The 144,179-nt window shown below is 33.4% G+C and overlaps 1 protein-coding gene and 1 long non-coding RNA gene across 4 annotated transcripts; one reads left to right on the forward strand and one right to left on the reverse strand.

Moving 5' to 3' along the window:
• Positions 1 to 42,986: 42,986 nt before the first annotated feature.
• LOC129217784 (uncharacterized) lies at positions 42,987 to 45,591 on the reverse strand. The gene is made up of 3 exons (XR_008580253.1): positions 45,224 to 45,591; positions 43,238 to 43,349; positions 42,987 to 43,114 (listed from the first exon to the last, which is right to left on the reverse strand). It is a non-coding gene; the product is annotated as an uncharacterized LOC129217784 (long non-coding RNA).
• Positions 45,592 to 46,594: 1,003 nt separating this feature from the next.
• Positions 46,595 to 117,414, forward strand: LOC129216063 (prolyl 3-hydroxylase OGFOD1-like). Of its 3 annotated transcripts, XM_054850204.1 has the most exons (13): positions 46,595 to 46,693; positions 55,300 to 55,465; positions 56,029 to 56,177; positions 56,269 to 56,315; positions 56,422 to 56,522; positions 60,757 to 60,870; positions 63,594 to 63,685; positions 76,823 to 76,942; positions 78,212 to 78,322; positions 80,356 to 80,435; positions 95,152 to 95,417; positions 104,774 to 104,832; positions 117,264 to 117,414. In XM_054850204.1, exons 2-13 carry the CDS (start codon positions 55,312 to 55,314, stop codon positions 117,405 to 117,407), a joined length of 1,437 nt encoding a protein of 478 aa, XP_054706179.1. In that variant the 5' UTR covers positions 46,595 to 46,693; positions 55,300 to 55,311; the 3' UTR covers positions 117,408 to 117,414. The 3 variants fall into 3 exon arrangements, with proteins under 3 accessions (XP_054706179.1, XP_054706181.1, XP_054706182.1); XM_054850206.1 differs by lacking the exons at positions 46,595 to 46,693; positions 55,300 to 55,465; positions 56,029 to 56,177 and adding an exon at positions 58,710 to 58,850 and having other exon boundaries at positions 56,278 to 56,315; XM_054850207.1 differs by lacking the exons at positions 46,595 to 46,693; positions 55,300 to 55,465; positions 56,029 to 56,177; positions 56,269 to 56,315; positions 56,422 to 56,522 and adding exons at positions 58,559 to 58,613; positions 58,710 to 58,850.
• The last annotated feature ends 26,765 nt before the right edge of the window (positions 117,415 to 144,179 follow it).

A 144,179-nucleotide genomic window follows, 5' to 3' on the forward strand; every position in this document is an offset into this window, starting at 1 on the left:
ATAGAAAAATGTTGAACAGCCTTCTTGCATTAGAAAAGAACAGAGCTATCTATTTTGAGCAAAAGAAAAAAAAAGTCAAACTGAAACTAAAAAATATTAATATTTTGGACCAGAAAACAGGTAGTTTAGATAAACTAATTAATGTTGGAGCCTGAAATCTATTAATTTTTTTAACTTAAAGGGGTAAAATCGTGCTTTAATTTTATCACATTTCTTAACTTTATTTGTAATCTTACACTTTATATTTCAATATATTACCAAAATCGATATAACGTTACTAAAAGATGGGATTTGACAGTGGAGTTATATCGGAGTTTTACTGTTACTATCAAACGGTCATATTAACATGATGACAGACTGCAGGGCTTTGTCGAAGCAGAAAGTGGCTCAATCACATAGGCATGATCTTACAGCATTGTATCCCAAGATGTCACGAAATAGTGCTCAAAGAACAACTCCATAACTTGAAGGTGAAAATTCTGGTTTTTAAAAGCAAAAGCATTAGGCTCAGAGCTGAAACATTAGGAATATTATCTAGTAATTGTGGGTACAAATAATGCAATATATTCATTAGGTTTTTAGTTGTTGCTTTGTAGGAATTGAACATTTTTGTATTCTGTCACTTTTTTTTTCACCTGGGTGCAATGTGCTGTCAGATAATAGTACCAGGCTTGATGGTGCACTGATTTGGTGCAAGTAAAAAACACCATAACAAGATTGAAAAATAACTTTATAAAGTACACAAGAAAGATGTTGAAAAAAAAAAAAAACATTGTCTAGCATGCATCATATACAGGGCCCTTGCTAGGGATTTCAAATTGTTAGCCAACAAATTAGTCAAATTTCAATTGCATTAGCCAAAGACCTAACTTTAGTTAATTTTAATTGTGAATTTAAAAAATTTCTAGAAAATTTCAATTGGAAAACAAAGGAGTAATTTTATAAAATAGACAATGCAAGTGCAAATATTTTAAATATGCAGTATACACTAACATTTTACTAAGCACTTAATAACAATGCATACGACATGGAAATCTCAATTTGTTTTTTTTTTCTTGCAGATTTTCTAATTATAATTTTGAGGGCGGAGGGAAAAATCTTTTTTCTATTTTTTATGAAAATTTCCGAAAATTTTCCGTTTGCCAAGAATTTTAGCAAATCGGCTTCTTTTGTTGAATTTACAATTTTATCACTTTCGGCGCAGTGGCGAATCTTTAGCGCGGGCCCTGACATTTGTAGGTAAGTTTTCATTTATTCTATAATTCTGCATACATTATTTTCTTAAAAATTACCGCAATGATGTACAATAACTTTGTTATATTCAGTTGGACTAAGCCATGTAGAAATTTCTACATCGTGATGCATCGCCAACCTTACATGGCAATGTCACAATACATCACAATGTAAGTTTTTTTTTTTTTAAAGATACAGTGAAATCTTGTCACAACAAATACCAATACAACTAAATATCGGTTTCAACAAAGGAAATTTTCTGTATATTTCATTTCCATTACTTTGCTCTAATTCAATTGCAGCGAAAATTCCGTTACAGTGAGCAAAATTTACGGTCCCTTGAAGTTCGTTGTAACGAGATTTCACTGTAAACTGCTTGTTTAAATTTTACAAAATATATTCCAGATGAAAAAATATAAATTATCCCAGATACTACAAACAGATTCTAACGCTAGCAGGAAGTTGCCAAAAAAAAAACTGTTTTATAGGGACAAGATAGCAATAAATATTACAGGTGTTCTGGTATTACAATGAATCTATTTTCCTAATGCAAAAAGATGTGAGCAGTCTTTTAGCATTTAAAAAGGGGTTCATCAAAACACCAAAATATGTATATGCAATCTTAGTAGCTATTTTACACTTTAAGCGTTTTTTTTTCTTTTGTTGTTGAATGATTATAAGATATATATAAACTTTGTTCATCAATATTTTTTCTGTCAAGAGCTTAAAAAACTGCATTTCCTGCAAGTTTTGGGAAAAGTGAAGGTCTTTGTTCGCTTATGATACTTCCACGCAGAGTTAACAGAACTTAAATTTTTAGTTGGGAAATTTTTTTAATTTGCTGAATTGTACTGCATAAGCTATAAGTATGAATTCATCTTATGAGAAGAGACATTAAACTTCATTATTTTTTTAAAAGGTAAGTTCAAAAAGTAATCGTTAAATTTTATGAATCATCTGAAAAAAATTGTGGAATAAGGGCATTTTTGTAGGTCACAGTAACCTCCCATCTGGGTGCCCCTGCTTCTACAGAATTTTGAAACAATTAAGATATTGAAACGGTTACGATTGTGGAATGGTGTCTGAATACTGGTGGTAGGATTTGTAGCCAGTGCTATATTGATGAATTGGTTTAGAGAAAAATTCTAATCTGATTTAAAGATGTAGGATGTACAACAGTTTTTTGCGATTCATTGCCCAACCCTAATCCAGTAATATTCTATTGGTGTTAATTGAGATGCACTAAGTAAAAATATATTCAGTTGAATACCTGGTTAGTTTTTTTTATCTGAAAAATTTAATTTTTATTTTATGCCAATTTGAAATATTTTGCAGTAAGATACCGCCTCTAAGCCAAGGCTAAGGCCCCAGAACAAGATGTAATGTACCAAACAGCCTGATCACATCCTGAGACTGCAGTTTGGATCTTTTTAGAACTCCTCAGTCAGAATTGGTGAATAACTGAGCAGATGGCAGATGATATCTCAATTGAAGCTGTGAGTGCCTACAAACTGGTAGATAAAGTGAATTCACCAGCGAGTGTTCGCAACATGGTATGGTTCCACTTGTGAGTTGAAGACAAAGTATGGGTATTTAGCAGTAAGTTACTACCCCTAAGCCAGGGCTAAGTCGGAACTGAATTGAGATGACATCCGAAACCAGCTCTGTTATTCACTATTCCTGACTGAGGAGTTCTAGTAAGAACGAAACTACAGTCTCAGTATGTGATGACCGGGCTGTCGGGGTATATTGCATTCAATTTGAAGTAGTTTATCTAATTTGTGTCTTATGTGAAATTTAAATGCACTTCCATCAAAAATCCTAAATTTATTTTCCTTAAAAGCATAGTTATTAACTTAAAATAAATAAAAAATAAAATAAATTATCCCAAAAATAACTTAATGTAGTACAACTAATCTTGGCTATGTTTATCAGTAGAGACGTACCAAGTATTCGGTAACTACCGGGTACTCGGCTTGCTCGCACAATTTGCCGAGTACTCAGTACTCGAGCAAATTTTGATCAGGTACTTGGCCAATACTGAGTAGTTGTAAAAAATTGAATAATGTTCAAAGCAGATGTTACAATTAATAAAAAAAGTGCAAGCATATAAATAATATACTGCAATCATTTACAATTCAAATTTACAAGTCAAATTCAAATTCTGAGAATAATGAAGTTTGTTATGCCTCAATGGTGTAAATCTTATATTTTAATGCCCCAAAATTAATGAAACTTATATATTAAAAATGGGGCAAAAAGGCAAGTACAGAAAATATGAAATTTTTATACTATTAAATGGATTTCTGCCACTAACAAAATTATTTATAAGAAGCATAAAAATACCCTTTCTTAAAAAATAAAACAATGTTAAAATCACAAATGTGCAGGAACACTGTAGACACGTGTTTTGGCATTTCAAGGAATGCTTTTTATAATGCACAAAATGTGAGCTTATGGATTTAAAGACATCCGACAAAAGTCGGATTTTTTTACGTTCATTTGCTCACATTTTATGCACTGAAAAAGATGTTCCTTGTAATACAGAAGAATGTGTCTGCAGTGCTCCTGCACATTTGTACTTTTAACATTGTTTCATTTGCTTTAAAAAATTATTTACATTTGTCTGACTAGAAGTATAGATTGATATAATTTGTTTTAATTCCAACTTGATAATCCTACCTTTTATGTATTTGTTTATTTTTACTTTAAAAAATAACTTATTTGTAAAATTATTGACACAAACAAAATCTTTTAAATAATACATAATTAAATTTCAGCTGGAATTTTGTTTTAAAAACTATTTTTTTTATATGGAGGTCTATACTACTATTCCAATGAGTTCACAATTTGTCACGTGTGTGTCCGTGGTTCTTCTTAAAATATAATTGGAACTCGGTACTCGGCTGAGTAGCGAAAGGCCGAGTACTCGACTACTCGGCCAAAGTGCTGCTCGGTACGTCTCTATTGATCAGAAATTCTGCATAAACTGATTAGTTTCTTTTCTGGGGATATAGGGTTTCATAACTGACAATCATGATTACTGGTTATGTTGTAAGGTATAATAACTATGTTTATGTTTTACAGCCTGTACATTGTAAATTTTCATCTTTTCACGAGGTTACTATGGGACTGAGAAATTTTCAAAGTTAAAGGGCTGTAAGTTTACAGCCTTATTTTGGCTTTGGTTGACAAAAACTAAACTTTATAAAGTGTTTAAATAGTATTAGTTACACTATCTTTTTTTTTAAATTTCATAGCAGTTTAAAATAATATCGTAATCTTTTACTTGTTAGTTAGAATGCATTGTTCTTAATTATCTATTTAATATATAATATTCTAGGATTGATATAAACTCATTTCCTTTGTTGTTCCTAGTGTAGATCAGGCACCTATGGTACAATGGTTCGAAGTCATGTTTCCTACTGTTTTGAATTGGGATAAAGCACTGTTCCAATGTTATCCCAATCAATGGGGTAAGATTAGGACAAATTTAGATTTTTTTAAATAAAATATCACTATAACTAGAGTTATTCTTTTGCCATATCTTGTAAGAGGAATACTCAATTGATATATTTGTGATTATTTAGCTTTTTTCTTTGAAAATAAAGATAGGAGCAGTTAAACTTTGAAAAATGTTCCAAAGTTATCCCATCCTACAGTACTTTTAATAAAAGGTAGCTTATAATGCTTAACTTTATTTACAAATTCTGGAATACAAAAATCAAGTTGAACAGACAGAAAACAATTGTTACAACAAAACGATTAGAATTCAAAATTGAAATGTGAAGTTGCTTTAACTGATGCAATTTTAATGTATTGGGTTTAATGGTTGATATCTAGAGTAGAATGTTAGGATCAGCATTTAGGCAGCTTCAGTGTATAGTTTTGGTTACTGCATAAGTTAAATTCAGATTTGCATATATAAGTTATGACAGTTGGAAGGACAGGCTTTGTGTTTTCAACAGCTGGGGTTTTTTGGTGTACAGCCAAAACCAAAAATGGGTAAGCACAGACTGACAAAAATTGTAAAATCTTTGGAGGCAAGGAAAATTGGTGGGCTCCTGACAAATTGTTTTTAGAATTTGTGAGGAAATTCATAATAGCATGGTTTGTAGAATAATATTGTTCTGAAATAACTAATTGCCAAGGTATTTCTTTTTTAGTCAGACCTTCAAGTGAAGTATCTCTAAGGTAGATTTAAAGGTGCAGTTTGAAGTTATGTCTATCAAGCATTCATATTCACATGACGACAGACTACAGGGTTTTCTCAAAGCAAATAACGGTTCAACCACCTACGCATGGTCTCGCCACACTGCCAGTGGCCAAGGGCAAATTCAGGGGAGGGTCAAAAGGTGACCCCCCCCCCCCTGTGGTGAAAAATATTTTTTCATTAGTTACAAAGTCTTTAGCATTACGTAAGAGAAGGTATAGTGGGAAAATGTTTCTATAAAATAAATTTAAAATCTTTTTTCCTTACTTAGTGTTATTATTGTTGAACTTCACTTTTATAGAAACTGTAAGCTTAAGTGATGATTGACTTTTCAGGCCTAACTGAAGAAAATATAAAGAAATTCTATTGAAATATTGCCAGGAAAAACTTAAGTTCAAATTTGACTGGAAAATTTTTTTGGGGTACAAGCACGCATAAAAAAAAAGGGGGAAACTTGCTGTTTACAATCCTGCTCACCTTAAGTTCACATCTTGATTGCATTGTAAAATGGTTTTATTTTTAATGTGTGTCTACATGAAGTTGTTGTACAACATTTTAATGCCACATTGTTGTGCCTTTCTTGTTTCTTGTTTTCATGGAACAAAAATTTTCTCGACACATTGACTATAAAAAATGTATAGAAATATGTTGTTTGGAAAATTAACTTTAACCATGAAGAGTGTAGCAATTAATGAATTTAAATTAACATTTTTTATGTGAATGATATTTTTTTAGAATACATATGTTGGTAATTTAATAGAATAACATAAAAATATTAATTGAAATGGCAATACAGTGGAACTGCAATTTTCCGATTCAATTGAAACTGAACCCCATTCGGATGATTGGATTTTCATTAGTCAATATTTGTGTTGAAAAGGGGAGAAAAGAACATTTTTAGAGAAAAAGTCTTTGATTAATTGAAAGGAAAGTCAACACATTAACTTGTGTGTGTGCTGAGTATATTTACTTGTGCTGTACATTAGAAGCTTCTGCACTATGACACTGACTCTTCATCCCAATAATGTTTGTGCTGCACCTACACTAGGTTTGTAGTCTAATCTTTTTAAAAATTTATCTTACTTTTATCATCCCATTAACGTTTATGCTGCGCCTACATTAGATTGGTGGTCTAATCTTTTAAAATTTATCTTATACAGTGAAACCTGTGTAAGTTGACCACTTGCGGTGCACTACTTTATTGATCAATTTAAACAGATGGTCAACTTATAGAGGTTGATTTATACGATAAAGGCTAATTACGTTCCTGAAAAAAGGCGGTCAACTTACAAGGGTGATCAACTTTACAGGTTTTACTGTATTTTTGTTTCAGAAATTCTGAAAGTGATTCGGAAAGTTGGAGTTTGGATAATTGAAGTTCTACTGTAAGAGATATTCTAAAATCTGAAAAATTGATATGGCTTTCAAAAAACACAGTAGAACTCAGAGTTTACTTATTGTATCAGATAAGGGACTGCAGGGCTTAAAAATCTAAGCATATTATGAGGAGATAACATTTCCGGGCTTATTGGCCGTGGTCTAGTTGGAGTAGAAATTCCAGACGTTTCGGCTTGCTTTGCTGCAGCCATCATGAGCCCGGAAATGTTATCTCCTCATATTGACGCCGGCCGTGAAAGCCTTAAACAGTATCTAAGCATATTGTTTAAAAATTCGATTCTTTACCACTCGTCGCTCTAGGGTAAAGAATCGAATCCGTACCTGCCACTATTTGTAGTTTAACCAGTTGGATGTGACCCTGAAGATAGCTCTGATTTTCTGATTCAGACCAGAAAATGAGCAATCCCTGGTCCAGCACCCCCAGAGGTATCGTTTCACTTGGAGGAGTGTGTGTAACATCCCCCTCTCAACTCTTTACCAGTGGGCTATTGGAATAAATCTGTAACACTTGCTTGTTTTTCGTTTATATGTATAATTTTATTTACAGCACATTCTGTACTAGCAACTTTTTACAAATTTGCTCCTTGGCTTGTATTTGCAATAAAATTTTTTATGCATTGACTAGCATTCAGAACCATTGGTGGTCTGTTGTACCGAGACGAGTAAAAATTGTTTCAGACCACCATTAAGTGGAATTCAGTATAACGTGGTGCCAGTGGTTGATCACAGTCAATTAAGAAATTTCCTGTTACAGTCAAACCACATTAATGAGTTGAGCGAGTGGCGCAGACTTCATATTTTTAAGGTTTGTTTTTAAGAAATTTTAATTTTTATAATTTTTTTTGGGAGGTGGGGGGTGCTTTCACCCTCATAACATGTGGGTAGGAATTCCTATTTAAAGGGGAACATCCCCTTCCGCTATAACTCTGCAGTAGGGAAAAACCATCGGCCTTCTGGATTTAAAAAAAATCAAGCTATTTATTCGAATAAGACCAAAAGTAGTAGGGCCTATTGGTGGGGGGGGGGGAGGATGGAGCGGGTCATGGCGCAGACTTCAAATTTTTAAGGTTTATTTTTTAAAGATTTCAGTTTTTGTGGTGATTTTCTTTCTTTTTTCGGGGGGGGGGATTGACCCCCCTCGTTTTACTTAAGGGGTTAACTTTTACTTTCAGGGAAGCACCCCCTTCCCGAAAGTAAATGCAATATGGAACAGGCATCGGCCTTTTCGATAAAAGAAATTCAAGCAATTTATTGCAATAAGATCAAAAGCAGTGGGTCCTACGGGGGGGGGGGTTGCAGCGGGTCATGGCACAAGCTTCAAAATTTTTAAGTTTTTCCTTTAAAAATTTTAGTTTTTTGATGGTTTTAATTTTTTTTAAGGACGGGGGGGGGGTATGCCCTAGACCCCCTAATACCTGAGGGGGTGAAATCCTATTTTAGGGGGAACATCTTCTACAAGTGACTGATATAGGGAAAAGCCATCGACCTTCTGGATTAAAAAAAAAATCAAGCTTATTATTTGAATAAGACCAAAAGGTAGTAGGGCCTACGGGGGGGAGGGGGGGAGTGATGGAGCGGATCATGGCGCAGACTTCAAAATTTTAAGGTTTATTTCTTAAAAAATTCAGTTTTTATGGTGATTTTCTTTTTTTGGGGGGGGGGGGGGGTTGACCACCCCACCCCCCGTTTTACCTAATCGGGTTAACTTTTACTTTCAGAGAAGCACCCCCTTCCCGAAAGTAAACGCAATATGGAACAAGCATCGGCCTTTTGAATAAAAGAAATTCAAGCAATTTATTGCAATAAGATCAAAAGCAGTGAGTCCTACGACAAGGGGGGGGGGGTGGAGCGGGTCATGGCGCAAGCTTCAAAATTTTAAAGTTTTTCCTTTAAAAACTAAGTTTTTTGATAGTTATGGTTTTTTTTCCGAAGGAGGGGGGATGCCCCAGACCCCCCCTAATACCTAAGAGGGTGAAATCCTATTTTAGGGGAACATCTTTCACAAGTGACTCTGCAATAGGGAACAGCCATCGGCCCTCTGGATAAAAGAACGTTCAAGCTATTTTTGTTCCATTAAGACCAAAAGCAGTGTGGCCTACGGGGGGGGGGGGGAGGGGATAGTTGAACGGGTGGCGCAGACTTCAGATTTTTACGGTTGGTTTTTGAAAATTTTTAATTTTCATATTTTTTTGGGGGGGGGGAGGGGGAGCCCCCACCCCCATGACCTAAGTAGGGTAAATTTCTATTTAGGGGGCATACCCTTACGCCCTGTAACTCTGCGATAGGGAACTGGCATCGACCATCTGGATAAAAAATTTAAGCATTTTATTCGAATAAGGACAAAAGCAGTGTGGCTTGCGATGGGGGGGGGGGGAGGGGTAGTTGAGCGGGTGGCGCAGACTTAATATTTAAGGTTGGTTTTTGAAAAATTTTAGTTTTTTTATTGTTTCGTTTTTTTTGGGGGGGGGATCGCCCCCCCCCCCCACCCCCATGAGGGGGGGAGAATTACTATGTAGGAGGAACATCTCCTACCGCAAGTAACTGCAATAGTTAACAGCCATCGGCCATCTGGATAGTAAAAAGTCTATTCCAATAAGATTAAAAACAGCGGGGTGTACCAAATTGGGGGGGGGGGGGGGCGGAGTGGGTCATAGCGCAGACTGCTTCAGTCAAAAAAGGGGATGTTTTTTAAAAACTATCGATTTTTTCCGATCTTGTATTGGGGAACAGCCCCCTGAACCCCCCCCTCCCCAAAAAAAAACCCCTTCCCCTCCCCGTACCACATGAGCGGCTACCTATTTTCCATTGGGGGAGGGGTAGCGCCCTTTCCGCAAGAACTGAATATTAAAACCTGCAATAGGGAAAATTGAGGGTGCCATTTCTCACTCCTAGTATGCCATCTTTTCACCTACGGTGCACGCTGGGGTTAAGGGTGCCAGTTTTTCACCCATTTTAAGGGTGATATTTCGGCACCGTATAGGGTGTCGCTGGTGAACAAGCTTTTCACCCCTGAAAGGTGCCAATCGCAACCTGTAGTTTTAACAGTGAAGGGAATTCCCTTTTTTTGCTGATAATTCCTTGAGGCAGCAAATATGGCAATAAAATTAATGCTGCATTTATTTCAGCTGTAGAAACTATGTATAATGGAAAAATTCATAATTATCACAAATCAGGTAACATAAATTAACATAGAATTTAGCGTACTAAATGTGAAAATAAATAACAAAGAACACTTTATAATTGTTATTATTTTCAAACATGCTGCTAACTTACCTTTCTTAAAAAATCAAGGTTACCTTCAATAACTTATTTTAAATTTGGAAAAAATTGAAAAAATATTGAAAATATTTAGCTGCAAAGCACAAAGATATAGTTCTTTATGGAAATTAATATTTTCTTTGTAACTTAAAATGCTTTGTATTAAATTAATACTTACCTTACTTCATGTTTTATTTTGCAAGTAAAACCATTCAAAAAAAAAAAAAAAGAAACAGACTCAACAAATAATGAAGTACTGATACAACATAAACAGGAGACAGCTGCAGAACGGAATGACATTACATAAACAACATGGGGTGCGACTTTAATAAGTCCGGTCAACGAGCATAACAAAAAAAAGGGGAGAGGGGTATCATTTCCGAACCATAAACTGATAGCCAGTTTTTTTTATGGGTTTGTTTAAAAGGTTGCTAAGCAATTATTGAAAAATATTTTTTATGAACACTTTTGTGAGATTAAAGTTCTTAATGCTCTTTGATTATTAGTTTCTTCAAAATCATATTTTATTTTGCTATTAAAATATTTCATGTAGTTTTGTTAAGAATTAACTATAGAAGATCTATTGTTTACCCATTCCAAAATATTAATCTTACCTAATGGGTAGAGCAATATTTCATTGAAAATGATAAGTTTTACGTACACTTTTGGGAGAGAGCTGCTGTATAAATTATTATTGTATTGAATAAAATATTACATGTAGAGTAGAAGAAGAAAAAAAAAAATACCAATACTTAGAGAGGGGGCGGGGGCGATATATTTGTTTAAGAAAATAAAAATACAGAGTAAAAAAATTTTGAATTATTAAATAAAAACACTTCGTTTACCAGAATTATAGTAGTAAAATTCATGAAGAAGAATGAAAACACATAACCATGTAACATATTCAACGTTGAAATTAAAAGCTTCAAAGTTCTATGCTATTTATCAAGGCGCTGTATTTATTATCTTCGTTGCTGTAGCTACGGTGGAATTTTTTATGTAAGTTGAAATTCGTAAAAATTCTTTGGTCATCTTTTTCAATTGTCTAACGAAATAAAGGAAGTACGTTTTCGGAAACAAATGTCAACAAGCACACATTTTCATTTGCAAATAAAAAATAACGGTAGTTAAGCCTAACGTGGAGGTGACTCAAAGTTAGTTTATACAAAATTCCAAACCAAATCGAACAGGTCGTTTTCAATTTTAATGTGTTTTAAATACAACAATAAACACAACACTAAACAAAAATGTAACAGTACATAAAAAAAGGCTCATTGCACATACAAATTTTAATAAATACTAACCTTTTTTATGAATCCTTTAGGATAACTGCCGTAAAATAATTTAAAGAGCAAGTACAAGACTAAAACGAAAACTCCCAGAATGCACTGCAATGTGACGAAATCGGGACGAAATTATTTCGTGAAAAAATTTGAGATTTCTGGTTTTGTCAATTATTACGTGATTCGGTGACGAAAGGATAGTAGAAATTAACGAAATAGTGCTCGAGGATTGCAAAATCGTCAAAATTGAGCGTTTCATTTTTGACAGTGTGGACAAAAGTATAAACTCAGAGGTAAAAAAAGCCAGGAATACGAGAAAGTTTCGTTCGAAAATGTTAATTTAACGCCATAGAATGAATAAATGTTGCCATCAGTGATTGCTAAAAGTTTTGTTTTTGGAAATTTATGAGAAACATATAAATGCATCGCTGGACAAAATTATAAACTCATTTTTTTTTTCTTTTTTTTCAATCATAATTTAATTCAGTTAAAAAAATTTTTTTGCTCCAGTAAAGATAAATAACTCTCTCAGCATGGTAAAGCAGGATTGACATTTCTTAATAGAAGATAGAACGCTGAAGATTACCAATTAATACTGGAAGATCATCTCTTACCTTTTGCTCATCTAATTCCTGGAGGTAACTGGTTATTTTAGCAAGATAACGCGAGTGTACACACAGCGAAAAGTACAAAAGAATGGTTCAAGCGCTGGGATATCGAAGTTATCAAATGGCCAGCTCGTAGTCCGGATCTTAATCCGATTGAAAATCTTTGGAGGATCACGGAGGAATTAAAAAGGGCAATACTTTCAGCGTGGAGCCATATGCCGCATATTCGAGGTAATTCATAAAACTGGGGGCCCAACTCGTTTTTAAAAGTTTGTAGTTTACATTAATGGCTAGATTTAATGCAGTGTTAATTTTTAAAACATTTCAAATATTGATTGTTTTTTTTTTTTTTTTTTTTTTTTTTCAATTTATCCATGTTAATAGCAAAATTACATTTTCCTAAATCTATGCTTTTGTTTTACTGAAGTAATTGCAAAAGTAACTTAATTAAACTCAAAAAAAAAAAAATGTCAGCTTATAATTGTGTTAATGCAGCATTGTAAGTTTGTAATTTTGTAATTCAGCATTGGTTCATTTTTGGACATTAAATGATTACGTATTTGAATAAAATTCTACCTAACTTCAGAGTTTCTTATTTTTGAGTTGATACTTTTGTCCAGGTTTCATGTATTATAAAGATATTAAAATTGAGATTTTTTAAATTAAATTATTTATTTTATAAAGTTTATGAGTTATACTGAATTTAGGACTATTTAGTCAGTTATTTATCTTTACTGGAACAAAAAGTTTTTTAACTGAGTTAAATTATGATTGAAAAAATGAAAAAAAAAAGTTTATAATTTTGTCCAGCGGTGCATTTATATGTTTCTCATTAACTTCCAAAAACAAAACTTTTAGCAATCACTGATGGCAACATTTATTCATTCTATGACGTTAAATTAACATTTTGGAACGAAACTTTCTCGTAATCCTGGATTTTTTTACCTCTGAGTTTATACTTTTGTCCAGGTTTCACATAATGATAAAATATTAAATTTGCAAATTTTATGAATTTTTTAATTTAATTGATATGATGTACTAATTTTAGAACTATTTCTTCAACTGTTCATCTTTACTTCAATGAAAATAATTTAAACTGAGTCATGTTGTAATTGAAACAAAAGAAAAAAAAGAGTCTATAATTTTGTCCACCACTGTAGAAGGCTTTTAAAACTACAGTGGAGCATCCGGGACTGTGAAAAGCCGTCTTTAAATAGAGAAAATCATTAAATAGAGCGTCGTTAAACAGAGAGCCAACTGTATTGATCAATATGAAGTCCAGAAATAGACATCTTGCTTTCTGGACAGTATATCAAATATTAGAAATTTAAGCTGCATTAGCAAGTAATAATTATTTCGATCACATTCCAAGATTTTTTTTTTAAAATTATTGGGGTAAAATGCTTTGATTAACTGAAACTGGCTATTTCCTTTTTAACGGCAACTCAATGCAAGGTTTCTAAGGGAAAATTCAGATTCCAAAAATTAATTTCAATTGCACCTCCATTACACCCGCAGAGACTTGAAGTAACTTCGAGATATGAAGCAAAAACGTACACTGTGTTCCAAAATTGAATATTTACAGATTGTTTTTCTTTTAATAGATTAAATGCCCAACATATTTTTTTCCATATTACATTTGTCTAAAAAACCTGACCCCAGAAGTTAACTATATTTTGCTTGAACAATACTGCATAAAAGCGCTCAAAAGACACTTGCACGACGGCACCGATCAGGCTTGGCGCGGCCCTGCATGACCATCTGCCAAAGCGTGCGAAAGATGTCTTCCATTGCTCACCGAAACTCGTTAAATTTAGCGATTTGTCTTAAACTTTTGGCAGACTTTAAAACCTTTTATTTTGAAAACGGGGGCGCGCATGCTGATAATTTATGTGCCCAGAAACATGTTTCGCAATGTTCTTTCCATTGATACCCCCCCCCCCCCCTTCCCATTAATACACTATCGTATGGTTTCCTGGTGGAGATTAAATAAGTACCTACATATAAATAAAATTGTGGTGCCACCTAAATGATGGGTTTCACCCTCATTGATCCCTAATTAAATCTCATGCACTCCCATTTTTTTCTTCTGTTTATGTGGACCCCTTACAGGCCTAAATAGACCACTGAGGTCCATATGGGCCACTTTGGGAAACACTTCATACATGTTGAAAATATAAGATGATTTTAAATCACCCCTAGAATTTCCTCCTTATTCTTGCATTAGATAATGCATGGCTAAATTTCATCAAGAAAAATTCTTGATAAACTTCATGGGGGAAAATTCTGATAAAAAATTGAAAATTGTGAGAATTAAAGCTTACTCATATCAAATTAAATTCTTTTTCAGGAAGCCTAGCACTGATTTCGTTTTCATTAAAAACAAACCCTCTTTTTTCGTTTCTCATTGTTTTAAGAGCGGCTGTCATTCATTAACATGTTAAATTTCCCCTCTTTTCAATTGTATCGCTTACTGATAGCTTCTTTTATCTTGCTCTTCACTTCTCTTCCTTTCTTCTCTCTGACCTTGCGGTTTCTCGATAATTGGCTGGCCGTGATATTTTTGCCCCGTTTCCACTCAAAACTTATCTTTAATGTTGACAGCTCCTTTTGTCGGCTTTGCCTCGCCCGCGTCATAGTGTTTTTGATCAAAAATGTTGTTTCTCCCCTCAAAATGCTACCTTTTGTTCCGTCAAGTAATAGCTCTAGAGGAGGAAAAGTACTATGTTGTATTTCTTACATATAATGAGGAATCTTTGCTGCAGAATTTTTTATTTCTTTTGTAATCACGTATCGAAACTGATGGCATTTTTTGTTTCGAAGATGTACTGAATAACGGTTACTTTGTTTCCAAAAGTTGTTAGAAATTTGACAAAGGTTCGATTGAGATGCCGACGATTCCTAAAAGGCTATCGGCATTGTGTTCCAAGCAATGAAAAGATTGCGTATCGACAACTCTTTTCAAACTGAGAATTTTTTTTTTTAAAAATTCTTTCATGATACCAGCAAAATTGTCAGACGATACCTATTAAAAAAAAAAAAAAAAAAAAAAAAAAAAAGAAGGGGAAAAAAAAAAAAAAAAAAACAGGCATACATTGTTTTTACTTTTTGGCGGCACCATTTGGTTTTCATCTATTTACTCAGAAGAAAGGGTTCATCTTTTAATTTAAGAATCTCGAGAGAAAAAATATCTTATTACATCAGTGTAACTATAGCCAATTTTAGTTTTGTTCCTTATTTTATTTCAAATCCAAAGAAAGAGAGAGATGGAGAAAGAAAGAACGGAAAATGCAATAAATCAGCTCTGAGTTATACCAAACTAACATATGTCAACGTTTCAAACATCTTCTGCGGAAAAAATACATTGTTGAACAAAAATTGAATTTTTATTTTTATTTTTTTTTTTTTGTTAGGTGTACCAATGAGTATATAAAAATGACGAGAAAATGTTTTTCTTGGTTCTTACATTTTTGTATCACAATACTCATTGCAGAAATTGTACATTAAAAATTTTAATTTGCCTCTATATAGTTGGGGCAAAATTACTAACCTGACAGCATTTCAAAAATTTTTTATGTGGCGTGATTTGAGATTTTCAAGGTCAAAAGTCACCTTGAAAACGAAACTAGTCTTACGAAATGCATGAAATGCACCTCCAGCTCAGTCATTCCATGGCTGGTATAACTTGCTGAAAATAGTCTTAAGAACGTCATGTAATATATCAATAGAAAGCTCTGTTCCTTAGCGTAGCGTTTTAACTGTTTTTAAATTTTTATCCTACTAAGATTAGTGAATAGTTACAGTTATTTTAAAGGACACATTTTTCATTTTTTTTCCCTGCAGTGAACTCACATGTGGGAGACAAACGAGGTGTTTCCCCTATTTTGAAAATCATCAGAGATGATTTTTTTCTTGGTGTTTTTTATCCGAAATATCGGACTCACTCCTATGAGCCTTATGTCCAAAAACATTTTCACGCAGTACACTTTTGTTTTCTTTCTACGCAAGTTGCATACGAATCAATCCCGATCTTCTGAAGGCAGTACTATATACTATCCCTGGAACTACTGCTCGCAAAATCATGCGCAATAGATACATTACGGACAAGTCTTTATGCAATATCGCGGAAAAAAAATCCATCGTACCGAAGCCGTATTGCATGACCTCAGTCAAACTCGATGAGCTGTTGATTATGACTTCTCTGTCTTCCTAAAGGCATTCTTGCCTCACAAAAACTCGATACGTCGAATTTCACAGGAAAAAAACGCTCACGAACTTTACAGCACACATTTAAAGCAACCCTAATTTAAAAGTTCTGAGTGGAGGTATAAGCGCCACACTTATGCGCGAAGCGCGAAATTTCAATCCATGTCTTCTTTCAAATGTATGAACACGTCTACCAAATTTCGTTTATCTATCACAAGTCTTTCTTGGTGTTGGTTTTTTTTTTCCGACAGTGTAATAAAAAATGTGGGCGGTGCATCTTCCGAAATATAAGTATAGATTAATGCTTTTTTTTTTTTTCATCTGCACACTTGTGTGAATGTAACTTGAATAAATTGCATAATAAGGGAACTTTCTTGATCGAAGTCGAAGATTTGTGGTACGACTCGTGTAACTTGCGGTATTTCCAAGTTATCATTATTATTATTATTATTATTATTTATTATATGCAGCATAAACATTTTTTTTAGAAATGGGGATCATAGGAGTGAGTTATAAAATCTGGTTTTACCCCGAAAAAATAAGCGAAAAATTTGAAAAGCAAACCCCTAGGAAAAAAAAGACCGTTTTTAATGGTTTAAAAAACATTTTAAGTGGAAATGCTCCCATGAGTCTCCCAACTTGCTACAAATGTTCATGCTTTTGAACTTTTCATCTGCATACACTGTTAAAACTACAGGATGCATTCGGCACCTTTCAGGGGAGAAACGCTTGTTCACCAGCGGCACCCAATACGGAGCCGAAATCGCGCCTCTAAATAGGGTGAAAAACAGGCACCTTTTAAAAAATAGACAGCTGGAGTGATAAAAAGGAACCTTCGGAGAGAGAAATGGCACCCTTACTATAGATCCTCCTCCCCCCTTCCCCTTATTGTGTGCTTTTTTGAATACAGTTGTGTTTTTTTTTTTTTTTTCTTTTTTTAAGTCTTGTTTTGATTCATGATATTCTACGTTTTGGACATTTCTCACATTGAACTCAGTACTGGAAATGATAAAACATGTAATTACAACATTTGATCATATTTCAGAGTTTTCAACATAGTTAAGAAGTGCTCATTGCTCTAACTCAGTGTTTCTCAACCTCTTTTGACCCACGGGCGCGGTAAAAGCAAATGAAAAACTTTGCGGACCAGTGAAATTTTTATCGTTTTCTTAAAAATTCATAAAATAAAATAATATTAATAAAAACTCTGGGGCCGTTAAAAATGTGAAAAATTCCGAGTTCTGATGAGTTTTTTTTTTTTTTTTTTTACAAAAAGTAATGTTAAGAATTAATAAAACAATAAATATCTACCCCTTTACTTGGTATCAAAATCTGTCACAAATCGTTATAATTTAAAGACGAGTAATTATTTCAATAATGTGACAAATTATACATTTACCAAAACATGACGCATTCCGAAAATGAAGCATAGCTGTACTTATGAATTATTTACATGAAGAGCCAAAAATATTCAGGGATATTACAGTTATGGAAAAACAAAATCGTTTCATAAACGTTAATCAAGAGTGACAAAATAAAATGCACAAAAAGTTTTTCGACAGTTAAAAAAACCAAAAGAAATTTCTAACACTATTGAGACATTAACCGCTAACAGGAAATGATTCTAAAATGAAAAAGCAAAAAAAAAAAAAAAAAAGAGCTAAACTGAGAGAGATTTTTTTTATCGCTAGCTTTCTGTTATAATCTACGAAGCACAAGAACCATTTTTATTAAGATTCTCACTTGTTGATTATTAATAATCTTATAGCAGGTGTTTTTTTTTTTTTTTTTTTGGTGATTAATAAAAGTTGCTTATCGAGTGCTCAAGAAAATAATGACAGATATTTTTAGTAGCGTTTTGAATGATGGAAATTTCACGATAGTAACGGTAAACTGAAATTAAAAGACAGTAACGGTAACTGAAAAGCAATAAATGCACTTTTAAACACTTAACTATGTTTGAAAGCCCTAAAGGCTACAAAGTGATCAAAAGCTGTACTTACTTGTCATTTCGGATAATTAATCCTAGAAAAGTTGTGTTTTAATCCAATAGTGTACTACATTCAATGTGTAAGACACACAAACGCAATCATAATTTGTCCGCCATATTGAGGTGGTTGAATGTATGTCTAAGGCAAAAGCGCATGCGCAATGAGTCTTTTTGCGATTGCATGCTGTTTCGGCTCACCTGCTCTATTTTCTGGCCTGCATTGCACCTTCAGGCACTATGCTTTCACCTTAGAGGGAATATTTTCACTGGTCTGGAACCCCTCGTTATAACAGTGTATCCCTACAGAAGAATGCTAGTTGTTAATATTATCACTAGGTTAATATAATAATTGATGGTTATTAATGCTTAACTCCTTTCCCATCGAAATAAAGATTATGACTATGAAAGTGGGAAACGGGAAACAAAATTGGAGGGAGCCATTTCCTAAAAGTGAGATTTGATGATGGAAAACGGTGGTCATATTCAGGGTTTGATTATCTAAAAAGTTCGGGAAACTTGAGTCCCCCCCCCCCCTCGGAATTTTCAGAGGGCCAAAAATGACTTTAAAATTCCATTTTCTGCTTTGAGGGACGTTTTTTGAAAGATTTTCGAACATTAGAATTGGTTTAGTGAAATATTTTGGAAGAATTTAAAAAAGTGAGAACACATTTTACAAAATCCGTCGCAGTAAGCTATTTTCATCTGTGGGTCTGAGTTGCAATGTATTTTTATCAAATTTAATTAATTTTAAATTTAGCTACTAACCACCCTTCCTTGCATCCGAGGACTGCAGTTTCGTGCTTATTAGCACTCATCAGCCCGGAATAGGAAGTGTCTGAGCTGGAGGTGGAAAACATCTTAAGGAAGCGAAGAGTGCCAAACTGGTAGCTAATTTAGAACCATATGGCAGTGCAAATGTAGAATTTTTTTACATTCAGCAAAAGATTGTGGAGGGGGGCAGTGGCGGATATAAGGGAAGTTTCAAGGGTGTCAAGACCTGACCCCTCCAAACCGTTGGCAATTGCATCCGTGCCCATTGTGTTCAAACACTTTATGAATTAAATGTAAGTAAACGATTACAGTGGTCTTTTCAATTCATTATTTTTGTAAGTAAATATTTGAACTACTGCTTTTCATTGTTTATTAAATTAATTTGCAACGTTTATGTGCTTTATTTCGATGCCTTATTCCTAGATTTGATGCTTTTTATAAGCACCAAAGCAGTTTCAGAATTTTTTCTTTCCCAAAACCGTAGTTTTTTTCAGGGGAGTGGGGGCATTCTTCAGCATGACCCGCCACCTTAAATTGGTAGTCTCCGTCGGCCCCTGGGGGGGGGGGGGGTACAAAATGAAACTGAGCTGTTCGTACTTCAGAGGTTTATCGGGCCCTGGTTATATTTGGATTCAGAGAATCATTTTACCTAAGAAACATAATCAGTAAGAATGGTAAGATTTTTTTTTTTTTTTGCCGAGCAGTGTAATTCTATTCGGAGCGTATGGTCCTAAACGCGCTCATGTTTGCATAGTGCTGCCATCTGTGGAGTATATATGAGATTAGTAGAGAAGTATAACATACCAGGAAAGTCATTAGGGAGGGGACAATTGCTTTTCGCTCTCCCTCTAATAATATCCTAGAGAAATTAATGTGGTATTTATATATATGTGGCTGCATTTTATTGTTAGTTTTAGTGCGATTTTATAAGCTTCACCTGCATATATGTTATAGAATCTTTCGTTTCACCTACTTATTGTGGTCGAATTGTTTTGAATTTCAGTTTGCAACCTCAGATTAACATTCTATGATCATATTAATTAATTAACCATTAAATACTACTTTATTCCAATTTTAAGCGACAATTTCGCATGAATCTTTTAACATGAGGGCGAAAAAATGCTCGCTTAAATAACATACCAATAGAATCCCACGATTTTTCTGCATCACATCATATTTGTTCGAATGTTCTAATGTAATTAGAACCTGTGAATTATAATTGTTTTTAACTAATTTCATACTAAAATGTAGGTGAACCTTCAATTGACAACTCATTATTGATCATGCTCACTGTTGAACAATGCTTTTATTAAAATGTAAATTTTGAAATTAATATATAAATATGATTTCCACACACGACAAATACATTGATGACTGGTATGGATTAACTGGATTAGACAATTACTCGGCAGATAACTTATCGGAGTAGCTGAACATTTTAGAGCTCGACTCTTACACTTTAAGGAGTATAATTATTCTTTTTGGAGTTCGAGAAATCCCCGTTCCGTATGTTGTCCGAGCCCAGCAGACATGAAATTGCTTGGGAAATGCACGGTCCTTCAGGATTCCAGGGCCGTCGAGAGAAGGGGAGGAGGTAAGCCTATGCACAGGGGCCCGTGAGAAATTGGGGGGCCCGCGAAGCGTGCCTAAGATAAAGATAAATCCCCCCCCCCTTAAAAAAAACTTTTTAGTTTGAAGGAAGTCTTTCTCCTATAGAGTTAAGAATAATAGTTAAGATTATTAGTTTTCAATCGAAGTGAATTCAATGAAAGTGATCAGGCTCGAAGTGAGAAATTCTACTTGTCCTTATCTTTATAGCCCACTATCGACGCCTTGAACCAATAATAAATGTGATTTTTTTTTCTCGAAAAAATTGCATGATTCAATCCTAAAACGAGCTGATGTGTGCCTCACATGACTTCCTTTTACTCCATTTTAATGTCATTTTCCCATTATTGGCAATTTTAATGTGATTCAATAGTTTAATCTCTAAATATTAAAAACGATGGCCAAATTAAAACCAGATAAAAAAAAATCGCCAAATTTTCCGCCAAGTTGGCGACAAAACTTGGCGACCAAAAGACTGGCGATATATCGCCAAGTGTCCGCCAAATTGTAACACCACTTAAGTTTGCATTGATATTAACAATGATTTCCCCCCAAAAAGGTGCAAAAGACCCCCTTAGGAACATCCGAAAGCAACCAAAAGGGGAGGTGCACAACTAGACCCCACTACGAGTCTATGTACCAAATTTCAACTTTCTAGGACATACCATTTTTGAGTTATGCGAGATACATACGCACATACGCACATACGCACATACGCACATACACACATACGCACATACATACAGACGTCACGAGAAAAGTCGTTGTAATTACCTCGGTGATGGTCAAAATGGATATTTCGCGTGTCTATACATTCTTAGGCACTTTTCCGCATGTGGTCGAATCGAAAAAAAAACTCAACATTCATTTGGGGGTGAGCAAAATGGAAATTAAGGGCGATTTTTGAGTGAAAATTTTTTCGCGAATACAATACTTCCTTTTTTGTAAAAGGAAGTAAAAAAAGGAAAATACTTTAAAATATGAATTTTATTTTCACGTGCTTAAAAACCTAAAGAACTTCGGACATTTTAAACTTTTTCAAATGCGAGGAGGGGGGGGGGGGAGAAATACCAAACTGTGCCAAATTCAGCTCCTCGCTACATTCTGCATCAAAAATATAAAAAAGTGTGGTTATGACGTTCCTGCAACATATTGCTTGCTTGAGATACATTTTCGTGACTAGCATGTTCACATTTTGCTATTTATTTAAACCTGAATTCCGTATTTTGAAAGTTATTTTGTTATTGCCTGCTTTTATATTACTTCTATAAGCATACTGTCAATCTGTTTCGCAAGAGAAAAATTACTACACTACCTCTATTCCTTTTCGTTTTCTGCACTACTCGTTATTTAAAAACGAGCTGATGTGTGCATCATATGACTTCTTTTTACTCTAATTTAATGTCATTTCCCCATTACTCTGGCAATTTTAACGTGATTCAATAGTTTACTGTCTAAACATCACCAACAGTGGCCAAATTGAAACAGATTTTCAAAAACATCGCCAAATTTGGCGCTAAGTTGGCGACAAAACTGGGCGACCAAAAGACTGACGATATATTGCCAAGTGTCCGCAAAATTATACCACTTGAGTTTACATCGAAATTAACAATGATTTCCCCCCAAAAAGGGGCAAAAGACCCCTTTAGAAACACGCGAATGCAACCAAAAGGGGAGGTGCACAACTAGACTCCACTAGGAATATACATATCAAATTCCAACTTTCTAGGACTACTTACCGTTCTTGAGTTATGCGACATACATACGCACATACGCTCATTCGCACATACGCACATAAATACGTACATACTGACGCCGCGAGAAAATTCGCTGTAATTAAGTCGGGAATCGTCATTATGGATATTTCTCGTGTCTATACGTTCTTAGGCATTTATCCACGAGTGGTCGAGTCGAAAGAAAACTCAATATTCATTCGGGGATGAGTAAAATGGAGAATAAGGTCGATTTTTGAGTGAAAATTTTTTCGCAAAAACTATACTTCCTTTTTTGTAAAAGGAAGTAATACAAGTAGTGCAGAATAACAGGGGTTTCTTACTAAGTTAGAATGTAACACTTTGCGATTAAGTATTAAAATGTCAGAGATTGGAAAGTACAAATGAACTGCTTTGAATAATTTTAATTGTTCTAGAGGCCTTGAAAATAACTTAAAAAGTTTCTGATACTGCTTGAAAAGTACTTCAATTTTATTTCCTATCAGTTGTATAAAGTATGATTTGTCCGAATGGTTAGGCTGCTATTTTCTCATTAACTAATTTCTTAATATTTCCACCATTTCTTTTAAAGCATATTTTAATCTTGATCGTTTTGCAGTTAATTCATTGTTCCGTTTGTTGGTGAGTTGATAAGGGATGATAGAAAACTAATTATACCGAGAGTCGATGTGAGCAAGTGACAATGCGTCATCGTTTCTCCCTCGTCGCTCTTCCTCTCTGTTGATTAATATCAACGATTTGTCGAACCACGAGCAGTTTGTATTTTGTATTGTCTTAGTTTGCAAAAGAGTGTCAAGTTTAAGAAATTTTCAATTTTCCTTTTTTCTTTCCTCAAGTTTTTGTAGTTCATATTATCCCGTATAAGGCCTCAAAATGCAGAATTTTTTAGTGTATTTTCAAAAAATTTCCCGGGGGGAAAACCCCTTGGACCCCCTAAAGTTTTAAATGTTCTACTCTCAACCCAAAGGAGATCCCTGCATCACTCTCCTGATATCCCTCCTACTCCAAGGAGGTAAAAAGAGACAGACAGCAGAAATGTTTTTTATTTACTTATTTATTCATTTCTTTTAAGTACACACACACGCGCGCGCGCGAGCGAAGGAAAAATACATTGTGAGGAAAAAAAAATATAAAATGACCTGTTTTGCTATCGACATAAAGTTGTCAGAGCTACAAAAAGGGTTCACCATACCTAAAATCGCAAATCAATTTTAAATATTTACGTGAAAACGGAACCCAGAAAGAGGAGGTTAAAAATTAAGCAAAAAGTTAGGGCCCTGAAGAAAGTTGCATAGGGACCCATAAATCCTGTCGACGGCCCTGCAGGATTGTCTGCAAGTGTTTTATGAAAAAAATGTTTTACATACGAAGAGATAGCAAAAAAAGTATAAAATGCTGTTTAGGAAGTGATGCTGCAACTACCAAAAAGACTTCATTAAATGAAAATAAAGGGTAAATTAAAGTTCACTACCCTCTATTTCAAGTACAGCTCAACAACATTCATTTCATATTTATTATCATGTAAAGACATGGCTTGACTACGACATGAACTCCGAAGAATGGGGTTTTATTATGAAAAACTATATGCCAAATCCAGTAAGAACAACCCAAAATCCCGCTCCAGATTCAATTAAAAAAAATTTTTTTTTGTACTACATGCAGCGAAATTTGTGGCAATGCGTGTGAATTTCGTACGCAGGGGCTTCATTGCTCTCATTGTGGACACTGCCATGGACAAACGTCGTGTCTTAATACCGTGCCAATGGAAAGAATGTCTGAAAAAAATCATATAAATGAGACATAACTAAAAAAAGAGATGGGTCTGCAAGAAATTGAAAATTTTTTCTACGATTTGCAGCACATATAAAGGTACATATTTACATTTTCTGATTGCAAATCATTGCAGTGGCAAGAATGTTCTGTTTTCCTTCTTGGATCTACCTGTCTCCCGTCTTGCCTTCAGAATTCTTCGTACCTTGAGCATTTACATTTATTGTCATCTTAGTCATCTCTAACAAATTTTCTGGTTGGGCTAAAAAACCAATCCGTTCCATCGCAGGGTCAACAACATAAAACAAAGGTTTTGGCAATACCTGATATATTGTATTGCTTTAGTAAACAAGTTTCTGATCGTTTAAAGATGGTTTGATAGTAAGTCACATTGGCATGTGTAATTTCAATATAAACAAACCTAATTCTTGAAGTTCAGGTGCGAGGCTTTCTTCCCTTATGTACACGATCTAGGAGTTCTATTTGCCTTTATCAACCACCTAGAATATGAAACGTACAGCCAAAATTTCTTTACAAGTTCCTAATTTAATTGCCTTTAAAATATCAAACGAATGTTGCTGATTTTTGCTGAGCACGTTTCGGTCAATCTCGACCAGGTTATCAATGTTCTGAAAGTTAAATACTGGATATTTTGGCAGTTAACTAACTTTTCACCAATTGACCCTTTAGAGGTACTGGTCCCCGCTGTCTTGCCATGCAAAAGCTGAAACATGTGGCAGGCATATATCATGACAGAAAACTAGAAGAATTGTAGAACTAAAACAGCTAGATTGAACTAAATCATATAGTGCACTGAGATCATTAATGATAAATCTAGGGAAACAGCTGACGAGCTGACGTGATCCTAGGAAGGCAAGGATGGAATGTAGGGGAGCGCCCCAGCCAGGTGAGAGACGTTGTCTGGGTTTGATGTCCAGACGTCTGGTGTTGCTTTCCGACGTCTGCGCACGAGAGTTTCTAAGGCTTTGCGCGACTGGAAAGCATTGACTGAACCTGACAGTCTTTTTTTTTCTTTCTCATTTTCAGTTCGGCTGAAAAAATACTTCGTTTATTACATTTAGATACTGGTTTTTCATCAAATACCAAAAACGCGTAAAAATGTAACTTTTTCATTATTTTATGAATATTTGGGGTTTATGCGCGACCGGAAGATGTAAGCTGATAGAAACAAAATTCAAACACAATATTTTGAGACTCTGTTTAAAGAAGTTACAAACTGTTACATTAAAAAAACATCTAATTAACGCATTTTTTAAAAAATCGCAAAAATGATGTTTTTTTCATACTTTGTCAAACTTTAGGATCCGTGCGCAAACGGAAGATGTCAATTGATTTCCATAATCATTTTTTTCCTTTTTTATCCCTATTTTCCTTCCCCATCGTCATCTGCAAACTTTCTTCCTGAGCCCTGTTCACCGGAATCCGCTTCTTCTGATGGGAGGCGTTTATGTCCTACACACACGCATGCTCATACACATACACACTCACACATACGGGGCCAGAGGAAACTCTGGTGGAAGTCTGCAGCGGTTCTGACGTACACACTCACACATACACACACTCGACAATGTGCATACGCACATGTCTACGCACACACACAGGCCTACACATACTTATACACAAGTACACACGTAACCCCCCAAGAGGAGGGGCAGGCTCAGTGGACAGGAGCCGTTTCTAGAAACAATAACTCCAATGAGTAGGGTCCTGTCGCAACTCATGATTGTGAAAAACATCATTTCAATTCAAAATTTCAGATTTCAATTTTTTTTTTTTTTTTTTTTGCGCGCCTTTTCTGAGTCAAGGTTGGCGCCCTCTTGGGGGACTCACCCAGACCGACCACCACCTCCTACATAGAAGGCCCTATCACTGGTTTCGTCATGTGACCAAAAAAGGCTGACTCAGAGTAAATTTCCCGATGAAAATCGCTTTAATTCTCCTCTTAACTACTAAAGCTATTATTTTGAGAACAGTAGTTCACCAAACATATTAACATTGATCAAAGGAGAAATTAAAAGTTTATTTTCCTAGTTAATGCTCTTTTTTTTCTGTAAATTGAGCAAATTATAAGAAAGAACGTAGGAAATAACAAGATTACAGTAACCAAATTTTCCAATACATTGTATCATATCCGCATGTTTTTTAAGCAGTCATATTAGATTCGAAAAATAATGTCTTAGTTATCACTATCATAACGAAGTAAACATAAATGCAAAATTAAACTCCAACTATCATAGACTCATATTTACACAAGAATACCATACTTTAAATTTTCCCATCCACTATCGTAGAAGCGTTTTCACGTAGGGGAGACCGGGGTTAGTTGTTACACGGGGTAAGTTGTTACATTTGAATTTAAAAATAACCGACAGGAGAAACTGACTTTCCTTGCAGTAGATGATAGCACTCACCCATCTGCATTCCCTGACAATCACTGGAGTACTTGCAGTCAGCAGCATGGAGAGTGTTTAAAGAAAACGGTTTTTTGAGTCTGGAAGTAATTTTTCTTTCCGCTGTTATTTTTGTATTTGTGACGAAGCCGTTGCAGATAACGAATTTATTTCTATACCATGTGAAAGCCTACATTTTTAAGTAAGTGTTAACGTATTTAAAATTTTTGTACAAAGATATAATACCAGTAATATGTGCCAAGAACTAAAGTGGCGTCGTATGGGGCAAGTTGTTACAATTTTGTTGGGGTTAGTTGTTACAAGTAACAACTTGTCCCATTCAAGTTTTAATTTAATATTATGTTTTCTTTTTAAATGTGATCTGGCGGGGGACTATAAAAACAAGACCGGCAGGAGCAAAACACCTAGAAAAACATACCTGGATGTGGCTAAAAAAGTAATTGCAGGTAGTTCATTACGAAAGGCAGCCGACGAATTTCATGACACTAGAGAGATTCTGTAGTAAGATGAAAAATGCTAGTGGTGGTAAGAAGTATTTCAGATCTGTTTTATTGCATGATTTAATTCATATAAAGTACTGTAGTTAAATGACGATAGTAATAATAGCAATAATTCTGATATCTTTCATTCTATGATTAATTTATTGTTAATATGTATGCTTTAATAAATAATAATAATAATTACAACAATGATAATAATAATAAATAATGTATTATTCGAATGTAGGTCTTTCTCCAACGCTGCAGGAGTGCAGAAGTGAAGACGGTTCGCAAACGGAAACCATAGGTAAACGCCACTTTAAAAGATACACCAGTGAAAAATGTATTGCAAGCCGAAGCTGGGAAACAAAAATCTGTGAAAAGGAAATTGTGTCTAACAGAGAAGAAATCAACAGACACAAAGGCAAAAAAAAAAAAAAAAAAAAAAAAAGCAGAAAGATGCGTTTAAACAGTGCGTCCTTCGGATGAACAGGCACGTAGCTAGAACTTTGTTAAGGGGGGGGGGGTCCAAAGGTGCACGAACTTCAAAAGAGGAGGCATGCTAAAGCAGAATTACTAGCTCATATCTACGTTAAAAAAATAAATTCAATTCAAACTAATTATAAGAATATGATAATTAACTAAAATTAATTAAATAATTGAAATTGATAGAGCAATTAGTTAGAATTAGTTAACTAGAATTAGTTCAGTAAAATTTTATGTTAAGTGGCAAAGAAATTATTGTCAGTTTATAAAATTAACATTAAACTAAAAGTTATGCCATACTAAGTTTCCAAACATGGATAAAAAAATTCCATCATATAAGCTTCCTCTGTTCTGATGCTTGGAAAATGAGTGATATAATTCCTATTAATAAAAAATCCACAATAAAAGAAAATCGGAAAACGAAAACTGTTCTAAGGATTACTTGGAAAATGCAGGTGATAATTTAATAAAATATTAAAGTTTTGTTTTATATTTCAACAAAATATGTACAAGTCATTTTTTTGAAAAAATAAAGAAATCTATATTCATCGAGTCGAATGTATAACTGTATGAATGCTACAACGTAATTCCACCACTCTGTTCGATTTGAACAATTCTGGCAAAATTCAACTACCCTCTCGACAAAAATATTAGCAAAGTTTCATTAAAAAAACTTGAACTAGTTCTTTATTTATTTACGTTTATAACATTCTCTTGATAATAAGAAATTGAATGAAATTTCTAATTTTATCCGTTTTCTAATTATCATTTCTAACTATCATTTAAAAGCTTGAACAAACTATTAACTCTTTGAGGGTCAGAGACTTCCTTTGCTGCAATCATTTTTTTTTAAAGGCGTATTGCCGTTTTTTATCGTTATTATTTTTTTGCAACGAATTGGTAAAATAAGCTATCTTAGGATCCGTTATGGTATTTTTCTTTCTTTGTAATGGAACTTCGTTAAAGACTTTAGCCTTTTCGGACCTAGTGCAAACCACCGATATGGCATCTAGTCTTTCATATGCTACCATTAAGGCGCGGATGTGACTGGCACAGGAAATTGTGACGCCGAGTTTCCAACAAATGGAGACACTTGAGCTCTCTGCGATGCGAAACTGCACTGTTTAATTTTATCAAGCCAAACGAATACCTTAGAGATCTTTTACCTGGCGAATAATGGAATGTATAACGAATGAAATTAAGCATCTATGTATTTTTATTTTAACAACATTTTGGAAAAAATGTAAATGATTGATTTTTATAAATGTTTTTTTATAAGGTCATGAATGATTTGAACATCATTGGCAATTTTCATCTGATGTTTGCAATTTGATGCTTCATTTAAAAGATCAAGAGGAGGCATTGCATCCACCTATCTCACCACCAAACACGAGTTCTGTTTATTTTGCTGATACAAAACAACTTCTGTACAAATCAGTCTTTTTCAAATTGAAAAAATAATTGTAAACAACTACAGGGAAAGTGGCAATATGCTCTGTTACGAATTATCGTGACAATATTTGATTATAACCTGGTTACTTTACTGTCTTTATTAGCAGTAAGCAAGTGTCAGACTCGAAAATTTCATAATTTGGAGTCAAACGTCAAATTTTGATCATTAAGGTAGTCTTCGTCCCGTTTGCGATAACACAGCAGCATCAAATTAGATACATTTTCAACAATACGTTTGCATAAAGCTAGTTAATTTTTGGAAACTAAACTTATAGGTTTCTCATAGCCTCAGTTTGCAAATTTTTTGCTTCTCAGTCATCTGATATTCCAAAGTCTAAAGACAATCTTTTGTAAAAACTCTTAGAATAATTGTGGTTAAAAATCCAGTAATGATTTAAATCAATCTTCTAAAATTAATATAACAATAATAACACTTCTGATTCTTTCATTTTAAAATTGGTATAATTTCCATTCTAGGAGCAATTTTGTAATCATCCTGTATTCTCGAAAGCATATCATATTTTATGACGTAGGTATTGACTTTTTTTTTCGTTCTTTTATGTGATGTTAGTAAAATATATTCTAATGCAAGAAATAGTAAGTAATTTTAACTTAAAGAAATTAAGAGTTAAAAAAAAAAAAAAAAAAACTAATATAGAAGTGAAGAACACAAGAAAATTTACCTCGCATTCACCTTTTTTTAATTATTTGCTTGTAACGCAGTAAATAGCAGAATTTTTCACCTGATAATTTATAGTTAAATGCACATTATCCGTTTTTGTTACGTTTAATGCTACCTTCGCAATTTACTAATGATGGATGCATAGATGCTTTCTAAATAATTCCTCAGTACAAAGGCGGTAAATAACAATCAGAAAATTTATTCCAATTAAGCAAATATAAATATGCTTTACAGTCGAATCTCGCTACAACGCGATCCGACTTGCGCGAAATGGCTATAACGCGAGTTTTTCATGAGTAATGATTTTTTTAGTGCGGACACAAATTACTCGCCTGCAACAAGAAATTTTTCGGAAAAGAGCGGCGGAGAGTTAGAATGGAATGGGCTTCGTTGACACTAAATATTGGTTTTGTGAATGGACTTTCATCCCTTTAGCACCGAACAACGCTTTGCTTTAGTTTATACAAATAACCGCTCCGATTCTTAACTTTTTTTTTTTTTTCATTTTACATATGAACGTTGATAAAAAATACATTCTGATGCTGCATAAACCTCCTTCATTTTTTAAATTAGAAATATTTTTACTATAGCTATATTGTTAAGTGCTATAATAATGCTGTAGGGTACATACTGTAAATACCATACAGCTTTATTTTAAGTTTCTCTCCCCCATTAATCATTGATTTTGTGCTAAATTACAGAATTTTATGTCAAATAATAACGCTTTTTCTAAAATACAGAAAAAGTCGGTTCTATGTAAAAGATACTGCAATATATAGTTCATAAATGGTTTGAAACAATATGAGAGGTGTTTACAAACGTCTGAAACAATTGGGCACGCTTATAAAAAATTACTTAACATATATCTTGTTCCACAACGCGAAATTCCGACTTACGCGAAGTGTCTTGGAACGCATCCCTCGCGTAAGTCGGGACTCGACTGTACTTGGAAAACGGAACAACATCGAATAAAGATTTTATTCTTCAGTTAAAAATGACTAACGACTCTTTTCTTGGGACCATAGACTCACAATTCAGTAAGATTTAAAAGTACGAATTTCAAATAATTACTTTTAAATTACATGTGTTAATATGGCCGAACTTGCAATTTCATAAACTAATCACAGTAAAATATTCGAGTAATTTTCAATATCATTCTTCGTTTTATAAAATTTTGATACAGCGAAAAGTAATTTCGTTGCATCAACTTCAAATTTTATTTATTCACTTATTTTGCCTTCAAACACAAATTCTTTTTGGGCATTTATTATGTTTCATGGTCATGTTTAAATATTGGGTGGAAAAACATCCGTAAAAAATCTAGTTTGTTTCTCAGAAAGGAGAGAGAAGTTTCTCAATGTTATCTTGAGTTAAAAATAAGCCACAAATGTTCAAAAAAAAAAAAAAAACGAACTTTTTTCAGGATTTCAGTTCAAAAGTTGTAAGCTTCTGGCGACATAAGTAATCTATTATTATTAAAAATAAACTAATAAATTTAAATAAGATTATTAATCAAAATATAAAATGAATCTGAAATGAATCATCCCAAAAATATAAAGAGCGAAAATAAATTGATTAATAACTAATGTTCATTTTTTCTCATCCTCAAACACACGAAATGGGCAGAATTTCTTTTTCGTTGCTGTCTGAACTTAATTTTTAAATGGGAAAACACATTAACACATAAAATTGCTCGCATTGTTAAGAAACCTTTAAAAGGGAACTACAACTTACCTAGTTTGTGTAAACTTAATTTTCTTCTGATTACAAATTTGTTCTAGATATGTTTCCTATAAGTGTGTGGTAGACAAATACTGCGTGTTAAAACAGGAAATAATAGGGAATTTCAATTACTGATTCACCAGGGATGCACCCCACTCTGACTGTCCTTCGTGCAGAATGTGTCTAGGAAATCAAGTCCAAACGGGAAAAGAGTCCACACAAAAAGGAAAGAAAGAAAGAAAACCACGCCAATGAGACTGGGGGAATGTTTGTTTTCAATTACTTTGCCGATGGCAATCTAGTGGACCAAGGGAAAGGGGCCGAATTTCAAGGTCACAACCCAGCTGAGTTGAAAGCAGAAACGGAAATTTGTCATTTTCGGATGGACGCGACACAGCAAAAGAAAGGCGGCAAGAGGGAATTGCAGTTTCACGAGGTTCTCGTGTTCTGAATTGACTCGGGTGTGGGAAAATTGTCGATTAATGGGAATATTTAAGGGGAAAATACCGGGTTTCATTAAATTTTTCTCTTTTGAAAAATTTTTGTTGACGTGAGGTGCAACAACTGACAAAAAGCAGACAGTGGTCTTTCGGGAAGGGGTGGGGGGGGAGGGGTTCCGGACCCCATGGACCCCTCCCTTGGCTACGTCCTTGGGATGAAGATGATGAAGACTGGTTCTGCATAGAGTGCTCTAAACCGTACTCAGAATCCAAAAAACCAACTAAACGACTTCAGTGTCGTAATTGTGAAAAATGACACATGCAGGGACCGATTTACACACCTGGATGCCCCGGGCACTGACAGATATGGTGCCCCTCCCCCCAGAAAAAAATATAGCTAAGTGTCGATAAAAAGAAAACTTTTAAATATCGATTTCATACGAAAAAAGTTAATAATTAAGATGTTTTGCAAAGAAATCATTTAATATAAATCTAAAATAATTTTATGGTTTTCATGTTAGAAAATTTTTTGCAGTCGCAGATGGAAAAACTATGATACAAATGGTAAAGGTAAATCATAATGTGCTTTCTGCGCATCAATGATTCTTTATATATTTTCTCCTTTGTTTTCTTGTAGTAAATTCACCTATAATGTCCTCATAATCAAGTTTTTGGTCAAACTCCTTGTATTGATAATAGAACTAATAAAGATAATTTACCATCAGAAATGAGAGTGCGCAAAGGACACTTAATTCTCTTCAATAGCGAAAATGATCGTTCTCCACAATTTACTAATATGCTTTCATTTAATAAAAAAAATTATCAAGTGACAAAAAATTTTTTTTGTTCCCTTTTAGTTGGAGACTCCGAACATTGGTCCCTGAAAAAAACATTTGATGACAGAAATTTGGTGCCCCCTTTCCTTTGGTGCCCCGGGTCCGGGCCCCGAATGCCCTGCCGCAAATCAGTCCCTGGGCACATGACCGATGTGTTAAGTTTGATAAACCATATGCTTATGAAAATTGTAATTCGCGGACAATGATAATGCTGACGATAGTTTATTAGAATAAGTCATTAATGAAGTAAATTTGTAAAGCCAAAAAGTTTTTGATTTTTAACGTGGTTAAGAATTTTTAAAATTTAACAGAATAAACCAGAAAATGTTGAAAATTCATTTCATTACTAAAATATATCTCATGTAACGACTAACCCCATATTCTGTAACAACATGCCCCGTGGTGGGGTAAGTTGTTACAATCTACACCTATTCAAGAAACTTGAAATATTTTGGAGTAGTGACTTCTAGTCATTAAAAAAAAAAAAAAAAATATGTTATGAATGTTAAACAATCTAGATGCATTTTTAAGTTTCATGCGTGTAAATAACTAAAATAGTTTAGCGTAAAAAAATATTGAAAAAAATTGTAACAACTAACCCCGGTCTCCCCTACTCAAAGCAATGGCTATCATAATTAAGTATTCTAAAAAATGTATAATTGAATATGGTACGCGTTCTGCATAGATATGAAAATATACACGGAAATTACGTCAGTCATGCGTCACTATCTGCAAAACAAAGTAATCAAAAGAATATTTTGCGAAACAGAAAGCAATATTTGAAAAAATGTCAGTTGTAGGTGAAATATTTCCTTCCTGTTTACTTTCCTTGGCGACCTAAGTTTCATCTTTCACAATCAATTAAAACAAGTTTTTAGCTTTATTCTTATAATTTTTCGTGAAGTTAGTAGCTGCATTCCATTAAAATATTGAAATGATGAAAAAATTTAGCGATCAGAAATTCTTTTATGCAAAATGTAAAAAAAAAAAATATCTAAAATGGTAAAGTTTTGTAAATATTTCTTTCATTGTAAAAATGCACTTTGCGAGAAAGAACGAGCCATTGATGGCTTGAAAAAGAAATCAATATTTCTTACCTGTTTTTATGTTGTAAATTATATACATTATAGACAGTGGTATAGTGCCTAGTACAGTGTACTAGACTGGTACAGTGCTCTTTCTAGGCACTATAACAGTGGTGTTCCCATAGGACTCCACATACGCCGTATACTCTCAAACTTTTTTAAGACATGAACCATATACCCTCAAGCTCTAAAAATTTTCATATTATGATATATTATGTGTATCAGAAGTTCCCAAACTTCAGACCTCCATGGACCCCCTCCAGAAAAATTACGAACTTCGTGGACCCCCTCCCCCGTCACGCAAAAAAAAAAAAAAAAAAAAAAAAGCCACAGTTAAATCTTTTTTTTTATTTTCTAATATATTTTTACGCTTTTTTCCCTTTAAATTTATTAATTAATTAATTTTTAATTTTCAGAGCTCTTGTCTGGTTTTCATTTTTACCTTATTATTTTGAGTTATGAAAGTAAAATTCTATTTGAAATTAAATTAGGATTAAAAAATGTGCCTCAGTGTTTGCATTTTACTTTATTTACGAGTAGTTTTGTAACACTATGAATTTCGTCATGTACACAAAATTAGTTAATGTGTAGTGTGTTTACTTCCGAGGGTCGGGACGGGGGAGGGGGGTGCTTCCCGCATGTACTCGAGCGAGAACTTTTTTATTCCTCATAAATGTGCTTTCTTTTTGAATTAAAATATCGTTACGACGTCCTATAAATAATATTTAACGTTTTAGCTGGATAGCACCACGGAACCCCTGGCATGGACTCGCGGACCCCCAGGGGTCCGCGGACCACAGTTTGGGAAACTCTGATGTATATGATCGCATACACATATTGTGCGTAATGGATTACTGGGAGTATACCATCAGAAAATTGATGGGAACATCACTTATTATAGATTATTGAAGTTCAAAAGATTTTCATTTCTTTTTTATTCTTCATTACAGTGGAATAGTACAGAAATGATTTTATATTTGCCTAATTAATTTAACTATAAAAAGGAAATCCAGAGTGAACTCTGCTGTCACAGTAGCATTTTAGTGCAAAAAAAAAAAAAAAAAGGCAAAGAATTCGAATTTTAATTTGAAATTTGCGCTCGCGTTGAATAGTGCTGAGAGCGCTAAATAGCTAAATAAGTATTTTTGAGTCGGCCGGTTCCCAATACGTCATCGCTCATTTAAGGTAACTAGGGCCGCTGTATAAATATATAGAGCCGTGTATATAGGGCTTAAGGGGAGGGGAAACCTTAAAAGTAACTACTGATGAGGCCTTCTTGTAGGTAGTGATGGTCCGACCCTGTTTCGAACCACATGAATCATTCATCATTCTTTTGCAAGGTTTCTAAGTTCAAAACTTTCAAAAGATCTCTTTCTAGATTAGAAAGAAGAGTTTATTCGCAACTCCAACGAACTACAGGGGGAACTGCAGTCACTGTCTAATGGCCGACTTAAAAACTGAAACAAACGCATGTGGTAACGAAGAAAATGCTAAAAGTGTTGTGATTTTTGTTCGTATGTACCATATTTCTTGCTTTATTCTTTTTAAATTAATTTTTCAAAGTCTTGTGTGGATATTCTGGCCCACGTAGAAAGAAATGAGAATTCAAGAAGCAATACTAAACGTCAAAGATTAATGCAAACCACGTAGTTCGTAGTTCTAAGTAGCTATTTCCACGATGTTGAATTCAATATGTATCAATTCTTGATAAAACTAAATAATAATTGCGGCCTGACAAGAACAACAATTAATGCTAGAAAATTCAATATGACATTACAAATTATTATCGAAAGAAGATGATACTTCTTTGCCTTGCTTGGCTAGCGCTTATTGTTTTGCATTTGTTGCTGAGTTATTTCTCTCGAATTCCCGAATTGGTTAATTAAAAATTTTCTGTTTCAGTTTTTCTAATTTCTGAGTTACGATTTAATTATGTCAAGTTATGCAAATCATCTACAGAATTCTTACGGATATATGGTGGTAGTTTTCTTTTCAGTTGATTGACCATTATTTCTTTTTACTTATCGAATTCTGTAATCTTACTACCATTTTATTCCACTCATGATAAAAATTAAAAATGGTTTAACTAAAAACGCGAAATCTCGCTAAGGCTACTTTGCTCGCACAATACTAAAACTATAACCCTAAACAAATTTTGCGAAAACCTTTCAGCTGAGAATAAAAAGAATAAAGTAAATTCTTTCTCGGTGAAACATTTTTCATTTTGTTCTACGATAATATATTCAAGAAAATATTTTGCATACCGTCCATTCCAACTAAATGCTGCTGTAAAAGATGGTTAGTTAAATAATTTAAGATTAAAAAAAACTCATATTCTTACAAATTCACACAAAACAATAAAAAATTTTACCTTGGTGTAACGTTATCCAAGTTCGTTAATCCAGTTTTCGCTTTCACTATTTTCAATCAACTCATATTTTAGAAGGAAATAAGGAAAACTAACATCATTTTGAGAAGCTCGAGAATACTACTAAGGGACGAATTAATTTCTGTAGCTGAAAGCAAGCTAAGACTCATCGATTGCGTTAATAAATACTCAGAACAAACTGCCTGTGTTTACGTCAATAGACACACGTGGAACGCAACGTGGCAATGTTTTAGTTTCATCGGCAGTTTTGTAAATCACCGCAAGGTAGCGTATTCGAGCGCTGGAGCATCTGCTAAGACGCCGGCGAACCGGATTTTTGTCTGCTACGGTAACCACAATGCCATGAGAGCCCATTCTAATCAGGAATGGGATACTTTCACGTGACGTCACAGCAGGTTTGTTTTGCATAAGACACGTGACTTTAGCATAGGACACGTGATCTATGCAGCTTTTGCTGCTTTGTTTTGGAAGCCCATTGCTGTCCACCCCAGCTTCAGCTACTTGTCATCACCAGTGAAAAATTGGGTAAAACTAGCATTTTATTAGTCTCGCTGTAATATTTGAAAGATTTTAGAACAATAGAAATACATGATCATTCTGAAAACTTCTGCAAAATTTTTTCGATGCATACGAAATGAATATGATTTGCAAAACCAATGAAAGGCTTGGAAGTTTGTAAAGAAAAGTTTGTTTTGAACCAGCATGTAAGTGAACTACGAACGGAAATAATGAAAAGTTATTTTTCCTGAGATTTTGCACCGTATTTTATTTATTTTTTAATACATTACAGAAGAATCATGAAATGATATTAAGTGTTTAACTACAATGTTTTTTTTTAGAGTTCTAGATCGATATATAGAAGTAAATAGTGCATTAGGTTTCTTATTTACTCTATGTACAGTGTCTTTTTTATTGCCGATATTCTAAGCATTAAAGAGTCAGAATTTTGATTTTATGATGAAATGGACAACTAATAAACAAGTTGCCTATTTTTTCTCTGCTGGTTTTGTCTTTCAAAGTCAACCAATTTTTCTGTTCTGTAACTGGAGTGTAATGAATGACATTAGGCAGTCACATTAAAGTGACATTTGGTGATTATCCATCCCTCGGAAAAGTAGAAATGTTTCTTTTATGACCATACAAAACAACTGAAACCAAACTTCACCCCTTTCCCCTCTGAAATGCAGCGACATCCCTTTCAATTTTTTTCTGGCTACGCCAATGTTACAAGGACTTTATTTCTTGACAGTCGAAAAATTCAAACTGCAGTGAATGATGATAGCAGATCATTATCATTATTCAGCAGACTGTTTTTTGCTAAGCAATTTTCAATCTGTTGCGAGAACCCTCAGTTTTCTTGAATTTAATGTGGCTTATGTTTAGGCGAGCCAGATTTTTGTACTGTTCAAACGGAACATCGAAAAACTCCCCCACCCCCCTTCAGCATAGCAAGTATTCAAAAGGGTAGGGATTTGTTCATGAACAAACGAGTCAAAAAGAACGAATCCTTAAAATGAAAGATCCATTCGTTAACTAAAAAAATGAACAACCATTCCTTTGAACGGTGAGCATCTGGAAAATTTTATTGATGCACTTGTGATAAAGTCACATTTTTAAAAAAATACTTTCATCTTCAATTTTTTAATGGGCAATCAATTTCAAATTTCCTTTTTCTCAATGCGAGTACAATATCTTCTTTTCGAACCTTTTTACCTTTCTGCGTTATTCATCATTTTTTCTTTAACCATTGCAGTTAATTTTCTATTTTCCAATGTAATTAAATTTACATTAAGCAATGTTTTGTGTAACTGGTTTGGGCTACTAGCAAAATGTTTGGACATTCCACTTCTTGTCCCAAGCACCTGCTAAAATCCTTCTCACGCTTTCTGTCACCAAAGTATATTTCTAAAAATAATTTTTATCACTTTTCTGGTGATCATTTTATCTTCTATAACATTCCTATCAGCTACATTCTATATTGATTTTAATTTGATTTTTAACTTGCTTGGCGATTTTGAAGTCGCTTATTTTACATTCAATATCCAGGGATTTTTAATAAAGATTGTCTAATTAGTCCCCCATTTAAAAAAGTGTTGTCTTTTTTTCTTCTGCTCTCATCGGTACTTGTGGAATAATTTTGAAATTCTCTAATATTTAGGTGAGTACCTTTTTTTAAAATTAAGTTCTTCGGTACTCCGGCTGAGCTACCAATACATTTGTTGTTACTTTTTCGTTTCGGCAACTGAGAAATGACTTACAAAAAAAAAAAAACTATAATTGCTTTATACATTTAAAACCTGAATAAAAAATTTTTGATCAATTTTTCATAGGCATTTTTTATTAATTTAAAATAATTTTAGTTATTTTTTCTTTAAGAATATTTTACTGATCTAATGAAACCTTTCGAGTCTAAGTGAGTAAATTGTGCAGAGATCATCTGCAATTTTTTCAAATGTACGAAGTAGTTCAAATGAACGAGTTGAATGAACAATCCTCTGATGTGTGTGTATGTGAACAGAAAATTAAATAGAATAACATTGCCCACCCCTGTTTTTTTTAGAGTTTTAGAGAGTGGTTCATTCTCAATGCCAGGGGTGCCCATTCCCATCAAATTCCATGGTGCAAATCCCCCCCCCCCGCCCCCCCCCCCCCCCAATGTGACCAGACGTCCTGCTTTTTGTCTTAGCGGGAGTGTCCCGCCAAAGTGTCTCGCTTTGTCGAAAAAGTCCTGCTTTTTTTGTTTAAATTCTGTCCACACAAGAAATATAACATACAATCTAGATTTTTTAAAACGTAAACGCTAAGAACGCCATGTAAAATGTTATTCTTTAATGTTTAATTACGCTGCAAGTACAAATGAAAATAATAATTTTGATTAATAAATTTGTTGTGTGATGCAATATTCTTTACATCAATAGTACTAAATTATTTTTCAACTTGAGTTCTTTATTGGTACATTTGAGTTATTTCTTGGCATTTTTCTGTTACGTAAAATATTAAGCCTGTGGGAAAAAAAAAGCTACTCAACACCCCCCCCCCCCCCCAAATTTTCTCAACCCTCTTTCCCCCCCTTTTTTATTTTCTAGCTCTCTTTTTTATGTTTTATTTTTTAAAAATATGTTAATTTATTTTTTAAAACATTTTTATTTATTTCTTTATTGAGTAATCACGATTGCTTATTGTTCTCATTTGACCGTTTTTGGTGTCCGTGCCTTTTTCAACTTGAAGCAGAAATCTCTGCAGCACCACCGCCCACCGTCCTCTGCTGGAGGCGCGGCTGCTCCGGTTTTGAGCTATCTGCTTCTCCTGGTCGGAGGCGTCCATGTCCTACACACACGCACGTTCACACATACACACACACGACTTCACACACCATACACTCACACACGCCTACGTGCATACACACAGGTCTACGCACACACACAACTATGCACACGTAACCACCCAGGAGGAGAGGCAGGCTTGGGGGGGACAGGAGCCGTTTCTAGAAACAATAACTCCAATGAGTAGGGTCCTGTCTCAGTTCGTGATTGCGAAAAACATAATTTGAATTCAAAATTCCAGAATTCAAATTAATTTTTTTTAATTTATTTTTAATCATTATTATCATCATTATTTTATTAGAAAAGTTCTGTGATATGCCAATGAAAACACACATACACATACAAACTAAATAAATAAATGAAATGAACTATAAACAGAATAAAATAAAATAAAATAACTTGAATCAAAAATAAATCAGTAAATAAATTTCAATAGAAAAATTAAAAAATCCCCTCCAAAAATTTTGATAGCGCAATTTGCGCCATAATCCCGCTCTGTGGGCACTCGTGCTCAATGCCATGAATAAATGGTTACTAATTTTAATGATAAATCAGGGTTAATAAATAATACATAATGCAATCAGATACATTTAAATATTTTATTTCCTACACGTTAATATTTTTAAGTTACTTTAGTAGGAAGGAAAGCTTTGAATGAGAAATAAAAATTTGAACGATATTTACGCATTCTTTGCATTGGCCAGGACTGTTTTAGAAAGTCTTTTTTGTTTTTAATCTCGCTGTAAAAATTCCTCACAAGCTAATCCAATATTAATTTTACAGGTCAACTTTACCTCAGAGCAAGACTAACTTATGTCCACAATCACTACTTTATAGGAAAAAAAAGGAACATTTGTCTGGATCATTCAAAGGATAAGGGGTGCGCTCTTTTAACACTGGTAAATAATTACAGTTGATTGTTTTTTTTTTTTTTAGAATTACGTTTGCATGACTCGATATGGACTAGGATTATACATACAATGCAGAAAATCGCAATTTATAGACTCGTGTCAGTCTGGCTCTGAGGTACAGAAATGAGTTTTTGGACTTTTTCGGTCATCTGTAATCAAATTTATCTTTTTCCGCTACGTGAAGTAAACCAGCCAGGACACCGAGATTTTGTTTGAAAACCGAGACTGTCATGATCAAACCAGGACTTCTGGCAATCCTACTTATAGTCTACAATTTCACCATCCAATAATGACTTAACCTTCCGAAATGGCTACTGAATGATAGATTTTTCTGTATGTTGCAGTGTTATATTTTGTTGCTTTTATATTTTTCTTAAATCTTATGATAATACCACCAACATTAATTTTAAAACTCATATATTATTGCTTATTACAAGAAAAAGAAAGGATTATTTTCTCATAGCATGAGTATTGGAAAATAAATATCATTCATTGAAATCTGTTTATTGAAAACTAGTATTACATTAGTTTTTATGAATCATAAGGCAATCAAATGTAAAAATAGTACATGTCTGTATCATTGTATTGTTTAATAAAAATATTTGTTTGTATTTAATGAATTTATTTTTTCCATTTAAATCCATATTCACTTTAAAACAGCCTAGGCTGATACCACAAGAAGTTATGATTCATTAAGTTTGCTTCAGATATTGAACCAAAAGTGAAAACATATAAAATGCATTAAATTTGAACCGGAACAAAAGAGCTTAACTTTAAATTTACATTAATGTCATACTACGTACTGGTTTCATTTCAATGTATATTGTGACTCTGATAAGTTTAAGCTTGACCTTGATAATGTTTATATTCTTTTGGGATATCAAGGAAGGGTAATTGGCACCAAATTGAGTTGGGTTGCTTTTGTAGAAGTTTCTCAAAAGTATTCCAACCCAAATCCGTGCAGCAATTACACGTCCCTTTTTCATTGAAGTTCCCAAAAAGAAGTAGTCAAGGTCAAGCTTGCATTTATCAGAGCCACACTATAATATTTTCTTTCTCAACACCAACTTTTTAATTCATTTTATAACTTTTGATACTGGACCCAAAATTCATGATTTTTTGTATCATGATTTAATTTTTAATTGCATTAACTGAAAATTTAACTGCTACGTTACAGATTCATCATTTACACAGATTACACATTTATTTATTATTATTAAGCTCAGCGTTTTCGATTTGAAAATTTTAATGTACTGAAAAAAGGTGGATAGGGCGGTTTTTCCCAGGGTGGACAAAATCTGACAACCTTGCCTTTCGGTGATATTCCGCATAGCTTTGAACCCGACATTTCTTTGAAGAAATTTCTCAAGATACCATTTAAGGATTTTTTTTCCTCTACTAAATGCTTTCACTTGATTCATAGCATATTATAGGATTCTAATAGAGAATTTTATCAGTTTATATTGATTGTTTTCAGTTGTAAGACGTGAATTTTTTGATAAGTTGACCAAAAGTTTAAAAAGATGTGATATATGGAAATTCACTGTATAATATTGTTTACATTTTGTTTCACTAGCTGTGAAACTAGCTAGCAGACGAGTGACCGAAGCAATGGTTCGGTCACTCGTCTGGTCATCAGTGCTGATTCTACATTAGCTACCAGTTTGTTTGGCACTCTAGGCTTCCTTAAGAGGTTTTCCACCTCCAGCTCACTCACTTCCTATGCCGGGCTGATGAGTGCTAATAAGCACGAAACTGCAGTCCTCGGCTGGAATTGACTGAGCTGGCGGTGTATTTCATGTATTTCCGCCTTAACCCTGGCTATAGGGTGGTAAGTTACTGAAAAGTATATATGGACTTTCAATATTTTACCCCGCCATGGAGAACAACATAGTGGCATGTTCTAAGTATGAAATCTCTCATTACACAGCAAATCATGGATTATACAAAGTATAGTTTTACCATATGGACACATCAAGCCATTGTTGAGTACATATAGATTATTGTGTGTGTGTGTGTTGTATTTTTTTATTTTACTTTATCCTGGTAAACTTTGCTTCTTTAATAATAAATTGATAAAAATTACCTCTTATCCATACTATTCACTACTTACTAGTAATGAGACTGCCTATTGTTTGGGAGGAAAACTTTTTGATGCTTGAAATACATATTACTCATTAGTCTTAAAACCAATTTTGAATGTTCAACAGTTTGTATAAAAAATAACAATGACACATTCAAATAAAATAATTTTATTTTCAAAAAAAATCCATTGTTTTTATGAAAATCAGTCTTCTTGTGTGCAAAATTTTTCGCTATGCCAATGAATCTGATGGGATGTTAGCCACTTCAACTGTGATAACCTAGAAATATATGTTGCATGCAAATCCTTCTCGTTTGAGTATGAAAGGTTTTTTAAGAAAGATAAAGTTCTGCATCAATTTCCACACTACCTTAAAGTGGCATCCAGACAGGAGCATCATAAAACAGCTTCTGAACATGACCTAAGATCAAAAGCACTCTAGTGGGGATGCCACTTTGGAGGTATGATGCAATAAGCGCATTACCCCTTTTTGCAGAAGCAAGGCGGGTTCCCCAGGAGGTATATTTCCATCACAGAAAAGATATTTGCTACTATTTTTAAAATGTCATTAAGAATTGATGGTGTAATAATCATTTACAAGAGTTGTTAGATAGTTCTAACTAATGGGAAAATTTTATACCAGGTATGTATCCAATGAAGGTGTAAGAATTGGAACATTTCTCCATTTATAAATGTTCATCCATCTGAAAATGCAGCAGGAAACTAAAAAATACAAAATTGTGTGTGGAAAATCAATAATTTTATGTAAGGACATTACACAAATATTTTATTTACTTTGAAAAATAAAAAATCATTTATAAACAGAAAAGATATTAAAAGTAATACCTCTAGTGTGATACTTTAATGTCCAAAAGAAAAACATTTACTTGAATTGACTGGTTCTCAAAAATATTCATGGGTGCAAGCCTTCATTGAGTTAGCACACTTTGTCCTTTGCCTAATATTTTAAATAAAAGAAATGAATAAAATTGTAGAAAAGTTATCAAAATTCAACATTTGACAAAAAAAAAAAGAAAAATTAATTTGAATTATGAAATTTTGAATCCAAATTATGTTTTTCGCAATCATGAGTTGCGACAGGACCCTACTCATTGGAGTTATTGTTTCTGGAAACGTCTCCTGTCCCTCCAAGCCTGCCCCTTCTCCTGGGCCTGGGCGGTTACGTGTTTATAGTTTTGTATATGTAGGCGCGCGTTCGTGCATGTGTCGGCTTGTGTGTGTGCGTAGACCTGTGTGTATGCACGAAGGCGCGTGCGTATGTGTGTAAAAGCGTGTGTGAGTGTATGAGCGTGTGTGTAAGTAGGACATGAACACCACCGCCGAGCTGATTTTAGAGGACAGTGGTTAGGACCAGAGGAGCCGTGCCTGCAGAGGCTCCCGGTCCAAGCTGAAAAAGGAACCACAACGCCAAGGATGGTCAAATGAAAACAATTAGCAATCGTTATTGCTCAAAAAAAAAAAAAAAAAACACAAATAAGCAATTGTTGAAAATGCAAGAATATTAATGAACAACAAATGAGCGATTTTCGGAAAAAATGTCCTGTTCGTAACGCTGGAGAATCAAAAATCAGGATACTACGTATAAAAAGCGAAAGAGATCCTTAAAGAGGCATAACAATTTTGTATCGGGATGAAAAAAAAAAACTATGTTTTGTTACAAAAATTAGAATTGTTTACAAGACATTTAAAAACATATGAATAATTTTCCACATTACAGTCAAATCTCAATAACTCGAATATTCCTTTATCTCGAAGTTTTCATCAGATGCCAAACTTTTGAGACTGTTGTGAAAATTCCCCATAACTCGAAGTACCAACAACTCGAACGTTTTAGCCCATGGGACTTCGAGTTATCGAGAGTTGACTGTATTTCCTAACAAAGAATTAGTCTACTTATCTTCTGTTTCAAACATAAGTGACATTTCAATGAAGCACGGTCATGAAAATGCTTCATTAATAGATCAAAATATAAATGGAATCTTTCTTGCACTCAGAGTTATATTTTTACTTTCATAACTTAAAATTATATCAATGAAAAAACAGGATTTTTAAAGAAATTTTTAAATTTGATTAACGAGACTACTGTACTGTACATTGGTTTGAAATGCACTTCTTAATTTCACTTCAACAGCTTTTTCAAAAATGTTTGTATTCTCGTTGGGCCCTCACACCGAACATAGTATAACAGTAAAGCAGACCTGTAGGTACTCAGAAAAGTAATTTTGCATTGAAGGTGCACTGCTTGGCATTCAATTTATGGTACGAGATTTGGCGAATCACATAATATGTATACAGTATAGAAAATATGTTTAATCATCCAATGATAAATATAGAATGATAAGTGTTCTTCATCCCTTCAGCAGGAAATATACCTGAATCAATGGAATGCATGAGCTGTATATGAATGTTGAAAATTTATTTAACCTGAGAACTAATGTTCGGGGATGAAGGAAATAAGAATGAATTCAGGTAATTGCAGGACTAGTAGAATAAACCTTTGTATTCAACAAGAGAAAATAATTTATAGTTTTTTTGCACTTGGTGGTATAGTTTTTTTTTTTTTTTTTTTTTTTTTTTTTTGTACTAATAGTGAGACAAGTTTACAACATCATTTTTTTAATACTCAAAGCTAAAAAAAAAAAAACTGAAAAAAATGAATGATTTGTTTATAAAAATTCCATTATTTGATTTTTTTTTAACGGGAATAAATGAAAATTCAAGAAGTATTATATATATCATTCAACTTTACATGGGCAAAACTGATGTAAACATAACGACTATAAAGTGTAGATTAATGACGAAATAACTTACTATGCTTCAGCAGCTCGAGGCATAAAATTTGTATTCCTCCTTCTTACAAGATGGCTTGCACAAAAAGAAAGAAAAAGTTGACACAGCATCAGTTTTCAGTACTCTTTTTTAGTCCGATAAAATCCTTGTGGTCATACATGGCCGTCGTGACAACCTTGAATATCGTGATTTGACATTGACAACCGATTTATTTTTTTAGCTCTGTAGTTGAATGTGGAACGATTTTGAGGGATATTTCCTGCTCCTTGCATTCTTCTTTATCATCATTATTCGTTCATCTACACGCACAACCGCTTGTTAGCATTTTTCTTTACGAAAAAACCTAATTTCGACAGCTAACGCCACGCTCCCAATACCTTTAACATTACCATGTGCGTTTGTTTTGCATAAGGAGCCGTATCCGCGGTGTTCTTCTTCTTGGCGTGAAAGTATCCCATTCATTTTGGCTAAATCGGCTAGGTTGCTCTTTCAAAGAAGAAAACTATGGACAGTATTCACCTGACGTCACTGCGGGTAAAAACCCTCACTGCAGTGCATTGTGGGAACTGTAGCAGACGAAAATCCGGCACTACAGCGTATTATAACACTTGCTTTTGTGTGGCTTATAAACTCTTCTTTCTATTTAAAAATTGGAGGTTTTTTACGTTTTTAACTAAGAAACGTTGTAAAAGAATGATGAACGATTCATTTGATACGAAATACTCTCTTTATTATCGTATTTTCATGGGTTTAAGCCTCTTTGGTTCCTTATCAAAAACATGGTGAAAACTCGAATTCTCTTTTTATTTTCCCCGTTTCTCGGCATTTTCCATGCATTCGTAAGTCTTTTGAAGCCCTAAACATGTTCATTATGCGCATGAAGTCCAGTAATCCTTAAATTCGATTCGATTCGATTCAGAGTCACAACTGACTTCAACTGCATTTATGTCGAGGGCTGCATACTTAGTGCCTTGCCTCCATTATTATTTTATATACCGATAGATGGCAGCACCATCACCGGATCGAGCAGTTAATGAGAATTTAGAACTAGTCCAAGAGCTAATAGCTACCTGGTGCTAGCACCCCCAGAGGTATCGTTTCACTTGGAGGACATTGAGACCACGAGCATATTTAACGTCGCCCAGTCCCCTTTAATGACGACGGTGGGTCTTCGACCAGCAAGGATCGAACCCGAGGCCCTCCGGCCTTAATCCTTAAATAAAACGAGTTTTTTTTAGCAGTAGGACAGCTGATGGGACCATTGCCAAACCGTGAATAAGGTCTATTAAAAAAATTCAAACTCATATTTATAGATAATTTGGTACTTCAGTCATTGATTTCTCCAACCTTTTTTTATATGCTCTACTTATTGTTGATAAGAAGTGAAGAAAACAAATGTTTTGATTACGCACGTGTTTTTTTTTGTTTTACGTTGATACGATTATACATTGCTAAATATTTTAAAATAACAGAAATTATCAGATATAATATGTAATTTACAATGTTTTTTTACTTCTTACGAATATTCTATGACTTAATTTGTTTTGTTTTCTGAAATGCATTGTAATTCATTATTTATATCGTGTTTCGCTGAGACGATGATGGGCAATTCCATGATAAGGTCAACCAGATGATCAAATTTTCAAAATTAAAATTTGTAAACAAATGAGGTGTCATTTTAAAGGTAAAGAGTTGTATATTTTGAAATGCCTGTCTAAAATTTGATCACTTCAGTTATAAATAAGTTACAGCAGGTTAAACCAAGGTCAACATCTTGAGTATTTTCAAACCATATTTGGAGATTCTCGAAGAAATTCTGTTTTTTCCAAAAAATACATGCTAATATTATGAATTGAGATGAATAACCATTTAAAGATACAGAGTGTTGCTGGTGATGTTGCAAAAATGTGTCAAAATATAATTCATTTTGATTTGTAAAAGAATTCCTCTAGGGTACATTAAGTGTTTTACGTCCGACACCAAAATGGGCAGTTAATTGTGCTGAGCCAATAATTTTAAAGCTACATTCATGTATTTTTGGGTACAAAGTAAGAATTTCAATCTCTTTGTTGTAACCTCATTTAATTTTGTAACAAGTGAATATTTTTTACTAAAATCTAGGTGTCGGACGTAAAATTTTTTTTACGTCCGACACCATTTACGTCCGACACTGTGACATTCCATTAAATAACATATGTTTTCAACTGTGTTTCTCCTTTTTTTGCCTTTAATGTCAAAGTTAAAGTGAAACATGCATAAAAAACAACTTAATGAATTTATTATATATACATTTAGGGTTGATAGGGGTAAGTAGGACCACTTTTGAGAAAAGGTGTGTTGAATGAACGTAATACAGTTGATTAAGATCAATTTTGGCAACTTTGCCAAAACTATAAGTGTAAAAAGAAATTTGAAACACTAAATGACTGCGTCTATGTAAAGTTGCCTAAGGAAGAACCATTATCAACATTCAACCCATATAAATATTGATGGTTTTCTTTCATGTAAGTTTCACAAATAACTAATCACCAGCTTTTGTAGCTGAACTATCAATTCCTACTAAGTCATCATAGTTGTCTTGTATTTCACTAATACAAATATTTCATCAAAGTTGCTTTTGATTTTCAAATCCTCACTGTTAGGGGGGGGAAACTACTTACCCCATAGTGTGGGGATGTCTTATAGCAAAATTTTACGGGGTAAGTGGGGCCCCTCCTCTAAAACAATTTTTAATAATATTTTACACAAAAATTCTGATTGCAGTATGTACTTTAAGTTAAACTGTACATGAATGTTTAATGATCATAAAAAAATAAATGCTAACCGGGAAACACTTTGAAAAATGCTGCTTAAACTCGCCAAAAAATATTGTTCAGATTTTTTTTTTTGACTAAGTTCTCTGACCTAGAAAAAAATTCCACTTAACCCAAATATATGCAAAACTAATCACTATGATGAACCATGACATGATCAATGTAAAAAAGTATAAAAACCATATTTATATTTCAGTTTTGGGGGGGGGGGGGTGACCCACTTACCCCAGTGTCCCACTTCCCCCAATCAACCCTACTTTTGAATTTACTTCATAAATTTTGTTTCAGTATATGTAACCTATAATTTACATATTTATAACTGTAATCATTGTTATGTATTTACATTTAAGAGCAATAGTTTACATTCAATGTGAACAATTTACGTCCGACACCAAGCTAAAAATATTTTTTTAAATGATTTTATTCCTTATTCTATCATTTGAAAACTGATATATGCTTCAATCATAAGTGTACTTTAGAATTATGCTGTTTTTAAAATTAAAATGTAAGCCAATTCACAGATTTTTAATAATTTTTAAGTGAACCATCAATTTTACTATTTGTGTGTTTACGTCCGACACCAACTCTTTAAATTTTTTAAATTTATATTTTAGGGATATATTTTGAAAAACCAACATGATTTTTTATTCAGTGGGATGTAGTAAGTATCTTGTAAATAAATTTGATCATTATGGAACAGTTTATATTTGGTAAATGGGGCATTCCAAGGTATTTTTGACATTTATGTAGAGTCTGTAACGTGACCTTTTTTTGCCATAACTTTTTAATTTTCCGTTTGATTTGCAAATTATTTTAATTTGAGCTGGTGTGTTGGTAGGAAAAGATCAAAATGAAATAATATGCTAATTAAACAAAAAATAAAAAAGTTATGGCAAAAAAGGTCACGTTACGGACTCTGCATAAATGTCAAAAATACCGTGGAATGCCCCAAATGGAATTAAAACTGAGAAATTTTTCATCATTTTTTACGTCCGACACCATGGAATTGCCCTGATCGTCTTTTGTATAGATGATTTCATTGACTTTTATTCAAAAAGAAAGTCATTTTTTCTTGCAGGAAAATTAATATTTAGAGGAAGAATTCATTTCATTATTCTATAACGTTAATTTAGAGTGCAGTACTTTATCTTCTGAAAAATTCTGATGAATCTTCTTACTGCGAATTTTAACTAGAACTTTTTACTTTTGCATATGTTTTATGTTCACCGAATGAGCCCTATTTTAATATTGATTTGGAGGAAAAGGTGCTTTTTGCTCAAGTATAATTTTTAATTCGTGGCCAATGAAATGGAACCCCAAATTTATATTGTCTGTTTCATTCATTTTCTGGTCTTGGTATCCTTTAAACAATCGGAAGAAACACCTCTCACGGGCGGTTTTCCTTTATGAGAATTGAGGAATAGAACTGCGAACAATCTTCTTGAGAATCTTCCAGAAATTGATAACACACCAGAGGTCGAAATTAGCATCAGCTACTTAGGTGCCATTGGCAACGAATATTTTTTTCTTAGGTGCCGTTATGCTTTACTTGGTTGCAATTTGCAAATGTGTTCAATAACATGCTGAAATTTATACTAAACTATAATATGCATGAAAACAAGCTGATATATATGTACAATGCATTAAAATAATGCATTTTAAAATCACCTGCTAAGTTTATACAAATACCATAATTACTATTAACTTAATTTAGTGACATAAAACCCAAAAAAAAAAAAAAAAATTCTAGATTTTAAAAGTATTAAAAATATTGACAAGATGCAAAAGGATTGCAATCTCGAACACGATACGCAATTTTCTACAAAGTACAAGTTTAGTGTTGGAATGATTTCGAAAATAAATTTATTCATTAAAAAGAAAAACAAACGCAGAAAATAAGTTAATCTGAAGTGGCATGCGACTAATTGTCAAAAAATATTAATATATTTACAAGATGCAAAAGGATTGAAAGGTCAAAAGCGAGAATACACTTCCTGCAAAGCACGTGCTCATTGTCCGCATGTTTTGAAAAAAATAATATATTATAAATTAAAATAAAAAAGAAAATAAGCTAACCTAAAGGTAGCATATGTAAAAATAACTTCTAGATTTTAAAAGTATTAAAACATTGACAAGATGCAAAAGGATTGCAATCTCGAACACGATACGCAATTTTCCAAAGTAAAAATTTAGTGTTGGAATGATTTCAAAAATAAATTTATTCATCAAAAAGAAAAACAAACGCAGAAAACAAGTCAATCTGAAATGGCATGTGTCTAATTGCCAAATAATATTAATATATTTACAAGATTCAAAGGGATTGAAATGTCAAAAGCGAAAATAAACTTCCCGCAAAGCACGTGTTCATTGTCCGCATGTATTGAAAAAATAATATGTTATAAATTAAAATAAAAAAGAAAAAAAGCTAACCTAATCGTAGCATATGTAAAAATAACTTCTATATTTTAAAAGTATTATAATATCGGCAAGATGCAAAAGGATTGCAATATCAAACACCGGAACTATTATTCCGAGAAGAACGTGTTCAGTATTGAAAATTGCATTTATGATGTGTTTTGAAAAACAATTAAGCGCAATTTAATAAATATCTTTAAAAATAATAATAAAAATAAAAGCGAATGAACCGCCTGCACTAATCAACAAGAAAACTACTTATTGTTTTGAATCTTGCAGTAGGACAACCATCGATGAATCCAGTATCTTCTTTTTTTCCAAAATCTTTACAGACTTTACATACCATCAGGTCTTCACCCTTTCTTTCCAACCACAGAACTGCTTTTGCCACTTGATGAAAGTTGCAGCGTTGACATTTTCCGTGTACATTTAGAAGTGGCATCTACTTCGTCATTATTTTTTTCTATTTCGACTTCATCGGCAATCCTTGGCAGTTTATTTCCGCTAGTATTTAGTGGCGTAAAACATGACTTTAAGTTACGTTTACTCATATTTTCAACAAATAAAAAATGATGTTAGCAATGATTAAAAAAAGAAAGAAAGAAAGATGAGCAAGAAAAAGGAATCCTCGTGCTCGCCGTGCGTTCGTGTTACGACATGGGGGGGTCGAACTTGAAACATGAAAAAGATCAGACTATCTGCTCAAACAACCCTCAGATGAGTCCGGTTTTGGAGGGGTGGGGGGATCGGGGGTAAACAACACTAAGGGAACAAAGGGGAGAAAAGATTACTCCAGAAAGAGGAGGAATGGAGGGGTGTGCTTGCAATGACACTGGCTGCTACAGTTCGCGGGCAAAGGTGGGGGGCAGTCTTGCATAATATAGACGAACGCGGCGAACGGCGTTCGCAGAAAATTTTTGTCTCTGCAGAAATTTTTTTTTCAAACTGCTAACGTTGATTTAAAAAAAAAAATTTTTTTTTAAAAGGGAATTTTTAAGAAAATCCCAGAGTTTATTTCTGTTAAAGCCTTTTAAAGCACATGTGTAAAACAAATAATGGTTTTGGCAGTTTTCTTCAGTTGGTGAAAAATAAGCTAATTATATGTTATTGTAAAAAAAAATTAAATGATTTAAAGCACTTTTTTTTTTGTCTCTTTCATATTTGAATATAAATTTAATTTTTTATTCAAGGGTGAGTTAGGCAAAATAATTATTTGCAGAAAATTTTCCAGTTAGGATTTGTGTTTGCAGAAAGCTTTTCATTTTATCTAAGTCTGGTGGGGGGGGGGGGGATTGTTCAAGCTTTTCCGACTGAAAGCGATACTTTCAGGAAATTTTCCGCGATCGCAACGCACGCAGATGTTTTTGGAGACAAATCTTCCGAAAGTGAAAGCTTAGTGTGGGGGGGGGGGAAGCTAGGCGTCACAGTGACGACTACGTTTCAAATCGCGGTCGTCAAAATGAAATTTACAGTTGCAAAATACGACTAACGACCGCTAATTTCGAGCACTGTAACACAGGTATCATTTCACCCCCTATAAGCCACCTATGGACAGTTACGCCACTGAGTTTAGTTTTATAAGGGTAACAATCATGTTGAAGGGTCTCTGTTTGCAAAGTCAGTGTCATCGATGGACATTTTTGTACATCATTGTATAAAAACTTGAAGTAGCTTTAGTCATATTATCAATTGTTTTTCGGCATAAATGAGACTGTTTGCTTGTATCTATTTAAAGTTGCAAAAGTTTGAATTTTTCTATCTGAATTTAAAGTTTGAGTTGTTAGAATTTTTCTGAAAAATCTTTTAAATGGCATTTTATTATATTTTTACTTTTTGTATCAGTAAATATTCCATTCATAAATGTTTTCTAATTCTAGATATTATGATACTATTTCTGTAATAATCTGCAGTTGATATTTTTTACCATTTTCATTTTCAGAACAGTATAAGACCAAATTCCGAAACTTTTCCCCTTAAACATTTATCTATACATATACAGTGAAACCTGTCTATAACAATAAACCTGTCTATATCGTTTCCTTGGTCCCAGCAAAATGACAGCTTAAATAACCAAACTGTCTATAGTAATAACCTGTCTATAACAATATTTTTTTAGGTCCCAACAGTATTGTTGTAGACAGGTTTTACTGTATTTTCAGTTTTAAACGTTCAAAATTGTTAATGTTCGGCAATTACTTGTTGAAAACCCAGTACTTTTAGTTCGGCTTTTTTAAAAACATTTTTTTCGATGCCACGTGTTATGCGTAAAGCAGCGTTTTGCTGTAATTGTGCAGCAATATTTTAACATCCGCTTTTGGTTAAGGATAATTCTCTTTTTCTTCTCATAAATTTGAAATGATGCAAAACCTATTGAATAAAAGTACAAAATTATTTTTAGTAAAAATATCATTTTTTACTAGAAACATACCAAGAACTGGGTAACTACTCGGTACTCGGCCAAATTTTGATCAGGTACTCGGCCTATACCGAGTAGTTGCCAAAAATTGAATACTGTCCAACAATGATATTAAAATTTATAAAAAAGTGCAAGCATATATAATATTCTGCAAAATTTTGAGAATAATGAAGTTTGTAATGCTTCAATGGAATAAATCTTATTTTAATGTCCCCAAAGTTAATAAAACTTATTCATTAAAAATTGTGCAAAAAAGGTAAGTATAGAAAATATCTTATTTTTATATTAAAAATAGATTTTTGCTACAAGCAGAAATTAGTTATATGAAATATAAAAGTACCTTTGCTCTTAAAAAATAAAAGGAAATAAAACAGCGTTAAAAGCACAGTGCAGGAACACTGCAGATACGTTTTTTGGTGTTACGAAGAATTCCTTTTTCAATGCACAAAATGTGAGCTCGTGTATTTTTAGGCATCCGACAAAAGTCGGATTTTTTTGTCGAATGTCTTTACATTCTTTAGCTCACATTTTATGCACTGAAAAAGATGTTCCTTGTAACGCAGAAACACGTTTCTGCAGTGTTCCTGCACATTTGTTTTATTTGCTTTTAAAAATTATCTATGTTTGGCAGACTAGAACTGTACTAGATTGGGATAATTTGTTTTAATTCCAACTTGATTAATCTTACCTTTTATTTATTTATTTTTAATTTTAAAAATAATTTTTTTGTAAAATTTTTGGCATAAACAAAATTTTTTAAATAATGCATAATTAAATTTCAGCAGGAATTTAGTTTTAAAAACTATTATATGGACAAGGAGGTCTATACTACTATTCCAGTAAGTTCAAAATTCATCACATGTGTGTCGGTGGTTCTTCTTGAAACATAATTAGTACTCAGTAACTCGGCCGAGTACTCGGTACTCGGCCAAAGTGCTACTCGGTATAGTCTCTAGTTTTTAAAGTGAAGTATACTTTCATTTAGACTAATCAAAATATAATATAGAAATTTAACGTGAACGTTAGCGAAACAAGGTTAACGTTACAGATAAGAAATAATGCACCACAGGATAGTTTTCCCTATTTTTTGAGTCTTAATCCGAAATCTGGAAAATTCTGAAATCTGAAATATTGTAGTCCCAATCAATCTGGATTTGGGGCCCCATACTGTATGTTGATTGTTGAAGCTATTATTATGATTTCCAAAGTATATGATTTCCAAAGTGATTTCCAAAGTATAACCTTGATTTAATGATTGAAAAAATTTGTTGTGAAATCGAGGACATCGTTCAATTAAGGAACATAGATATTTAATGCAGTCAAATCCAGACCAGTGAAATGTATCATTGAATTGAGGAAATCGTTAAATTGGGTCTCGTTGAATCCAAGCTATACTGTACCATGTTCTTATGGTAGTATTCTCTTTAAAATAAGGTTTTTGAGATTTGATGTGAGTCTTAGTTAAATACTTAATGCTATAATGCTATTATATCGTCCCTATTCATTAAATTTGGAACAACAGTTGTAACATAGTTCCCACAATATCTGGATATGGATCTGTCTCTACCGTTTTTGACCACATTCCATACAGAGATTGGAAGTTTTAAACTCTACAGGTGGAGGAGAAAATGATCTCTTGTGAGAGAGGGAAAGTGTTAAAAAGTTTCAAAAGTGTAGTCTCACTGATAATAACAATTTGTTATTGACTGCAGGGAATTGATCATTGTCTGCTTTATTTTTATGAATTGTTGGGATTCGTCGTTTGGGTTCATTCTTTGAATTTAGTAAAATTAGCATGAAATGAATAGTTATCCATTTATATTCATGGTACAGTAACCCCTGGTTTTATCGCTTGGGATTTATCACGATTTTCCTTTGTTTCCTGAAAAATTATGTTAAAATGAGTGTTGGTTTGCATTTGACTTCACTAAAAAAAGATATTTTTCAGAAAAAATATTTTCTACTTTTTGGAATCAATGAACAAAACTAGCATATTTTCCATACACTTAATTTGTTGCAGTTAAGTTGAACTTTCCATTATTATTCCAAAATAAAACAATTAAAATATTTTAAATTATTATTATTTGTTTTGCAAAGCAAATCGTTGTAATCCGGTAAAACATTTTTTTTTTTTTTTTTTTGTAGAATTATAGGTCAATAATTTTTACTTTAATTGAATAGGACCTTTTATGTAACAAGGGGTTACTGTATTTAAATAAAATTCTGCTTTTAAATTAATATTTTTAAAAATAATATACATATAGTTTTCTAATGTCAAATTTATACTTTAATAAAGGTTGGCAGGACTGTTGGTGATAATTGCATATATTCATTTCTTGATTGATTCCTTTTGTTTTTTAATTTTTAAAGTTTTATTAGTACTTATTAAATTTTTGGATTTTATTGGTGTTTTACTAAAATGTTCCTTTTTTACAATCGTACTAGTCTTTCAGAATTTTTTTATAATGGCTAGCAGCTGTAAGAAAAATATCACTGGGGCTAAGCGACAGAAAACAACTACACATGAAACAAAAGGATCCATCAGCCGAAAATATTTGGATGAAAAATACATGGAAGAAATGTCTGCTAGTTTTCTTAAGAAGAAATCCATGCATTTTGGTATGTTATGTTGCAATCTTTTTTTTTGTGTTGAGCAATCAATGAAATACATTTGTGCAATGCAGTAACAGGCACTGGCGTAGCCACAAAATTTTCGTTATTTATGTTGTAATATTTCTTGTAAAAATGTTTAAAAAAGTACTTTTAAGAGTTCTTGTGTGTGTGTTTTCAAAATAAATAAATAAATAAAAAACCTTTATTTGAGACAATTTTGCATATTGTTAGAACACATATGCTATAGGGGATTCATAAAAAAGGTAAGTATCTGGAAATCAATCGCCCCCTCCTTGGAATACTTTCTGATCTGCCCTTGTTATTTTGGGACCAAAAGAAAACTTTGAAATAAAGGAATATTTGAGTTATAATGTTTTGAATTATCGAGAGTCAACTGGATAAGATATCTTGTTTTGAATATTGTTATCCTGTCTCTTTGTTTTGAAACATTTAGTAAAAACATTTTTAAGCCAGCAAAAAATTTTGGCAATGCTTTTAAATAGAAACTTTCTTATAGCTTTATGTCATTTACTGAAATTTAAAACAATCCTAAATTTCTTCTTTTATAGATAATGAAGCATACGTTTTGAATGATCCCTTTTTTTGCACTGTTATGGGCAATCTTGTTGAATCTTCAGAATATGTGCAGAATTTGAAGAAAGAAGTTGATAACTTAAAAATGAAAATCAAACAAAATGATTTATATAAGTTTAAGCAGGTACATTTTATTTAAATCTCAACTAGTTTTATTCTTAATAAATAATTTAAAAAAAAAAATATATTTTAAACATATATATTTTTTTATATAGTCAGAGGATTTAGGACGGTGCAAAAATCCATGCATCTCAAATTTTGTGTAAGTATTATCACATTTATTTAAAGATTGGCAGTTTGTTTATTGAAAAGATTCTACTCATCAATTTTTACAATGTTTTGAAAATCAAATGACTCTTTTCTTTTAGAAAACTTTTGTATGGAGATTTATTAAAATGGATGCAAGAAATAACAAAACTTCCACTAACAGCAAAAGTTGATGTTTCTGGCTCATGTTATTCCTATACAGGTAAATTTGTTTTAAGTAGCTCTGTTCAGATTGTAAATGACTTAAAGTTATGTGGACATTTCAAAAACTTTATATCCTTTATCTGAATTTCCAAGATATAACATTTTTGGACAATGCTGTTGCTTGTTGAGACTTGAGATATTTAACTGCTGCCATTGCCCCTGATTTGTTAATGGAAGCCCCGAATTTTTAAGCTTTTTTTCTCAAATGCCTTGAGTCATTTTTTACCAGAAGCTCGGAAGTTCTCTAAAGAAAGGGATTTTTTTTACATATAGGGGGGAATTTTGGAAAAAAAAAAAAAAAACATTGCAGTAAAACAATTCATCATGTATAAATTTTGATAAAATTTATTATTTTTGATATTGTGTGGTTTTACAGGTAAATAGAAATTTTTCATGCATGTAAGTAGGTAGGCACTCATAAGCAAATTATTAATTAATTGGTAGAAGATAATCAGCCCATTGCCAATTAGCAGGCAGCCTATTAATTATAAAGATCATGATTTTTAATGGTGAAATTTCTCCATCACCATTATTTTTGAAGTTGATAATTTTGACTTTTCAGAAGTAATAGCTCGTTATTCATGTGTCTGATGATTTATTATATATATTACGATATATATATATTTATATATATATTGGAAATTATTTTAAATGATTTATTTTATATATATATATATATACACATATATATATATATTAGAAATTGTTTTAAAAATTTTTAATTCAATTTCCTTGAAGTCAAATTTTTTATAGATAATAATAAATCGAATATATTAAGCTGATCCATGTAGCTTGTTGTCATGGTCAATACTATGAATTTAAAACTATGTTCTGGATCCTTTCAAAATAATCAATTATTGTCATTCATCATTATGAACGATTGTTGCTAAACTGGAGCCTAATAGTCAGAAATAGGAAGATGATAGAATATTTGTGTTAATAGCATAAGCATTAAGTAATGATAGCAATAATTCTTGGCGGATTTGTAACATTATTTCCTTTTCCTTGATTTCCCATATTTTCTTGGGGGTAAAAAAAATATGTGTTCTGGCCTGCTAGATTCCTTTTAATATGTGTTGCGGCCCTTGGATAAAAAAAGTTTGATCATCTTTGACATACAATTATGTAAAGTGGTCTTTAGTTCAATGATATTCTTTGCAGTTTTAATCCTCTATGTAACTTAAACTATTTTTTTCTCTTGAACATTTGCTATTTCCTTTCCTTTTATCTTTTCTATTATTACTGGCATTTCCCTTTTTTAGTTATTAGTTTCAAAAGTCATAAATATTGAATATATTCTTTTACGAAAGAAATTAATTTTTAATTCATTTTTTAACAAATTATCTTTTAAGAAATAAGGATAATAATAACAAAGAAAATAAACATTGTTTTATTAATCAAAATATTCATTAGTGTTTTTCTGCATAAAAGTTCAACAGTTTACTGGTTCTTATCGTAGAAAACGGAAGTATTTCCAATCCTCCACTAGAAACAAGATTCAGAGCACAAATAAAACAACTTTTGTGTTCTGAGGAAGTCTGAGTTCTTGTTAGGTGAAAATTTCGCTAGAAGTATTCTGAATTAGTCACTGCAGTCTTCGAAAATAATTATATTTTTGTGAGTGTATGTTTTGGCATTTTTTTTGTAAATCCTGCATAAAACATGCAACAATGCAAGCCATGGAAAATGTTACTCACATTCCTCTTCCTTATTTTTCAAATTGTTCTTCTGCACAATGGACAATGAAATAAAAGTTGTAATATCAATGGATATTAATATAAATTTCTATTGACAACTCTCACCTTAAGTTTTGGCTAGAGCCACTGTGTAACACAGGCCAACACATCAGCTTAAGTTTAGCGATTTTGGATCTGATTTTTTATTGTTTCAAAGCTAGGGTTACAAAAGCAAAGTTTCGGATTTTGCCGAATTGGCCAAGATAATTTCTTTTTAATAAACAATTCATTTGCCACTAATAATTGCCTCTCTCCTAATCTTCCACAGTTTTGAGGTTGCTAAGTTTTAGCTTCTGGCCTGATTCTTCTCTCTGGCTTCTCTGGCCTTAGCTTCTGGCCTGATTCCCAGATCTGTAAGTGGTTCCATTGTATGACACACATACTGTTGTGGAATAAATCATACTAAAGTTTGAACCGAATTTCACCGTTTTTCCTTCCTTCTGTTGCAGATTGATTATGGACTCTCCATTAGAAGTTTGCATCAAATAGAAACAATGTGCTGTGATCCAATTTTCCTGGTTGGAGGGTGTGAAAGGCTTAAATGGACCAAACCATGACTAATGCTTCAAGGATGCTGCATCATAGAGATGGTAATTCACCTATTTGCTACAACAATCTCTCGAGATTCCCAAACATCCTCATCATGAGTGAAGATTTTAGCTTTGTCCTGCTCCATCTTCATGCATTAAATTTGTTTGTCCACTTTTAAGCTTCTTGATCCATTAAAACAGATTTTCATATTAGTGGACTTCCCCTCTGAAATGAAAGTCTGCAATGAATCTCTAAACCTCTGATCAGAGGAATTGGATCACTTCAGGTTTTTTTCTTTTGGATTTAAACTTGTAATACAATGTCTATGATCTATCTACAACGAATGGAAGAGAAAATCGAAAGCATTACTTTCCTAGCAGCTTCCCTTGTGTGTTTTTATCTTTTCTTCTGATGCTTCTTAAAATTAAAAAAAAAATATGTTTCATTAAAATGAAAGAAAATTAGCTAGCTGTCTGACTGTTATGTCAACGTCTGTTACCTATTAATTAAAGGAATTTAGTTTATAATTATTTATCATTATTGTACATTAATGACGGGAAATGAGGGTTGCAATTTAGATTTCTGGCCTAGTAATGAAAAAGAAAAAAGCTTATGATTGAACTTGGTTTACTATTTTTCAAAACATTCTCCATGAAGAATGAGCATGTGTGTGAACCTCTTTTTAAAGCATTTTTCCCACTCCAATTGAGGCAACTCCAAAAATGTGCACTTTGAAGGCGTCCACGTCTTTATGTGTCAAAAATTATTGACCACATAATTAATGTTTGATACTCAGGAATACAAAAATGTTATTGGGTGCTAAATAGGAGCTCTATCCTAGATAACTTCTGAATTCCATGTTTTCGTCAGTTAAAAACTCCTTTGTTTGGGCAAATACAGAGGAACTTGCACTATCCTGATGAAGAATGATTTGTGTTGACTTCTGCTTTTTAAAGATTGCTCCAATGACTTCCGGCGAAAAAATGGTCATGTACTATTCAGTATTAATTATTCTGCATTTCAGCCCTTCTGCAGTTTTCGATCATGTGGCACCAGTGATGTTGCATTGACGTAACATAATGGCGCTGCATGACCGAACACCGAATGAAAGAGAATGCTGAAGAAAAAGGCAACTGTTTGCTATAACCTACTTCTTCTGCAAAAACTTTTGGTTGGATTTGGCTTACCTTGAAATACCCATAATGTTGATTCCTGTGTACACTGCCTTTGATGCGTCTTGAATGTATTTTTTATACACTTCCTTCCTACGCCCCCAATTGACGCAAGCCTTTTGAGAACTTCTCAGATTATGTGGGATGCAACAAGAACAAATCTTTTTACCACAAGATATTTGTGTTATATCTTGTTGTTGCTAGTCATACTATTGCTAAAATATGCCTCAGTTTTTCATATGTGATAGGACGATCTTACTTGATCAGTTCACAAACAGCATTGATATTTTCTGGTACAACAACTATTTTTAGGCGACCTTCATAGGATTTGTCATGGACCAAATGTCGAATATGGTTTAGTTTGTTACACTGGTTGTTTTACTGCATCATAGGATGATGTTTTATTGCTGTATGAAGAATTTAGCTCAACAAAGCACTCTTGCCTTGATAATCCATGTTAGTAGGGTTGGAAAACAATTGCTTGGAATGTTCCCAATTTACTGTAAACAACACAAATCATTCTAAAATGGCAGAACATTCTGAAGAAGTTATGGTTGAACATATCAAATTATCATTTGATATCATCAGCAGTGACTTAGCAACACTTACTGTTGTAGCAATATTATTGTCACATGCAAACATTAGTGTATAAACTTGATTAATATGGTTATTGTGTTGGTCAGTAACTGCTGTAATTAGATATTTGAGACATTTTATTCATTTGTTCTTGATCGCTCTCATAAAATGTTATTTTTTTGAACCCCATTCCATATTATTGTTCTTTATATAACAGATCACTTACTGTGTCATGACGACCTACTTGAAGATCGGCGAATCGCTTTTATTTACTACTTGACTTCTGACTGGTCTTTAGAGGATGGTGGAAGTTTAGATTTGTTTGAAGCAAGTATGATAGTCTTGTTTTTAATTGTTTCATTATCCTTGATGTACACTGTGTTACTCTAAAATATCAAAATCAGTATTCAAAGCACAAATTGCAATAAAAAATGTGGGCATGTGTTTTGGGATACAAGGAACTCCCCTTTCAATCAGTGATGTGCCCGATATCTGTATCCACGGACATCTGATAGAGAAAAATATCTCTAATCGTATTTGCTGATATCACACATATGTTTTAGTTCATTCACATCCTACTCTCTTGTTTGTTTTCATTTTAACCCCCTTTCAACCTTCCCTTGATTCCACAACAGATTTAATTTTGAAAATATTAAATCAAATGATAAAATTCATGGATTTCAGTTAGTTTTTATTTACAAGTTGCAGTTGCATTAATGTTAACAATGTTTTTGATAGTTAAAAAATATTGACAATAAAAATTTACGTTGCATATGAAATTTCATAATCCAAAATGTTAGTCAGTCTTAGATGAATGACTAAAACGACAACTAAATATTAAAAAGTTAGATTAAAGTGTTGTAATGTCGCTAGAGTGATGTATGTATGTACAAAGATTTATATGAACAAGAACATGTTTTAACTGGAATTCCTTTTTTAAATTACATTTTTAACAATATTGAAAATTTGTATTTTTGTTGTAAAAGCCATTAAAATACTATTGTTTGAAAGTTTTTTTTTCTTCAAGTTCCATATTGTCTGGAAAAAAAAAAAAGTTCAGCTCTCTCATATCATTTAAAAAAATGTCTTATGGCATTTATGCTTTAAGTGAGTGTTTGTGCTTGTGTTAACACTTCAGTATCTGTTGTAATATTCATCTTCTGCTACATTCTCTGTGCTCTGTACTAGGTTAGTAGAAAAAACAAAAACTTTTCACCAATAAAAGATTGTACACCACAGAAAATTCTTGAAATTCAATCTGTGTGACATTGAAATCACCCAAAGAAAGTTAGACAAAATTAATTTTATACGGGATTGCCGCATTTAAGACCTTACCACCTGTCCATAATTCGTGACATAGAATTCTTTTTCAATGAACCTGGATTAAAGATACGAGATATTATATCAAGGTCTGACTGTATTCACATTCATTTCTGTTACACATTCTAAAATATCCCCCATTTATTCTATTTAAGCTATTAATTGCTTCACATCATCACTTTTGTTGAATGGCTTTACATCCGTAAGCTTACATCTTCTTATGTTGAAGAGTTGTCCTAGAAAATCCCTGAAATATGTCTGCTAGTTTTTTGCAGATTTTTCCTACTTTGTGTACTATACTTTGTGTATATTTTTATTCTTTAAAACAGAGGTCTTTATTTAGTTCATAGTGCACATTGTTTAAATCTCAGACTCGAAAGCCTCTATCATTTATTTGCTACATGCAGTGATGTAGTTAGGGACTAACATAGGGAGATTCTGTCCCCCAAAATGTATGATTTTTCATTGCAAAAATAATGCAAATGTAATGAGTAGGTTTCAATCCTCCTTTTCTTTTGTTAAGTTCCCACCAAACCCCAATGTGAGTTCCCCCAAATATTTTTTTCCAACTACATTACTGACTACATGTGTATGTTAATATTTAATGTGTAAGAAAATAAAAAAAAGTTTTAACACTAGAGCAGTGTTCCATAAAATTCTATTCTGTGTTTAAACTTCATACAATTCATTAAATAGTTTGCTTGAAAATTAGCCAAAAGAGTCAAAACATAGAATTGGATTCAATACATTTAAAAAAAAAGTATCAAACCTCTCTTGTTCTCTATGAAGCTGTATTGCAGTTGAGATTTTAATATTTCTGCATAAAATATGCTTGGTCTAAGGAAATGAAATTTCAATATGACTGCACATCTCCATAAAATATGATTTTGTAAAACCTGTAGTTTCAATTTTAAATCAAAATTGTTTCTTTTGTACGACGGTCAATCCAAAAGGAAGGTTCAAATCAATTTTACAAACATACATCACTGTCTATTCTCATTGAAATTTACATTGTACGGAAAATGTTTCTCTATTTTTATACATAATCGCCATCTTTTTCTCTGCATTATTGTTGACAGTGCCTTAACTTCTGTATTGAGTGTCACAGAATTACACCGCCAGAATGGGACATGACAGTCAATAAATCATTCCATTCTTGATTGCAATCCGGAGCTCAAGTCTAGTGATTACCACTTGTTTCCTAAGTTTAAGGAATACTTTGATGGAAAACGTTTCCGGAGCGACGACAAAGTCAAAAAAGAGTTTGAAACACTTTCTCAACGTGTTGGCAGTGGACTTTCCTTACCCTCGATACAGAAGTTAGGGCACCGTCCACAATATTGCACAGAAAAAGAAGGGGATTGTATATAAAAATAGAAAAACATTTCTTCTTTCCAACATGTAAATTTCAATGAGAATAGACAGTGCTTTTTTTTTTTTTTAATTGATAAGAACCTTACTTTTGGACTGACCCTCATATGTAGCATTACTGCGCTTTGTTTCACTTCCTTTATCAAATTACATTTTCTATTTCATGACCTTTGCTGTCTTTTCGTTCATTTTGTGTTACATAGGAGATTCCATTATGCAAAATTTTAATAAAAGAAAAGTTCAAAAATTCCGTTTTTAAGTTATAATTTTTGTATTTTGCATGCTGAAATTTTGAAATATATATATTTTTAGATACTAAATAAATAATAACTTTTTCTTTTGTCAAAAAATTTGTATTTACAGTGAATGGAGAACCTGGAGAAATTAAAGAATCTATAGTTCCAGAACTAAATAAATTTGTTTTCTTCGAAGTTAGTCCAGTATCTTTCCATCAGGTGAGTGCTGAATTTTCGTTTAACTTATAAATTTAAAAAAAAAAAAAAATCATGGAAAATGATATTTTTTCCCGATTCTTGGCAGAACCCTAGGATTCCGCGGAACACACTTTGGGAAATGCTGCCTTAGAATTTCTAAATTACGAGTTATCTATAATACTCTGCCAACTTTATTTTTTTGATCATAGTACTCAGCAAATGAGAAAAATAGATAAATCGTCATTGGCAAAATCATTAGATACCTTGAATGTAAAAACGATATAGCTGTATTATAGTTCTTCCTGATTTCTTGATGGTGGTGCATTATTTCATCAGTTACCATGATTCTTTGTCTCAAATATTTGGAGATATGAAAGTCAACATGAAGCATATGAGACCATAGTATTCAATGGGTACAAGAAATCAAATATAAAAGACATGGAGCACATGCTGCACATATAGCAGTTTTCAGTTGAAGTATTTGATGAAAATTCACCTATCATTATTCTGAAAAACATATTTCTTTCTAATTCTGTAAACCAACAACATTGTGACAATCATGATTTGCCACACCTGTCCCCAACTGCATTTTCATCCTCCACGCATGTGATAACTCTATCGCACCAAGCTGCTTTTTCTACCTCGCGGTTTCGACCACCTGTAACTGCAACCGCACAGTGAATTGTGAGATTCCGGCGTGGTCTCAGTTTTTCCGTCTCTTCAGGATTTTCGTGGAATTTAGGAAGAATGTAGTTTTGCAAGGTTTTCCACGACTCCCCGGCACTTTTCAGTGTTCGGGGGTCATGCACACTATTTTGGCGACTCTTTCACGTCTGCAATGGTTTAGCTAAAAAAAACGAATTGTTGAAGAGACGACTCACCTTTAGTGTATTATTGAAGCCTGCTATTTTCCGGAGAAATCTCGGATGAAACCCTTCCCTGATCATGCTGTGAACTTTCTGTGAACTTTACTTTCTTCTGCTAGTCTAATCACCTGCTGATGTGAGCTTCAATTTGTCTTCGTATCCGGAGCCTTTTGCTATTACAAGTGAAAAAATGAAAAGCTGGAATTGACCAACGCGAATGACTTGAGACGGACGCCGATCGGATGAACTATGCAATTTTGAGTTCTCGCCATCAGAGGAGCACAACTACCAAGATATAAAATCCCGATGCATCCTAAAAGTGTTCAGCCATACAGCAATATAACTCGTGCAACAAGTTTTACCAACAAATAAATGAATCGTGTGCGGGGCGATTTACGTTTTCGATAAATAATTTTGTTGGTTTTTTATTCAAGATTGTGATTTACTGGTCCACGTGCTTCTGAGCAGAAAAAGGTCGTATGTTTTTCTTCTGTAATGTTCCATCATTTATCCTAGAAATTGTAAATCGTATACACCGTGTTATATTTATGCTTCATATATATTTTTAAGCTTTTTGCTGATCAGCAAGGTTTTTAATTTTTCTTAAAAATGACCATGACACAATTTATTGTTAATGTACTTACACACTATATTTTTTAGATCACGTATATATATGTTTTTTATATTGTGACAATAAACCAGCCTTCATTCATCAAACTCTTATCTTTTGTATCTTCTTAAATCTAGCACCAAATCATTATCATTGGTGCCGTTTGGTTCCGTGCCGGGTTATTGGCTATTTGAAACAATTTTTTTCAAAAAAATTTGTTAGGAACAAAATGTTAATTTCAAAATACAAGTTTTTTCAATCATCCTACAAATATTTTTCCATATTGTGGTTAAAATGAACTTTTTCGTATATGTGCATTTATGCAAACTGTAAGGGGTAGCAGTAAAAAAAAAAACAGAAAAAATGTGTATTGAAGTGATATTGCATGGTATCACACAACGTATCTCATGGTAAATTTTGATCATATTGAATTGTTGAATGATGGTTATTTCAGATATGTTTGACAATCTTTCCTTCAGTATCATGAAATGATAGTATAAATTTTTTGAATTTTATGTGATGCAAAATTTTGGGGGATTTGTTTTTCTATGTATGATTTCTTGTTAAATTGAATTTGTGTTTTCACCTGTATTTACATCATGGCAAACAAAAAGGGGAGTCATAATAGTGTAACAAATATGTCGCTAGCATATAATATAGAAAAGTTTTCTGGAGAAGAGGAAAATTTAGAATTTTTCTTAGAAAATATTGAACAAGTTGCACAGCTTGAAAATTGGTCTTCGGACAGAAAATTCCTCATTCTTAAGCTAAATTTAACAGGAAAAGCACTTCAATTCATAAGTAATGCCTCTAAAAATCTGAAGTTAGATAATTTTAAAAATCTCTCAAAGGCGCTTAAGAACAAATTTTCAAAAACATCAAATTTTTCTGAAATTATGACAAAATTCTCCAACCTTCATCAAAAGCCAAATCAGTCTGTTTCTGACCTGGTTGATGAAATATCAACAATTACTGCCCAGTATGTTGACTTAAATGATAATTCTTCATCAGAGACCATAATTTTGTCTGAGAAATTAAAGTCGCAAAAATTAATTGATGCTCTCCGACCAGATATTAAACTTGATATTATTAAGTCGGGTCTCACCAAATTTGATGAGGTAGCTAAGGCTGCAAAAAATATTGAAACTGCACTTAACAATACAGATTTAGTTTGCAACAATGTTTCAAAAAATTCTGAAATTGAAATGATTCTAAAAAACCAAATTGAAAATAACAAGGCAATTCAGGAGCTAACAAAAAAATTAGAAGACACTCAGAGTAAGAATGTAAATAATGTCCAGGGATCATTCTCTAGGGGTCGTCAATTTTTCAAACAGGGAAGTAGACAGAGATCAAATGTGGACAGAATTTCCTGTGGGATCTGCCATAAAAGACATAGTACTGCTGATTGTTGGTATAACCCAAACAGGAGAAATCAAAATTCTTTCAAAGCAAAGAACAGGAACAATAGGGGGAAGAGATTTTATAACTCAAAGTTTGCTAGGGAAAATTTTCATGGGAGCAATTCTAATTCTTTAAACTAGTTAGGGGTTCTTGTGATTCATTTTCAAACAATTTTTCCACAAGGACCCATGCTGATGATTTTGCGAACCAAAATTTTTCAAAACAAAATAAATTCAATAACCATCACAAAGTTGACAACATTATGACACAAGACCACCCACAGACTCCAAATGAGGTGATGGAGAAACATGTAATGTCATGTGAGGGGTCGAACTCTGATTCATTGCCCATTATTAATCTAAATTTTGGAAAATTTTTTGTGCCTGCTCTTATTGATACGGGTGCCAACTTATCGCTGGTTGAACCTAGTACACTAACTTTAATAAAAAATCACGCCAAAGTTAGTTATATTTCTAGATCCGTCAAAATTCACACCATTGACAATATTTCGATACCATATTTATCTGCGGTTTCTTCTAAATTCAAGATCAACAATAAATGGTTCAGTAATGTTTTTTTTATCACTCAAAATAATTGGAAATATAAATACAAAATTATTCTCGGATATGACTTTATACAATCCAACCAAGTTCTTTTAGACATCCCAAAAAAGCAATGAATTATGGGGAATGACAAATTTGACTTTTTCGAAGAATCTCCAAATAATAGTAATGCTTGCAATAACATTTTAAAAACTCCTTCTGAGGAAGTTATTGCAAAAACTTTTGAAAAGATAACTTTGGAACCAAATTCTTCCAAAATTGTAGCACTTTCTGTTCCAAAATCTTTGTCGCAAAAGACTCATCTCATCTTAAACCCTCTTAAGAACAAATTGAATTACACAATTTCTGAATCTCTTCATACTGTCAATGATGGGAAAATAATCACAATTATTGAAAATAATTCTAATAAGACCATTGTCGTGAATAAGAATACAAAAATTGGAAATCTTGAAAATGTCGACTATGACAATATTTTTGCTTCTACTGAGCATAATTACCATGTAAACAGTCTAACCATGCAAGAGGTAGTTGAATTAAGAAAAAAAGAACTCGATGAATCTGACTTCAAAATCGAACACCTTAAGGAACCTGATAGGAGTAATATTCTTAATTTACTTATGGAAAACAGTAGGGTGTTTTCAAAGTCTTACCAAACTCTTGGCTCGACTAATGCTGTCACACCTGAATTTAATTTGTTGCATAATTTTCCAATTCAATCAAAACCATATCCGATTCCTAGCATTGCAAAGGATTTTGCCAAGCAGGAAATAAAAAATTTACTCGACTCTGAAATTATCATCCCAAGTTCTTCAAATTATTGTTTTCCGGTCATTTTTGTAAGAAAAAAACCATTTGAGGTCGATCCTAAAAAACAAAAATTCAGAATGGTAATAGATTATCGTCTCTTAAATTGCGTCACTCAGTCGTTCAAAATTTGTTTACCTTTGATTACAGACATTTTACACGACATAGCTGGAAAGGAATATTATTGTGTACTTGACTTAAAATCGGCATTCTTCCAAATTCAACTTAGGGATGAAGATGTACACAAGCTTGCATTTTGTTGTGAATTAGGAAATTTTGCTCCTAAATGATTACCTTTTGGCAGTGTCAATTCAACGTCGTATTTTCATAGTTTGATTCTAAAATGCCTAGGAGATATCAAGGGTCCCAATGTACAGTTTTTTCTTGACGATATTATTGTTGCAGGGAATTCAATTCAGGAACTTTGTTCATGGCTTCAAAAAGTTTTTGACAGACTTATTCAGTTTAATTTAACACTCGATCCTGCGAAATTACAGCTTTGTAAACAGGAAATAACCTATCTGGGATTTAATGTACATAAAAATGGCTTTTCACCATCTTCTGATAATGTAACTAAATTGTTGGAATTACCTATTCCTAAAAATGTAAAACAGGTCCAAGCTTTTCTTGGAATGATCAATTATTTTCATCACATGATTTATGACTTTGCTAAGATTGTCCATCCAATTGTAAAATTAACAAAAAAAAATTCTACATTTATATGGGATGATGAGTGTCAAGAAGCTTTTAATACCATTCAGCATGCTCTGCTTAAAAAACCTACTTTGAAAAATATTGTCGAATCAGAAACACTTTATCTTGTAACGGATGCTAGTAAAATTGCTCTGTGTGGAATTCTCATGCAAAAGCATGACAATAAATTTTTTCCAGTCGAATTCTATTCAAGACAACTTTTACCCTCAGAATCTAGATATCCTTCAATTAGAAGAGAATTGCTGGGTATTTATGATTCTGTTAAACATTTTCAACAACATCTTCTTGGGGGGAAATCTTTTGTAATATTAACTGATGCAAAACCTTTAACATATCATTTGAAATTGGATAAGCAACCTGAGATTGTTGCAAGATGGTTTATGTATTTGCAGCAATTTAACTACAGACTTGAACACATAATAGGCATAAAAAATCCTTCTGATTATCTTTCAAGAGTAATTAGTTCTAATTTGGTTGTAAACAACATTAATATCTTTGAGGCAAATCCTAATTTAGCTTTGGAAAACATAGCCAAAAAACAAAGGGAGTCTAAAGATACTAAATGTATTATTGACAAACTAGATGCCAACGATGAATTTATTTGTAAGAGATTTTTTATTAATAAGGATAACAATGTACTAATGATCAGAATAAACCCAAAACACAAGCCACATAGAACTTTAGTCAGAATTTTCATGCCAAACTCTTTAATCTTAGAATGCCTTAAGTCTGCACATGCTTCACATTTTGGTATTACTAAAACATATGATTTTCTTAAGAAGACTTACTCCTGGTATGGGATGCTAAAAGACACAAAAAACTTTTGTAACAACTGTAGTGCTTGCATGGAAAATAAACCTAAAGCAAAATTGACAACAACAAAATTTATTCAAAAGAGAGATCTCACCTGTGGAGAAGTAATTGCAATTGATGTTGTGGGAAAACTACCTAGGTCACACGATCAAAAATTTTATATTTTAACAATCATTGATCATTTTTCCAGGTATCTGGAAGCTGTACCCTTAAACAACATTAAATCTTCCACCATAATTTTCACCTTGAATCAATATTTCTCACGTTTTGGAATTCCAAAGACTCTGCTGTCTGACAATGCTCCTAACTTCAAGTCTTTGGAATTAGAACATTTTTTGAAATCACTCAATATTGAGCATAGAAATTCATCTATATACTATCCACAGAGTAACGGGGTTATTGAAAGGACTCACAGAATAATGAAAGAAAGCCTGTCTGCTATGTCCAACTCTGTTTGTGAGTGGTCTGATAGGTTACTTTTTTTTAAGCTTCATTATAATAGTTCCAAACATGCTGTCACTAAATTTAGTCCTGCTGAAATATTCTTTGGTAGGAATTTGAACTTACCTTCTACACTGACTACTCAATCTAATGAAGGGGAAAGCCCATCTAAATATCTAAAATTGCTCAAAGAACATATTCTAGAGACTAGGGAAATGGTAAAATTTAATGAAAATGAGTATTTTTCTAAACATCTGAAATACATTAAGGGTCGTGCCATTCCTAACTTTGAAGTGGGAGATAAAGTATTTGTAGAAATACCTTCTCACACAAACACCTTTTGTGCAAAATATGATGGTCCTCATACAATCACTAGAAAATTGAGAAATGACAATTATCTCATTGAATTTCATGATGATAGCAGGGACTCGATTAAAAAATACCATGTTAGCAAACTGTTTTTACAAGTACCTCTAAATGCAAATTTGACAAATGCTCAAAATGAAAGTACTGGTGAAATATACAATGAAAATGATGTAAACAATGATGTCGCATACATGGCAATTAGCAAATTAATGAATTAAGAAACTTCCACAAAAAAATGTTTTTGCTGCATAGTGAAATTTTTACTCATCTGTTTTGTCAACACATAGGTGATAAGTGCATAATTTTTTTTTTCTTCTCTTTTGATATTTTTTGGGAATGGTATTTTCTAGTGTTTTGAGAGCTCACAAAACGCAGTCGTTTTTTGTCTGGCTGGTCCGAATTTTCGATTGTAGAGAAAATATTTTTTTCAAAAGTGTCAAGAATATTTTTTTTTAAATTCATCTTGTGTTCACATTCTTCAGTCGGTATCTTGCTTTCATAGATCAACAGAGACAAAATTTTTTGTGAACTGCATTACTCCACCAAATATGAATACTGGCAAATAAACAAAAAATGTATTTTTTCTCTATGTAAACATACAGAATTTTTTAGCTGCATTACATTTTGTTTGAACATCTGAAGTTTTAGTTTATGCGCATAAGCAAAATATCATTTGCAATCATTGCATTAAGAAAGTTAAATCATAAAATGAATATGAAAATTATGATTTGCAAAAAAAAAAAAAAAATTTGTTCATGAGAAAATTCAATTGAAATTCACTATTTCATGTGTCAAAAGTTAAGTCTGGCAAATTGCAAGTGATGGAAGATAATTAGAATTGGTCCAACATAGTACTGTATTAAAAAAAAAAAAGAAAATTTTTGTTATGGATGATTGAAAATTTTTTTCCTTTTAACATATTTAATCGAAGTTTACGCTGTTTTTTTGTCTTTTTAGCCATTAAATAGATTTTTACGAAGGTCTGAAGTGACTTCTGGTATTATGTGTATTACTTATGTTTTGTGTTTACGTATACATTTTTGCTGGTTTATTTGTGTATTGATTGTTCGTCATGTTGTATTCTGTAAATACCAAATTTTCATGTTTTCATTTTCGGGTGATTATTCAAGAAATGTTTATTAAACCTTTTCCGTGAATTTTTCTTGGGGGGGAGGAATGTGACAATCATGATTTGCCACACCTGTCCCCAACTGCATTTTCATCCTCCACGCATGTGATAACTCTATCGCACCAAGCTGCTTTTTCTACCTCGCGGTTTCGACCACCTGTAACTGCAACCGCACAGTGAATTGTGAGATTCCGGCGTGGTCTCAGTTTTTCCGTCTCTTCAGGATTTTCGTGGAATTTAGGAAGAATGTAATTTTGCAAGGTTTTCCACGACTCCCCGGCACTTTTCAGTGTTCGGGGGTCATGCACACTATTTTGGCGACTCTTTCACGTCTGCAATGGTTTAGCTAAAAAAAACGAATTGTTGAAGAGACGACTCACCTTTAGTGTATTATTGAAGCCTGCTATTTTCCGGAGAAATCTCGGATGAAACCCTTCCCTGATCATGCTGTGAACTTTCTGTGAACTTTACTTTCTTCTGCTAGTCTAATCACCTGCTGATGTGAGCTTCAATTTGTCTTCGTATCCGGAGCCTTTTGCTATTACAAGTGAAAAAATGAAAAGCTGGAATTGACCAACGCGGATGACTTGAGACGGACGCCGATCGGATGAACTATGCAATTTTGAGTTCTCGCCATCAGAGGAGCACAACTACCAAGATATAAAATCCCGATGCATCCTAAAAGTGTTCAGCCATACAGCAATATAACTCGTGCAACAAGTTTTACCAACAAATAAATGAATCGTGTGCGGGGCGATTTACGTTTTCGATAAATAATTTTGTTGGTTTTTTATTCAAGATTGTGATTTACTGGTCCACGTGCTTCTGAGCAGAAAAAGGTCGTATGTTTTTCTTCTGTAATGTTCCATCATTTATCCTAGAAATTGTAAATCGTATACACCGTGTTATATTTATGCTTCATATATATTTTTAAGCTTTTTGCTGATCAGCAAGGTTTTTAATTTTTCTTAAAAATGACCATGACACAATTTATTGTTAATGTACTTACACACTATATTTTTTAGATCACGTATATATATGTTTTTTATATTGTGACAATAAACCAGCCTTCATTAATCAAACTCTTATCATTGGTTTTTATCAAACATTTTGTCAACATCCTGGCTAGTTGTTTTCAAAGAGAGGTCATTCTGTGGTTCAAGCGAAAGTTGACGCAGGCACTGATAGTGAAAGCTGTAAAAATTGTCCAGGAAAAACACGTGACTGTAGCTGCAGATGATGGAGACATTTTATTCATTTACTTAATTGTTCTTCTTATAATATTTTAATGTATCACCCTCGAGGGTCCCCTGTTCCTGTCTCTGTAGGGACTCGCCATATGAATATTTTAATACAGTTGGCTCTCTGTTGGACGACTTTCAAGGGACCACAAAAAATCGTCCTTAAGTAGAAAGTGTCCTTAAATAGAATGCTTTTAACACTACAGTGGTCCATCTGGGACCGTGAAAAGCCATCGTTAAATAGAGAAAGTCATTAAATAGCGAGTCGTTAAACAGAGAGCCAACTGTAGTTTGTTACAAAATCTAATAAATTTCATGATATTCAAGCCATTCAGAAATCTTTTGGTGGGAAAGCCTTGTTACGTTTTCTTAAAATGCCATAAGCAATATACAGCTATAATATTTCAACTACAGTAAAACCCCTCAAATGCGGACACCCCTCTTATGCGGACAATTTTTAATACCCTGATTCCAAGGCAGCTAACATTATTAAACCCCTGTTCTGCGGACACCCCTCTATTGTGGGAAAAAAACTTGTCCCATTAGTGTATGTATTATATATATTAAAACTGAATCCAACATTGGCTTCCTTATTAACCAACTAATAATACAACTGAATAATTATATCTTTTATCACGAGCATCTTTTGTTCTTCAGATTTGACTCTTAAGACTGTTAAGCATGCCATTTCAGATCATCAAAAGATGTAACTTAGGAATATTTCGTTGAAATCGGTTGTAAGATTATTGTGTCACTATATAGAGGTAGCATCAACACAGGCTACTTAAATGCCATAAGCAATACCTTAGGAAAATAGCTTTAGTTAAAAAAGAATTTGACATAGCTCCTTCGCCCCCAACACAAAATGCTTCGAAATATCATCTATATCGAGTACATTTGCTAGGCTTTATTTGGAAAAACCTTGAATTATAAATCCCACACTTCGGGGATGGCAGTTAGTAGATAGAGAATTTCAGCCAATATTCTGTCTTAGCCCAGTACTAGATCAACTCTTTATTATAAGTAAATGTACTTTCCAAAATCAACTAGAAGAACTATGTAACACTGCAAAATGTATATGTTAGTGATGTGCCGGAATGTTAAAAAAGTAGATCCGCGGGTACAAATGGATCATTAGTGTCAAGATCCATGGATACGGATCTCAAATTTTTTTACCCAAATTAACTACCCAAGTGTAAAATTTGCTACGGAAAATATTCCCGTTAAGGTAATGGCACTGTTTCTTCAAAAAATGTCATCTACAGCAAAAATATAAACAAGACTCAATTATTTACTTTTTAAATATCCGTTGAAATTAAGGTGGAATTGGAAGGAATGGGCCAGTGCTACATTAATGTTTAGATAGAATATGAAAAACTATTTCTAGATAGACTGGTAAATGTAGGATAAAGGAGCAAGAGTGTAAAGCTGTTCTGGACAGACTAGAAATAATTTTTTGCATTTTATTTCAGTGTAAATGCAGCACTGACCCATTCCACCCAACTTACAACGACCGATGAAATAACAGAGCCAGGAACACCTTTACAACTAGTAAATAGATAATTTAGTCTCCCTTTTTTTGAAGGATGCCGAGAAAAACCAAAATAAAGATTAACACAAACCCCAGGTCAATAACAAAACATATATTAAATTAAAGATTTAAAAAAAAAGCATTCGTCAGAGAGCCGACCTCATATTAAGATGAATTTCGCGGGTCATAATACATATTGTTAACAAATGTAAACTGACAGGAGATAGAAATTTTAAATCGTCGAACTTTTTCTCTTTGTCTTCCGACTATGAAATCGCTACCAATCATGTGTATAAAGGCTTAGAATAGCATTAAAATTTACTTAACAAGATTATAGCTCCTACTATATATAACTTAGAAGTTCCAAATAAATATCAAACACAGAAAACTTTGTCCTTTCAATTAGGGGCAATTTTAACTTATGGGAAAGTTCTTACTACCATAATTGTAAAAAATATTAAGTTGGTTTTTAATTAATATCTCCGGTAGTTAAAGTTCTTAAAAAAAGGGGTCAAGCTAAGAACACTTTTGATCAAGTCACCTTTGAATGAAAAAAATAACTGTCAAAATCTGTTCATCTGTTTAAGAGCTACGATGCCACAAATAGACACACAGATGCACACTTTTAAAACTTATTACCCCTTCCTTTTTTTCAACGGGGGGTAAATTGGCTTCGGAAATTATAACTTATAATTTAGACAGGGAATAAAACCTAATTAAAATGGAATTTAAGAGTCTTTAATTCAGATATTTAAAAATTTTTAGAATAGAAAAGATCCATTTAAGATCCGCCAAAAAAGTAACGGATACGGATACAGATTCTTATTTTCCCTCGGATTTCTACGGATACGGATATCCAGAACATCACTTGTCGATAAGTACTTTCATGCTTGGTAATTTGTAAAAACTGTTGTGGAAATAACTGCACAAACACAGGAAACTTTTTGGATGAAGATTTCATTTGATGATGTAAATATTTTATTTCATAAAACTCCTTCGTATGATTTTGTTTTTTCTTCATAGTTGATTTTTTAAAACTATTTATTCAACCTTTCTGAAAAATGTACTTGGGCGCAAAGTTATTCAACCTATCTAAACCGCTTAGATTAATTTAATGTTTTTAACACAAGTGACTTCAGTATTTCGACTCCTATTTCATTATTTCCTTTCATCAGTCTGAATTACAATCATTTTCTTCTTGAGCATGGAATTTCCTTTCATTTGATACCACACACAATAAAAAAAAAAAAAAAAAACATGTTTTTTTTTTTATTTTAAAGGTAACAACTCCCCCCCCCAAAAAAAATGCATTTTTCACTACAATATAGACTTATATTTTTAGCACCCTCACTTCACTTTAAGTATCCCATATTATATTATTATATTTCTTTTCGGCATGAAATTTCCTTTCATTTGATACCACACATGATTTTTTTAAATTTGTAAATTTTTTTCATGGATTTTCAAGATAGCGGCCAAAAAACGCATTTGTCCCAACAGTACAGATGTATATTTTTAGTATGTTCATTAGGAGTGTGTTACCTACCATTTATCTCAAGAATCATTTCTGTTGCAATTTGTTTGACCCCAAGCTGTTTTTTGGCCTATTTCTACTGCACTTCTAAAATCAGTGTATTTTTGTATGTGTGGGAATGGTTTTGTTGTTTTTCCGAAGAACATTCACTGAGCACATATCCTTTGACCCCCCCCCCTTCCCCCCGCTGCCATGAAAAAATGTGAAATGAAAGGCCTTGTAATCATTCTGCCAGATTATGTTAATTCAGCTACTTGATAAAAAAAAAAAATGTTAGACCCATTTTTAAAAACAGCTCATAATTTTGTAAAAGATTTATATTTTATTTCTGTTGTTTCATGATGTTGTCAAATTATGCTGAAGAAACTTATATTTCACATGATGTATTGATCTGAAAAATGAAATAGATTTGCTTTTCGACACTTACAGCAACTTTCCTTGGCTATCTACAACAGATGGCATAGTGAAGGAAATGGAAAATGCACTCAAAATTGCAAGTTTTGTCATTTGTAAAATCTGTACCTCAGAGCTAGAAGGACGTAAGTCCAAACAATGAGATTTTCTGTTTATTAGTGCTTTGTATGTAGAAGCATGTTCTGCATCGTACCATGTCGTCACAATTGTTCAAAAAAAAAAAAAAAAAAAAATCCTTTGAAATTTTTTACCAGGGTTATAAGAGCACATGTCCCATCCTTTGCATGTGCCAGAGAAGTTTTTCGTCTCTACTGTAAAAAGATCATAATATGATTTACGTTCTTTTGGCTCTGAGGTACAGATTACTGATGTTTTGCTTATTATGTTAAATGTTTTTATTCATTATTATTTTTTGTATGATCAAACATATCCCTTTGTTTAAAATAAGTAACAGATCTTTTATTCTCCACTGAAAAGCTCTTAATGGGATAGCCAAAGAAATGGGGATTATGAACATTGCTACACAAGAAAATGCTGTTTCTTGTGGATCTGAGGTAACCTGTGTTATGAAACATTTAATGTTAATTCTGTGATGAAAGCATTGTTTTCTTGGAAAGTTTTGGGAATTTTAAGGAATGGTCAGGAAGAGGAGTTTCAGTAAAAATTCTATTTAACAACAAAATCGATTCTATGGTGTAAAGTTTTCATTTTTGTTTATCTTTCTTTAGGTTGCAGAAGTAAAAACTGAAAATAAAAGACTTGCCATCAGTGGTTGGTTTCACGGTCCTGCATATCCATCTGTACCTCATAAAGAAACACTGCTGTTTACAACTGTATCAACACTTCCGGTATATAACCTAATTTATGCTCTGCGACAAAATAGATAAGAGTAAAAAAATGCATATAGTCGAAATACAGCCAAAATGACTGAAATGTATGTTAGTCAAAGTTTTTGTTGGAGAGAAATCTTTGATTTTTTTTTTGGTAGAATTTAAATTTACTCTTTTTTAAAATTAATGTAAATAGGTTAACACTATAATTACCGCAATCTTCGTATACCTAGAAATATGGCAGGGTTCATTTCAACCCCTGAGAGAAAATCTGCATAGTTAACTACATAATGTTGTATATTTGTAAAAATTAGTTAAAATTAATACATTTAATTTAGAATAATGAAGTTCGATTATAAGATTCAGAGATTTTTAGGATGTATATTGAAGCATTTAAAAAAAGTTTTAAGATCTTTAAAATAACCAGTGTTGTTTGATTTGCATTTCAGAAACTTGCGACTGATGCTCTCTTTTCTGTACAAAAACATTATAAATGTTTCAATTTCTTGCAATGCTATATTCTAAGAGGCATTTTTTAAAGGTTCTGTTATGTTTCTCAAAAGGGTCAAAATGACACTTGCCCACACTTTTAGATACCGTTTAACTTGGGTTCAAAAAATTCAATGTTCTTGAAAGCTTTATATTACTAAACAGCGCAATTATTTAGGAAAAGTCAAGGAAGGATTAAGCTTTATATGAAAATACAGAGGAGCGGTTAGCAAAAAAAGTTTGCTTGGGGTCAAAATGACCCATTCTGTAATTCTACTGTTAAAAGATATTTGATAGTCAATGCTTAAGTTTTTCTGGAATTTATATTTGAGTATCTTAACAACAGTGAGCGATTCAATGTTGTTGACGCAGCCCCTAATGTAAATTCTAGTATGACACGTTGTTTGATAAATTTTATTTTTTTTTTCATGCATGAACTCTGAGAAAACATTATGCATTATCAGACTAGGAAGAAACTGATATGAAACATTATAAATTGGCTTGAAAAAAAAATCTTCAATGTCTGCGTTCTTATTAAAAAACAGAAACTTGATTGGAATTATTATCTGCTTTCTATAGCTATTTGGTAATCAATATGTGTGTAATTTTGAACTGTTTATTTTAAGCTATATATTGTTAAATGAAATAAGTTTGGTATTAGTAAGCTCCACAATTATTATGTTATAAGTAGCAAAATAATTTTTATTGGTTCCTCCAAATATATGCATACATACTTATTCTTTACATAGTTAACAATTTGTTTTTGCTTAAAAAAGACATTTTACCTTTCTTCCTTAGATTGATATTACTGAATGGATAAATCCTGAATATCTTGATCCAGGAAATCAAATAGACATTAGGGATGGCTTTGAAGAAAACTCAGAAGTTGAATTATCAAATTTTTTACAGGTTAGAAACTTTGATTATCTTATACGAAAATCTTACATTTTATAATTATGACACTAATGATTTGAAATTAATAGTTAAAAACCCTTAAAACCTTGTATTTATTCTTTGTTATGTAACTGATGCTTTATTCTTTTGCTACTCAAATTTTATGTATCAAAAAGCTGGAAATCTATATAAAGCAGTTGTCTCTTATCTAGTATTTAAAATAAGCTGTCATTAGTTTCATTTTATAAGTAAAAATTTTAGTTTGATGACCATGATTAAATATCCAGTAGTCATTTTCAACGCCAAACAATTGATTTTTTTTTACTCATCTTAATTTTATTTCCATTCCTCATTTATATCCTATGTAGAAAGCTTACCGTATGTACTCGCCTAGTCGAAAAATTTAATACAAAAAATGAGCTTCTATTGCATTGAGATAGTTTTGTTGAATGTTGTATCAAGCTAGAGATGGTAAAAATCTTCACAGTAAGTACATAAACTTCACTTTAACTTATCTCATTCAATAAATATTAAATGCTTCAGTATAAAGTGTCAAGTAAGTAATTAGAAAATAATAATAAAGGGTATCAATCTGCTGTTTCAATTTTGATAATTAAGCATTTAATTTATATATTTATTCATTTGCATTTTATTTATATGCATTATTTATATGCATTATGCATAGATATGTATGTATATGCAAACAATAAATGGTATATCAGAGATCAAACTACAGTAGCTGCTGCTAAATGTGATCACTTTGGGACAAATACAATTTGATAAACCGACTGATAACAATAACGGAAAAGAATCCATGACTTACAAAATCATCATCTTTTTTTTCAGTTAAGTTTTTTTTTTTTTTTTGCAATAACAAATTAAATTTACAATGAAACTAAACACAGTTTTAAATTATAAATTACTAATTTAGCAGAATGGAAATAGCCGAGTTTCAAAAGGAAAAGTCAAGTATGCAATTTTTAAAAACATGGTGAAATAAAATATGCCCGTTTACTCTTGCATCATTTTCCTTGATATTCGTAAACCGCAGTTTCAAAGCAGATTCAACTTCATCATCTTTCCATCACGGTTTCGCTTGGTGTTTAAATTTTCATTTAGCTTCGCTTTGTTTTCAATCTCATTGCGATTCTTTAGAACGTAAAATAATGGCTGGGAAATTTTTTTAGCTCGACAGCAGCATTTCTTTGACTCAGCATGGGTAAATTGCCAAAGCATTTTAAAACGTTAATTTCTCCTTGACAGTTAAATCATTGTGCTTTTTCTTGATGGATAAAATGGTAGGCCGTTTAGATTGAAGTTTTAAAAGTTTTTGCTTTACAGATAGAAATGAACTTGTTTTCCTTGAAGCTAAATTATTTCTCTCAAAGTAAGAGAAGATCACCCCCCCTGCCACCACAGTGGTGGACATGTCTAGTGACAGAAGTTTTGCATGTGCAAACGAAAGGCATCCTAGGAGAGTCGGATCACTGAGAATGAACTTACTGTTGTTTCCTTCCTAGAAAAAGTTTGCATTGCTATTGGTTACCACAGAATGCCACACAGAAAGTTAGTCTCGTCAGGCTTTGCCTTTGTACCTCTGTTGATTAAGGAACAAAAACAGGGGGAAAAAATTGAAATTTTATGAAAAAGTGATAACACAATAAACGAAGGCACTGATTACAATTTCCGACTTTTTAAACACGTGTTAGTATACAAGCGTTTCGGGACTTCGTTATTCTGGTAAGATTAAGCGCCTGATAACATTAACTGTGATCACATTAAACAGCACCTACTGTATATGTATCAGAAGGTTACAAAATGAATTTTTTAACAGTGATAAAATCAGCTTTGCATCATTCAGGGTATTAATGTGTTTGTTGCAGTTTGAATTGTCGATTAAGTCTAAGTCATTTTCTGTATATATTTACTAACATTTATGCAGTAACCTACATCTTAAAATTATAATTAGTGCAACTAGTTATATAATTATAAATTCATGTATAAGTTTGTTTTACCTTATATTTTGAAATGTAACATAACTGTTCTAGCCACAAAAATACCAGGAAATATGCAAAACTTTTCAAGATCCGGAAATTACTTGGGAACAAAAAGGGCCACGGACCTCGAGGTAATTTTATTATTGTTGTATGTTCAGTTTTTTTAATAAAAAAGGCTACTGTTTGTTATTTATGACTTGCTTTTGTAAAATTTGATTCAAAGTAGTAAACATGATGTCTGTAATTAAACTGATAAAAGATCAAATTCAAAAATTATTAAAAAAAAAAAAATTCTGAGCTTCCTAAAAAATTAAATTTTTCTATTGTTTTCGTATATCTTTGAACAATATTTAATTGTTGCCAACTAATTTATTGTTACATTTTTACTTGGTTGGATGCAAAATCAGAAAGATTAAAAGTTTCCTTATGAATGTTTTATGACCTATACCAAAGGTGCCTAACTTATGGCCTGCGGGCCTTATTTCCCCTGTTGTCGTCTTCAGTGTTACAAATCAAAAAAATATATTCTGGAATCTTCCAAAGCAACTGATCATGATCATTCGGTGTTATGAATGATTTTGAAAATTTGAAGTCAACTATTCAGAAATCAGTTTCAAAGAAACGGATAGAAACTTTGTGGTATCTATAAAATCACGTAGCAATGATAAAAGAATTTTGTTACAATAAAAGCACTTATTTTCGCAAGCCATAATCTTCACAAAAATGAAGTTATCGGTTATATCTTGAATTTATCTGAACAGAACCGGAAGTTGAAGAAGAAAATATTTCGTTAGGCTTATATTTTCGCAAGAATGGACTCTCGAAGATAGGTGCTTTTGCAACGGTAATTGTCATTCCATTTCTTTGTTTTTCCATGCTGTCTGAAAAATATTGCACATAAATATAATATATTTAAATTTGATATTTGAAATGGGGGATCGTGAGATCCATTTATCATGAGGTGTGGCTCATGGGTAAAAAAGGTTGACATCTCTGATGCTAATTTCTTCAAAAACAAATGTGTATATGAACTCATATATTATTTTGCTTTCATTATTACTTTAAGTTCTTTAGCCATTTCAAACATTGAATTTCATTGTTTACTTTGATACAATTGAATTTGTTGAGCAAGATTGACTAGCACAATTTCACAAAATCTTTAAATTTGGTATCATTCTGAATTGATTATAATTAATGTTATAAATTGGTTATAGTATTGAATTTTTCTGTAAAAGTTTTAATACATTGATATACACAGTCCAGTCACATTAATGTGACAAACTGTCAAAAGCCAGAATAACCACCTTTCGCAGAGCGAACTGCTGCGAGATGTGCAGGAAGAGAGTCACTTAGGTCTGTGAAGGTGTTCTCTGGGATGTTGAGCCATGCCGACTATAATGCCGTGGCCAGCTGCGCTAGATTACGCGGTTGAGGATCCATGGCATGAACAACTCGATCGAGATGGTCCCACAGATGCTCAATTGGGTTTAAGTCAGGTGAGTTTGTTGGCCAGGGGAGGATGGTAAACTCATCCTGGTGCTCTTCCAACCATGCACGTACACTGGCAGCTGTATGGCACCTCACATTGTCCTGCTGGAAGATGCCATCATCCTGAGGAAAACAATGCGCATGCAGGGGTTGACATGGTCCGCAAGGACAGATGCGTACTTGTATTGATCCATCATGCCTTCCACAATGATCAGGGAACCCAGAGAATGCCAGGAAAACATTCCCCAGACCATAATGCTCCCGCCTCCAGCTTGGACCGTTCCAGCAATGGTTGCAGGGCGGTTCCTTTCAGAGGTTTCACGCCTGTACGCCAACGTCCATCTGTCCGATGGAGCATAAAACGCGATTCATCTGAAAACGCTACCTGTCGCCACTCAGTGGACGTCCAGCTGCTGTAGTGACGTGCAAATTCTAGCCTTCGTCGTCGATGAACAGCAGTCAGCATAGGTGCACGAACCAGGCGTCTGCTTCGGAGGCCCAGACGCAGCAATGTTCGCTAAATAGTAGTTTGGGAGACACTTTTGGTAGCCCCTTTGTTCATTTTGGAAGTCAGTTGCTCAACGGTAGCCCGTCGATCTGCCCGAACGCATCTCCGCAACCGTCCTTCGCCTCTGTCATCTATGGCCCGTGGTGCACCACATTTGCCACGTCGCTAATTTTGGACAGTCCCATTTTGCCATGCATGGTGCACTTTTACCACAGCGGCACGCGAACAGTTCACAAACTCGGCCGTTTTGGAAATGCTTTTACCCTTGACCCGAAAGCCAATGATCATGCCCTTTTGGACGTCGGATAAATCGCTTTGTTTCTGCATTACGCCAACGATTGAAATGTTTTCCGAAGCCCTCACACACCCTTTATATATGCTCAACTGCACTGTGCTGCCACCTGCCTTCTGTGATTGGTTATTTAACTCTGACGTGGAAAGTACGTGGTGGTCACATTAATGAGACTGGACTGTATATGTTCCTAAATATTCATAGCTATTCTAAATGCTAACAATAAATTAAGGTCATAATATGCTTTGATTACAAACATATTTTTTGAGTTCCATTCAAAAATAGTTTTTCAAATCAAAGAATAGTAAAAAATGTAAACCAGTGATATACAGAACTGCCTAACCTTCTGCATTTTAACTCTATCTTCTGCCTGTCTGCAGGTAAGATAAATCCATCTGCATGCTCCCTTCCAACATTAAAGTACATTCATCACATAAATCCATTAGTTTCAAAGGACTAGACGACGTATTTTCAATTTGAAGCAATGACGTCATGGCAGACGTGAGCCGTTCTTTTACATGGTGAACTCAACACCAATCAAATCTTACTTTGTTTTTCAAAAATTCTTGATTGGACATTAAATTTCTACCTCTGCCAAATAGTGCTTTGGATAATCAGAGAGCGTCAACCTTAGAGCAGGAATTAAAATGGAGCAAGCAAGTCCAATCATTGGCTTAGCAAGAGCTGACTCACGGACCCCACATCACGTGATTCTACAACGACAAATGGTTTGCACGTGCGTGAAACAAGAGTGCCAAAGAAACCTGATTTCTTCCAAAATTTTGCTTTAAAATCGATCACATGAATGGCGCCAACCTGGATTAAATGTTAATTTGTAGTTCAAATTCAGCCGCATGTGATATTGCATTGTTGACATCAATCTAGATCAGTGATGCCCAACCTTTGGCCCGTGTGTCATAACCATCCTGTGAAGCTGATCCATGTGGCCCGATATTTTATTTTATGTAACAAATTGAAAAGTGTGGTTAATGAGTTATGAATTTGGAGCCAAATATTCAGAAAATGGTTTCTGAAAAATTGATGAATTACTAAAAGAAGCATCAAGTAACTAAAAACAATTCTTGGTTTTTAATTTTCTTTCCTTTTCCAGAAAAAAATAAATATTTTGAAATTATATACAAGTTTTGATCCACAAGAATCATTTAAATATGAGGTGCGGCTAATGGGTAAAAAAGGTTGGGTACCACTGATCTAGATTAGATAATTTATTTTTGTTTGTCAGCTTGTGAAGCTGAAAAATATAAATAACTTATCGCCGATCAACAATTTTCTAATAAATGACTATGAGTAAATTTTCTTTGTTTGTAGACATAGTTCGTTACAACCTGGGCATCAGAGTACATTCGCCCTTCACAACCTCTTTACTTCTACCTGCCCCCCCCCCAAAAAAAAAAAAATATTGCCAGCATGTTTACTCCCCATGCTTTGTTTTGCATTGTAGTAGAACTTTTTAAATGTTATTTAATGACTTGATATATTTATTTGGTTTATTATAATACATTTTAATGGTTTCTAATGTTGTTGCCTAGGTTACAGTAACATGTTAGCTTAGTGAGATTAGCAATTAATAATGGACTTTAATGCATTTTAATAGTTTTTAACGGCTTAAATAATTTGTAATGGAACTTCTTAAATGGTATTTAATGACTTGATATATTTATTTGGTGTATTATAATACATTTTAATGGTTTTTAATGATGTTGCCTGGGTTAATCAACATATGAGCTTCGTGATATTAGCAGTTAATAATGGACTTTAATGGATTATAATGGCTTAAATAATTTGTTTGGCTTAATATTTCACATTTTAATGATTTTTTTTAAGTCTTGTTCTAAGGCTTGCTTTATTTGAAAGTAACTTGGAAACCAAATGTGATGTCCCCAAACAAGTAGATTTATTAAGCAATAAATAAATACCTTTGTGCCGAGAAATAACAGGAAATATCAACGTTGTTTAGCACAAATAAACAGATTTCAGAATACACGTGTTTCGAGGTTTCAAGGAACCCCTTTTTCAATTCAAAGGTGTGAGCTTCTAGATGTAAAGACACCCAGTAAAAGCAATGAAAATGGACAGCAGACAGTTTAAATATCAAAATAAGCAATAACAAAAGCAAAACAAGACAAAACGGAACTCAAAGTCAAGATTTATTGCATGATTCCCTCCCAGAGAAAACCGTTAAGCAATTAATTTCAGTAAAAAGACCCATAAAATACATGTTGCTGTCAAAATGAAACCGCTTATTAATAAATTAGCAATAAATTTATGTCCGAAAAAATTTCACTACGAATCAACTGCCACATTTAGTGAAAGGAAAAATAAACATAATTCAGGAAAACAGAAAGAGGTTTGAAAACAACAAAAAGTTAAACAAGTACAAAATAAAACATGAAATGGAAACGTAAAGACAAAAAACAAAAAATTCCAAAGAAAGCCATTACCATAACCACCTACAACGCTACAAAGAAAAAAATATGAGATCAAAGAAGAGGGGCGAAAAAAGACTACCAATTAATGAATGGATGCCACACTGCAGAAAAACACGAAATGGATTTAAGATCGTTAACTAGATTAGAACAATTCTTCAGAATGTGGAAAGACTCCCAAAAATCAAGATCTGATGAATTTGGACATTTCTGTATAATTTTAAATGAGTTGAAATCAAAGGAGTGATTTGAGTCCCAGCAGTGTTGAGCAATACTAGACTTTTTGAATTGTTGTTTTCTCACATAATTTTTATGCTCTTTTAAACGAAATTTCAAAGAACGGCGGGTCTGTCCAATATAGGCAAGGCCACAAATGCAACAATCATTAAGAGGATCAATAGAATCCTTAAGAGACGAGAACCAAAGTTTATTAATTGGTGATAACACAACATGGAATTGGAAACGTTTAAGTATCTCAGCGATCTGAAAACTAATAGAAGGAAAGAATGGTAAAACGACCAAATTCTTAGTGATGTAAGTTCTTTTTCGAACATTACTTTGGAATCTTTTAGAAAGCTTTTTAAAAATGGAATCAATCAAAGTGGGCAGATAGTCTCTATCAATTGCCACAGCTCTAAATAGTTAAGTTCAACATTAAGAAGTTCCTCCGAAGAACAAGTCTTTAAAGCACGATCAACAAGAGCATTAAAGGCAGAATATTTTTGATTAGGTGGATGAGACGATAGTCTATGAGGATGTAAAGAAACAGCAAAAGGTTTGCGATAAACAGTAGTTTCAAAATCAGACTTAGTTCGAGAAACGAGAACATTGAGAAAGGGAAGGCAATTATTTTGTTCTAGTTCATACGAGAACTGAATATGAGAATCTATAGAGTTTAAAATAATCAAAACCTCATCAACATTAAGATCATTATGGTTCATAAGAACAAAACAGTCATCAACATAGCGAACATAAAATTGAAACCGTAATTTTTGGAACAGCTTCACTTCAAAGTAATGCATGTAAATATCTAGTGTTCACATTTTTTTCGAAAAGGGGCAGGGCAAATTTCTCAGAGAGGGCATTTTCCATGGAAAAAGAGGCACTTTTCGGGAACTAAAAAGGCACTTGGGGGGGGGGGGAGGGTAACCCAGTAGGAGGTCAACACAAGGGGTGCCCCCCCCCCAAGAGCAACGATGCGTCCCCTCCGAAATCACGAAGACCCCCCCTCCCCCCGCCCAAAAAAGAAGAACAGGAGCTTCTAAAAATTCCCGCTTCAGCAAATTTGTTGACAATAATGCAACATACTTTTTTTTTCTTTTTAAATAACACTTAATGACCCCCTATTAGATCTAGGTGTGAGTGCATGGTCGTATTTTATAATTGGGTCAAATTTAAGTTGAAAAAATTGCGAATTTCTTCTTCCTAAACAATCGGGTTTGGAGTGAACCTGAAGACACTTTTATGACATATTTTAAACCATGTACTACTATATGTATTGTAGTCATTAAATTAAAAGGAAGAAACTCACAGGAATATACTCATAATTTTCAAATTTAGATTCAAATTATATATCTAGTGATCAATAATTAATTTTTATGACACTAAGTAACTCTCAAGATGTCAGCAGAGATAGTTACATTTTCTTTAAAAGGACGTTCTGGGCAATTCTATGGTGTCGGAGGTAAAAAATGAAGAAAAATTTCTCAGTTTTAATTCTATTTACCAAATATAAACTGTTCCAACATAAACAAATTTATCAAAAGATACTTACTACATCCCACTGAATAAAAAATCATGTTAGTTCATCAAAATAGATCCCTAAAGTATAATTTAAAAAAATTTAAAGAGTTGGTGTCTGACGTAAACACACAAATAGTAAAATTGATGGTTAACTTAAGCATTATTAAAAGTCTGTGAATTGACTTACATTTTAATTTTAAAAACAGCATAATTCTAAAGTATACTAATGATGTAAGCATATTTCAGTTTTCAAATGATATTATAAGGAATAAAATTATTTAAAATGTATTTTTAGCTTGGTGTCGGACGTAAATTGTTCATATTGGATGCAAACTATTGCTCTTAAATGTAAATAAATAACAATGATTACAGTTATAAATATGTAAATTATAGGTTACATATACTGAAACAAAATTTACCAAGTAAATTCAAAAGTAAGGTTGATTGGGGGAATTGGGACACTGGGATAAGTGGGTCACCCCCGAAAACTGAAATATCCATATCATGGTTCATCACAGTGATTAGTTTTGCATATACAGTAGAATACCTTTATAATGCTGACCTATATAACGCAATTCTCTTAAAACCACACAACTTTTCAGAAGTGAACAAAAGGTTTTGTAGTTTAAAAAATCCCTCTGTTTTTCTTTGCAAACATAAAAATCGTTAGGCAAATTGAATTCTGTGACAGTTTTTCATCTTTCCATCTGAATTCAAAGCTTTTAAATGAAAATTAGTACTCAAAGTAAACAGAATATACCAAATGGCTCTTACAAATGCAGTTGTTATGCAAACCATGAAGCTTGCAGAAGTGCAGGATAATTCACATTCTTTTGATTGTGAAACATATTTATTTGTGAATGGCTAATTGTAATATTATAGTGCTTTAATACACATTGCAGACAAAACTCATTCTGAAGTGCGAAAATATAGATAAATGCTGAATATTAGCTTAAAAATTTGTGAAATCATCTATATAACGCAAAAACCTGTATAACGCAAAATCTCTGATCCCAAGGTGTGCATAATAATGGTCTTCTACTGTATTTGGGTTACGTGGAATTTTTTTTCTAGGTCAGAGAACTAAGTAAAAAAAAAAAAAAAATCTGAAATTTTTTTTTTTGTCGAGTTTAAGCAGCATTTTTCAAAGTGTTTCCTGGTTAGCATTTATTTTTTTATGATCAGTAAACATTCATGTACAGTTTAACTTAAAGTGCATACTGTAAAATCAGAATTTGAGTGAAATATTATTAAAAACTGTTTAATAGGAGGGGCCTCACTTACCACTTAAAATTTTGCTATAAGAGGTCTCCACTCTATGGGGTAAGTGGTTCTCCCATAACAGTGAGGATTTGAAAATCAAAAGCAACTATGATATGTTGATGATTTGTATTAGTGAAATACAAGACAACTATGATGACTTAGTAGGAATTGAGAGTTCAGCAACAAAAGCTGGTGATTAGTTATTTGTGAAACTTACCTGAAGTAAAACCTTCAAGATTTATATGGGTTGAATGTTGATAATGGTTCTTCTTTAGCCAACTTTACATAGACGCAGTCATTTAGTGTTTTCATTTTTTTTTTCTACTTGTAGTTTTGGCAAATTTGCCAAAATTGATTCTACATACCAGGAATTATTTGGTGGAATCATAAATTAACTGTTCTACAGGGACCAAAGGGAACTAATTCACAAACTATAGAACAAAAAATTTTGATGTAATATATTTAATATTTTGCTTAGTCAGTAAAAAAAAAAAAAAAAAAAAAACTTTAGTGTTATTCATGAACAAAGAATATTATGCTTATTGATTCAAAAAAAAAAAAAAAGTGTCATCACACTAGAGTGAGCTGAAATTTTTTGCATCAAACAAAAATATTAAGCATCTACTAATGCTGAAACTGGTTTAGTCAATAAACTGCTTTCTTTTAGAGCCATTTGGCTTATCTTGAGATGACTTATTTCAGCATTCTGTATTTCTGATGCATTTAAAATATAGAGTATTATTCTCCTTGTATTATCAGCCTGGTGTGAGGCATAAATTATTTTCCTTATTTAAATATTTAAACTGATATTTATGTAATCAAAAATCACGAAATTGACAGGAAAAAATTATTACTTTGGATTGATTGTTAAATAAGGGCTAGCTTGCTTAATCGTTAAATAAACTTGTTGTATTTACTTACATTTTTTTTGAAAAGGACATTTTTGAATTAAAACTCAATTTTGTTTTTGCATGTAGTATGCAGTGAAAAACTTATGTTCCATTAATGTGTTGTGCATTTGCATTTCTGTAGTTGTAAAATATTGTAGATAAATTATTCAATGATAAAATTTATCTATTTATTAGTATAAAACTGAGGGTTTAAAATATTTTAAGTTTGAATACCTATGCAAAGGTTTCATATTTTAATTCTAATAATTGATGTTTTCCTGTTTTGATTTTTCTTGTATCCCAACTCAAGAAATTGCGAAAAAATTTAGTATCATGAAATATTTGTGACGTTTTTCAAATTGTGCCCCCCTCCCCGAGCAAGGGCTCACCCCTCCCTAATTATCGCAAAGACCTCCCACTCAAAATAAATAGCCCCCCCCCAAAAAAAACGAAAAATGCCCTCAAACAACCCCACCTAAAAATTTCAATGGCGTGGCTGAATCTGCGCTATGAACCCCCCCCCTCAGGGGGGCACCCTGGCCCCCTTCACCTTTGATTACTGTGCCTTATACAAATAGCCAATCAATAAAAGAAACAAAAATAATTATGCGAAAAATATTTTTGTATTTTAGTTCAATATGCATAGTATTGTACACTAGTGAGAAAATAAAAAGGTTCGTAAGCCCAAAACGGAGATTAAAAGATGGCTATACGATTACACTAACATGGTAATATTAAGCATGACATGCGACACATGCAGCATTAAGGAATTATGCACTATTACCGTGTTTTCAAAAAGTTATTGCTGAATGTTAACGGTTTTGAAGAAATAAATGAATAAAATAATTGAGGTCTCCATGCTTTGGTTTACATCATGATATCATTGCAAACTGAAATATAAATTTGGTTCACAGTGAATGCTTTTGCTAAGAGATTTTTTAAGTGAGCCTTAAATTTTTTAAGACAGCTGTTTCAAAAACATTTTGGGGGTATCTCCAACAGCCCCAGTGGCAGAAAGTTTTGTAGTTGTCTGCAACAAACTTTTATCGACAATTACATAATCTGTTTGCAAAATTTGTGCGTAGTTCAACAATTCTTTGGATCAATACCTTTCAGAAAAACTAGCTTCCATAAATGTATCACGAAAATTGCCTCCCGCCTCTGTATTGTTGTATTGCAACCCCCCCCCCTTCCTCACCACCATTTTTGAGACTGGCGACATCCAAATTTTTTCTCTTTGGGTCAATGACTTTCAGAAAAACTAACTCCCATAATTTCATCACAAAAATTGCCTCCACTCCTCCCTGCATAATTGTATCACAAAAATCCCCCCACACCCTCCTGCACCATTTTTAAGACTGGTAACATCCAAATTCTTTCTCCTTGGGCCAATACCTTTCAGAAAAACTAACTCCCATAATTGTATAACAAAAATCAGCCCTACGTCCCTCTCCCCTTATTGTAGTACAAAAATTTCCCTCACTCCCCTCTGGATCACTTTTGAGACTGGCAACTTCCAAATTCTTTCTCTTTGGGCCAATACCATCTGGAAAAAGTAATTCTCATAATTATATCACAAAATCGCCTCCACTCCTACCTGCATATTTGTATTCCAAAAATCCCCCCCCCCCCCCCCGCCCCATTTTCGATACTAACAATCCTCCACTTTGGGCCAATAATAGCCTTTCAGGAAAACTACCTCGCATAATTGTATCAGGAAAAAAAAAAAAAAGGCTGTATTCAGCTTTATAAAAAAAAAAAAATTAAAAAAAAAAAAAAAAAGAAACTGGAACGGTTGAACTTAACACCTTTCCCTACGCTCATCAAAGATCGTCGCAATTAGCATTTCGATTATTATTCGGGAGACTGCTTCCGTAGCCCAAAACTAGCGTTTTATTAGAACCTCATCACCAGATTCCACGAAGATGACGTCATGCGTACACTCCGTTGCCGATGAACTTACACTTCGGCGTGCGCGTAAAGATTGCAGAAAAAAAGAGAGAGAGAAAAATAGTCACATGTGATTAAGAAATAGGGAAAAGATCGAAAATACACGAAATTTTCAAATAGCGATATAAAGAGACTAATTTTTAAAAATAGCAATAGTATAAAGAGCTTCGCCTTGGCTTACAGCGCTGTGCTAGAATTATGCATGTGTTATTTAAAATGAAAGTGAATTAAAGCAGCGTAAATAAATCAAATGGTTATAGAAGGGGGAAGGGGGGCTGAAACTTACATTTTCAGGAGAGGAAGGGGAATCTAATTTAACCGAATGAAATTTCTTGAACGATGCATGCACTTATACCATACTTACATTATATTTAATTAGAAGAAAATCATTCAAAAAAAAAAAAAAAAAAGGAAAAGAAAAATTATAATGTTACGATTCAGGTTTGATGAATAAAAACCTTTTTGGGGAGGTCTTGGGTCTTGGTGATCTGCCATCACTGATTCACGCCCTTTATTCACGACATGAATGATATTACGATATAAATGCGAATGGTTGCAAATATTTCATTTGATAAATATTTTCCTGAAAACGATTGTGGGGAAAGAAACAGCGCAATATTATAAAACAATAAATGAAAAAAAAAATCGCGCGATGTACCATTTTAATGAGAAATATAAAATTCACTTATTAAGTCAATTTTACTTTCGTTAAACATATGAATTCATCAACGGTATTATTTTTCGATCGATCTGTAGTTTTGAAATTAAAAAAGTGGAGGGACAAGGAGTTTTGGGAAGTGAGATTGAGTTATCCCGCTATGCGAACCGCTTGTAGCTCCTCCTAAATTAAACCCCGGCTGCGCCATTAGTCAATGCCTACGGAAAAGCAACTGAATACATAGTGCTAAAATACCGCACGCGTTTTTACCACATGCAATCGAAGGAGGGATTAAAAAATCGCTAAAATAATTCAATGTTTCAAATGAAATGAATAAACTTAGTGTTACGATTTTGTTTAACTTGACAAAGAAAATGATAAATCAAAAGCACGTGTTCATAGATTGCTGCGCACTAAGTGCAGTATATCTTGTAAATGAAACTCATCCTTTAAAAATTGAATTTAACTCTGAATTCTGGATAAATACCTTTAATTTTGTTCACTAATTTGGAATATGGAAAATTGTCCAAAAGCAGGTGTTGAAAGATTGTTGCAGCAAGTGTGCTCAACAAACGAAGAAAGCAAAAAACAGCTTTCATTCACGATTATAATAAAAAGAAAAAAAAAAGAAAGAAATTACTCAAATGTGTTTCGTTTGGGACACAATTAAAATTTTAAAAAATGATAATAAGATGATCACAAAAAATTGCAATAAAATACTTTCGCATCACCAAGGTTCGCTCTTCTTGCGCAAACTAGTTCCTTTTTCTATTTTATTTTTAAATCGTAAGTTCATTTATGAAACTTTTTTTTCCCCTTTCATTATTTTATTTTGTAGAATGATAATTTCAGGTACGTTAAGGAGGAAATATTGTAGTTCAATTTCTACTTTAAAACAGCACGTGGCTGCTCTGATTTTCGACACTAATTGAAGCGATGCCGATCCTAAGATAGTATTAAAAAAAATTAATGTAAAAATAAAATTCTTGCACTTACTCTTTGAACATATCTACTATTTTCTTACAGTATGTTCCTTCTTTTGTTCTTGCATCTTCCCTGTATTTCCGCTTGCGATTCATAGAAGGCATGACGGGGAAAAAAAAAAAAAAAAATCAGAATAGCGATCTCAGAAAAACGTTCGGACCGGAAATTTGCACGTGCTTTGCCCAGTTCACCGCATGGAATAAGAAAAAAAAAAAAAAAAAACGGTGTGAGGAGCTGGGTCGGTCAGTTCCCGCCCCTCCTCCCTCCCTCCTTCCATCGACGTTCGATGGGGAGCGAAAGCGCTGACGTCATGATTTTGAATCTTCCTTTCGGACATCGTTTCTTCCTTTCTCCCCTAAATATAAATTGTTTGTACACCAGTAAAAGGGCAGGGCGCATCATTAAAATTCTACTGCAGGGGCAGGGCGCGTTTCTTCGGGTCTAAAGAGGGCAGGGCGCATCAGTTCTTTAATAAAAAGGGGCAGGGCGCCGCGCCCTTTGAAAAACGCATAACGGGAACGCTATAAATATCACTAAGAATGGGGCTAAGTGGGTTTCCCATAGCCAGACCATCAACCATAGTATAAAATCTGCCATTAAAAACAAAAGAACATTGTTTTAAACAAATTCCAGTAAGAAAAATTAACTCATCAATTTCCTTAGAAGTAAAATGAAATTCAGAAAGTCTACTCTTAAGGCATAACAATGAACCTTCGATTGGTACGTTCATAAATAAAGAGTTCACATCAAATGAAGCCATAAAAGAGTTATTTGGAGCAAAATTATGAATTTTTTTGACAAATTCAGTCGAATTTTTCACAGTGAATAAATTCTGACTCCTAAGGGGAGAAAACACTAAGACTAAATATTTCGCAAGTTTGTAGGAAGCCGTACCAATATTAGAAACAATTGGCCTGAAAGGAACACCAGTTTTATGAACCTTAGGCAAAGCATAAAACCTAGCACAATTAGCAATAGAAGGAATAACAGAGCGCTTAACTTTCAATGGAATAGATTGAACTGACTTGACAGCCAAAGTAATAGCCTTTAACTCATTATCACAGGGATCTTTAGAAATTTCTAAATATGGACCAGAAGAAATCAAATCATTAGTTTTATCAACATAAGATGACTTGTCAAGAACAACAATTTGACCACCCTTCTCAGCTTTAGTGACAACCAAATCTGAATTAGAAACTAAATTCCTTACACAACAACTAACAGTATTGCCAAAAACAGGTTTAGAATTTTTAGAATTGAAGTCAACATTAGAAGCAATAAGATGTCGAATGGAATCTTTTTGAGTTGAAGATAAAGCACTAAATTTAAAGGCCTTCTCAATGGGAGCAATAAGCTTAGAAAAAGAAGGTTTACTAACCACAGCAAAATTATCATTGCACTTAAGAGCGTTCAATTGGGAACAATTTAAAGAAACACTGGAAAGATTAACAACCACATTTTTATTAACTTCGGGTAAATTATCTGAAAGAACGACTTGCGAATTTTTACAGAGGTGGGTCAATTTCTTTTTTAAAGTTGTTTGATGCATCTCAGAGGAACGAAGGGTTCTAGAACAAGAATTTCTATCAATAACATCAAAATCAGAAATAGAATTGGAAACAGAAAGATGTAAATCATAAAGCTCTCGTTCAATAAACGATAGACGCTTTCTGGAATCCTGGATCGAAGCTCTAAGTAGAGCCAATTTCGACCTAAAGAGAACTTTATTAATTTTGCTCGAACTAGGTAAACTACATTTTAAAGAGATAAATTTCGGAATAATTTTCTTACGCCTACACTCTTGAAGAAATTTCAAATAGTTCAAAAAACGAAACGTTTTAATTCGGAGATTGCAAAATCTATTAACTTGAGACATAATACAAGCATAAGTAAAACTGTATGTATATGTAACTTTCTTTGACCCAACATATTGACAAATACTAGGGTTGCCGTATAGGAGTAGAATGTTGCCTACTGGAAAATCATTAGTTTATAGTAGCTACAAATGTTTTATATTGCCAATGTATCCTATTCCACACTAGTTGAAATCAGTTTCGCACGCTCATATCAGAGGAAAAACTTTTGATTGTTCTAAATTTATCACTGTTATGAGGTAGAGCATTCAAAATCCTTCTTGGAAAGAGCTAAGAAAATCTAAAATTGTTTCATTGCAACAAAGCTTACAAAGTTTTTGATGTTTGGACTGATTTATGGAAGATTTATTTTGATGTATAACAAATACTGTAAAAGCATTATTTTCGTGAACTGTAATCTTTAAGATGATGAAGATATCACCAATATCACGAATTTTATATGAATAAAACAGAAAATCAAAGAAACAGTTTGTGAGGCTGAAATTTCTGTGATTATGATGGGCTCACTAAATTTAAGCCTTTGTGAAAATAAGTACCTTTACAATACTTATTTTATGCAAACAATACTGAAAGGTTTCTTACATTAGCAAAATAAGCAATTTATTTTACCTTCTAAGAATTTTTCCTTTTTCTTTTTTCTGCATGTGTAAGAAACTGGCAAACATTTACAGGTAATTTATAGGCATTTAAAATGTGTATGTCCTCAAACACTTATTTTAAATTTATGCTTTTCCTTCTACTTTACGACAGATATTGCTTAACTTTAAATGATGCAACATCTCCAGCAGTTCTTAGGGAGTGCCAAGCTCTCTTCTCTTCAGAAGCTTTTCTTCTTGTGCTTTCCAATCTGACTGGTCTCAACTTGCATCCAGCTTGTGATGAGGAGACTGATGTTTCTATGGGTAAAATCTGTTCATCAGTAAGAAAATGGCAAAATCACTGTTATACTCTATTACATGATGACATGTGGAAGCAAGGAGAATCTTTGCATGCTATGATGTACTTCAATTGTTCAGGTTTGTTTTTAAATTTATCAAATTTAAATTTTTTTCAGCTATTGAATTGTCTATGTCAAGGGTTCCCAAACTTTTCTAATTCATGGTGCCCTTTGAAGAATTGGAATTTTCTCATGGCATTCTAGACAATCACTATTATATAGATTGCAGTTTGTCTGTAAAGTCATGGTGCATTTTTGACTGGTCACAATAAAGCAACAAAGCAAGATAGAAATGTGAAATCTCCACCAAATAAAAAAACAACTCCCCAAGTTTTATGCACATTCAGTGCAGTTTGATGTTGCCACCATTTGTCGACCTGCACACATCTAAACGATATTCAAGTTCCTCCCGAACTTGGTTCAGGACGCCTGGTGTAACAGTGACTAATGTCAATGATTCTGTTTTGAATGTTTCGCTTGTCGATTTGTTCAGTGTACCCATGTTTCTTCTCATAACCCTACAAGTAAAAATCAAAGATCGTCAGGTCTGGGGATAGCGGTAGCCATTGCTTGATGGATCCACTCCCTATCCACTGTTGGGGGAATGTTGTATCCAGAATCTCACAATCAATGTTAAAGTAGAGTGAAGGAGCTCCATTATGTTGAAAGATGACACCTTCTTGAAACAGATTGAACTTTCGTTTTTACTGTCCATACAGGGTTTGAAGTAGTCCTATATTTCCTATATTTTCAAAAAAAGCATCAAAACCGTCCTATATTTCCTATATTTTTCGAAAATGTCCTATATCTCCTATATTCCCATTTTTTACTGCATATTTCTTTTAAAAAGAACAATAAATAAACTTTCTGACATCGGATTTTTCGCTGAAATATAGCTGAAACAGGGGTCAAAGTGGTCCTATATATCCTATATTTTCAAAAAAAGCATCAAAATCGTCCTATATTTCCTATATTTTTGGAAAATGTCCTATATTTCCTATATTCCTGTTTTTTTATCCAATTTATTTCTTTAAAGCAACAGTAAATAAACGATCTGACTTCGGATTTTTTGTCGAAAGTACGTGTGCAAACGAATTTCAAATTAAAAAACGCAACTGACTAAATCCTGCAACAAGCATCTTCTCTCATTGGCTACAGCAATATGATGTCACTGTAGTGGGTGGAGTTTCGAGAACGAAGTCTGAAGTCGGTTTTAGAATTTTGTGTTTGGCAACAGCCGTTTGTTTTGTTTTCCAGCGTGGTTTTTGTTTTTGCGGGTATATTTTTGTGTTCAGTGCATTTTCTGATCGGAATGTTCTAATAGTCTTTTGTAATCTTTTTTTTTTGTGGAATTTTATAGCGGAAAATATATGTATATTTGTGCTACAAAGCATTGGTTATTTCCGGTTAGTTCTCAACACAAAGACGGCTTTTATTTATTTATTAATATAAACTATATTTGTGACACTTCTATCCCTGCAAAACTTGTGAGTTGCTGCATTAATTATCAATAGATTTCACTTTGTTCACATTTTTTTTTGTCTATAAAGTACACTGTTTTTTCAAAAATTATTCTTTCAACTACAGGAAAGTCGTTTCATGTGTAAGTTATAATTTTGTTTGAGGGTTTTTTTTTTAACAAAATCATTGATACGAATAACTAAATAACATATATATATATATATATATATATATATATATATATATATATATATATATATATATTATTTCTTTTTTCATAGCGAAACTATTCATATAATGTGTCCTATATTTGTCCTATATTTCTTGTGGAAAATGTCCTATATGCGACAAGTCCATCACTTCTACCCCTGCTGAAAGTACGTCCCCAAACGAATTTTAAATTAAAAAACGAAACGAACTAAATCCTGTAACAGGCATCTTCGCTCATTTTTAGCTACAACAATGTGAGGTCACTATTGTGGGTGGAGTTTCGAGAACTAAGTCTGAAGTTGGTTTTAGAATTTTGCGTTTGGGGGGGGGGGGGGCAACAGCCGTTTGTTTCCTTTTCCATCATGGTTTTTGTTGGTATATTTTTGTGTTCAGTGCATTTTCTGATCGGAGTGTTCTTATATTCTTTTTCCAATCTTTTCTTTTTGTGGAGTTTTGGGATCGTGGAATGTTAGTTCCTTTTGATGTTAAAACATAGTTTGTTGTAATAAGTGGAATTATAATGGCGAAATCGCATCGCTTAACAAAATTTCGTGTGGAGTGGTTGGACCAAGAGGACATTAATAGTACAAATTTTGGTGCATGGTGCACTAAAGGAAAAGATGATTTCACTGCTTTTTGCCATTTTTGCAACTGTTGAGTGCCCATAAGCAATAGTGGATTTTCGCAATTGATGCAGCATGCTGAGACATTCAAGCATAAAGAAAACTCTGAAAAACGTCAGAAGGATCCTTCTCAAGCTCTGTTTGTTCTTAATACAAGTGGTAAAGGGTTCAGTTTTGACATAAAATCAAAGAACAGTGGAATTAGTACTTGGGTCATGAGTGAGGAAGAAATAATAAAATTATCTTTGTTCAAATTTTGTTTAGTTATTTAGTCTATAAAGCACACTTTTTTCAAAAATGGTGTACTTTATACTTCTTTCAACTACAGGAAAGTCATTTCAGATGTAAGTTATAATTTTGTTTGAGGTTTTTTTTAAACAAAATCATTAATAAGAATGACTAAATAATATATGATATGTATTATTTCTTTTTTCATAGCAAAATTATTCGTATAATATGTCCTATATTTGTCTTATATTTTTTGTGGAAAATGTCCTATATGGCCCTGTTTATGCAGCTGGATTTAACCCGGCGTCAACCCGGATTCGCGGAATAAGGCCGTTTCATGAATCCAACCCGGCTTCAAGCCGCGTTCAATACAGGAGGGAATTTCCTCCACCTACATTGAAGGATTATTGGCGGATTTTTCCCACAGTGCATTGCGTGGTCGCGTGTCTCCTCCTTGTGTGTATTTATTTTGGTGTTGTGCGTGTTCTTTTTGCGTTGGTGATTTTGTTTCGAAACTAATTTCTTCTATTATGGAAAAATCCAACTGCAGCATTTGATGGGATAGCGCCGAAACGAAAGCGTAAGGGAACGTAAAGGAGAATCCACGATTTGACAAAAACGGCTCTTCCCATCAACCCGGCTGCAATCCCCCTTTTATCCACCTTCCGCTTCAACCCGGGGTGAAGCCGGAGTGTGCATAAACAGGGCCTATGTGACAAGTCGATCACTTCTACCCCTGTCCATATCTCGACTGGCGTGGGTGTAGGCTAATCGCTCCTGTGCAGTCGTGGAATACTACATCATCGTCACATGCTTACACATCAAACTACCGAAACTTAAGGAGTGTTCCTGTTATTTGGTGCAGATTTACATTTCCATCTTGTTTTGTTGCTTTCATGTGACTGGTCAAAAGTGCACCATAACTTTATAGACACACTGTATATTGATTCCATGGACACTTTTCAGCACCCTTTACCTCACATTGCTCTTACCCTCACACTTTGGGAGTTTCAGGTCTAAGTAATGAAATACACACCTCTTATTACATGCATCATATTTCTTTAAACTAGCAACTTGCTAGCTTCCTCTCCAATTGATAGAGCTGCCAACTTGAATGATTCTTCTATGTATAGAGCATGAATTTTGTTTAGCTTGTATGATTGTATGTAAGACACTCATTGCACAATTTGAATGTTTCATATACACTGACCTCAAAAAGTTAAGATACAACCGGTTTTTTGCATCTAATTTGCAAACAAATGATAGTAGAAACAAAAAATTTGGAGGATATGTGCATTAAATGGTTTTTTATTGAATGCGTCATAGAAATTTGTATAAGTGTATTGTAGAAATGATTTATAACAAAAAATGCAATCTTTGCGGAAAAGTCTGTTCTCGAAGAAAACAGAACATCACAGTGTTATGTAGTAAAATGTCGGAGAAAAAATGCAAAAATGGGTTCTAATACAGGGGTCTGGCCAGAGGATATTTGGGTCCGTTAACGGACCCTTCACAAAAATCCGATCAACCAAAACGGACCTTTCACAAAATCCCGATCAAACAAAACGGACCTTTCACAAAATCCCGATCAAACAAAACGGACCCTTCACAAAATTCTGATAAACAAGATCGGATCTGTCACAAATTGTTTATTGAAAGAGCAAATCTGAAAGCATAATAACGCATATTGCATATTTCTGCGTATAAACCGATAATTTTTGGAACCTTTTTTTAAGTCAAATTAGAGGAATCAGCTTATACAAAGTCGGCTAATTTTGAAAAAAAAAAAAAAATGGCACTCTTGCGATGCTCCTGCAAGCGATAAATAATTGCTACTGCCAAATAAATATAATGGCTGTTAGCTAATTAGCGGCGGTGTTGTAAACTTTTCTGAAAAGGCATTGGTAAGCACTTTTCTCCTTTCTCCGCTCATGATTTAATGAACAATAATAATATATATCTGCGAAATGAACTTAGAACTGCAAAGGAATAGTAAGGATGAGGAAGAAATATGATCGCTTCAGATAGTGTTACCAACTTCAAAATTATCACCACTTAGGGTCTGGCGTTGAACCTTTATAATGACTTGATTAGAAAATATTCTCATCATTTTGCCAGCTTGTCAATATTTGCGTTTTTACGGTGCGATGCGATGTTTACTTGTTATTTTAGGAGAAAATTATATGGGTTTTGATTTTTCGATGCTAACAAGGGTGATTAACTTTAAATAAACTGTTTTAATTACCGTTTTTTTTCTTTAGATGTCTACATTTTGAAAAATGCAATCTTTTAACATCCGATATAAGAATCATATTTTGTTCTTTTTTCAAGCTAACTTTGCTTTATTAGGATTCAAATAAATGAAAAGTCTCTTTATTTCTGTTAGAACTCTCATTTCAAGTTTTTAAAGCAAAATTCCATTTTCAGTTATGAGTCAAAAATTAAAATGCTGAATAGATGGTTTATTTTATTTTTTGGGTCAACTGTGTCTACAGATATTAATGATATGTTTATCATAGGACTCTAAAATGCAATTTTAAAATAATTTTATCAAAAACATTTCTTTTACAAGCCGTTTTTATACTTTTGATGCCTTCACTTTGAGAATTGCGATCTCTTAGCATCCGCTATGGGAATCCGATTTTACGAAATTTTGATGATTATTACGCTTTGTTAAGAGGTAAACAATTGAAATATCTTTTTATTTTTGTTAAAATCACGGAGTTTATAAGTTTTAAACGAAATTCTGTGCTTTTTAAGAGTGTCTTGGGTCAAAAAGTTGAATGCTGAACCCTATTCTGAATTTTATTTTATTTATTCATATTTTTGTTACAATTATTTTAAGTACTGTACAGAAATATATCTAGTATAATTTAACATAATGTAGAATGGTAGATAAATATTGATACTTGAAACAGCGATGCCCCCCCCCCCCCCCCCCCGCCAAATATCAGAAAAAAAAATCCAGAATGATTTTCTCGACATAAAAGAGGAAAACTCTCAACTTTAAATTTAATTGATGCCGTTTGTGCCATCTCTAAATTCTAAAATTTTGTTTTGACAATTTTTTTTTTTTTTTTGCGAAATGTTTTGATTTTTCACAAAATTAATTCATTTTTCACAAAAGTATTTGATTTTTCACAAAAAACGGACTTTGTGAAAAATCCTGGACAGACCCCTGTAATACGGAATGTCCCCCCCCCCACCTAATTTGAATTCATTGGCAGCATTGATTTTCCATGCTGTTCATTAAGTTGTCAGACCCCAGAATAGGAAGTGAAGACCAGACACAGAATAAGCCTTGTTCCAGCTCATGTAGTGACCTTGAAGGAGGATTTAAAGCATCAACCTGGCTGCATATTTTTTCTCGCTCGTAAAAATGTTATTTTCAATTAAATAAAAATGGTAGCAACCTTTCTTTTATACATGGTTTTAAAGTTTGTTATTATCATTCATGCAAACTATGCATTTTGTTACTGCTATTTTGTTTATGGTGAGCTTTGAAAAACGTGTTGTATCTTAACTTTTCGAGGCCAGTGAGGTGAGGCAGCCTATTTCATGATAAATGTTTAGCAAAATTTTTGCTTTTTACATTTGACATGTTTTTGATCTATTTTGATCATTTCAGCAGTTTAAAAGAGACTTCACCACCAGGGGTGCCCCCCCAAGGATAACGGCACCCCTCCTGAATATCAAGAAGACCTCCTGCAAAAGCAAGAGTCCTCCCCCCCCAAAAGTAAAAAATACCCCTTAAAACATGCCCCCCCCCCTTGTAAAAATTTCAGTGACACAATTTCAGTGCACCATGACTCCCCTAGGTGGCCACCCTTGGCACCCCTAATACATATGCATTCACAATACTTTTACAAAATTTGTGCTTGCAAAATTGGCATCTTCCCAAAAATATTATAATAAATCATTTTACAATATTAATTTCAAAAGGCTGCCATTTTCAAATATTTTAATTTTTATATGGATACTTATTCATCCGATTGAAATGAAATTTGCTTGTGAAATAGAATTTCAAACTGATTAATATGAACATGGAGTGAGAATTCTTCAAAGTACATTAACTTGTTTTTATTCGATTAGCATATGCTATGCAAAATAGGCAAGCAACAATTTTAGTGCATTTGGTGTAATTATGCAGCAATTTGTTTGCATTTCTTCTTGATCGGTCCTTTTTCTGATACCCCTTCCCCCCTAGTGCATAGTTTATTCAGCCAAAATACAAGAATTTTTACACCTTGTTTTTAGTCCCCCTTCCCCTTTTTAAAAAAAATTTTTAATTAAAAGATATGGATATCACTGTAGGGCTGATGTACTCACATTACTTAAAATGTTAAAACTCGGATCATTAGCCCACTAACAATTGAATAATTTTCAAGAAAATGGTCATAAAAGTGTTTTTTTTTTTAATTAAGAAAATTACATAAAAATAAGTGTAAGGAAAACATATGCATTCAATTTTTAATTTTGACATTTTTTAGATTGAAATTTTAAATTTTTAAAAAAATTTATGAAAAGCCAACAAGCAAGCTCAAGCAAGCAGCGAAAATTTAAGAAATACATCTTTCAAATATTAAAGAAGGATTTTATTAACCTTTTGTGTAATATAAGTAAAGATTAGTAAATTTTTCTTGTGTGGGAAATTTCAAAGCATGAGGTATAGAGGCCAACCTCATAATCGGGACAGAAACTGAATTTCCTTCTGCATCTCTGCAATTACATTTAAAATGGACTGGTGCTGCCATCTAGTATATAAAGAGAGAAATAAAATAATCCAGGCAAAATAAATGAATTGGTTTTAATACTTTTGTCGCATTAATATTGCACATCCCAGCACAGCAATATCACTGGAGCGAGAAATGGAGGTCGACACTCCAACACAGCATTTTCATGGGAGCGAGAGGGAAGTGGTTAGTACTCATTAAAAAAAGGCTAAAGGGGGGGGGGGGAGGATATAAAAAAAAAAATTCCAATGTATTCAGTAATTAAAGTCAAAACATATTTTAATTCACTGTGCAATATACTGTACTAATTTTTGAAATCATTTTTACTAATGATCAGATTGTTAGGTTAAAGGCTCTGGTTTAACTAATTTGCTGATGAAATAAAGTTTTTATATTATAAATTACTAGTTGACCTATGTCTTTTGATAGTGGTAAATCAAAAATTTGATTTGGGTGGTTCTATAAGATTCAAAGAATAAGCCAAGGAGTGTGTATGTTACATACATAGCTTATTGTCTGAATTTGATTTGATTTAATGCATTGTCAAATACTGCCAAAACTTCTTACTTATTCAGAGTTGTTTAGGGATATTTTTCATTTTTTATTCCATCAGGGTAGATAAAATTAGGTAAAAAAATAATAAGTTAAGGGTAAAAATTAAATTTTAGTTTTACAAAAAAATTAATTTATTCTCAAGATTTTATTTATTTTGTATCAATTTATTTTTGATTTTTTCCCCACTGAAAATGCAAAATAATAATTAGACCAAAAAGCAATAAAAATGTATGCAGTTAAGTCTCAATAACTCTAAGTCCAATGAAATGAAATGAAGTGAATGAAAAGGGGGTTCAACCGAACCAAGCATTGCGACCAGAGTTCTGTCATACTAGTCCCCAAACAGAAGTCTTAAAACAGACCAGTAGCTGAAGCAAAATTCCGCACACCCCTAATAGGAATATCATGAATTTCGCACTGTTCAAGCTAATGATGACCAAGGTGTTCAAACCTATAGGCAGAAAACACTTTACAATCACACATGGTGTGAGTAATAGTTTCCTCCTTAAAGAGGTAACCTCTGCAAATTATATCATTACTGATACCCATGATAGCAAGGTGCTGCTTTAATATGTAAAAACCAGTAAGAAGATCAAAATCCTTCCTAATACTATTTTTGTGAAGAAGCCTATCGCATTTTTAGCATGTGATCCTCAGAGAGAAACAAGTCTGTCCTCCTTAGAATGGCAAGTTGAATATGTTCAATATCATTGCGAGATAACCTCCCAGATGGGAAGGCTTCTCTCACAACAGCCATCTTTAACATATGCCCTGCTTGAGCATAGGACTGGTTGACCAGTCTTTACTCTTTAAGATGCAGCAGTTTGTGCAGGAGAAGAAGTTGAAACCTCCGATCAATGACTTTTAGTTTCTCCTACCTTCTCAGGAATAGCTGCCCCCGTGGCTTTTGCCTCCATTCCACAGCCTCCCATCTCCTGCCTGCACCTGTTGCATTTTTGTGTATAAATAAGTACTTCCTGCACCCCTACTGCAGAGTCAGCGGGATCTTCCTCACCTCCTCCATCGGCAAGGTTGCTGGTTCTCTTCTTCAACCCAATATCCCGCTTTATAGTAGCTGGGAACTGGGAGGTGGTAAAAGGTCAACACCCGCACATCCACCCTGTACGAGTGCAAGGCTAAGTACAACAAGGTTTCGCCCAGTTCCTTGAGGGGACCATTTAAGACATCATACAACCGAGATGCCCTCCATCCATCAGCATGGTGCCTCGCACCTTAAATTGGGTATTCATTTTAGTCGCCTTTTACGACACGCATGGACTACGTTGGGACGATTCTGCTCTGGTCACCACACGGTGACTCAAAATCCAAGGGACCGGCTAAACCGTCATATTGTAGCTAACGTTGAATTATGGGAAGTTTCCACAACAGTCTCAAGAGTTTGGGACCCAATGAAGACTTCAAGATAAAGGAATATTCGAATTATAAGCTTCGAATTGTCGAGGTCCGACTGTATAAAAAGTACCAAAGTTTTGAAAGCCTAACTCCAGTGATTGCAATTTATGTGACAGAATTGTTGCTGCACATGTTTAACTAATGTGCAGCAAGAAAAGTAAAAATGCATACATCTTTTACTTTTATCTAAAGTATCCTTTTGTTTTTTTTAGAATGGGACCCTTTGAATGGTGGTTTTACCAGCTTTGTTTCTGAAGGAGAAGAAGAACCAGTTAGTAAAACTTTATCTTTCTGTTTTTGAAATTCCTTATTAAAAATGGAAAATTTTTCAAGATCATGGTTTTCTCAATTGTTAGGAAAAAAGGTGTTGCATCCAAATTTAGAATTTTCATAGCCTTGCGTTGAATGTTTTTAATTTTCTCATAAATATTCATGATAAAAAAAGAAATATTTAATTCACATTTGAATCCAAACTGCGTAAGAATGTTTAAAATGATTATAAATTCTTTTGCACATAGAAATAATTTGATTAAATCTTCTTTTTAAAAGCCAATCAATCTTGAGTATGAAGTATTAAATGAATTAATGAGTAAATGACAAAGTCCCCAAAAGGATTATTAGTAAACGAGTATCTATAGAAGAGTAAAAGAGCAAGAGAGACACTGGCTGCCTGATACTTTAATCAGTTGTCAGCAATTGCTGGGTACTGCTACTAGGCACACACCTATTCCCTCAACCTCAAGAAACTTAAGTACTTTTTACAACTTTTCAATACTTTGCCCATCACTGCAGAGAAGCTGTAAAAATTCATAAGCATCCAAAAGCCATTAACAAAAGCAAAGTTAACCCATGAGTTTCAGTCAAATCGCATTGCCGGGTCATTCCCATAATATTTGGCTGTAAAATTTTCCTAATTTAACACTAAATTTTGAAATAGTTATGTATTTTTTCCTATAAAAGTACAAATGAGAGATAAAAGTAATAGAAGACTTCGTTATCTGTATTTTTACAATATTTTGAGATTTAAAGTTTCGTTCAGGACATTACAATAATTTTGATATGGCCACCTTTTACAACAAAAACTGGACATAAACGAAGCTTTAAGCATGGGTGGATTTATGGAAGAGGGGGTGGTCAAGGGGGGGGGCAATGCCCCCCAAAATAGGGGGAACTTTATACATAGTAACAAAAACACCTCGCAAAACCTTAAAAGAAAAAAATCATATATATATTTTTTTTTGAATAGTTCAGAAGAGAAAATGAAGAGAATAGAGACCGTCCTTTTCTAGAAGGGGGGGGGGCACCGTACATTGTATTACAAGTAGTAACTGGGATGCAGAAATGTGTTGAAAACGACTACTTTGAACTGAAAGATATTAGGGCAAGTATATAAATGAAAATATCCACTGAACAAGCTATGTATTCAGCTGCAATTCTTAAAATAATCAACGAGTATTTCAACAAATTAGAAACTGAAACAAAGATTTAAAAAAAAACTGATTTAAATATAAACTAAACAGACTATAGCTTAGGGCACCCGCTTTGTTGAATGCCCCTAACTCCCGAAAATTTCAATAAAGAAAAAGGAAATAACTTGAAAAAATAAATTTCATTTTAAAGTGCTTGAAAATCTTAAAAAATTTGGAAAAGTATGGATACAAACCATAAATTTAAGTATTTATAACAAATGGAAGGGGGTAGAGAGATAAATGCCGAAATATGTTAAATTTAGTTCCTTGCCTCATCCTGCATCAAAAATGTAAAAATCGTGGTTCTCGCGTTTTTGTAATATTACTTGAGATAAATTTCTATGACTCACATTTTTCATATCTTGCTGTTTATTTAATTCTAAACACAGTGAAATATTTTGGAAATTCTTTTGTATTATTTGCTTCTATGTTACTTCTACTGCATAGCCTGTCTGTTATACATCTGTTCAGCCCCCCCCCCCCAAAAAAAAAACACTACCTCTATTCCTTTTCGTTTTCTGCACTGCTTGTAATTGAGAAAAAAGTTGTTGCAATGAGAAATCTATATATTTTTTTTTGTCTTTAAAACTTAAAGAAGTTGTTTCTTACAAAGTTTGAACAGTACTGTAAAACTGAACAATCTAGTACAAAATTTCACAAACTCGAAAGGGCAAATGAAGTGCCTTAAATTATTTTAATTGTTCTCGAGTCCATGAAACGGATTAAATGAGTCTTTGAAATTACTTAGCAAAGGGTGCTTCACTTTTATTTCTTATCAAGTGTATAAATTATCTTGTTGTCCAGTTGTCTTGTTGTCAAGTGTATAAATTAATTGTCCAAATGGGCAGCTCCCTGGCTTTTTCTCTCAGAGGACTGCTGTCACTGATTTGTCAACCTGAAGACAATTTTTACTGTTTATTATCGTAATTCACAAAACAGTATTTTGCTATTTTTCTGAGATTTTGGTAGTTCTAATTACCCCTTATAAGGCTTCAAAATGCAGATTTTTATATCTATTTTACAAAAATTCCTACAGGGGAGAAACCCCTGGATCCCCTAAAATTGGGTAGGTTGTTGGTAGGTAAAAGTTGTGCGGGATCCAAAAGAGACCCAAAACCTGAAAAAACTTAGGGCCACGGAAATTAAACCTGCCTTGAATACAACTAATATTGCTCAAAAAAAAAAAAAAAATCCTGCCCCTTCCCCCCCCCCAGGAACTTAGTCCTAAATCCGCCTATGGCTTTAAGATCAAAGTCACTGTAGTACATGCTTCACAAACATAACAGCAAGCAATTTTAAATATTATCCTTCAGTTGCATCATGATACTGTTGTGAAAGGTGAAAATTAGAGACGTACCGAGTAGCACTTTGGGCGAGTAGCCGAGTACCGAGTACTCGGCCTTTTACTACTCGGCCGAGTACCGAGTTACCGAGTAACTCGGCCTTTCACTACTCGGCCGAGTTTCCCAGTACCAATTATGTTGAAAGAAGGACTACCGACACACACCAATGAATTTTGAACTTATTGAAATAGTAGTATAGACCTCCTTGTCCATATAATAGTTTTTAAACTAAATTCCTGTTGAAATTTAACTACAAAATTTTGCAAAAATAATATTTTTTAAACTAAAAATGAATAAATAAAAGGTATGACTTATCAAATTGGAATTAAAACAAATTATACAAATTTATTCATTATAGGTCTAGTTCGCTAAACATAAATAATTTTTAAAAGCAAAAAAAACAAATGTGCTGGAACACTGCAGACACGTTTTTCTGTGTTACAGGGATCGTCTTTTCAGGGCATAACATGTGAACTAAAGAATGTAAAGGCATACGACAAAAAATTCGACTTTTGCCGGATGCCTTTAAATCAACGAGCTCACATTTTATGCATTGAAAAAGAAATTCCTCGTAACGCCAAAACACGTGTCTGCAGTGATCCTGCACTGTGCTTCTGACGTTGTTTTATTTCCTTTTATTTTTAAAGCTAAGGTACTTTTATATATCTTATAACTAATTTTAGTTTGTAGCAAAAATTCCATATTTGCACAATTTTTAACAAAAAAGTTTTATTAACTTTCGAGACATTCGAGCCAAGATTTACTCCATTGAAGTATTTCAAACTTCATTATTCTCAAAATTTAAATTTGAATTGTAAATGTTTGCAGAAAATTATATATGCTTGAGTTTTTTTGTAAATTTTAATACATTCAATTTTTTGCAACTACTCGGTATTGGCCGAGTATCTGATCAAAATTCGGCCGAGTACCGAGTACTCGGCATATTGGCCGAGTAGGCCGAGTACCGAGTAGTTACCGAGTACTCGGTACGTCTGTAGTGAAAATATAAAACTTATTGTAATGTGATTTAACTTCTGTGCTTTAAGCACTTTCATACACTTTTTTAAGGCAGTTCTGACTGCAATGCCTTTTGATGTTCAATTGTGAAACTATTTCTGTAAACCAGTGTATAACAATTTTCAGAACCACCTGTCTAACCTGCCATTTGTTTCGGTATTCTGCCTCTCACTATTTTGCAGTTACAGTAGAGCAGGGGCGGCCAATAGGGGGGTTAAGAGGGGGCGGTCGCACCCCCAAATTTTTTGAGCAGAATGATAGAAAATGGGTGAAGTCAATTTATGTAAGTCAGAAATCAATGTTTATTAAAGGAAATCTCGCTGGTTCTCAGCAACTATTTGATGAAACTTGACGCATTCTCAGGCTAGAAAAAGTGTTTTTCGTTATTTGGATGATGACTTAGAAATTCATGAAGTATTTTCGGCTTTTTCAGAACATAGAAAACTGAGAGTGAACCATGGTTAATTTTAACTTAAGACATTGCCTCATATAGGCTAGATATTTCACACTTCTGTGCCAATGTAACGATGGTATGTCCAATATGAGAGGCTCGTGAAAAGTGGTGTGGCTTCATGGTTTTCACAAGAAAATTCCTTGATATTTTACATTCACTTTTACGCTTATTTTTTAAGTGTATATTTATTTAATGAGTGTTCATCACTGCTAGAAACACGTTTCAGCTGCTCAATACATTATAATGCTTTCATAGAAACTTCTTAAAAATGCATGTGATTATTGAATAAAAAAAATATATCAACCAAATACCTTTTATTGGGCTTTATAATTATGCAATCGCGGAGTGACACAAGATGATCTTCAAGAGTTAAAATGATAAAAACATTTCTCTATTACTTCAAAGCAGTGATTAGACGACTGGAAGAATTATTGCAAAACGATTCTTTTAATGGTGAAAAAGCTCATGTCCTTTAGCATGTATGACTTCGTTTGAATTTTTATCCAATTTGTTTGCATCGGGAAAAGGTTTTCGAAAAATGCTTTACTTTATCAAACCACATTCACTATACTTATTTTCAAACCACAGTTCAATCTACAATTGAAACTGAAACTAGATTTTTTATAGATGTATATTTCAATCAATCGTGAAAATTTTCAAATATCGAGATTCCTCCGAGCCAATTTTAAAAAGGCACAAAAAAAAGTAACAAAAAGCCACATGATGATGTGAAGTCAAACATTGATTTTTGAATATTTTGTTTGAAGTAATAGATTATGTTTCGAATGAAATTAACACAAGATTTGATGATAATTATTTTTCTGTATGTTTGGCTGGGATTATTGTTATTTGGATTAGATTTTGAAAACGAAAAATAAAATGTTTCAACTGTGAGTAAAATTTTTAACATGAGGCAAGAAAAATTACAAGCATTATACTGACAGAATGGTTTTCACATCCAGATACTGCAGTTTTGTCCGTGTTATGGACTCATCAGTCTGGAATAGTGAATAACAGAGCTGGAGACAGATGATATCTCATTGAAGCTGAGAGCGCCAACATGACTAGATTATTCAATGATGAAAAGTTTAAGCCCCTCACAGTTTTTGAAGTAGCCTGGGTGATTTTGAAGAGCAAGATATAAAAAGTGTTTCCATACATAACTTTGTGTTACTTCAATTATATTTTAACTACAGTAGAGAACCGATTATCTGGAAAGTTCGGGACCATAGCTATCCCGGATATCTGAATTTCCCGGTTTTCTGGATCGAGATAAAAAGAACTTTTGGCCGATTGTTTATGAAACTTAAATTACTATAATAAATAGTAATACGTATTAAAATAAGAAGAAAACAGTTCGGAAATGCTCATCAATAGCGAAACATCAAAAATTACTAGTGAGAGAATAATTTAAACACCAAAAACCTTAAGTCATTTAATAGGACCTGAGACTCTCACATTCATTTTGAAAAGGAAAGAAAAACACCAATTTTTGATGTTTTAAAATGAAAGAGAATGAAGGGAAGGGCAAGAAACAAGTTTATAAACGTAAATGTGCGATTCTTCTACTATAGTGTATGGGAGAATTTGTTTTCATGAACGCATTTTGTTTTTTCAGTTTTTTGTAAAGATTTGGCGTTAGCGATTATTGATAACTATTACTTTTGCATTAAGTTAATACCAATTGAAATTTAATTTATGAGTTCCTGCAGCCTTATTACAGTCTTGCGTTTAACGATTTCTAGATTCCACCATCAACTATTCGGAAAATTCGAGAATTGCGGCGTTTCACGCGCTTTTGCGACATTACTTCTGCTCTAAATGATTTTAATTAAATGCCATTTAATAAAATATTGCATTATAAAGTGACAATATTCATTTCTTTAGTTTTCAGTTGGAATAAAACACAAAAATTTCAGACTTACGCGTGTACTTTTTAGTTCAAGAAAATATTCCGGAAATTTTTCCCTGCATTAATGACAGCCCTTTGAAGTTCATTTTTGTAAACATTTTCCCGAGTTATAGATGAGTGATATGGTATTTATCAAGAAACCACTCATTTCTTTTAGGTATTTCAAAAAAAAAAAAAAAAGCTTAGTTTTTCAAAATTTGCCAAAAATACGTATTTTTAAAAAACAGCGGGAAAATCGGCAAAAGGTTGCCAATTTTCTAATTTCCCGGTTTTTTGGTTCTAGGATAAAAAATTCTGCACTCTATTACAATCAGCTCAGCTAATAGAGAAAATTTTTTTTAATGTCTCAGGAGGTCGAGAAATATTTTCGAAGCACAAAGGGGGGGGGGGACCTCCATTTAGCTGAAATGGCAAAACAGCACGACATTGGGCACTGATAGGTTAGTAACCTGCTCTTCACTTTTCCAAAAGGTGTAAAAACTTGCGAGATGTTTTGTATGATAACTTTTTAGTCAAAATTTTAACTGCTTCTAAACACTAATTTTATTCATACTAAACCGATTTTATGACAACTTCTTGTTAGCTAATATGTGTTTGGTTTCGCTTTGGGGTTATACATATATAAGAAACTCGACCCCCCAAATGAAATGCGGAAATGCCGCCCCTGCAGTAAAGTCTCAAAAGTTCGAGGTTCGGTTTAATTCGAGGTGCTTACTCAATGTATTCAGTTAATTTTTTTTAGTCCCAAAAAAATTATTTTCATTAAAATTTGAAAATAGAAATATTTTGCTAATGTTAAACTTATTGAACTACATACAGCAAATTTAAAAAAAAAGGCATTGAAAGGGTTGGTGTCAACAACACTCCCTAAGTGACCCGTAATGTTCATCGACTACAAAATATGGATTAAGATATGCCTTGGAGGTAATAACTAGATACATAAAATTTACAGCTATGTATCCTAAAGAATGTGTAAACGTGCCTTTTTTAATAACTGATTGCATTTTAAAAAAAGGAGGAGCATAACTTGACACCGCCCAAGTCGTATGCACCCAGGGGCGTGCACAGAAATTTTAGGGCCTGTCACAAATGACTTTTCCGATCTCCCTTCCATATGGATTATCCCTATATCTCATGTTTAGTTTTTAAAATATTGGGGCCCCTGCAGGCTCAGTCCTGGGCCAACAGGTGTCCCTTCTCTCCCCCCCCCCGTCCACGCCCCTGTATGCACCTTCTACAACTAACTGTTTTGGTGTTATGTGAGCTGTAGACATACGCTTTCAAGTACATAGACATAAATGACAAAACTCATTAAAATGGATTCGGGCACTGACAAAATGAATGTTTGGCTGTCTAAAAATTTGCACACATAAATATGTGCAGACATTGATAAAAAAAAATCAAAATTCATACAGTCTCAACATAAGAGTCTCGTCTTAACATAGAAAGCGAAATTTATGTTGAAATTTCAGTCAAATTTTTCGTGAAGACAATACTTCTTTTTCTCTGTGCAAGTACGTAAATGATACTAGTCCTTATGCCATCCGAAAAGATGGCATCTAAAAGAATTTTCCGGATAATCCAAGTTTGAGGATCCGAGGTGGCATGAGCCCCAATTACCTCAGATTTTTGAGACTCTACTGTATGTCGAGTAAGAAATAAACAACGTCAGATTTTGCATCGAAAAAGCTTTCCCTGTAACGCCGAAACACGTGTCTGCAGTAATCTGAGAGTTTGTGTTTATTTCTTACTCTACTGTTCAGCACAAAGGTATTTATCTTATCTACTGTATGTCATTTCAAAGTTAGGAAGTCCTTTCTGAAACACTCTGTAGCTCAATTTTTGAAAATGAAAACCATTTTTGCTTCCTTTTTACAAAAAAGGAAGTATTGTATTCGCGAAAAAAATTTCACTCAAAAATCGGCCTTAATTTCCATTTTTCTCACCCCCAAATGAATGTTGAGTTTTTTTTGACCCAACCACACGTAGATATATGCCTAGGAACCTACAGACACCCGAAGTATCCATTTTGACGCACCCCGAGTTAATTACAACGAATTTTCTTGTGACGTCTGTATGTAGGTATGTATGTGCGTATGTATCTCGCATAACTCAAAAACAGTATGTCCTAGAAAGTTGAAATTTGGTACATAGACTCCTAGTGGGGCCTAGTTGTGCACCTTCCCTTTTGGTTGCATTCAGATGTTCCTAAGGGGGTTTTTGCCCCATTTTGGGGGGAAATCATTGTTAATTTTGATGTTAGCTCAAGTGGTGTTATAATTTGTCAGACACTTGGCGATATATGGCCAGTCTTTTAGTCGCCAAGTTTTGTCGCCAACTTGGCGACAAATTTGGCGATTTTTTTAAATTTAAATTTGGTTTCAATTTGTCTACTGTTGGTGATATTTAGAGAGTAAACAATTGAATCACATTAAAATTACCAATAATGGGGAAATGACATTAAATTGGAGTAAAAGGAAGTCGTGATGCACACATCAGCTCGTTTATATCAGTAGAGGAGTGTGTTGAGTAAGTTTTTGCTGGTAACTGATTTCTTAATTAAAGACTGGAATCATGTACGAAATTGCATGAAATTAAAAGGTAACTTTTGCAACTACAAAAGTAGCTAGTTGGCTCCTTAACTATCTAATTTCATAAGGTTAATCATCTTTTAACTTTTCCTCTAAGTGACTCGCTTTAGATCTTTTTTTTCCTCTACGTTCATCAAATAATATAAGAGTCATTCCACATCAGTTGGCCTGATTTTTCAATTTGTCCCCGCTTCTCCTTCTTGAAATTGGCTGAAATGTTATAGAGGTACAGTGGTTCCCAAAAGTGTTTGTACACTTTGAAATTTTTTAGTAAAACCAAAATAACACGAAACTGAATTCGAATATGAAGTCCAATATTTTTTCACTTTCCTATGTCATTCTAAATAAATCCCTGTAGTTTTCTTACAAAATTGACGGATCTTCTTTTTGGAATGGGTCGAAAAACAAAGACAGAGAAATAATATGTCACAAAAGTTGTCGTACACTCAAATATTTTCGAATAAATTCATGATTAAAATTATCATATGTCATTTTTTAAATTATTTTTGCATTGTGTTAACCCTTAAAAGTCACTTGTCTTTATTTTTTGTCTATTTATTCCTTAATATTGTGCTTATTTCTTTAAAATGGCTTGTATTCGTAAAAAACCACAAACACCATTCAAAATTTGAATTTTTCCCTCACAGTAGCGGTAAATTGGTTTGAAATGTCTCTAAATTAGTTAATTTATTCCATTCTATAGCAAAGTGCTTGATAAAACGCTTTAAAGAAAAAATCAAACCGAAAACAAGGTAAGAAAAGGTCAACTGGCAAAGTTAACAAAGCGTGATCGGAGATTTACAGTTAAAGCATTTATGAAAAATACACATTTGAGTGCTGTAAAGGTTTCTGCAGAAATAAATGAAAATTTTTACATTTAATTTTCATCTAAAATTATTCGCCAAATCCTCTGATTAGCTGGATTAAATGGGAACTCTTCCCGCAGAAATTTTCTTGGCTGTGCCAAAAACAGAAATCTTCCGCTTTTCGTCTCAAAATAAATGATAAATAAGCACAAAACGTTTTGAAATTGTCTTACTTAAAAATAAAAATGAATTCAACATTTTTGGTTAAATTGTTGTATATTGTAAATAGAAGAAAAAATTAGGAACTTAATCTTAAGAATTTGATTGGACCAGTTAATCATGAGGGTGAAGGTGTTCTTATGTGAGGGTGCTTTTCAGCATCAGGTCTTGATAGTTTGGAATTTTTTGCTGAAATAATGAATCATGCTGTTCATTTAAATATTTTAAAAGCAAATGTTAAACTCTTAGCCAAAAATTTGGTTATCTGAAACAACTTTGTTTTTTATCAAGATAACAATAAGAAGCACACGGTTTTCAACGTTCGCGTCTAGTGCCTCAAAAAGTGTCCTAAAGTTTAGAAAATATCCTTTAATTTCTAGATTTGAACTTAATATCACATATTTAGAGATAACTGGAGGCTAGATAACGAAAATAAGGCTTTGAAACTAAAACAGAGCTAGAAACAGTAAGACCGAAGTGTGGTTGAACGCTTAGTCAGAAATTACGCGAAAAAAATAAAAATAAAAAGAATGAAATCTATTCCCAGACATTCAAAAGGTGTTGTTGATACTGCATGATATTCTACTAAATAATAACTTTATAAAAAGTTAGATTATTCAATAATATATAGACATTTTTTAAAGTGTACGAAGACTTTTGTGTGATAAAATTTCCGGCACTTTGATCAACTTTCAACTTAATTTTTTAACATAGATCTTTTAATTAAATACGTATTCCGAAATATTAATTCTAACCAGTGGATAGAGACCTATTTCATTGAAAGTCCTAAGTGTGTGAACCCTTTTGGGAGCCACTGTATAGAGATGCTTTTGAATCCAAACCATGTAAAGTTTCAGTTTTCAAGGTCCTCTCGAAACTCATGACTCTAATTCTAAAATTAATATCTTTGCTTAAATTTAAGACTATCTTTAGAAATCTTTATTCAAAATTTGAGAAGAACACTAATAAATTGGAACACTTTAAAAGTTTTACCATACTGTAAACGAATTGTCAAGAAATAAATTATTTGTGTTGTAAGACTTGTATGCAATGGGGGCATTTCCAGAATTTTAAAAGTATTTTTTTTTTTTGAAAGAACATTCTTAAAAACATAGGATCTGACCTTTTTTTAAATAATTCGACTAAGATTAATATTTAAAAAAAATTAATTTGTGCGCTTTCATCGTTTACGCTTTTGCCGATGACATCACAAATGATAAAATGCCATTGACTGTTGCTAAGGCCCCTATATATACGAGCCGACGCATCAGCTGAAGTTCAGCCATTTTGGATCGAAGCGCGCTTTTGCGTGGTTATCTTTTCTGGCAAGTTATTGCATTTGTTGAGTTTTCACTGGGAACAATTATTAGCGGCTCATGAATTATTATTTAAATGAAATATTATTTTTGGCTAATTTGGAAAAACCCGAAACTTTCTCTGGTAATCCTTGCTCCGCAACAATGAAAAATCCGATCCAAAATGGCTGAACTTAAGCTGATGCGCCGGCCTATCTATATAGCGGCTCTAACTGTTGCTATTCAGAAGAGCACAATATTCAATTTGCATCTTTACTCAGGTGTACTGGCAACGATATGGCTGATAGCAAGCATAGAGCGAAATGTTTAATTTGTTACTTGATTATCACAACGTGGAAACGCGGTAGAAAGATGCACCTAAGTACATCATTTGTGACGTCATAAAGACCACTCCTTGTTTGAAAAATCAGACGTTTTGAAAAATTAATTAAAAAATAACTGTTAGGAAAATAAAAGTATTTTCTGGGTCCATGTTTTTTTTTTTGCTTATTCTATCAATTTCTGTGACTAAAAGTAGTACTTTTGACTGAAGGAAACAACCCCAGTGTAATATTAAATAAAAAGTAAGAAATTATACTAATTAAGAAAAATTCTATTTAAAAAGATGAAAAAGGAAAATGTGTTCTAAAGAGATTCAATTTAATATCCTTTGTATAAGGAAATTTTCGTTATATATGGCGTAAAGAGTAATTACATTCATAATTGCAGAATCCAAACCATGAATATCTCAAAATATACAGAAATAAAAAAAAGTAGTCTTCTCTTGATAACTTGAAGCCTTACAGCTCGAATAATCCTTTGTCTCAAAGTTTTCATTAGGTCCCAAACTCTTCCCTATAGTTTAAACTATCATTAACTCCAAGGTTTTTGCCAGTCCCTTGAGACTTGGAGTTATTGAGAGTTGACTATACAGAGAAAATCAATCTTAAAGTTTATCAAAGAGATATCATGATATAAATAATACACACCCATGCATTTGTTTAAAAGATGGTTACATGGCTTAAAAGAAACGTAGGCAATCTTGAATTCCTCACAAAAATTACATAAATAGATTAATAAAATAAAAAGAAAATGAAACTTGGTTGATTGCTACTATTTTTTTCTTCGCCTAACTTTGTCACTGCTATGACCACTCATCAACGCTGAGCGGTTGTAAGTACAGTCGCTCTGGGACTGGGAAAGCCAATTGCAAGAAATAATATGCCAATGTTCGATAACACATTGCAGCAGTGTCAATCGTTTGAATTGGTGCACCCAATATTTACCTATTGTGGTTTGGCATCTTGTTTAAAATTTGTTTTATAGTTTACTTCATGATTGTTGGCACTTTGCAAACTACTAACACTAATCATTTTATAAACAAACTACTTGCAAAATTAGAAACAAACAACAATGCTTCACAAGGAAAACTTGTTCTGAAAATCTTTGATTTTAGTAATCCTTGATTGTTTCTTTTGTATTTAATCTGTTTTGAAACAAATTGGTGTGACCAAGAATGGCAGCAATCGTGAGGTGAACTATATCAATATAATTGTAATGCTTCTTATTTCATTTTTTTTTTTTCAAATGTTTCAGCTTCTTTTAGTTGATCCAAAACCCAACTCATTGGCTCTGGTGTTCATTACCGAAGGCACTGCTAGCTTTGTAAAATATGTAAATTGTAATGCTAAGAAATCAAGTTTCAATGATATTTATAATGTGTATATAGAAAGTAAATAAATATGTTATCTTATACAGTCTGTTTACTTATTTATTAATGACTTTGCAGACAATTACAGGGGTGGGAAATCTGCGCCAACTGATACAAAACGGCCAAAGTCGCGCGCGCCAAACTGCTCCAAAAATGATATTTTATTTTCCAAAACATTTACTACAAGAAAAAAATACCTGTTGCATTCAATTTATGTCATTGTACGCTAAAAAGAAGAATTATTCTCCGAAAATTACATGCCGGGCTTTAAGTTTCAATCCTTTTGCATCCTGTAAATTTTTCAATAATTTTAAAAAGTGGAAGTTATTTTCACCTATGTAACTTTGAATTGGCTTAGTTTATTTCTTATTTTATTATTATTTCATGTTTTAAACAAAATTAAGATGTAGGGGAATGTGGGGAAAAATAAAATAACGGTTCAACGTAGAATCTATACTAATATTATAAAGAGAGAGGACAGATTTTTGTGTGTTTATATGTTCGAGGTAATCTCCGGAACCACTGCACCTATTTGAAACATTCCTTCACTGTATGAAAGGTGCTTTCTTACTGAGTGACACAGGCTATAATTTGAAAAAATCCGATAAATAATTTTTTTAATTTTAATTTAGGCCCAAATTTCACATAAATTTCCGAATATGGGAGTGAAAAATTACTTGCACATATTAATATATATATATATAAAGGTGACAGTGTTTGTTTCTTTGTTTGTACCCGATAGCCAGAAAACCCCATAGCACCTACAGCCCTGAAACTTGGCACAAAAACTCGAACTTACCCCGTGCCCATGCACCTCGAAGCCGAAATTCTAAATTTCTTATTGGTTTTTTCTTAATTAGCTAACTAAGCTGAAATTTCACTTTTTTTTTTGCCTAATTTGGGGTAAAAAATCCCTCCACCCCCTAACATTATGTGTCGTTGAAAGAGCTTTCCTTTCCGAGCAAGATGTTCGTTCCATTTCTCTCAATTAATTAGAACATGAGATATAAGCGATTCTAATTGCGATCCTAATTGAGCCAATTTTCAAGGCTAAACTTGATTTTCGTTTCTGCAGTGACCAGGGTTGGCAGGTTTCTGCCGAGGCGGTAAAAACCACTGGTAGAAACTGGTTAAAACCGCCATGGCAAAAACCCCTTTCTGCCACATTTATGGCAGAAACTCAAAAAATGACATAAATGCAATTCCTGACATACAATAGAAAATGTATAAAAAACATAATTAAATATAAACCCAAATACAATTTATTTTTAACACTATCACCATTCAAAATCAAATTTTACATTGTTTTCACACTGCAGCAGCCTGTAACAAAATACAAGTTTTTGAAGTTGTTTCTAAACCTAAACAATTTCTCAATTTGTTGTGCACAAAGGAGAAATTTGAGAAAATTCTTTCAATCCCAGCAGAACTAGCTGGCATTATCATCAAAGAACAAGCAAGATTCACAAAACTTTCTTCTATAGCACATTTTTTCAAACTGGACCACCATGCGGTAGCTGGAGTAGTTGTTACAACTTGATTGGAAAAATAGGTTTCGGGAAAAGGGGCCAATTTGTTTTGTAAAGCTATGGTATAAGGTACATAATCAGGGTTAATATTTGTGAGTAAAGTTCGAGCACTTTCTTCCTGATTACACGATAAATTTACTCCCAAATACTTTGGATGGAGCATATAGGCGAGTAAATGTTATCAGTAACTGCTTGATTAAATCTGTGCATCACTTCCTTCTCAAAAGCACTCATAAGAGCGTCTTCTTTTGTTAAACGAATTCAAACATAGCAAGCATCTGCAATTGAGCAGTTCTTGTTTTGAACTGAATCCAGAGCAATAGCAACAGGTTTTATATGCAACAGCAAGTGTTTAACTTCTTTGTGAATCATCTGATTATTTATAACCTGAACAATACCTTTGTCATGAATATCATCATGTTCTCCTAGTATTTGTAAATAACATGGGCGATTCATTCTTCATAAACGACTCTAAGCAGTCCACCTGGCTATTCCACCGTGTATTACAAGATATGTGTGGTTTCACAGCTTTTGGGTACTCCTTTAGCCAAGCTCCTTGCCTGTGATGGTTTCTGAAACATTTCTGGGCTGAAACCACATGTTTAATGAGAGAATCTGGTGTGATATCCAGTCCAAGAAGATTTAAGTAATGAGCTGAACACCCATAAGTTGTAACAGATGGCATTTCTTCTTCAATAATTTTCCTCATTAACTCCATCTTGTGTTCATTATCAGTTACTAAAGATAATACTTTGAAGTCATATTTCGTTTCAAGCTCTATTATTGCATTTTTCGCTAAATCAGCACAGTAAGTTGCAGTTTTTTTTTTCACTTCCTGTATTAACAGAATTATAAAATATGCATTCAGAACCGGTGCGAATACAATTTGCAACAACGGGTTTATTATGGATATTACTCCATCTGTCTTGTTCTTGTATCAATGAAACTTTTTTACCACTAATTGTCTTTTCAAAGTGTAGTTGCAACTGACTATGTATTTTGTCCAATAGATCTCCAGCCAACTGTTTTCTTTTGGGAGGTTTATAACCTGGTCTCAGTAAGTTAATCATGCTTATAAATGATGGAATTTCACTCACCAAAAAAGGCATGTTAGAGCTGTAGAAAAACTTGGCAATTGCCTCATCCAAACCATCTTTTTCTTATGAGTTTGTTTTCATAATAAAATTACTCAGAGAACTTTGGATTCTAGAAGGTCCAACTTCTGTAGACTCATTTTCTTGTCTTGATTTTTTAGGAAGAGGAGTAATCTTGTTAATCACCAAATCACTATCAATTGATTCTATCGTAACTTGTATGTTAGAATCAGAAGCTTGCTGGTACGCATCACTAGTAGCACCATTACACTTTTTATGATGTTCTTTCATTCTGTAGGGTTTTGCACTCAGTTTTTTTTTTTCAGCTATTACATTCAACTACTAATTTATAATTAATTTCTTTCTGGCTAAAAAAATCCCCATATAGGATCCATTGGTCTACCACCTTTAGAACTCATGATTAAACGAGCTGATGTGTGCATCACATGACTTCCTTTTACACCAATTTAATGCTATTTCCCTATTATTGCAATTTTAATGGGATTCTCTCTCTAACTCTTTAAATATCACTAGCAATGGCCACATTGAAAGCAGATTTAAAAAAAAAAAAAAATCGCCAAATTTTTCGCCAAGTTGGCGACAAAACTTGGCAACCAAAAGACTGGCGATATATCGCCAAGTGACCGCCAAATTATAACACCACTTGAGTTTGCATCGAAATTAACAATGATTTCCCCCCAAAAAGGTGCAAAAGACCCCTTTAGAAACACCCGAATGCAACCAAAATAGGAGGTGCACAACTAGACCCCACTACGAGTCTATGTACCAAATTTCAACTTTCTAGGACATACCAACACCCGAATGCAACCAAAATAGGAGGTGCACAACTAGACCCCACTACGAGTCTATGTACCAAATTTCAACTTTCTAGGACATACCATTTTTGAGTTATGCGAGATACATACGCACATACACACATACGCACATACATACAGACGTCACGAGAAAAGTCGTTGTAATTACCTCGGTGATGGTCAAAATGGATATTTCGCGTGTCTATACATTCTTAGGCACTTTTCCGCATGTGGTCGAATCGAAAAAAAAACTCAACATTCATTTGGGGGTGAGCAAAATGGAAATTAAGGGCGATTTTTGAGTGAAAATTTTTTCGCGAATACAATACTTCCTTTTTTGTAAAAGGAAGTAAAAAGCTTCACAGCATAGAGCAAACTGTACTCAAAACAAAATCCTTTTGTACAAATAGCTCTTTTGGTTGATAGAAGAACAGTTTACAAAAACAGAACTGCTTACTTGATTGGTTACATGAAATGTATATGTAGAACTGTTTCAACCAATGAAACTCTTTACATTTATGAGTCAGTGAATCTAACCAATTGTGATGTTTCTTACATACAGCAAAGTTGAAGACTGTGTTAGTACTAATAAATTGGATTATTAGCTTTCCATAGAAATCAAGACGGGGGGGGGGGGGGGGGAGCTCTTTGAGAATAGCTTTATTCAGTTATATTAAGTTCAAAATGACAAGTTCCTGAATTTTAGAGTTTAATGAAACAGAAAAAAAAAATCTGTATTTATTTAAATATTTGATATATTACACGTTATATTAAATGCAAACAAAATAATTATAAACAAAATTAAAAATTTGTTACAACATTACAAGGCTAAAATTTCTAACACATAGCAATTTCAACTATGATAAATTTTACTTTGCTTTGGAAATGGCAGTCCTGTTATTTAACATATTTTTACACTAATTATTTAATAACTATTATATTAAGTTTCTGCAATGATAAAATGGAGTTATATTTTTTATTTTAATTAATTGCTTGTCATTAAGTAATTACTAGAGCTATTGAAAACATTTTCTAGTTTTTGCCAGTTTCTGCCGGTTTTTACCGGTTATAACCAGTTTCTGCCGGCAAAAAGCCAACCCTGGCAGTGACGTCATCTTCGGTATACGGATTAAATGTGCTTGTAGTGACGTTATTTTCGGTATAAGGTTGCGTTCGAATAGTAGAACAGGTGAATTCTTTATTTGGTTATTGCCCTGTTGTCATTTTTGTTAAATTTATTGAGTGCGAATGTTTATTGATTTTCTTTTTAATTTGAAAAGCGCTTGGCGAATTTGGTGATAAACAGCGTAGTTGCGGATTATTTGTTTATTTTGCAAAATATTTTAGTTTTCAAAGGGTGTCCATGCATTTTAGTTAAAAAACATGATTACTGATTATTTGACATCAGAAAGGGGAGGGGGTGAGTTTTTTTTTTTTCTCCTTTTCTCAGATGATAGCTTTTCTATAGTTAAATTTTTCATATGGGGTGCGGGATTTCCTTTTTGTCCTAGATGTACCGTGATTTTTGATTGCAATTGCTTATCGGCCAGAGTTTGTTTCGTTCGCTAATTGGGTGGGTTCCTGCAGCTTGGTCATTTCGGCCGGAAGTTTCGCTGTATCTATTTTATGTTGCATATTTGCGTATTAATGTAATTGGCTTAAAAAGGTGAATAACAGAAAACGCAACTGGAAATAGGGATAGAAAATACGAAAAAGATAGATATTGATTAATTAATACCGCTGCCAAATTTATTTAAACAGCCGCCGTAGGCGTCAAACTTGGCGTAAAAACAGGGGGAGGGGAGCGGATTTTTTTATTCAACGGACTTCCTTTAAATTCTTAGCACGCACATTGCCGTGCGAGTACAGCTACTATTATATATCGTTGAAAGGGGCAGAATTTTCCGCTTTCTAAACAATTTGTTTCAATACCCTAACTTAATTACGGTGGGAGTAATTTGTGTTTATAGCTCAAACTTTTTTAGGCTTAACTGAAATTTAAACACTACTTTCTAATCCATAAAAAGTGAAGGAATGTTCCACAGTTTTCTTTTTGACACCATTGGAATAAGCAGCATTTTTTACTCCAGATCTCTCTTGACCTATGGTCGAAAAACTTAGCTTCTATCTTCAAAGAAAAAAAGTTACAAGCGTTTTTAAATCAAATTTGAAAAATATTATTTTGATTCAGGTTGTCAACCATTTTACTTTCGCGTTTCCACCGTTATGCTTTTTGAATTCATTGTTTCTTTCCTTATTTTGCATTTAAATTCTTAAACTTATTTTATTTCGTGTTTCCATGGTTACGCTTTCAAAATCCATCTTTCGCATTTTAATTTCAAAAATTCATTAATATCGAATTCAACATCATGTAAATGGCTGCTTCAGAACAACTTACTGTGTGTTTTGCATTATTTTTTTACTTTTGTAATACTTTTTGATTTCTCATCTCTTTCTACATGGATCAGAATTACCAAAAGGCTTTGAAAAATCTTTTCAAAAGAATGAAGAACAAAAAATTCATACATACGAATAAAAATTTCTGTCATGTACTAAGCTAAGAAGCAATTTATACGTTACGGCGTGCGTTTGTTTAACCTTTTTCATCCGCTATTAGACAGTGACTGCAGTGACCCTATAGTTTGTTGGATTTGCAAATATATTTAGATTTACTTTTTGTTACATATCAGCTTATTTATTTATTCGTTTATAAGCCATGACAATAGGGGATGAGAGTGGGTTCAGGGATATTCCACCGATAATTTTTCAAAACTGACGACTTTTTTTGACAATCTTCAATGATACTAAGAAATAGGGGATTACGGATGGAAGGGATGATCTTAGGAATTTTTTTGAAATTGAAGTCTTAAAAACGCAATTGCTGGCCCTCTTTCATGACGTTAGGGGAAAGAATAGAGTTTGGAACTTCTCCCTGGGGAAAGCTTTCTAAATTTAAGTTCCAAAAACAGTGTTGTACCGGGGCCGTCGCGAAAGTAAAAGAGAGCAGCTCTGCTGCTTCTTCGGGCCCTGTACTACTAGAGGGAGCTTTAGCGTTCCGCGTGTGGACAACGTGGCGTTTACATTAAAGCCATGGATCCTTCTCTTTGATCCATGCACTGCGCGCCGCATTCAACTGCGATTGGAGGCGGGCAGTCACGTGGGTTCAATCCGCCATTTTGTGTCGTAGCCTGTGTGATTTCACTGTGCGGAATACTAGATATTTTCTCTTTGCTATTCCTATTTTTCATCAAACGCCATCTTAATGTGAAGATGCCTTGGTGTAGTGCATTAAGATGTTCTAATAATTCAAAATTACTATATCGAAAGACATTGAAAGATTATTTATGTACTTTAAATGTTTTTATCAATTACTACTGTTCAATTTCAGATACTTTTTGAAACTTTTGTTGAAATTGTAATATTTTTTACTTTTCATGAAACTGTCTGATGGTTCGTTAATTTTCATGGGATAATAAGGACATTCACTAAAATCATCATAAATAGTTCCTTCAAATATTGTAAAGCTCAACTATATAGCGACACGTAATAAATTGCTAGCAGTAGTAAAATATTTGCCCTGTTTTTAAAACTGATTTTTATTAGTTTAAGATAACAAAGGCGTCAAAATTTAATTATACTAATTATTTTATTTTTAATGTAAATTTTCTATTGTTTAGTTAGTTTCAAAATGTCTCAATAACTGTAGCAAAATTATTTTAAGAACACGTCGTTTTGCTTTTAATTGTGTTATAGCCGTGAGTTCAGTGCGTTGCTAAGTTAATTATCTATTTTGCGCATAAAAATTAAGATATTAAAAGTATGAAATTATTCATTACAAAATTAAGTATCTTTGAGATTATAGTAACATGTAACTCAAGCCAAGTTATATAATTATGTGAATTTTTTTTTTTTTTTTTTGCCCGGAAAAAATCTGTTTTCGTTTAATTTTTACTCTGATGTGAAAACCTTTTAAAAATATATATATATATATATGATTTAGCCCAGTATCTGTTAATTAATAAATTCATTATTGCTATTTATAACAGTTCGTCACAGATGTAATCTGCACTCTTTTATTTAAATTCCTATTGGTTTATAATTCAATCATTATTTTTTTTATATTGATTTCAAACTGGTTAAAATACTTTAATATCAATTTGAATTTTTAAGAACTAGTAGTATCCTTAAAAATCTGGTTTAAATGAAAAGCATTTTTTAATGTAAAATCGTCATGAGAAACATGAAAGTATTGGTTAAATGTAAAAAAAAAAAAAAAAAAAAAAAACATGGAAAGTCCTGCTAGTTAAGACAAAAAGAAATTTTGTAATTTTTTAGAAGTGAATAATTTTCCATAAGAAAACTACACACATTAGTAATATAAATGATAATGATACTACTTTGCATGAATAAGTTCAAACTGTTGCCCAAGTTACAAACAATTTTATGACATAGTTAATTTAGCCCACTACCGTTCTACTCAGTAGTGGATTTAAGGGGGGGGGGGGGCAGGAGACCCGTGCCCCTCCCCAAAAGGATGAATTTATTTAACTGTTTTATTCACTATTTTTTAATTGACTTCTCCATAGCATTTTTTTAATATAATTAATTAAACAACACAAAACACACATAGAGCATATTTTGAAGAATAGCATTTTTATTCGCTAAAGAAGTCAGACTAGAGTCCTAGAGTGGCAGAATACATTTATACATTTAACTCGCTGGATTTGAATTCAAGGGAACGTAATATCGCGATTCGTCCATTAATTTTTCTTTGATGGAATCAATAACTAACATTCTTCAAAAAAAGTGTAGGCGTGTCTAAAAGAATTATTTTGATCCAGGAAGCTATTTGCGAAATAGCTTTTTCTTTTTCAACTTATAAAAAATGTAAAATGAAAGAAATATCGTAGTTTCTTGAGAAAACCATGATATTAATGGAGGCGGCATGTAATATGAATATGTTATCTCAACTGTATGATGGCTTCAAGAACAATCAGCAACTGCTTTGAAATCCACACAGAAATTGTCCTGAATTTTGCAATAAAACTTTATGTTTAATAGCTATGATTTTCCTAATTAAATAATATTTTAGTTAAAATACTATAAAATAATTTTAAAAACTCAAATGAGGTATGGGTATATTTTTTTTTTATTGAATAACCCTTCCCTCGTGTTATAATCATTACAACATTTTTCCTAAAATTAAAACCGCTCATTGTATAGCATTTCTGTAACATTATATTTGGTTTAGTATTTAATTGGCTTGAAACGTTAAAGATGTTTTACGTTCACATTCAAAGTATATTGTACATAATATGTATATACTTAGAAGTGAATCATTATTTCATGGCATTAAAAAAAAAAAAAAAAAGACATTTTAAAATAAAGTAATGAAAACTTTGTTATAAAACATCGTATGTGGCAGGGGGAGGAGGAGGTGCTATTCAATTTCCCGTGCCCCCTCCGAGAGATTTTTCTGTATCCGCCCCTGGTTCTACTACACCAACTTTCTAATAATAAAACACATATTTAAAACACTTCAAGTAATTTGTAACTCAGAAGGTCTACATGGGAAAAAAAAGAAATTACTCTTAAAAATGGTCGAAAATTCTTCAAAACACCTTTTTACTAATATTCGGTTTAATAATAAAAAAAATATTTTACTAAGGAAAAAATTCAACATTTTTGTATGTATATTGTCAGTTACATAAGTTACGATTAAAAATCTGTAATTATTCGTTGATAAAAATATACTTTTCAATGAGCGAAACTGCATTTTTCTGTTGTTGAGATTGGGAGAAAGTTGCGGAACGACACAAAATGGCGGACGCCGGAGCGTGTCGCCAGTTAAGAGACGGCAGGGGCCGTCGGCAAGGGGGGGGGGGGGGGTGTGACACCCCTCCACTTTTTTTGGAGAAAGGGGCAGCCGATTTGAGATTATTTTTAATTTCTAATGCAAGGAATAAAAGCGCAAAATGGAAAAAAAAAAAAAAAGCGGAACAAACATTACGAACAATACAGTAAACCTGAAATCTAAAACATTCTGTACTTTTCAGCTATCGCGGCCCTAATAGCCAAACAAAGAAACAATAAATGGGGCCGCGAAAAACAGCTAAGAATCGTTGCAGAAAATACAGATATTAATCGCCGAGTGGGGCCGCGTGAACGATTACATATTGGTCGTATCTTGTTAGGAAAAAAAAAGTACTGTGTAAACACGTGCGAGAACTTTAAAAGTTGCGCCAACATTATCAGTAAAACCTGTTCAGTGGAGAAGGCATGAATCAATTTTATATGCAGAAGTATTACATTAATGTTTCAAACTGCGGCAGGGTTCTTTGAAATTTAGAAAAAAAATAAAATAACTGAAACAACTAGCAATATCAGTAAACCTGAAATCTAAAACATTCGGTAGTTTTCAGCTATCAAAAAACTATCAATGGGGCCGCGAAAGACAGCTGAGATTCTTTTCGGGCGGCATTCGATGCGGAAAATACGAATATTAATCGCTAAGTGGGGCAGCGTGAACGGGATATTACAAATCAGTCATCCCGTGTTTGAAAAAAGAGGACTGCATAAATACGTGCAACATTTTCAGATTTTCCGTAAAATCTCAAAATGTTGATGAAAAAAAGTGGAGAAGACATGACACATGAATCAATTCTGTATGCAGAAGTATTACATTAATCTGATTCAAATTGCACCGAAGTAGGGACAGTATTTTGTATTAAATTAAAGAAAAAAAAACAGAAGATTTGAAATAAACGAGGGTCACTGCCAGATTTGTTTCATGTAGTAAATTTAAAAGAAAGAAGAAAATAAATGTTTATAATAATATTAAAAAAAAAAAAAAGCGGTATTGCCCTCGTGGTAGAGGGTATAAAGCCATCCCCCGCCTTAGAGCTACAAAGAGTAAAAGAGTAAATGCTCTTACATGTAGGTAAATATTGTGCACACTGCCGCAGTAGTGAAGCAATAAACTTTCCTTGGGAGAAAAGGAAAAGGGGGGGGGGGGCATATAAAATGTTTCGAAATTGTAGGTCGGATAGTGCAATTTAGGCACTTGTAGTGTGTTCATACAAATCATTTTGTTGCTATATGCGGAGGGGGGGGGGGGTAACTCCCTATTATACCACTTGGCTACGCCACTGCACTGCCGAACGGAATAAGTCACTATTATGAGAGTTAGCCAAAAGCCAAAGGCACTTTTTCTTAATAACAGTCAAATGACGGAGCCTTTTCACTATTTTTTTTTTGGAGAACAGAAACAAGGGATACAACTGGATACAACTGTCGTTGTATAGACTATTTCCCTGAAAAAAGACGCTATTTTGTGTCGAAAATCAAAGGGAATAATTGCTTTATAGCTCGCGGATCTGTAGTTCCTCGTCACGTCCGGTTGTCATTTGATAGTACATCGGACGACTCAACAGTGTTTGTAGCCCTGTGTGGTACGGGCACTTTGTTCTCTTCTCGTGTTTTAGCAGAATTCTGTTTGGTACATGAGGGGTTTTTGTTCTGTGTGTGACCTTGGGAGCCCGAAGGGAATAATGCAGAAAGAGTTGCTGATACGTTTCCGAGAAAACGTCTGATTCTATTTTCTTACTCGTCCGCTTGTCAGTTTAGTGTTGACAGAATTTTTTCCTATTATCAATTAGAACTCATGCTCAAAGCCAAAGATTACTTACTGGAGGAGCTGCAGCTGCATAGAAAAGCTGCTTTATTCAGCAACAATAAGTAAGTAGCTATAAGTTTTTTGAACGAACTCTGATGTACGTGAAATACACCGTCGAACTCTGATGTAGTCCATAATGCACAGTTGAAAGCGGCGCGGCGCTCCGCTTTTTCCATTTCTGGTTTTTAACTTTTATTATTTATATTTGCTCCTCATAAAAGCACTCTTATACTCCCCTCGGTTCCTCCCAACCTTCGCGTATAACTGTACTTTTTACTTACTTTTTCTTCTATTTTTTCAGTTAAAAAAAAAAGAAAAAAACTTTTACAACTATAATAATCTATAATTGCCTGAACTGATTTTTGCAACCATTAAATGATAATCTTGTGTATGAGGTCATTGTAATACCTTTATAGATAAGATTTGTTTTAAACAGTGGTGCCCACCTAGGGGTTATCGTGGCGCACATCGCGCTATTGAAGTTTTTAGGGAGATGTTTTAAGGAGTATGTTTCTCTTTTTTGGGGGGCACCCGAGTTGGGAGGTTCTTTGTGATATTGGGAGAGGGGAGGATTTGATCTTGCTCTTGGGGGAGATGGGCACCCGTGTCTTGCAAGTGAAAATTTATTCCATTGAAGAGATTCAGTATATCTTTAAATTACTAGGGGCTCCACCCCCCCCTGCTCGTTGACGCTCAGTAACCTCCAAAGATTCTTGTGCAATTTCATTTGAATCGCTAAGATTTATGTCTTTTAGGAAGAATCAGATTAAAATAATTGCTACGAATAGAAAAAATGAAAGTTCTGTTCCCCCTCCCCTAGAAAATAAAATTTAAGTAACGAGCTCAATTTATTTCAAACAATATTTAAATCCAGCTCCCCTCACGAAGAAAAAATAACTTGATTAAAATATATTTAGCAAAACTATTAATAAACTATTTAAAAACCCTTTAAAACCCTAACTCTTAATGTATCGCATCACATAAATTGTTTGAGGTGCTTGATATCAGATGTCTTAGATTTCTCATTGCAAGCTTAGACGTTATCATTTTTTCAGAATCCTTGCACATATGTAAGTGGAGAGCACCGCATGCTCTTTTACATTAAAGTTAATTGTTTGATCAATTATTTCATTCCAATCGTTTTAAGCTAATCTATACTTATTTTGCAGTAAGTTACCGCCCTAAGCCAGGGCTAAGGCAGGGTATTTCTGCCTTAACCCTGACTTAGGGCGGTAACTTACTACAAAATACCATGCTTTGCCATCAATCTTTGAGTTGAACCGCACCATTGCTGCGGTACGCTCATCTGGTTTGCTAATTCTGCATTAGCTACCAGTTTGTTTGGCTCTCTTGGCTCCCTTAAGAGTTTTTTCGCCTCCAGCTCATGTGATTCCTATTCCGGGCTGATGAGTGCTAAAAAGCACGAAACTGCAGTCCTCGGATGGAGTAACTCAGCTGGTGGTGTATTTTAAGTAATTTATACTTAGTTGTGGCGCTGTGGGACATCCTCTCCCTGTTGAATGTACTTAATATTAAAGATTATTTTTTACTTTTTAGTTCATTCATGTACAAGAGCGTGTTTATTAGTTTCTTAAACTATTAATTTATTAATATTTTACTTAACGGTTTGTAAGAGTCATTGCTTTAAATGCGTTAAAAAATATAGATATTTAAGCAGAGCCGACGAGAAGCCATGCCAGCCTAGTCGAAAACGGAGGAGCCGGCCCCTGGGGGGGGGGGGGGGGTCAGAGTCACAGTAGTATAAATCCTATAAGTTTTATAGAGAGGGGGGGGGGGGGGGGCTGGCAAGGGGCCGTTGGCTCTCGGTGGTCCCGTATTTAAGGCTGGAAGATCTGACTTTTTAACCTATGACCTTCTTGCAGGCAAGCCTGCGTCACCTCTCCAGATATTTCCTAGCGCAGTTTAAAAACTAAAAAATCGTCGTGCAACAGTATATCCCGGGGGAGGGGGGGACATAATGAAGCGCTTAAATCATTTTTTTTCTTTTCTGGTGGAAAATTTAAATTCAATTAAAAAAAATCATGTGTCATGTGTAAAGAAAATTTCACGTAGTACTTTTTCACCCACAACTCCCTACTGTACCTACCTTTCAGCCCGAATCCTTAGAATTGTCATATATTACAAGAGAAGTAGTAAACTATTGCCATGACCCATGACCGAGTTCGAGCTCAGTTCGTCTTGATGAAAAACAGCTGCTCTATCCATTAGAGTTCGATCACTTGTGACACAAGTGACTGTTCCTGAGAGACATTTTGGCTGTTAACTGGAGACTGTTCTGACAAAAGTTTGCTCTGTATTGAAATAAGATGTATTCAGCTGGTAATTAATGGATAGTGGCGGCTCCAGGGCCGTGCAGTCTGAGCAGCCGCACAGGGCCCCGCGGCTAGATGACTCCGCGCTGACTTACAGTAAAACTCTTGGAATGAGAAATCTACAGTTTTTGAAAAAACAAAAATTTAAAACAGAAGTTTCTTACAAGTTTAGAACAACTTGGTAAAACGATACAATCAAGTATTAAAATGTTAGAGATTGGAAGGTTCTTTAAATAAGTTTAATTGTTCTAGAGTTTTTTAAAATAATTAAATAAGTCTTTGAGTGCACTTGAAAAGTTCTTCAATTTTATTTCTTACTAGCAAAAATAGCCGGCTTTGCCTGGGTTAGCAATAATTATCAGAAACAATCGTTACTTGCATTTGTTTTCTGTTTTAAGTGAAAGAACTTAAAACACACCTTTTTGACGTAACTTAAAATCTAGCTTCTTCCTTACTCATAAAATTAAAGTAGCACTAAGTAAAAAGAGCAAAATAGTATTCATTTAGAAACGAAAACACGAAATTTAAGCTTATACAAATTTGAAGAATTTCCGAAATATGAAATTAAACTTCACATGTTTAAAAAGATTTATCAGTTAATACTTTTTTTTTTTTTACATTGAGTCATACCTTCTCTATATGTCTTTTGAAGAACGAACTGTTTAAAAAATGTAGCTGCGCGCCCGTAATCCCCTTAAACTTGCTTTAGTTATTATGGAAAATCTCAATTATTTTAGGTTCTAGGTGCGATTTAAAATATTACCGAATTTGCGGGAATCGTTTTGGGATACCTTGGATAATGCTCCCCCTCCTTACTTTGTAAAACGGTATGTTACTAATTTTTGTTAAAGAGATATTGTCGCCATATGTTAAGATACTTTTGGTCACCATAAAATGGCGCTAAACAATTTCATCCGTAATGTTTCCAAAATAAGTAGTAAAATTTGGCGATGATTTGAATTTGTGCACAAAGTCACATTAATGGAAGTTTTTGTGCTGTTTATGGATTTGCCTAATTTAGTTGCTGGATTATTTTACAGTAAAAAAAGTTTTTAAAGATTCTTTGATTGACGATATTTTGTTTACATGGTGAAAGCTGACAAACATTATTACGTAGTTTTTGACTTCAAAAAGACAGTTGAAAAAACTGCCAAATGCATCCGCTACTGAAATCTTTCTGCATAAATTTCGGCGAGGTTTCTGCTGTTAGATTGGATAATGATTAAAAACTCAAATCAGCACAAATAATTAAAAAAAACCCATTAATTACACTAAAGTTCCGTTTAAATGGAAAATAATCAACCAAATCTCTAGTTATTATTAGCCAATCTTGGGGAAAAAACGTTACTTTAAGATTTGACTTGAGAAAAGCCTCAAACAGTCAGACGAAACACAAAAACATTCAACAATTCTAACTATGAACTGGGAGTTGAGATGATACACTAAATAATGAATTGGGTTGAGGAAAGCCTTCGAACATGGAACAAAAAAAGCCCATAACTCGTTTTTCATACAACTTAGAATTTTCTAACAGATGCCATCTTCAGCAGAAAAATAAGCGCTTTCGATGGACACATAATTTTAATACGTGCACGTATTTTTTAACCGTCATATTGGGGCATTTATGCGAAAATTTGGACAAATTAGAATAAAAAATTAACTATCAATCGGATTTTCATCGAACTGATCTACAAACCTCCCCAGTACCAAAAAGAACAAACGGTGAAAGTTTCAGCCAAATCTGCCGGGTAGTTTCTGAGATCTTAGGGAACAAATTTACCAAAGTCCATTTATATATATATAGACTAGCAAAAATACCCGGCGTTGCCTGGGTCAGTAATAATTATGAGAAACAATCGTTACTTGTCCTTGTTTTCTGTTTTAAGCGAAAGAATTTAAAACAAACCTTTTTGACGTGATTAAAAATCGAGCTTCTTCCTTACTCATTAAACTAAAATAGCAATAAGTATAAAGAACAAAATAGTATTCAATTAGAAACGAAAGCACGACATTTAAGCATATACAAATTTGAAGAATTTCCGAAATATGAAATTAAACTTTACATGTTTAAAAAGATTTATCTGTTAGTACTTTTTTTTTAAAATCTAAAACCTTCCCTGTATGGCTATTGATGTACGAACTGTTTTAAAAAATGTAGCCGTCCGTGTTCCCCTTACACTTGCTTTAGTTATTTTGGGAAATTTCAATTTTTGTGGGCACTTGGTGCGGTTTAAAATCTTACCAAATTTGCGAGAATCATTTTGGGACACTTTCGATAATACTCCCCCTCCTTACTAATTTTTATTATAGAAATAGTGTTGCCAGATGCTGATATACTTTTGATCAAAATAAAATGGCGCTAAACGGTTTCATCCGAAATGTTTCCAAAATAAGTAGTAAAATTTGGCGATTGTTTGAAATCGTGCAAAAAGAAAAATTAATGGAAGTTTTTGTGCGGTTTATGGATTTGCCTAATTTAGTTGTTGAATTATTTTACACATTTTTTTTTTCTTTTAAGTATCTTTGATTGGCGATATTTTGTTTATATGGTGAAAGCTGAGAAACATTATTACGCAGTCTTTGGGCTCAAAAACAGCGACAGTGGAAAAAACTGCCAAATGCATCAGCTACTGAAATCTTTCTGAAAAACTTCTGGCGATATTTCTGCTGGTTGGTTGGATATAATGAGCAAGTGTCCAATCAGCATAAATAATAATAATAAACCATTAATTACATAAGTTCCGTTTAAAAGTAAAATGATCAGTCAAATGCATTAATTTTTAGCCAATCTTGTGGAAAAACGTTACTTTAAGATTTGACTTGAGAAAAGCCTCAAAAAGTCAGACGAAACGCAAAAATATTCAACAATACAACAATTCTTGGGAGTTGAGATGACACACTAAATCATGACTTAGGTTGATGAAAGCCTTCGAACAGGGAACAAAAAAGCTCATAACTCGTTTTTTATACAACTTAGAAACTTCGAACAGATGCTATCTTCAGCAGAAAAATTGGCGCTTTCGATGGACATATAATGTTAATATGTGCACGTTTTTTTCCACCTCCATATTGGGGCATTTATGCGAAAATTTGGACTAAAATTGGAATAAAAAGGGAACTATCAATCGGAGTTTTTTCGAACTGGTCTATAAATCTTCCCAGTACCAAACTGAACAAACGGTGAAAGTTTCAGCCAAATCTGCCGGGTAGTTTCTGAGATCTTAGGGAACAAATTTACCAAACTCCATTTATATATATATAGATTTAAAATGTTTGAATGTCAAGGATTTACTCTCTTGTTACCGTTTTCCGAATCTCCACACCATTTCTTTTAAGAGTTTCATTTATTTTTTACTAGTTATTTTGTTTGTCGTTTGGTTTGGGGGATGATCAAAATTAACTCCATCAAATGCTGATATAAGCAAGTGATGATGCGTTTTCCACTCTCGTCTCTCTATCGATCAATGTAGACGATTTGTAGAACTAAAAATAAATTATTTTGCATTTTCTTAATTTGCAAAAAAAATGTGAAACTTGTAAAAAGTTTTATTTTGCCTATATTTTTACCGATATTTTTCTAGTTCAAATTACGCCGGATAAGGCCTCAAAACTCAGGATTTTACATCTATTTTTCCAAATGTTTCACGGGGGAGAAACCCCAGGACCCCCTTAAACTGAGTATTCTTTATGGCATGTACTCTCAATAAAAGATCACCGAAAAAAAAAAAAAAAAAAATGCTGCTTCACGATTGTCGATGTTGATTCTAGGTTCTAGGATATAGTTAGGGCAAAACGCCAAAGGGTAAGACTTTAACTAACAGATACTAATTTTTGAACTTATTGCATTTATATGATATTTGTACAAACGGTTCTTCATTTCAGTTGACATTTTTTTAGCATATTCTTAAAAACAGTAGAGCTGTTTGGGGCCGCCCAGCCCACCAGTTTAAATTTTTCCAGGAGTTTGGGACAAAGGGTCTAAATGCAAATTTTATCGGAAAAGAACGAAAAACACACCCACTTATGTGTAAAAATATTAATTTTTCAATTCCTGGGGGAAGGGGGGGTTGGCAATAGACCCCTTTAAATGATCGACGGGGGCCGCCAATTGTCAAACCCCCCCCCCCCCCCCCCCCCCAGATATTTTAGCTAGCGACGGCCCTGTAGACGGATCGAGGGCTTTAGTTTACATCAGCAATTGTTAACGCTGTTGGAAAGTATGTGATGAAAATTATGTGATTAAAGTCTTATTTTTCCTAATTTTGAGTAGTGATGTGCCGGATCGTTAAAAAAGTAGATCCGCGGATACGGATCCGGATCATTAATGTCAGGATCCGCGGATACGGATACGGATCTCATTTTTTTTTAAAACCCAAATCAACTACCCAAGTGTAAAATCTGCTAGGGAAGGTATCCCTACTGTGTCATCGACGGCGAAAATATAATCAAGAATATGATTTGCTTTTTAAAGAAATCTCCGTTAAAATTAAGGGAGAGTTGGAAGGAACGGCCATTAATGCTTATATAGAATGTGAAAAATTATTTTTAGCCTGCTCGTTAGATGTAGGATATAGGAGCAAGAGTGTATAGCTGGTTCTGGACATGCTAGAAATATTTTTTCGCATTTTATTTCAGCATAAATGCAGCGCTGACCCATTCCACAGAACTTACTCCGACCGATGAAATACAGAGCCGGGAACACCTTTACAAACAGTAAATAGAGAATTTAGTATCACTTTTTTTGAAGGATGCCGAGAACAACCAAAATGAAGAATAACACAAACCCCAAATACATAACAAAAACCAATATTAAATTTAAAAAAAAAAAAAAAAAAAAAAACATGCCCCCGAGGGCCGACCTCATATGAAGATGAATTTCGCGGGTCAGAACACACATTGTTAACAAATATGAACTGACAGCAGATAGAAATTTTAAATCATTGAGATTTTTCGTCTTGTTTTCCGACTATGGAATTGCTACCAATCACGCGTATAAAGGCTTAGAATTGCATTTAGAACTTACTTAACAGGATTATAGCTCCTGCTGTATATAACTTGGAAGTTCCAAATAAATATAAAACGCGGAGAACTTCGTTCTTTCAATTAGCTTCAGTATTTTTAACGTACGGGTACGTTTTTACTACCATAATTGTGAAAAACGTTAAGTCGGCTTTTAATTAATATCTCCGGCACTCCGGTAATTAAAGTTCTACAAAAACGAGGCTAATCTAAGCACACTTTCGATCAAGTCGGCTTTTGGACGAAAAAAAGAACTATCAAAATCGGTTTATCTCTTTAGGAGCTACGATGCCACAAATAGACGCACATATACACATTTTTAAAACTTCTTATACCTTCCTTTTTGCGACGGGGGGTAAAAATTGGCCTCGGAAATGATACCTTATAATTTAAATAGGGAATAAAACTTAATTGAAACGGAATTTAATTGTCTTTTATTCAAATATTTAAGAATTTTTAGAATAGAAAAGATCCGTTTAAGATCCGTCAAAAAAGTAACGGATACGGATACAGATCTTTATTTTCCTCGGATATCCGCGGGTACGGATAGGGATACGGATATCCGGAACATCACTAATTTTGAGTGCATTAGATTCGCATGCAGCTGAAGACATTAACTCATTTGATGCAGGTAAGTTGTTATTATATTATATCTATATTTGTATTAATTCCAATCATTGGCTTAAGTTTAGTTGCCAATAGTGAGTTGTCAATTAATTATTCTCCAACTTTCGTTTCCGATAAAATAGTGTAAAATTAAGACATGATTAACATTCGTTATGTATTTTTGTGAAAAATGTCTAGGATCAATTCATTCTAGTAGTCGAAGTGTTTAAGTTATGTTTTCCGCTGTTAAATATTAAATAGTGTGCGAAATCGATCAGTCGATCTCTACTGGTTCTAATCGAACTTGAATAACTAAGATCTAGCTAGTACTTGGTTGACAGTTGATTGTAATTAATATTAAATATTACATTAAGTTAAACTAGCACTGGTTATGAGTTTTTTATTTTGATTTCGACCTCCAGTGAATCGACAACCCACAATTTCGACCAAAATATGTAACTGCAATGAATTTTCAACAAAACAACGATTCCTTACTCTTTATCTGTTTCACAATACAAACTTAATTAAAATACAATGCTTCGAGTTGTACCAGAACAGGTCTAAAAATTAGTCATTTTTTTCCACAGCTAGTTATTAAAAAATATTGATTTAATGTTTGTAGTGCACTAGAGTACAAGGTTTGCTATTCTAATAATATTTGATTTGTTTATCAAGTTTGTTCCCGTATTAATACATTCGCTCCCGTTTCTATTGAAGCCTTACATAGCAAATTTAAGACAATAAAGTAACAGATTCAATCCTTCTTCACGCTTTACTGTAACTTTTTATTGTGAAATTACGGCTATAGCGAATTTTTTATTCGATTCTTCGACTCCGCTATAAAGGTACTGTACCTCTCAAACGACTTAGCGATAAAATTGCTTTTTTTTCTTTTATTTATTTCTATTTATTTGTTTCTCTGTAAAGGGGATAGGAAAAAAAAAGCGACATTCTATTATCTAGTGTGTTTGAATTGTAAATTTAGTTTTTACCTCATAGGATGTTTTGTTATGCATTTTTTAGATTCCTAGTATGTGAAGAAGCATGATTGCTGTATAACTTTTGTATTTATTGTTGCAGAAGGCCATTATATAAATATCTTTTAGCCTAGCATTTCATGATTTAACAACTACTGTAAGTCCAATATAATTAAATTTGTGTGCTTTATTTTATTCGATCAAAATTTATTAATAACTTTTTAAACAGAGCTAAAGACAAAAGCTGTTTTACATTGAATAATTATTTGACTTTTTCGGTTTTCTTTTTTTTTTTTTTTTTTGCTATGCATCAAAAAAAGATTTAATACTAGTAAAATTGTTCGGTATTTGATAAGGATAAGCTGATATTTCTATTGTAGATCTATAAACAACTTTCTGCTGTTCATTTTAATACTTTATTTTTATTGTTGTTGATATGAAGTGCATGAAATTATTTTCTATTCTCCTAAAATTAAGTGAATTTTGTTAAAGTTAGAATTTAAAAGGGATAGGTGATTTTGATATTTATTTAGTGTACAGGAGTGAAAGGTTTACCATTGTATTGAATTTGATTGGTGTGTCAAATCTATTCTCACATTTCTTAATCTATTCTTCAATACATATGACATGGTTTTGTATCCTTAAAGGGTATGAAAACGTAACTAGATTATCTAGTGCAACTGAAATGTAAATTTTTAGCTTTAATTTTGAAAAAGTTTGTCATGAACTTGTAAATTTCCTATGTACATGCCAATAAACCTGATTTCAATATAACTGTCGTGTTTATTAACTGAAATAATGTTTACCCCCAACAAAAAGTTTGATATTATGTAAATCTCTGTATTACACTTTGTTTGATCCAAAAAAAAAAAAAAAAATCATTTGAATTTTGACATCTTGAATTCAAATTATGTTTTTCGCAACCACGAGTGTGTGTATGTAGGCGTGTGTTTGTGTGTGTTTGGGGGGTGTATGTGGGGTGTGTGTAGGGGTATGTGAATGTGGGCATGTGTGTTTGTGTCTGTGTGCAGGCATAAGTGTGTGAGTAGTTATGTGTATGAATGTGTGTGTGTGGGGGGGGGTATGTGTATGAGTGTGTGGGCATATGTGTTTGTGTCTATGTGCAGGCATGAATGTGGGGGTAGTTGTTTGTATGTGTATGTAGGTGTATGTGTGTGTAGGTGTATGTGTGTGTATGTTTGTGTGCAGATTAAGGTGTGTCTTATAAAGCACTTTTTAAAAAAATTTTGAATTTCTTATGAGGCACCCCTTTAATTGCTTCCTTTTCATGAAAAAATACACCCATAAAAGTTTCATAGAATTTGAACATAATTTAGGGGGTGCTACCAGTGATTAAAATTACATTCATTGTGGAAAAAATGGTGTAAAAATCAACTCTTTACATATTTTTAATCAAAATGAAATTAGGTTGGTTGAGTTCAACATAACACAAATATCTATTTCTTATATATACCAGAAAATATTAAGCGCATTTCATGGTTCCCATTTTATGTAATAATGTCAAAAAAGCATTTGAATGTTCGGTAATGCCATTCATATCACAGGTTTACACTTTCGGTCTTTTACTTTCAGAAATATTGTAATTTTTCTCTTTGCTACTTCCATGTGACAATACAAACTTTTCACTGACTGCTACTTATTATCCAGACTAAATAAATAAATAAAAAAAATAAATAAAAAGAGAGAGTTGACAGATTTTGCAGCAGTGGTAGCACACTCTAAATATTATTCAATTTTTATTTTTCATAGGAGAATTTTTTTTCCATCCAAAGGAACAAAATGAGAGGGTGCCTCATGAAAAAATAACACCTTTAAAAATAAGACGCACCCTACTGCATATGTGTGTGCGTGCGTGTGTGTGTGTATATGTGTGTGCGTGCGTGTGTGTGTGTAGATGTATGTGTGTGTGTATGTGTTTGTGTGTATATGTGTGCGTGTGTGTGTAGATATGGATGCAACCTGGACACTACTTTCGCTATAGGAGCAGTATCGTGAGGAGCCGGTGGACGGTGATGGTACAGAGAGTGGCGGTGGGAAAATAAAATTTGATCCAAAGGAGTTAATGTCATCAATAAATTTGTGCTCTTGATGAATTTCTATTTCAAATAGCATTCCTGAAGCGAAAACGCCGTACATCTCGAGATCGTCAATGTTTTCGTTTCTTCCATCGCTTAGCATGAGTCATCATTCCTCAGTACCGGGTCCGAAGAAGCAGCAGAGCTGCTCTTCGTTACTTTCGCGGCGGCCCCGGTTCTACCCAATCTTAGAAGGTTCGGGTACTTCCCCCTGAAAGTTTTAGAAGTTAAAATTTTTAAAATGCGGAAGTTTACCGTCCGCAGTAGCTTCATGCGAAGGAATCGGTTTCGGGAACTCCTCAATCACTTTTCCTTATTGAAGTTCCCAAAACGTAATTTCGAATAATCTTCATGTTTCGGGTTCTATGAGAGGACAGTTTCGGCGGACTTCTCCGGGAATTTTTTTGAAGTTTAAGTTTAAAGCTTTTTTCAAAGCAACTTAGGGGCTCTATCGCCCCAATCTCCCCCCGAAGATCCGTTCCTGTTTCAGGTCTGATCGTACGAATCCAAACTTCTTGGTGGGTGGGGAGGGGGAGTGGCATGGAGCACTTGTCTCTGTGGGAATTTTTCGGAAGAAAAGAGCATTAATCCTAGGAATATCTTGACTTGAAGCTGTTTCCCTTATCCATTTTCCTTTTAATTTCTATCAAATTTTAATTACAGAAAGAAAGGGGGGGAAAGAAAGAAAAATGAGGAATTTATATCAAAAAAATTGATAAGTTTAAAACTGAAAAATTCTTTATTGTACAATTTATTGCTTTAAACGAAAGATAAATTTTAAAAGTTACACTTCCTAAAAGGCCAATTTTAGGCCACCTGTGGATTGTTGGAGAAAAGATAGAAGCGGGAAGAAGGAGAGGAATCGTAAAACTCCCCTAGAAATTTTTAAAATGTAGTTTAAGTCAATCTTTCGTTAAGAAAAATTTCAGGATCAGGACATTCTCCCAGAGAATTTTTCTAAATTGATGTCAAACATCGCTAATTTTCAGCAAATGAAGGTTTGAGGTTTTCCCTTCCAATTATTTTCAAAACTGAAATTAATATTAGGTAATTTTTGGTGACGTTTGGCAGTCATCCTTCAATGAAATTTTCCAAAATTAAACTTTTAAAAACGAGTTTTAATTTAGCTTACACGTCCCTAAGGGAATTCGGTAAACTTGGGGGTTTTTCGAGAATTTTTTCGACTTTGAACTCGATTGTTGGTGACGTTGGGCTAGGAAAAGAAAAGGATTGGATGACCTTCTTTGGAAAATGTTCAGAATAAGTCCCTAAGATCTAATTTTGCACTATCGTTGGTGATGCTAGGGATAAGACGTCTCAACTTCGGTTATTGTTTGCCGTTGAAGTTTTAAAACTGCAGCATGGGGATTTGTTTGGTTAGGAGAAGATGGGAGGGGGAATGAATTTAAGATTCTCTTTTAAAATCGTTTTAGAAACTGAATTCAATGTTAAACTATCTTTGAAAGGTAGAATCTGGGGTTCTCCGTCGGAAAAAAATTCTAAAAATTGTAATTTTTTTCTTTCCTTTCATGTTTTTGAAATTTTTAAGTTATTGGTGGTGACGTTAGGAAAAATGGTTTGGGGAGGGTAAAGGGTGTTCTACAATTTTTAGAATACGCAATTTTAGGCTACATTTAGAGGCGCTAGGTGGAAGAGGATTTAGATATCTCCTTTGGAAAGTATCCCAAAATGGAATATTAACGACACAATTTCAAACTATCTTTACTAAGCGATTCTTCCTGAAAAACTCCAGTTCTAAAAATACAATTTTAAGTTGCTTGTTGAGACGTTAGGTTAAGAGGCGGGTGGTCTCCTTCAGACATTTTTCGAAAATGAAGGTATGAAAAATGCATTTTTGGACAATGTTTGGTGACACCAAGGAAAGGGCATTAAGCTTTTGTACCTAATTGATCCAGATAGCTGCAAATACGCATCTTTCTTCAAGTCTTTATCTAGTTTCAACAAAAAAAAAAAAAAAAAAAAAAAGAAAAAACATAGAATTAGGGTGAATTTGCCGCCCTCAGAAGTCACCGCCGAGGACAAAGGATCCGGTTTGCTCCCCCTAGATCCAGCACTGAGTTGTTCGCTACCTTACATTTTTTGTGGAACGCATTTATACTGCCTGACCACGGATTGTATGAAAAGACTACCATCCGTTTTACAGTCGGAAATGGACAAATCTATTATTTTTAGTGATGTCAACTTTTGCAGAAGCAGAGTCTCATTCAAATGAGCGGAATAAGCGCTTCAAATTTTTACTTTTCCCCGTCATTCAGATAGATTCGTCTCATCTGGACGTTTGAAAATTCCACACAATCCGTGGTTGGACTACTTATATTAATTTAGACTTTTTTCATTCATACTGGTTTTCAGAAATGCATTTGCGGCGATTTCTACAAAATTTTACATTTGCCGACAAAGAGAAAGAAGAATAAGATGATGAAGATTGGGGTTCCGTAAGAGGAGGGCGCACCAGGATTCATCCCGTGCTCAGGAAATGAAAAGGAAAATGGCAGGCGCTTTAAAAACCGACGCATATAATAAAACCTCCGAACTGACCAGTAGTAAAACCATATGCAATTTAAATAAAAAGCTATCTGATTTTACATCAAATCACAAAGTGAAGCTATTTAAACACACCTTCACAGTTTCAAGGGGGGGGGGGAGATGACAAAATGGAAGGAGGACAAATCTTACAAGATAAGTGATGCAATTGTTGGTTCATTAAGACAGGGGTGGCTGGTGGCTCACCCGGAAGGGAGCGGGGGGGGGGGGATCTCGGCCTTAATTCCGTCGTTTAATTTTTCGGAAGGGTAGTGTTTTGCAGCTTCTTTTGTTTTAGAAGGGGAGGTTCTCACTGTGGAACGGTCTCTACAGTACTATTTGAGAGGGGGGGGGCGGAATATCACTGATTAAGAGTTGTAAATAATATAGCATAGTGTGGATTAGAACTAATTTGTGGACGAAGAACAAAAACCATACTTGTTGCTGCTAGTGAAGCAATGGGGTGGTTTTCTTCAGTCAAAAGTACTACTTTTAGTCACTGAAATTGATAGAATAAGCAAAAATAATAACATGGGACCAGAAAATACTTTTATTTTCCCAACAGTTATTTTTTAATTAATTTTTTAAAATGTTCGAGTTTTCAAAAAAGGCGTGGTATTGATGACGTCACAAATGATGCATTTTGGCGCATCTTTCTACTACGTTTCCACGTTATGATAATCAAGCAGCGAATTGAAATTGCACTCGACGCTTGCTATCAACCATATCGTTGCCAATACACATGAGTAAAGATGCGAATTAAATATTTAGCTATGTGAGTGACAACACAGAATGGCATTTCATCATTTGTGATGTCATCGCCAAGAAATGTAAACAATAAAAGCTCACCGATTTAAGTAATTTTTTAAAAAATATTAAACTTAAACAAATGATTTAAAAAATGGTCAGATCCTATGTTTTTAAGCATGCTCTTTCGGAAAAAAAAATACTTTTAAAATTTTGGAAACGATCCCATTGTGTTTTTCAGGTTTAAATATCGAAAAATTGCCAGACAGTCTTCGAACCTTCGCCATTCCCTTAAAGTCACTAAAGTCAGCAGCTTAAATTTCACTTATTGAAATTTTCGTGGGAAAGCTCCGTAACCCTCTACCAGCACTATAGCATAAAATTGATTTCAGTTTCGGAAAAAAATGTCCAGAGGGAACTAAAATGTTTCCCCCAGACCAAAAAAAGGGCAGTGCGCTTTCAGAGAAAAAGGTACTTTTTAAGAGAAATTTTGTAAAACACAAAGGGTGCTTATTTTACTTTTTGGTTTTCTAGGTACATACGAAGTTCAAATGTTTTCCATTGTAATTGTTTTTAAAATATTGAAAAGCTTTCTGATTTTAGTTTCAAAGGTAATTCAAAAAAAAAAAAAAAAAGATACATTCTCATCAGATTCTTGTGGATTTAGTCCAGTCAATGAGTGCTCAAAACAGGGCGGTCATTCTAAGCTCGTCAGCTTTCGAGATCGAGATTTTCGCTCACGTGATCGGTTGTGACGTAGAAATGTTGCGAAGTAGAACTCGAATCTACTCGAATATAGCCGCAAGCTATGTTCGAGTTGATTAGAATACTACTTTGTGACATTTCTACATCACAACCGATCACGTGAGCGAAAATTTTGATCTCGCAAGCTGAGGAGCTTGAAATGACCGCCCAGGGGTGTAGCATGACGACCCCATTGAGAACTAAATATCTGTACTTGCATTTTTTATCCTAAAATTTTATATCCTGTTGTTTGTTTTTGCAATTCTGTAAATTCAATGTGCTTCCTGGCTTCATCGATTTGATTAATTTTAAGTTGCATGAAATACTTAATAAATAATATTTTAACTGAAGTTAGATTAATTCTAATTTTTCCTAGAAGTTCAAAGCTTTGAAGCCGAGGAAGCGACTCTTAAAACGTGTCTTAAAAATATAATAAAAAAATTTTGAAAAAAAAAATAGAACCGACTTCAAAATTGCTCTAAAAAGTGAAAAATAATTTTATTCTTTAAACACCATCGATAATACTTTTAAACATAATTTTTGAAGTTGGCGCAAAAACGATCGATAAAATCATTCACAGCCATAACTCAACCACAAGTATAAATTTATCCAGGTCCAGTTT

The sequence above is a fragment of the Uloborus diversus genome, chromosome 2 (assembly GCF_026930045.1).
Source record: "Uloborus diversus isolate 005 chromosome 2, Udiv.v.3.1, whole genome shotgun sequence".
Lineage (NCBI taxonomy): Eukaryota > Metazoa > Arthropoda > Arachnida > Araneae > Uloboridae > Uloborus > Uloborus diversus.

Excerpts from the sequence above, each read along its gene's own strand:
- LOC129216063 (XM_054850204.1), top strand. The coding sequence starts at position 55,312 with ATGGCTAGCAGCTGTAAGAAAAATATCACTGGGGCTAAGCGACAGAAA. Across the intron at positions 60,871-63,593 it reads TTTAGATTTGTTTGAAGCAA|TGAATGGAGAACCTGGAGAA; the intron begins GTATGATAGTCT and ends TTGTATTTACAG. Across the intron at positions 95,418-104,773 it reads GATGTACTTCAATTGTTCAG|AATGGGACCCTTTGAATGGT; the intron begins GTTTGTTTTTAA and ends TGTTTTTTTTAG.